The 121,896-nt window shown below is 39.1% G+C and overlaps 1 protein-coding gene across 1 annotated transcript; it reads right to left on the bottom strand.

Annotated features, from left to right (window-relative positions):
- Positions 1–15,969: 15,969 nt before the first annotated feature.
- On the bottom strand, positions 15,970–69,428 carry LOC126262612 (synaptic vesicle glycoprotein 2A-like). The gene is made up of 6 exons (XM_049959367.1): positions 69,363–69,428; positions 66,776–66,820; positions 46,364–46,525; positions 20,823–20,985; positions 16,216–16,337; positions 15,970–16,098 (listed from the first exon to the last, which is right to left on the bottom strand). Exons 1-6 carry the CDS (start codon positions 69,382–69,384, stop codon positions 16,079–16,081), a joined length of 534 nt encoding a protein of 177 aa, XP_049815324.1. The 5' UTR covers positions 69,385–69,428; the 3' UTR covers positions 15,970–16,078.
- Between the last annotated feature and the right edge of the window lie 52,468 nt (positions 69,429–121,896).

Genomic DNA, 121,896 nt, shown 5'->3' with positions numbered 1-121,896 from the left:
TATTAAAACTTAACATATATTTTGGAAGATACTTGTCTATGACTGTAATACCTTTTAGAAATATGAGACAGAGTTGCTGGCTAGTGCTTAACTTAACAGGAGGCAAAATATTTAATAATAAAAACATAATTACACACATATGTAAAAGTACACAGCACTATCCTAAGCCTCTGAAACTATTTGTTCCTTCCTAGGAGGGGAGAGAGGGATCACTTGGGAAAGGTTAAAAATGAAGGACAGATCACTCAGACTCCAGGAGTACAAAGACCTACCTGTTGTGAGGACAATCAAAGCCTTTGTAAAAATGGGTTTGGATTGGTTTTCAGCTGGCATGTTTTCCATGGTCCTACCCATCGTTTGTGAAACTGTTTCCACTGTTTGGTGCATTGCATTAGAAGATAATGCTGTAGCACAGTAATACTTGTGTACTTCACATATTTTCTTTAATTACAGAAATGTTAGTCAGGAAATTGATGATCATCTTATAACCATTTTTCCTGTGAGTGATCATTGACTACTGTCTGCATGGACAGTAATCTCTCTAAGATAGTTTTTGTTGTTGGCAGTGGCAGTGCTGTGGCCTGCTTGTGTTATTTGATTCAGCTCTTCACACTAGTCTATCCTGTATGAATTTCTTCATCTATAAATAAATGTTTTAATCTATGCCCAGTTGAACCTGCTTACTGTTCAAGCCTTGGGCTCCCTCTATATTTTTAACTCCCCCAAATGCACATCCTTCCATTGCCAAATTAACTATTTTATGGTGGCTCAGATTGTATGCTAGCACTGTATCCCTACGTTAAGACATTTTCAGTATGCCAGATGAGAATCGCAAAAGGTCCTCATATCAGAACTAGCCCTAACAACTATTTCTGCAAATATAGGTCTTTTATCAAGCATAGAACAGCTACTGCACAAGATATACGTCAAATAAATGTGATGTACTCTGCTTTGCAGAAACTCGAGGGAGTACCCAACACCAGTCTCCCAAAATACAAGGAATGAAAGTGATATTGGAACAACACTGTGCATGCTATGGAAGTGCAATTTTCATAAAGCTGGAAATTCAAGTGTGCTCAGTCAAGCACGAAGAATGAAATGATACTAAAATAACCACAAGAGAGCTGAATACCTGTATCACAACATTTTTGTACAAAACTCTGAACAAATTTTGACTTCAGCACACAATAGAACCTCAGTAATAAAAAAGCATCCATTATTATAGACGACATCTACAGCCACAGTCAAGTGTGGACATATCACAAAGATGATACAAATGCAAAAGCTGGGCTAACACGGTATAAAGTGTACCACATGTCCCATCTCCATGATAGTGAACTTCTCCAATCCTTTACCATTGGGGGATGACAGCACAGCTGTGATCTGAACCTGCTCTTTGTGAGTAAACACACAGCACTGCAGTGATATATATTAGTATGTACACCAATGCCAAGTACATGGTCCATTCGATTGTGTGTCAAAGTTTTGTTGCCATTTTTCCAAAAAATATTAAGTATGGTGCAGATACAACTTCATAAAAGCTAATGGACCAAAGTACACTCAAATGCTAGTTGAGGAAGTTCAGTCTATAAACACAGTATTGAAAGTGTATGATGATGTGTTTATGAGTCATTAATCCTGTTCACATACTGCCACTCCCTGTAGGTCAGAGTAAATAACATACTAGGACTTACTCCCAAAGCAGATATCCAGGAATACTATGATTTCTAATAAAAAGATCTCTTCAACTGAAAAGCTACCACAAAAGTTCAACAATTATTTCCAGTATATCAAAGACAAGGAGCAACAGTATAAACAGATGTCAAAGCTGATCAAGTCACACAGCAACTGTTACAGAATGGCAAAACTGGGAAAAAAGATGACCAACAGATAACCAAGAGACAAAAGATCTGTCAAAACCATCTAACACAGATGATTTCAACAAAGTTATAAATAAGTGCAACAGGCTTCAGTGACATTTGAGTTGACCAAATAAAAGAGTGTGGTAGTGTGGGCAAATTGCTAAAAATCTGGACAAAAGCACAAATCATTGAAACTGGGTATGGATCAGGATTATCCTAAGAATTATACAGCCATTTCATTGCTCTGCTGTATGTATAAACTTTTCTAAAGAATGAGACTGCATAGATTAATGGGCACTACCAAGTGATATTTAATACCATAACAAACCAGGTTTAGAGAGCATGAGAGCTATAAGTTGTAAGATATGAATCTCTCACAGCATCCTGAGAACTGTTTTGAAGAACAGAAAATTGTGGGACAGCCTAAGAGATGAACCACAGAATACTGTTTATAAAAGTTTGTGAAATAACTGGACTTTAATTTTACCTACATTATAGAGAACTTCTTTTTATAATTGCAGCCATTCTGTACATTTTCAAGGATGCAGAAGATGATGTAGAACACAGAGAGGTGGGTTGCTTCAAGAAAGTCTCCTTGACCCTTGTCAAATGGGACAGAGAGCTTCATTTATGTAGATGAGTATGCTATTACAACCAAGACAGAAAATTACAAAAGTGTTGAGAAAAGACTGTCTGAATCCTTAACAGAACTGAGAACATACTTCCAGAAAAATCTATTGAAGCTAAATCCTGCCAAAACCCATACTTGTGCTTTGCACGTAAGAAACAACTAAGCATCAAGGAATCTGTAAATTGAATGGGAGGAAACGCAGTTAGAACACTGCCCCACACCACAATACTTGGGAGTGACACTAGACACATAGGTGATGACATCATGTATTCACATATTAAACAATCTCCCTTTATACCCATCAACATTATATATGATTGATGGACATATTTTACACAACTTGACGATGTTCAGAGTGCATAACTGGAATTGTTATGTATCACGATGAAGTTGTTGCTGGATTAATCAAATATGAAAATGGCAATCAATTGCTGAAAATGGTGATGTGAACACTGTAGTTATTGAGTGACCTTGACATAATGAAGAATTATGTAGTCCTTCTACATGCTTTTCCAGAAATGTTCACCATTCATTATGCATCATTTTATATAATTGTAACCAAAGCTTATGACACTGGAAATTTTAATGAGTTCAAAGAAATATTGAATAACCTAAAAATGACAGATTTGATGCAATGTGGGAAAGAGCCCTTCATGGCCAACATATGGATGAACAAGTAACTAAATGCCCTAGGTATGATGCTGCAGTCAATTTGGAAACAAACTTCAGAATAATTTACAGTGAAATTTTAGACACACTGATTGGGTAGTTACAAGATAATTATATTCAGTAACTTGGACTATCTGTAATTTTTGGAACTTTTAAATGTATATAATTTTGATCAATGCAAACAGTATTTCCTTGAATTTGCATTACAATCACTAACGGGCAATTATTGACCATTTTTTAAATTTTTTCTACTTAAGATGACAGCTAGTGGTAATATACATTTCAGGAGAAATGTAATGTAAAAGTAGTGGTGATTTGTTGAGGTATAGGAAGTCAAATGGAATCCAAATAGCATTCTGTGAAATTTTATAAAACTCTGTGAAATTATTGTGTTTATTTCTGCATCCAGTGATCCAGCACATCAATTGAAAGAAGCTTTTCAGTCCTAAAAAGGATAAAGAACTATATACATAATTTGTAAACTGCTCTTGAGTTTGTGAACTATATACATAGTTATCTGTGGAAAAGGACCTCCTGTGGTAGCTGATCTCTTAACATGAGTTATACAAACTGTTGATCTAATAATTCACTAGAAATGCACAGGGTGCAGCATGTAAAACTGGCCCTTAAAATCGGCCTGTAAAGTCCTCTTCTGTCAATTTTGAATAAAACTCGTTCAGTATTCCCAATTACACGTCACTGTTCAATGTAATCTCAAAGAATATGGACCTCACAACACATGTGGCAGAAATGGCCCTCCAGACACTAATCTTTGTGTCATGCAAGGGTACCTGGTGGATTTTGTATGGATTTTCTGTCAACCAATACTGGTTGTTTTGGGAATTTATGTACGCAGACAGCTAGAACCATGCCTCGTCACTCATGATGAGTCTCAGTGGGTCCCAGACACCACTGGCAAAATTTCTCAATGGCTATGAACAGGACTGCACTCTCTTCTGCAGGTCAGGCTCCTTTAGTTCTTGCACAACACTATCAGATACAGTTTTAACTTTAGTCCCATTAAAACACACCTGAAACTTTTCTCACTCACTTGAACCTGTTGACCCAGTCTCCTTGTCGTCTTACAAAGTCTTCTTGTCATTATCTCCTGCACCTGCTTCTTTAATTCAGGTGTGGAGACATATGGTGATCTGTTGCTGGGAGCATTTTGAACTGATCCTGTACACCGCCATTTTTCAATCAATTTCTGTGTGGTAATTTTTGCTGGCACATAGTGTGATGGAAATCTCTCCTGAAAGAAATTCTTTGTTTTCACAAAACATCCCATGTGAGTGGATGCTTCAGCAGTGGCAACATGCTTGGGTAATGAATACGGCATTATCACACACTCACACTAACCTGACTTCATACAGTGAGGCCTTTTCCTGAACTGGTCTCGACAAGTTTTAATGGTGCAGTGTTGGTACACTAGAGGGAATGGTTAGTTCATGCACAACTGTTTGAAAGGCAGTTCTTGCTTTCCATTACTATTGAAGCAAGGGAATGCACTGGAACATTATCATTGCATACAACGAGCAGGTTTTATGTGCCGCATCTTGTAGATGCACATCAAAATGATATTTTCTACTTGTAACTGCTTAACTTAACAAAAAGTTCAGTACACACCAATGGCTATTATGTATTCGTTTGGTTTATTTAGGAATGATGTTATAATGATACAGCCTCCCCCCAAGATTAATATGAAGTGTCTGATACCAACTTTTCTTTTTTTATATGCATCCGGGTAGTTATCGGACGATACTGTGCTTCCTAAGGCCTTGTATGTGTGTCTTTATAGGTATTGACCTATCTAATTTGCTAAAACATGGAATATTTTTGTGAAAACATATAGAATATTCTGGAAGGACGCATATTGTAACTGTCAAGAGATTGTTGTCATTAACAAAATTATGTACAAATGCTAAATCAAATATCTAATTGAGAAATTGAAGTAATAAATATATAGCAACAAGTGTTAAGAGGCTGTGGAAATGCCGGCATAAATAACTAACACCTCTAATTACCATAATTGCTCTTGATTAATGAGTTAACACAGAAAACATTATCTTGAGAAACAGCTTACAAGTTATTACTAAGCAATGTATTTTCATTTGTTATCTATTTTTATGTCCTCCTCAGTAATTGATAGTCTTTGTCATTAAATTTATAATTATCCCTCCAATTGTTTAAATCACACAACTTTTTGATTTCCAGAATTTGAGGCCTTATTTGTGCATTTTATGTATGTAATCAGATAAAGCATGAGTTCTGTACTGCCATTGAATGTTAGTAACCAAATCCAAACTGTCATTAATCACAACTAAAATAATACAAGAGACATTATTGTAATTGAAATTCAGATGGATTTTCTTATAGCAAACTATAGATATTACTACAAAAAATTATGTCATTTGATATTGTATTTTATACCTTATTCAGCTGTAACATCAGTTTCTTTACATTTTATAAATTTTACTTGTAACATCAAAATTTCACAAAATTAATAATGGGTTATTTTGAAACGTATTGTTAAAATTCTACATAAAGTGACACAGTGATGCCGCAAGGATGTCAGTAGGTCAGTCAGCCAGTGTTTTGTTTACGTGTGGTGTGTAGTTCGATTGTCAATAAATTTTGTGACGCTTGAAACCTTTTTTTTTTCAATCATCAATGAATACCAGGCAAACGAAATTTAAGTTAAGTGTTAATGATCCGAGGAGAACATTACAATGTGAAGAGTGAAACAAGATGACAGAGTATCTAGAAATGCCAGCAATGGGTGAAATCAGAAAAGTAAATAAAAATATAAAGTCATTAAATCTTTCCCTAAGTTCATTTTTGAAACAATTCCTGTTGACATAAAAAATGGTGATGTTTGAGAGAATTTTTTAACTTTACTTTTCAATCAACAGCTGGAAACTTGAAACTTAGAAGTTACTTATTGAAGATCCAAGAATACTCAAGATAAGCATGATTATTTGTCAGTGATCAAGAACTTTCTTAAAGATCAACCTTACAAAACTTTGTAGTGAGAATTGGAATTCTTTTAAAGTTCAGAACAGAGACTTTTGTGCTCTCACACACTATGTAGTGTGAAATCATCAAGCTTGTGCATGAGACAGGTCATTGTGCTGTTAAGAAAACTGAAGAGGAGGTAAAACAAATCAGTGTATACCAGATTTGACCAACAGTGTGAAAAGAGTGATCTCCAGTTGTGCAAAATGTTAAATTGTGAATGAGAAATCAGGAAAGAAGGATGGTTTCTTTCATCCCTTATTTACAGAGAGTGAGCCATTATATACTTACCACAAAGGAAACAACCATATTCTACATATTATTGATACATTTACGAAGTTTATGTGGTTGTATCCTGTAGAGATTACAAGATCAGTAGAAGCAGTTAGTTAGACAGAATTACAGAAAAGTAATTTCAGATAGCCAGTCCAAGGGGACTTGCTTTACTTCTCAAGAATTCGAGGCATTCTGGAACCCAGAGGGAGTTGAACACATTTTAGTAATGATAGGACTCCCTAGAGCCAACGAACAGATTGAGAGGATCAATTCTACTTTGGCTACAATAATCTCTAAGTTTAGTACTGTTAACCCTTCGAATGGTACAAAGTGGTACCATTAGCTAAAATAGAATGACTTCAATGTACCATAGAAGTATTGGGAAAAAAACACTCTGAACTTTTGATAGGAGTTAAGATGCACTCACAGACTGATCTTCATGAAATCATTAAAAGAAGAAATTGTTGATTCATATGAATAAAGATGCAATGAACTGAAGAAAGATTCTAAATTAGAAATTAATAAGGTTCAAGAAGAAAACCAAGCTATCTTTGACCAACACAGGAAGAAAGCCTTCAAGTACAAAGTTGGTGATCTTGTGGTGATAAAAGGAACACAAATTAGACCAATTTCAAAGCTGAAGGCCAAGAATCTTGGCCCATAACAAGCTACAAAAGTTAAAATAAATGCTACCTATGATATGTGCCAAGGAAGTATTATCACAAGGGTCCCAGTACTACAGCAACAGGTGCTGAATTTATGCAACCCTAGCGAAGTTGCTCCTCCTCATCTCAGTCGGATTACAGTCAGTATCGTCAAACCTGGAATTGAGATGGGGGTTTAAAGATTTATATACCAGTGAGGCAAGTGGTGCACCAGAGAAGACAAATATTGCAGAGCAGTTTTTGTGTGTGCAGGGGGGAACTATGTTCACAGATAACATCTGAAATTCACGGGACTGTTAATTTATTCCTGTTTTTCATTGATAGATTTGTTTCTTTATGTTCATTGTTGTTAAAGTTTGTAACAGTCTCTCAGTAAAAAATGTTTTATGTGAAAGTTGGACCTGGTGTTTTTCCCACATTATTGACAAATAATCTTAAAATATGTGTTTACAGGTTCGCAGAAATACCTTTGTCACAAAAAGCTTAATGCAGTAATATGTATATTGTTGAAGTGCCCATTGAAGACTAAATAACATGTTCCTTGCAGACATATGTACTGCTCTTGTTTACATGACTGCTTTGTTGAACAAGTGTGCAAGGAGTCTAATTACAAGAACAAATGATGAGGGACCAGCAGATCAATTGCAAGTCATGTGTGGGCCATGGTCTGTGCATCCCTCCTATACAGCATGGCTCAAGGGAGCTGAGTGCCTATTGTACCACACAGGTCATTTGGACCCTCTCATACAGAATTAGTAAAACTAAAGCTGCCATAAGCCAAAGGGCAGTTTGAACACTAAAGTGCTTTACTAGGCAAGTTCCTATTGGAGGTGGTATGCCATTGCCTCTCTCCAACCTTTGAACTGACATACAAAGCCAGTTATAGGGTGACCTGCAGTTTAATATCAACTCTGAACCAAATTGCTGTTTGGTATTTTACACATTAACATGCTGTTTGACATTTTTCACATTAACAAACATTATCACAGGTGAGAAAAGTGATAGATGAGAATCCTAGGACAGGTGAGAATCCTAGGACTGACAAGGCACTGAACACCAGACCTCTGAATCAGCAGTTTGGCACCTAAGCACTGGAATACTCCGACATTGCTTTCTCTGAGTTATGGAGATGGAAATTTGCTCTCCATCACATCCTTCCATCCTCTTTTAGTTAACTTCATTTGGTCCTCCATTCATTTTCCTAATATGCTCTTTGTTGGAAGTTTTTAAATATTATTCACATACTTATCCCTCTATCTTTTCCTTTTTATCACCTTTTTCCTATTCCTTAGATTCATTATATTTTCCACTTTTCATTTTCTCTTACTCTTCTTATTCAGTCATCCTCTCCTTCTGTCCTTTCCAACATCTCAGAACTGATGCTGGCACTGTGCTTACTAATGTGATATCCATGACACATAGGTATTTCGTGTCATAGGTCAGAGAGACGTACTGTGCCTCACTTGCCAACCTCTCCCTACTATTACTTTTTTCTCCATGAAGAGAGAATGTGTTGTTCCAAAAGTGAACAGTGTTGTGTTCTATTTTAAGTGTTTTTACTGGCAACACTGGGGGTTAAACTTCCTGGAGGTACTTCCTGTTATTGTCACATTTTATGGCAGTTATTCAGTCACTTAATCACTTGGAATGTGTTCAGGTGCAACATTAATTTGTGTTCAGTGTTTTGTAAACATCAGTCTTTGTTGACATTGCATTTCTTTTCCTAATGTGCAATAGATGTCTAATACAATATCCAGATGAATGGTACTTACAAAAACACAGTGGACCTCAGGTTCAGAGATATTCTCAGTTACATTAGTAGACATTGTTATTTGCAAAATTTCACATATGCTTTTTATTACTGGAGAACTGTGGGTCATTTCTTGCTGTGATAGGTGCTCCTGCACAGATGTCAGCATTTGTGGTAACCACAAACGTAATGTGTTAAAACTGAAAAGAAAAAAGTGTATGGATGACATCTCTGTCATACGATGAGATTATGAAATGTGGTCCTTAAACATAATTAAGTTAGCATGAACCTCATTATAGTTTCTGATAAACAGTATAACATTTCTAAGATATCTACATAGTTTTCTTACTACTTGAATTACTGTGTAAATAGTTTATTTAGTTTATCTGCATTGCACCAGAAGATAATTCTGTAAGATATCAGAAAGTAAAAGCACAAAGAAGAAATTAACATCCATGTCCTCCTGTCTGCACCATCAGACATACTCTTAAATGCAACTCATGGTACTGGAAAGTCCTGACTGTATTATAAGTAATTGAATTTTTAAAGGTAAAGAAAACTGCATTGCTGAGGCATTGAGCAGTCAACATGCAATAACCAGGAGTAAATATTGCTGAGTTACCAGTCCATCTTCATAATTAACTAATACAAAACATTCATAAAAACAGTGGATAATCCAGGATGGAATAATGACAATATTATGAGAAGGGTACATTGATACTCGCCATGTAGTGGAGACGTGAAGTCACAGACAGGCACAGCAAAAAGACTGCTAAACAGTAAGATTTCAGCCAAAAGGCCTCCTTCTAAAGTAGGCATCACACAAAGAGTCTTTGTCTTTAAATATGTCTGTTGTTGCGAAAGCTCGAATTTTGTGTGTGTGTTTGTGTGTCTATTGACCTGCCAGCGTTTTCGTTCGGTAAGTCACATCATCTTTGTTTTATATATATATATATATATATATATATATATATATATATATATATATATATATATATATATATATATATATAAAGATGATGTGACTTACCAAATGAAAGTGCTGGCAGGTCGACAGACACACAAACGAACACAAACATACACACAAAATTCAACCTTTCGCAACAAACTGTTGCCTCATCAGGAAAGAGGGAAGGAGAGGGAAAGACGAAAGGATGTGGGTTTTAAGGGAGAGGGTAAGGAGTCATTCCAATCCATATGTATATATTTGTTTTTCAGCTGAAATCCATAGAAGATTTTTAGACATACAATTTCACTTAGTGTATGATCATTAATGTCTTTAAAATTGCACAGTATGGGTCTGTGCAAGATTACTACAAGATTATGAGATATAATTGCTGCCTAGTGCTTAGCTTAGGAGGCAGACTTATTTGTCCTGCTGGTCGACACGTAGGACTGTTAGTTCCTTCCCTGAGAGAGAGAGAGAGAGAGAGAGAGAGAGAGAGAGAGAGAGGTCCTGGGATGAAATGGAAGATTAGAATTTAGGTCCTGTTGACAATGAGGTCATTAGAGATGCACTACAAACTCAGGTTATGGAAGGATGGTGAAGGAAATTGCCTGAGCCCTATTTCAAAGGAATCATCCTGGCTTTATCCTTAAGTGATTTAGGGAAATTATGGAAAACATAAATCTGGATAGCTGACTGGGGATTTGAACTGTCATCCTCCCAACTATGAGTCAAGTGAGCTAACCACTGTGCCACCTCACTCAGTCATACCAAGATGAGAGGGAGTGATCTGTTGTGGGGGTGAAGGGAGACAAAGTTGCAGGATGTGGTGTCAGAGTGTGTAAATAGGTCGAAGATATTATGCTGGTAAGCACTGTGCCAACTTCAGTCCTGCGATGATGAGAATAAAGTAAGAAAGAAAGAGTAACAGGAGAACAACTGAAATGAATAGCACAGTAAGAATTTTGAAGAAAAGAAAAGGGGGAAACCTCATATAGAGGATTGAGAGAGGAGGAGGAGAACAAACATGAGGAATTAAAAACAATAAGAAAATTAAATATAAATGCAAATAAGTGTGACCAATTACTTCTGAAATACTTGTTTATATCCATAAACTAGATTTTGAGTTTTTTGATGCTCTTATACATAAGCATAATGCAGAAATTACATATAGATTTCCATAGTGTGAAGCTGGGGACTGGCTATGTGACAAAAAGATAGGAAACACATTAATGTATCACCATAGCTGATTGCTATGAGGCAAGTTGTGTCAAAAGGCAGATTTTTTCTTTTTCTCATTTAAATTGACAGTAGAGATGGAATTGTAGATATCCATTTGGTAGTTGCAAGTCATGTCACAAGATGATTTTCTTCACTTACTATGTCAGTGTGGGTGGTATTTAGTAAATATCCACTGGGCAACTGCCAGACAGATATTAACTAAAATACTACCACAGTAAAGAAATTCATCTTCTGACACAACTTGCCATTTAACTACACTACTCCGTAAAACTTAAGGATGAGGTAGATAAAGTAACAAATCATATTAACTACTCTGTGAAATAACATATTAAATACTCTGTGGAAATGAATGAAAGTGTGGGAGCATGTTGCCAGTGGTTGCCCATTCATGCACAGAAAGACGGATGTTACATGACGTGAGGTCAGTGTGACTATAGCGCCAAATGGGGCTGGCCCTGCAACATGAAGCAGTTAGAGGAATGGGAAAAAACAATATGTGTGGATCACTGAGGAGTTGCACTTGTGCAATGTTATTCATTACAGTGTGGCACAGAGGCAACATTTGGGTGATCTCACACGGGGAAGCATCACTGAGAAACTGGAGGCAGAATAGTATGATAAGTGTAGCCAGGGTTTTGGTATTGCTCACAACATTGTTTCATGTATATGGGGAGCATTCTGAACACCAAGCACTGTTACCTAGAGTAGAGGATGTCGTTGACCTTCCTCAACTATAATAGCAGATAACCACTATATTGTGCAGGATGCAATAAAGGACCCATGTGAAACAGTGGCTGTAATTACAACCACATTTAACAGGATTGGAAGGCACACAATATCACTCTCCACAGTGAGATGGTGACTGCATGGGGGTGTCTCTTTGCCCAATGACTAGTACATTGTGTTCTGTCGACACCAGCAATTTGTGGCACTGTTTGCATTGGTGGCAAGAGTGTAGGGACGGGACCAATGAGGAGTGGGATCATGTGCTCTTCTCAGATAAGAGCATTTTAACTTTGAGTAGTGTTTCTGGATACACCCTCATATGCTGAGGGATGGGAGCAGGTAATGCATCCAGGAACATTGTCAAATATGTTCATTTTGGTGGTCCAGGTGTTATGTTTTGGGGAGGCATAATGTCATATGGACATTCTGATCTTCAAATCTTGAACAACAGTATAGTCACTGGTAAATGTTGTAACACTGCACTCCCTCCCCTTGAGCATCATTTCAGTGGTGCATTCAGCCCTGACTTGACTTTTATGGAAGATAACATGTGACTGTGTTGAACAGTGCAGGTAAAGGAGCTTTAGGAACAAAAAGATATCCAGATAAAAGACTGGCCTGCCTATTCCCCTGACTTAAATCTCATCAAGCAAGTTTGAAATGCATTGGGGAGATGTACTGCAGCATGTCTTACATTCGCCAATGGCCATCCAGCTGCTGTCAACTGCACTGGTGGAGGAATGGACTGTCCTACCACAAGAACTGCTTACCAACCTTGTGGCCAGGATGGGAGCCTATTGCAGAGCTTGCACTGCTGTCCATAGTGATCACACATATATTAAGAACCAAACTCACCTTACATAATGTCTGAGAAATCTTCATAAATTGTGGTGACTTCAGTGTAATTATAGTGTTTGAATAAAAGTATCACTTCATCTTATTGTATATCTATTCCAAGTACCTCCTATACTATATTATAGCAGTTCTTTCTGTGTATGGTCCTAGTTTCGTTGTACACTGACACGCCATGCGGAAGTTATTGTACTTTCATTACGCCTATGAAGATGAGCCTGAAAAGACTTGATAACAAATATATGGAAATAAACAAATATTTGAAAAGTTACTGGTCACAGTTATGTGTATTTATATTTAATTAATACACAGTCATGTGTCTGAGATAGTAGTAGTGATTGAGGCATTCAAAGACTGGGTGGTACTGGGTGACAAGTGGAGTGCTTCTGAGATTTTGGATGTTGTAGCTGTATCAGTCAGAGAGTGAGAGGAGGATAACACCTGGGAGATTTGTTTATGAATAAGGTCTGTGTGATAGTTACAGGACAGGCTGTTTGTGTAGATGTTGAGGTTAAGACTTTAACTATTTGCTGTGTAAGAATGCTACCAAGCTAGAACACATAGGAGTACAATATTATAACGATTATGCGTTAGGGCAGATAAAGGTGACAGATTTGTAATATTTTTGACTGTATAAGGAGATGTGTAGTACATAACAACAATTCTCTTTGTTCTTAAACTTGCAAACAATACAACTGTAAATGGTAATGGAAAGTCCTTGAAAATATCAGTTCTTTAAATTACAATTGTTAATTCATGCATATTCGTATAATATAATATACCTTCTTCATTTTATTTATTCACCAGTAAACCATCACTCTTGAGTGTTCAAAGATTTGAACTCCTGCATTTAAAAGAGCTTCAAACATCTGATTACAAATGAGTTAATTTGTTAAATATTTTATGTCAATCAGGGAAGTCATAAAAATTTAGAAAGGTTGGAAACGATGTTTTAACTTTGTAGGGAGTCGATAAGTGTTCTCCTAATTGAAGAGCTAAATGAGAATAGTCAGAGTAATTTGCCCTCCTTTTGAAGCAAAATCTACATCTTAATGTTTATGACACCACATCTCCTGAACTGCAAGTCATACAATGATATAATTTTGCCCATACATTCTGTGGTATATGTGAATATGTATGTGATTTGTATTGTAAATACAGTTAGTAGAAATGAAATAGTATATTAAAAAGTCATGCCTGATGCTGAAGTTTGACTGCATGAACAGCAAAAACATAATACAATATTGCAGTGCCTGCATCATAAAGAAGAACAATACAAAGGCATGGATGCATGTCCAAAGGAACAGGCACTGCAGCGACTACAGCCATTATGAGATACAGGAAATGTATTTACAGTCACAAATACAGAAAATCATCTGCAGTATAAGACAATGGGGACAATGAAAATTTGCGCTGGACTGGAACTGAACTCAGAAATCATGCTTTACATGAGCGGTCATCTTAACCACTTCGGCTACTCATGCATAACCCATGGCCAGACCCAAACTTCCATTTGTTACTGTTCATGCATCACAAGCTGTATTCATGAAGCCATGCTGAAATACAAGGAATGAATTTGCAATTGTAAATACAAGCTGTATAAGGGAATGACGGCAATGAAAATTTGTACTGGACACCTGGTGTCTGTATACGTGCAGATGGATATATGTGTGTGTGTGCAAGTGTATACCTGTCCATTTTCCCCCCTAAGGTAAGTCTTTCCACTCCCGGGATTGGAATGACTCCTTACCCTCTCCCTTAAAACCCACATCCTTTCGTCTTTCCGTCTCCTTCCCTCTTTCCTGATGAAGCAACTGTGGGTTGCAAAAGCTTGAAATTTGTGTGTGTGTTTGTGTGTTTTTATTGTGTCTATCTACCAGCACTTTCTCGTTTGGTAAGTCACAGCATCTTTGTTTTCTAATATATTTTTCCCATGTGGAATGTTTCTTTCTATTATATTCATATCATTAAGACATATTGACCTAGTTTTGATAAAATTTGTAATAATTACCCATATAAAGTTGTAAATTGCATCATAAATGTAACAGCTGTATTTTTGCTGTGAGGAGGAATGAACAGAGGCTTTGCTTGTTGCCAACAAATTTTCATGATGGATAACAGACTTTTCTTCAAGTTTATGCTGCTAATTGGTGACTGAGATGGATGTATTTGATTTGAAATGCACCTGACCTGTAATTAAATAACTGCTTTAAAACACTGGCACTTACTGTGTGAGAAATTTTTAGAAATAAAAATAAACACTTACTGCATACATGTCTGGGTTATTTCCTGTATTATGGCTATAAATTATTTTAAAAGTTTTGAGAGCCTCATCATTTTGGCCACTTGCCATAAGGAATCTGGGACTCTCCATGCATTTGTAGATCAAACAAGCTGTTGTAAAGCTTGGTAGTGAACTCAATGCCATAAATAATCTCCAAGATGAGATTGGAATTTTTCTGTCAAAAACTGTTATCGACCATTCCAAAGGTAATATCAGCCATGCAATTCCTGTATTAGCAATCATCAGTTATAAAGAAAGTAAAAACTTACAGTTATCATTTTTGAAACATTATTTGCTAATGACCTAAATTGATAGTGAAGTGTTGTAATTTGAAACTTCTATGAATGGTATTTTGAAACTGAGGTTTAAATTATATTATCATTTAATATGAAAGATTACATCAATTGGAATATGTTACCTTTCATTTTTAAAAATCAACTGTATGAAGAAGGTTTTGATATGCTGCCTGTAACATATATGCAATAGTTCTGGAAGAGTGAGGAGTTATGAGGTCAAGGAATAGGAATGACAAACTCCAATCAAGTATGCTGGTCACCGGCCGGGATTCGAACCGGGTAGCGATAACCACATCATCTTGAGGGTAACTGAAATTTGTTTAATATCCATTGCATTAATTGTGATGAGAGCAAATATCTAGGTTAAACAACAAAATACAATTTTCAATTTATTGCATTTTACACCTAATTTAGCAAATGTATATAATTACAAAATGCTATAAGTAATCTCCAAGATGGGAATGGATTTACCACTGAATATTTCTGATAACAATTCTAAATGTAATATAAGCCATATAATTCCTATTTTAGTAACAATAGTAAAAACTTTTAACTTTTGAAGGTTATTATTTTGTAACTACTGATATTTTTATTGAAGTCCTTGCAGATTTGAAACTACAGAAAATGGTATTGCAAAATAGGTTTATCTTGGAACATGACTTGATTCCAAAGCTTACATAGATTGGAAGATTTTTACCTTTCTTAAAAAAAAAACAATAGTATGTAGAATGTTTCGATATGATGACTAACATGCATGCAATTGTTTTGGATGCATGAGGAGTTATTAGGTCAAGGGATAGGAAAGAAACTCCAATCAAGTATGTTGGTCACCGGCCGGGATTCGAACCGGTAGCGATAACCACATCACCACATCTTGAGGGTAACTGAAATTAATTTAATGTACATTGCATTAATTGTGATAAAAATGAATACTCAAGTTAAATGACAGAAATGTAATTTTCCATATACTACATCTTTCTTAGTTCAGTAAGTATAAGTACCTGGTATCACAATATTAGCAAGTGACATAAAAATACCAGCCAACAAATTTTGTTTTCCTCTATATTTAACACTGTGGAACTCTGCTTCATATGTTCTTTGAACAGAAAGAGGTCCACACATTCTGGAATGAAAAGACATTTTTACATTAAAAGAAAATAATAGTAATTAACATGTTCTTTTCAATAATTACTGATTTGACATTATTCACTGATCTTCAGGTGATAGTATAATCTAGTTGGCTATATTCCTGTCTGTACAATAATGGGTCACTGGTGAAGCAATTATCCAGTATTGGCATAGAAAGACTTACTGAGATACATCAATTAGGCACATGATTGACAAGGAGTACTTTGTTTGTCTCAAAATAATAATTTACTTGATTTGTGGCCTGGTGAGCCATTAGTACCACAGAAGCTGGTCACTCAAAGCATGAAGCGAGAGGTTCTGCTGAATGTCCATAAGCTTTATTTCATGAGTACATCTTTATTCTTCATCAGTAGGATGATGTAAAGCATGACCTGTGAAGGCAACTCAACTCAAAAACTCAATGCTATTCATAGTAGCCACGTCCCAGAGTACAGGTCAATAATTATGGTTACAATTGCTGTTTCTGAGCACTTTGACTGGCCCAACAATAATTATTTCTTGTTTTGAGCTAGAACAGAAAACAACTGTAGGATATCTATATCAGCATATTACAGTATATTATGTCTGAAACTGTCCCCTGAGTATGATATAACAGGAAATTAGAATTTGCTTAATGTGTTATATACTATACTCCAATTTGTATGACTGACAAATTGCTTTGGCAGAGGCAGTGTTGCCAACATGCAGCCAGTCATGCTTCACAAGGTACTGCACATACTTCTAAACAGGCAACATGGTGAGTATGTGGCAGCTGGCCCTACTATTTGAAACACTGAAACATCAGTCATAATGTAATTTTAATCAGAGTATATTTGACCAAGTAATTATTTGGATCCACATTTACTGTAAAACTCTTCTTTTCTGTCAGTGAATAGATAATTATCTTTTTATAGTATATAGTATGGATATTAGGTAAGCTGTGTTAGGCAAACAGTATAACTAGAAAGCAGCAGGTTTCCAAGAATTCCATTGTTCACTTATAAATATTTTAATATTTGAAGAGTATAGTTACTACTCTCATTAGAAACAATGACCACAGAGTAGATATGCTAATTAATTGTTGTTGTAGCAAACAGCATTTCTGCAAGGAGGAGGAACAAACTCAGTACAATGGGTACATCTAGATTCTCACCGCTATCACCACCAACTGGTCTGACCATGTTAATCTTCAAATTGTCTTTACCTCAGCTCTTTAGTGCCACTATTTCACCTTAACTGACAAACAAAAAGACAGTTTCATATCTATATAAAGTGAAGTAACACATTTACTGTATGAACAGGTAGATGTTTTTAAATCATTGGCGTTTCTACGTATTATTGAGGATGCGCTTTCAAAATAATTGTATATGTGACTTGGAGAAACAAGCTGCTTGGTTGTTACTGCAAAAGAAGAAATATCATGAATGCGAGCCATTAGATAATGTAATGTACAGAAGCTATCCTTCAATCTGTGGTCCACAGAACTTACTGTATGTGTAAAAGTGATAATCTTTTGTCTTGTCATTAACTCACTTAATGGATTTGGCTTACATGTATAATAACCTACTGACACTGTGAGTGTCAGCTTTTCACACTATGCACAAATACAAATAGTGAAAAAAGTAAATGCCTGAACAAGCCACATTCATTTGCATTTCATTCAGAGGAGGCAAAGTATAATTCAGAAATTCGTGATGGATCAGAATATTTTTGAGGCTGATAATATTAACTTTTTAATATTCTTTCATTATTAATTACAAGAAAATCATTAGCTGAACTTGGTTAGTGTGGAGATAGCTATGAATGACTAAGTGGTAAGCTACCTGACAACTAATACACAGGTCATAAAATCTAATGTTTAATTCACCCTTATCTTAAATTATAGATGTAGCTTTTTATTCTGAATGAGGTGAACAAGGGGATTTTTTATCCAATTGCATAAACACGGTGACCATCTTTTGTCTCAAATGTTGGTTAACAGAGACTCTATACATACTTGGGTGTATTTCTTGGACAAAGTACAGTATCAAGAAATGTAGACAAGTTTTTTGCTCCAAGGAAAAATGATCTTGACTGAATATTTGCTCTGAATATCAGATTACAAACAGGTAAGAATTGCATAAAAAAGGAAAAAAAAAGAAAGAGCTATAGAGTGAAACAAAAATATTTGACAAAACATGTGATCTGCTGTAGAATTTTATTGTTTAAGTTGCAAGGAGCATTCATGTTGAAATAGCAATGTTACTATTCTACCATAGTTTATGAAATATAAAACGATTTCATCTAATTTTTCTCAATATTGTGAGGAGGTTTGAAATTCTGTGGCTATGATGATGAATTGTGGCTTGAGTAACGCATGGTTTATCACATCTGTGTTACTTAAAAATGGCCTTTAGTATGGAAAACTGTGGAGAGGCTTGGAATTTAACCTAGGACAGTGCTGCAAACTTCAGTGGTTATGAATGTTATCCACCATCTCTCCTTCCCCTGCCACCAAAACACATATGATGAATGTTTTTTCATCATAAGGAGTCACTTCATCTACCAACAAGTCAAATATCAGTACATAAGCAAGTATCAGCAATCTCTGTTAAAAACATTGGTGAAGAAACAGAGGGTGTGAAGTGTTAGAGGTCAAATGATGTTGAGGTAGTTGGTAATAACAATCCTGAAATTATTGGATAAAGGGCCATATTACACTACAGGCGCATATACAAAGGAAATATGAACTATTAGATATCTATTGCTGGAGATGCTGACATCATTGTTTTAGTAAAATTTTATAACACTGAAAGTATAGCAGCAAAGAGACAAATTAATTCTACTTACTTATAATGAAAAACACTATTTCTATTACATGTCTTAGAGGGAAGCAACACAGAGAAGAAAGAGGGAGAAAGAATTCAGCAGAGGTAGAAGGAGAAAAAAACCAATTCTCTGGTCTGGATTAAAAAGGGAGGAACTGGAAAATCAAAGGTTGAGGAAGAGAGACAGAAAAAATGGAGAGTATACAGAGAGAAACTTATGGATGGGAGAGGAAGAAGGAAGTTTGGGAGTGGAATGGGAGGATGATGTCTGGGATAAAAGAGTAGAAAGAAAGTAAATTGGAGCCTTGGGTGAAGCTATAATAAAATGGGGTACAACAGCTAACAAGCAGAAATTGGACAATGATCAAAACTTGGAGTTATGTTGTTTGCAAGGAGACTGCAGTGAACAGCATAACACCAAAGTTGTACTCTAAAATGGGAAGTTTGAACTGCAGTAACTGAGTGAAACAGAAAAATAAAGTTAACTCATAGGGGATCCCAAATAATTTATCTTACAGTTTTATCTCTGTAAGTCATTTCTGCCTTGTTTGCCTTACCATTAGTATAACATCCTGTTGACCCATCCAGTGAGAGAGTGATCTTAAAAGAATGTAGTTTTAGAGAAAGGAATAATCTAACAAGGAACGTGGTATCAGTAAAATATGAAAAAAAGTGTACATTTAGTATTGTCAGTCAATGACATTGCATTTTTACAATACAGATTTTAGTGTCCATTTCATATAAATGTTTTCGCTCCATTTTATATGAGGGTTGTCCAGAGAGTAATACAGCACTTTTTTTTCCTCAGCTGAAAATGATGCTAAAAATGTGAAACATTATGTATGTATTACTTGAAGTCTCCTGAGTGAGCATGCCAAGTTTCACTTCCAACAGATAGCATAGCTGCAGGACAGTTTCAAAATGGTGTCTGTAGGTGATGTATATTACAAGCAACATGCTGTCATTGAATTTCTCACTGCAGAGAAAGAAACTTTGGAGAATATTCACAAATGCTTGTGCAAAGTCTATGGAACATCTGATGTTGACAGAAGTACAGTTAGTTGCTGGGCATGGAGGGTGACATCATCAGAAGGCAGTTTGGTGGACCTCCATGATTTGCAGCACAGCTGTCAATGTTGCAGGGAGCTGATGTTGTCAATCATGAGTACAGATGCATTAGAAATTGGCAGTTGGCAGACATTTTGAGGGTGATGAGGAGGTGATTCACACAGTGAAGAACTGGTTCACCACCATGACAAGGACTGGTACCGTCAGGGCATGCACGTCCTTGTTTCACGCTGGAGGAAGGCCATAGAACAGGATGAAAATTATGTGGAAGAATAGGATGGGTAGATAAAACACTATTCTTATGTGTATGTAATTCTCATTATGTTCAAAAAAGAATTGTTGAAGAAAAGAAAATGCAGTGCATTACTTTCTGGGCAACCCTCGTACTTCCAAAAGATTGTTACAGTGGCCTTAGTGGAGCAGCTTGTTGTCAGATCTTTCATTAATCCAAATTTTCATTCTTTAGGTGCCACTGGAAGTCAATACTCAACATAATTCCAAGTTTTCCAGGTATCTCAAGAAACTAAAACAAGCCTTCTCAAATTGCTGTCGCACCAGTAATGAATTATAACTAATTAAAACTAGCCTTACATATTTTTACTTACATTACTCCATTCAGCAATTTAAATGCAAAAAGAAACCAATAACTTTGAGCAAAGCTTCCAGTCAAGTTACATACTCCATCAAATAAGTAACCAAATACTAGAAGCCTACGTCTTCCAACTGTGTCTGATAAAAATCCCCACACGTATGCACTCAGAATCATTCCTGAAAAATAAATTCAGGAATAGACTGAGCATGTATGTAGAATGCCAATTTAGCACACAAATTAATTAATCCTTTTGTACCACAAATTAACACAAAAATTCAACTTCTGTATTTATTAATTCACCTTTGTAATTTCCTTATACCTCAAACAATGGAATATGCAGGATGGAATAATGGCAATATAATGTCCTCAGGGGCCAGAGACAGCGGTCAAGTATGTGTGCCAATGTGTGTGTATTTTCTACCTTAGAAGAAGGCCTTTGGCTGAAAGTTCATATGGATAGCAGCCTTTTTGTTGTGCCTCTCTGCAACTCAGCATCTCTACATGAAGAGCTGTTACTGTATATCTCATCTACAAGAGGAACCTGTAGGGATATGGAATTAGGAAGTGGTATATGAGAAAATACTGACTTGTTTATCTGAAAAGAGCTTGTTAGATCCCTCTGAGAGAAATGTTCATAAAGGATTCTCCACAGAGAAGTCATACAAGACCTCACAAATGAAGTACTGGCAGATCTAAATAATAAAAATTGTCTTACTTGTATTTTATGTGATCTTGCCAAAGAAACGAAATTTTACTTTGCAAACTAAAGTTTGAGGCAGTAAGGGCATCCCTCTTCCAAGGATGGAGCCATGTCTGCATAATAGGGAGCAGCAGAAGGTCACGTTGACAGTGTTATAGGAATACCACTAAATTCAGAATTAGGGGACATAGCACAGATTCCCACAAAGTACAGTACACAACCAGATCCCATTCCTAACGTAAATAAATCATGTTCCAGTATCTCTGTCATGTAGTTAAAGACAATCTGATATTTGCTGATGACACTGATACTAGTCAAGGGTTCTAACTCACTGTTACAAGACATTGCCCAGACAGTAGCTGCAAAGGCCTACCAGTAGTTCACAGTTAACGGTTAAGTTTTAATCCAAAATGAACTCATATTATGCAATTTCAAACAGGCAAAAAAGTCCTTTGGCACCAGAAGAAAATTGTCATACACTAATTGAAACATAGTATGTAAAATTCTTTGAGGCTTACCTAGATAATAAGCTGGCATGGAGTAAAGACATAAACTAATCAAGAAGCTCAGTTGACATGTTTTTCACTTAGAAGTATCTCTCATTATGTTGACATAAAAACAAGGATATTGGTTTATTGTTTATATTTTCACTCCCTGTTGCCTTATGGTATTATCATTTGGGGGCAGTGCATCCAAAGTACATTAAATATTTACTCCATAGTCATGAACAGTAATAATTGTGTAAAGCAGTCAACTGTCCATCTCACAGAGGCCTCTTTTAGAATCTTGGAATTCTTATACTCACTTCCCTATTTTTTCCAGAAAATAAAAACCAAGTTGAAAAACTGTATAAATTCAAAAGATCTCATTAACCACTTTATCTTGAAATTATCTGTTTATCTAAGATAAAAGGATTGAAAATTTATTTTATCTGCATGTCAAGCAACATTGTAAAGCTGCGTGACTTATAATAATGTGTTGTAAGCCAATCTCTGTTTAAGATGTTGGTAATTTTTTCCCATGAAAAAATGGAAAATATTAATGCAAATAACATTCTAGCAGTAAGAGACAAAAAGCAGCTATTTGATACAAGCGGGGAAGCAGACGCTTGCTTTGAAGCAGGAGTTTTATTCCCAATTTACTTAGCTACAATTAGTTGTTGAAAGTACAAATAGTACCAAGCAATAAAGTGATAATTATTATTAATAGGGGAGACCAGTGTTGGTTGGCATGAAGAGCTAGTTGATACACAGCTTGTATTTCCTACCACCGTGGAGTTGGAGTGCTGTCATCATGTTTGTGGGGAGTGTATGTAAAGGTGCACCACCTCCGTAACTTCAGTCTAATTGGAAGTATTGGAAAGGAAGTGTGGCGTTCGCTGTGTTATTCAGTGGTTTGGTATTTAACTAATTTGTAAATGAAAATGATAATCTTATTTTATTACATTGACTAATTACTAAATAATTTTTCTCCCAGATAAAGATTTGGTCAAGTTGATAAAGAACTCCAAGTTAACATTGTGTTAAAATGTTGTCTGTAAGTTGTGTAAGTGTCACGAAATCACAGTTCATACAACAGATTCTATACAACTATTGATTATGTGGAAACAGTTATCTTCAGCAAAATGATCATTAAAACCACCAAATATCAGCTGCGGGCAACACTGACATATGTTACCTGAAACAATATTCTTCACAACTCATGTGTAATTAATTTAAGCTCCATACATCAGCAAGAAAAGTTTGTTATATGAATCGTGCTATGTGCACTGTTTTTTAAAGAACCAATCTGATTCGAATTATTTTCATTAAAATGAGTTTGGGACCACCGGTGCACATTTATTTTTACACATTTTTATTACCTTCGGCATTTATGTCTGCAGAGTTGCGTAATTTGAATTTACCGCTGAGATAATTGTTAAGATGGCGGCAGACAATTGATAGAGACTTTCTATTGTTAGAGCAAATAGGATAAGTATTTGAAATGCTTATTAAACTTTACTTTTGTATTGTGCACTATTTAGACTAATTCTCATCAAGCAAACCTTTGATTTTTTTGTAAGGAAAACAGATAAAAATGCGATACAAATTGCTATCATCAATGGATGCACTCCTTGCAGCAGAAAGAAATAATTAACACAGGTAATCCTTATTGAGAGAGGAATTATTCACTCATATTTATAATAATAATGCACTCTATTCTCAAGTAATAATTAACAAATAATTACAATTTCTTAACAGACCTCAGGTTGATATGCGTCTTGCGTCTGCAACCTACTAAAGCCAACCAACAAAAGGTAAAAACAAAAGAAGACAAACGCAGATCATCAAACGAATTTACAATTATCATTGTCTTTGTATGATACACATTGATATGTCCAATTACATCATAAAATATTATATGAATAATTAATATTTATTTCAATTTTTTTTTAATATATATGTTGGATAGATAATGTTTATAACTGTTAGAGGCATAATTTCCTCTCGTCGCACTGTAGCTAAAATTTATCTCATGGATGTTACAGAAGACTCCTGTTTCATCATTTTTCTGACTGGTGAGTAAATTTTTTTTGTCAAATTTTTTTCCCCCTTCTGGTGAACCGGTAGATTGAATTGAGGCAGCATCATTTGTTGTTGATTTTTGGGATTGTGTGGAATCCATTTCATTTCTGATATTGCTGTGGAGATAGCTAGCATAGTTAGGTATTGGGCCACCTGGCATACCTATGACAACTCACACCGCACCTATGCCAACTAACCCCCTCCATTATTGTCCATTAAAAAAGAACCAGTTTCCGTAACAATTGAATAAATACACATCACCCCAAAGAAACTCACTCTTTCCTCACAGCTGAGCCATCACAGCAATACAACTATCACTGAAAAAGAAGGTTTACTGCTATTCTAACAGACAGTCCCATCAAAGATGGGTCCATCAAAGATGCTGAAAGGGCCAATAATAAGAAAAAGCCATGTACATACAACAAGGCTGATTTGGCTATGGTTGACAGGTAGAAGGAGAAAAAACTTCCCCAAAACCACTGATTTGAGTTTTCTTCTACAGATTATGATGTCAACATGTCAGACAGTAGCTGTGACAGAAGTGACAACAGCTTGGCCCTACTTAATGCTCCACCAATATATAGAGTGTTCCAAATGTAAATTAAGTTTAATTTTTGCAATTTTAGATTCTTTTGTTGTGTCTGGGCAAACAGTTTTTCCTTCATTGTTTCTTCGGCTATTATGCTGATAGGTTGCATCTATTGTCCAAGCCTGTAGTGCATCTATGAAAAGTTTAACTGTTTGTGTGTCATGTTTGACATACAAAACACCCTGCATGTCTGGTTATGTATGTAAAATTTCTTCTGTTTTGTTGTCCTACATTCTCTATAGCTACTGTCTTGCATTCAGTTTTGTGTGCAAGTAGTCTATAAAGTACAAAAATGTGTTTCCTGTTGTGCTTGTATTAATACAACATGACTGAAAAACATTATAGCTATTGAGCACAAATTCTGATGCTGAAACAGAGTACTCAGATGGCGATGACAAAAGTTTTGATGAAGATGATAAATCAATTGTTAGCTGCAAACAGGCAGAAGATGTGCTTGGTCAGTGCTGCTCATTTTAGTGATTTTGACCGAGATAAACTCACACTGCAGTGTTCTTCTTTGGCACTCCTGTGCAGAAATTGGGAAAGAAACAGCTATTCAATTCACATGTTTATTTGTATGTAAAAGTTCATTTTGAAATTTTCCTTTGTGTGAGACCACACGTACAACATCCGTGTGCTGATTTTAAATTCCAGATTCGTATATTTTACTGTTCACATGGCTTCTGCATAATTTCTCATTGATTGTATCAGTACCTGTATATACTGTGTTATACTGTGAAATTTTGAACATTTGTAAGTGCTGCAACAACACATACTGTTATTGTCAATTGTAGGCTTAAGCATATTTGTGCTCTTTCAAAATTGTTGAGAACAGTAGACCTATCTTCATTAAAAATAATCATTCTCTAATTTCATTGTATCATTACATGAGAAATAAATCACTTTTGAGTATTTTTAAATGCTTACAGAACTATATTTTTGTGAGTTACCAATATGAGTGTTTTGGTTATGTGACTTATTTCATAGAAAACTGGCGTTTGTGGTTCACAGCAACTGCCAAAGAACAGATAACCCCTGAATTTCTCTGTATAGCATCACAAATAAATATGCAGTTTTGAGAATTTTCAGAAGCTATCGTAATCCAGTGAACAATCTAATTTTTAGTAAATCAGCATTTGTGATTTAATTACTATAGCAAAGAAGAGTATATATTATATACATTTATCATAAATTAAATCTATTTTGAGTTTGCTAATACCAGTAATTAACTTCTAAAAGTTTTAAGAACTTAGTAATTTTTACCACAGGTTTTTCTGTTGCCATAGCAGAAATCTCATTCTGACTATTCACTTTAGGGAATTAGCAGCTTTGTAGCTCAAGAGATTAAAAGAAAAACATTGCACCAGCTAAAATACAGCCCATCTGTGAATGCTGTTCTTGAACACAGAATGAGTTGTTTGACATCTGTAAGTAGCTGGAAATCATCCCAACTACTGTCAAATGATTGACAGCTGCTATAAGTCACTGTGCTGGAAGAGCTCCTGAGAAGCGTGTACCTGTGGTACTGGTACCAAGGGTATCTCAAGTACTATACAACCCAATGGATCCTGTATCCTCCACAAAAAGTATAGGATCTGTCATTACTCATCCACTTGACTGTGAGTGACATTTCAGTGGAGGATGGGGACCAGAAAGGACTCAAGGTGTTGTACCAGACCCTTAACCAACAAGTCTGGAGTGGTGTCTTCCACTGAAACTGAAACTGAAACTGTTTTGGGGAAACCTGTTTTGTCCAGTGGCAAGAGGAGGCAAACTCAAAAGGTTGGGAGGCTGTTGATCATCAGCAGTTCTAAGGTATGGTGAATGATGGTACCCCTTAGGGAAATAACAGAAAGGGTCAGGAAAGGCCACCTGGTACACTCAGTGCATATATCTGGAGGCCTTATTCAACGTTTTGAAGAGGCTGTTCTGGCAGCCATTGAAGGAACATGGTGCACATTGGAACAAATGATGCCTGATGTGTGAGCTTCAAGGTCATACTTGGATCATTCCAGCAACTGGCAGAGAAGGTTGAGAAGACCAGCCTTGTGCATGGAGTTTCAATGAAGCTCACAATTTGCAACATTGTTCCCAGAACTGATCATGGCCCTTTGGTCTCAGTCGAGTGGGTGGACTAAACCAGAGGCTTTGAAGGTTTTGTTTCAATCTACACTGCAACTTCCTGGACTTGCACCACAAGATTGAAAACTGAAGGGTCTTCCTAAATACATCAGACGTGTACTACACATCAGAGACTGTTACTGAGGTGGCTGACTGTGTGTGGAGGGTGCAAAAAGGTTTCTTAGGTTAGATGACACTCCATCCAATTCAGATAATGATAGTTGTAGGAAATCCACAAGTATCGGTGTAAGATCAGAAGAAATACCTCCAACAGGTGAGAGTATTAAAATCTTAGTGGTTAACTGCTGAAGCATCTGTAATCAAGTATCAGAGTTTGAAGCACTCCTGAACGCAGTGAAGCTCACATAGTACTAGGTAAAGTAAGCTGGTTGAAACATGACATTACTAGCAGTGAGATTTTTAGAGAAAATTTAAGAGTACAATAAAATTTATAGTCAAATGGGAATGGATGTGGTGTATTTGTCATAATAATAAAAAAAAAAAACCAAGAGAATCAAATCCACTGAAACAGAAGTCAAAGCTGCATGTGAGATTGTTTGGGTAAGACTCAGTATCAGGTGTGGGCATAAAATGGTAATTGGATCCTTCTGACGCAGAACAGATAGGTTGAGATCCCACTCCTGATGGAAATATATTGGATCTAACAGCAACAAATAGATCTGACCTCTTTGAGGCTGTCCACATCGAAACTGGTATCAGTGAACATGACATGGTTGTGGCAACAATGATTACCAAAGTACAAAGGACAACTAAACCAAGGAGAAAGATACAGGTGTTCAGTGAAATAGATAAAAAAATCAGTAGTGTCACATCTCAATGAAGAACTTGAAACTTTCAGCATAGGGCAGGAGCATGTAGAGAAACTATGGCTCAAGTTTAAAAGAATAATTGACCATGCACTGGTTAGAGATGTACTCATAACAACAGTTCATAATGGGGGGAGCCTCCATGATATGCAGTCACTGAAAAGAAACTTCTAAAGAAGCAGAGACTACTGAATAACAGGTCTAAAACAAAATGTAGGACTATAGACAGAGAAATTATGAATGAAACGCATTTGGCTTGCAAGAGAGTAATGTGTGAGGATATCAGTGACTCCTGTAGCAGAATATTGTCAAATGATCTTTCAGAAAACGCAAAGAAATTCTGGTCATATGTAAAGGCTTTTAGTGGCACCTAAGTTAGTCTCTGGTTCCCAGAAAATGTGGACAGGAACTGAAATTGAGGATAGCAAAGCAAAATCTGAAATGCTTAACTCCATTTTCAAGTGTACCTCTTCTAAGGAAAACCCAGGAAAATTGCACCAATTTCATCCTTGTTCCTCTAAAAAGGTAAGCAAAATAAGTATTAGTGTCGGCAGTGTTGAAAAACAGCTGAAATCACTAAAAGTGCGCAAAGCTCCAGGGTCCAATGGAATTCCATCAAATTCTATATTGAATATGCAGCTGAATTAGGATTTCTATCAAATTCTATGCTGAATATGTAGCTGAGTTACCCCCTTTTCTGACTATAATCTATCATAGATCCCTCTAGTAAAAAACTGTGTCCAGTTCTTGGAACAGGGTACAGGTCACACCTGTCTACAAGGAGGGTAGTAGAACTGATTCACAAAACCAGCATCCAATATCTTTGACATAATTTTGTTGTAGACTTTTAGCACATATTCTGAGCTCAAACATAATGAGATATATTGAGCAGAATGACCTCCTCCATACCAATTAGCATGGATTTCGAAAACATCGATCATGTGAAATCCAACTCGCACTTTTCTCAAATGACATACTGAAAGCTTTGGATCAAGGAAGTCTGGTAGATGCGGTTTTCTTGATTTCCAAAAAGCATTTGACTCAGTACCACACCTATATTTATTGTCAAAAGTACAGTCATTTGAGATATCAAGTGAAATTTGTCATTGGACTGAGGACGTTTTGGTAGGGAGGATGCAGCAAGTTATCTTGGATGAACAGTCATCATCAGATGTAGAAGTAACTTCAGGTATATCATAGGGAAGTGTATTGGGACCCTTGCTGTTCATGTTGTACATTAATAACCTCGCAGAAAATATTAATAGTAATCTCAGACTTTTTGTGGATGATGCAGTTATCTGTAATGAAGTACTATCTGAAAGAAACTGCATAAATATCCAGTTATATCTTGATAAGTTTACAAATTGGTGCTGAGATTGGCAACTTGCTTTAAATGTTTAGAAATGTAAAATTGTGCACTTCACAAAATGGAAAAAATGTAGAATGCTATGATTATAATATCAATGATTTACTGTTGGAATTGGCTAACTCATACAAATTATTAGGTGTAACAATTTATATGGGTATGAAATGGAATGTTCACATAGGCTCAGTTGTGGATGAAGCAGGTGATAGACTTTAGGTTACTGGTAGATACCGGGGAAGTGCAATCAGTCTACAAAGGAGATTGCTTACAAATCACTCATACAACTCTTGTCTATATGAATGATTTTCACACCTCAGATGATGCAGCCAAAGCAATAATATTTGCAGATGATACTAGTGTGATAATAATTGCACCAAAGCAATTGCTACCAACAACTGCTGATAAAGTACTAAATTACATCCACTCTTGGCTCAATGCAAACAGGTTGACATTGAGTGTAAATAAAACAAATTATATGCAGTTTGGGAAAATATGTCAAAATGTAAATCTCGATCTGGTGTGGGGTGACAAAGCCTTAGACAGAGTGACATCCACAAAATTGCTGGGGATTCATGTGGATGAAAACTTAAATTTTAATGACCACGTAATAAAACTTGCACAGAAACTTAATTCAGCATGTTTTGCCCTCAGAATTATTGCAAATGTTTGTACCTCAGAGGGTACCAGAATGGCATATTTTGGCTATTTTAAATCTCTTTCCACATACAGAATAATATTTTGGGGTTCCACAACAGGGCGCCTAAAACAAATTTTTCTATTGCAGAAGAGGGCCATCCGAATAATAACTCACAGTCATCCACAGACACACTGCAAACCCATATTCAAAAAGCTTAGAATACTTACTATACCATCATTATACATATACAAATGTGTATTGTATGTCAGGACCCACATTGCAGATTTTCAGACAAATTCTGACTTTCATAACTTAAACTAACCCAAGAAACTCTACTAACAAAGTTTCAAGAACTGGCTTTAAGTGGTGATTGTGGGAATATACTACAATCCCCTACAAATTTCTCATGTAGGGGTCATGAGGATAAGATTAGAATAATTACATCACACACAGAGGCATTCAGACATTCATTCTTCCTGTGCTCCATATGAGAATGGAATGGGAAGAAACCCTAATAAAAGGTACAATGGGACCTACTCTCTGTCATGCACTTCACAGTGATTTGCAGAGTACAGATGTAGTTGTAGATGGATGTGTGTATATAGTGAGCATGGTTCGCAAAGCAAGCAGGAATACAATACTGAAGATGATTGTAGTGATGATATAGTGGGCTTGTAAATGAGATTTATTTCATATGAGCAAATGTTAGAAAAATCTGAAATGTCAGTAAAAGCAAAACAAAACAAAAAAATCATGAAAACTTTTTTATTGTAATAAAGTTAGAAATTGTGAATATTAACAAAAGAAACAATCAGATTTAAATAATAAAACAAAAATGCTTTATGCCATAAAGTTAGCAGACTTTTATATGTTATGGACCCTTATACATAAAGCCGGTCCCAAGCCCGGTTGAAAAAGGAGGAGGGGGAGGAGTAACACCTCGTTAAAAAACCTTGGTTCACCTGGCCCGGGTGATAGTACCTCGTGAGGGTCCCTTGCCAGGGAAACAGTGAAGACCTCAACGCCAGTGAAGGCGGCGATGAAGATCATCAGAACGGCGGAACTGGCGGAAGAGGCAGGCTTTTGTATAAAAGCACCAGACTGTAGCATCTGTTCCCACAGTGGGCGGCTGCAAAAGGCGTCTATCCCACATGTTAGTGGTGGCCTCACTTATAATTCTAAGCTAAATGCTTCAATTTTTATCATCAAAAGGTTCAACTACCTTTCCCCAAACCAAACTTTAACCTAAGACATGATGGTAAATTTCAAAATGAAAACTACTCCAGGAAGTAACCAATCTTCCATCGCTATTCATGGCGGTGCAACTAGGCCTTTGGATTCTGGAGAGCCTAGAACATCATGTAAGGAAGAGTCGGAGCTTCCTAGTACTTCTTCAAAGATAAGACCCAAGAAAAAACATCTACTGGGGACTCTGAATATCAACACACTTATGAAAGTTGGAAAACTAAAACACATAACGGACACTATCAATCAACGCAACATACTTATATTAGCTCTTCAAGAAACAAGGTATCTGGATGAAAATGCATTTGAATCAGGTGGATACAGGATCTACAAAGGAAAACCAGCCATTAAAAATTCCAATAATACGACTATATTAGGGACCGCATTTATGGTCAAACAGCAACTTACGGAATCAATAACTAATTTTAGCTCCCCATCAGAACGAATTTCATTTCTGACGTTCAAGTCAGGCAATAAACGCTACACTATTATTAATGCACATGCACCTATTAACCAACATAACAGAACAAATGTTGACAAAGTGGAAGATTTTTGGGAAATGCTTGAACACGAAACATCCATATTACCAAAAGAACATATAAAAATTTTAGTGGGAGACTTGAATGCACAAGTGGGCAAAGAAATAAAATTTAAATCAGTAGTTGGAGATTATCCAGCACATGCAAGAACCAACAGAAATGGGGAAAGACTCATAGATTTTTGTAGACAGTTTAATCTAAAATTAATGTCGACATGTTTCAGGAAACTTGCAAGAAAGAAAAAAACGTGGGTATCACCTAATCCAAATCAAGGTGAATATCAGTTGGACCATGTGGCAATAACGACTCGCAACTACAAGGAAATCTTGGATGTCAGAGTGAGGTAGGGCCTAAACATACACTCAGAACATTATCTGACAGAAATAAAGACCATGTTCCAACCAAACAAACCTAAACCAAAACCAAGAAGATTTCCAAGAGTAAATGTGGTGTCACCGCCAGACACCACACTTGCTAGGTGGTAGCTTAAATCGGCCGCGGTCCATTAGTACATGTCGGACCCGCGTGTCGCCACTGTCAGGATCGCAGACCGAGCGCCACCACACGGCAGGTCTCGAGAGACTTACTAGCACTCGCCCCAGTTGTACGGACGACATTGCTAGCGACTACACATACGAAGCCTTTCTCTCAATTGCCGAGAGACAGTTGGAATAGCCTTCAGCTAAGTCCATGGCTACGACCTAGCAAGGCGCATTAACCATATCTGGAGAGAGTCTCACTTGTATTATCAAGAGAAATGTTGTTGTTGTTGTTGTGGTCCTCAGTCCTGAGACTGGTTTGATGCAGCTCTCCATGCTACTCTATCCTGTGCAAGCTTCTTCATCTCCCAGTACCTACTACAACCTACATCCTTCTGAATCTGCTTAGTGTATTCATCTCTTGGTCTCCCTCTACGATTTTTACCCTCCACGCTGCCCTCCAACGCTAAATTTGTGATCCCTTGATGCCTCAAAACATGTCCTACCAACCGATCCCTTCTTCTAGTCAAGTTGTGCCACAAACTTCTCTTCTCCCCAATCCAATTCAATACCTCCTCATTAGTTACGTGATCTACCCACCTTATCTTCAGCATTCTTCTGTAGCACCACATTTCGAAAGCTTCTATTCTCTTCTTGTCCAAACTGGTCATCGTCCATGTTTCACTTCCATACATGGCTACACTCCATACAAATACTTTCAGAAACGACTTCCTGACACTTAAATCTATACTCGATGTTAACAAATTTCTCTTCTTCAGAAACGATTTCCTTGCCATTGCCAGTCTACATTTTATATCCTCTCTACTTCGACCATCATCAGTTATTTTACTCCCTAAACAGCAAAACTCCTTTACTACTTTAAGTGTCTCATTTCTTAATCTAATCCCCTCAGCATCACCCGATTTAATTTGACTACATTCCATTATCCTCGTTTTGCTTTTGTTGATGTTCATCTTATATCCTCCTTTCAAGACACTGTCCATTCCGTTCAACTGCTCTTCCAAGAGAAATGTACCACAATGAATTAAAGTTAAGTATACGAGAAGCTCTGTTCTTTTCTTTATAGCTTTCATCACGTATCCTGTTTCAGACTTAACGCCAGTCGGCGTGTGTGTACGTGTGCCTTTCGGTTACCCGTCACTGTGGACTGGCTGCCTTGTCAGTCCACTACAGTAAACACTAAATTTCTCCTGCAAAAGCAGGACAAATTCTGTCATATACTAAACACACGAAAAATGGATAATTGGGAAGAAATTAAAGAAACAATGATAGAGTCAGTTAAAGAAATGGGACAGCCACGAAGAATACCAAAACACAGATGGTGGAACGAGCTGTGTGATGAAGCAATTGACAATCGACTAAAGGCATGGAAAAAATGGAACAGTAATAAGAAACATGAATACTGGGAAGAGTTTAAAGAAGAAAGGAAAAAGACAGCAAAAATCATCAGATCAGTGAAAAGAAAATATGACAAAAACAGATTAGAAGAAATGGATTCTGATTTCAAAAGGAACAACACTAGAGACTTCTATAAGACTTTCAGAGAAGTTTTAACAGGATTCTAGTCACCAAGTTTACATTTTAAAGATAAAAATGGAAAAATGGTTTTAAGCAATAAAGAGAACTGCCAGATCTTAGCTGAATACTTTGAAAATCTATTAAATTGTGAGGAGCCTAATGACAGGTTACAGTTTCAAAAACCACAACATGAAAATCCACCGTCGGAACCACCTACAGTAGAAGAAATAGAAAAGATTATCAAAGCATTGAAGAATAACAAAGCACCAGGTGAGGATGGGATAGTGGCAGAAATGTGGAAACTAGGGGGCTTATCCGCATGTCAGAAAATTCACAAAGTAATTGAAGACATTTGGACAAAAGGAATCATACCCAGTGACTGGAAACAAGCATTGATCCACCCTCTCCATAAAAAAGGATATAAAACAGACACCAACAACTACAGGGGCATATCCTTGTTACCAGTGACATACAAAATACTTTCTAAAGCACTTTTAAATAGAATAGAGGAACAAGCAGGACCTAATATAGGAGATTATCAAGCAGGATTTAGAAAAGGTAGATCATGTGCAGAACAGATTTTTAATTTAAAAACAATTTTGAGAGTGAGAGCTATACAAAATAAAAATACAGTAGTTACTTTCGTAGACTTCAAGAAGACCTACGACTCAGTTGACAGACAAACACTATTCCAGATACTTTATGAATCAGGGGTAGATGAAAACACCAGAAGACTTGTTAAACAAACGCTCACAGATACAACATCAAGAATTAAGTTTCAAGGCGAAATTTCTGAACCATTCAAAATCAAAACAGGAGTTCGACAAGGTGACGGACTGTCCCCAATTCTCTTTAACTTGGTTTTAGATAAAGTAGTAAAAACATGGGAAAACACATTAAAAAACAGAGGCACAAAGGGTATAAGCATGGGCCAAGGAAAGAACAAATTTGAAGTAAAATGTTTAGCCTTTGCGGATGATATGGCACTGATAACTGAAAACTGAACAGACGCAACAGTTATGCTTGATATGTTACACGAGATTGCTGAAAAGACTGGGCTAAAAATATCCTACGAAAAAAACGAGTATATAGAACACAAACATAATACAGAAAAGTTTATGAAAACAAAGTATGGAAAAATTAAAAGAGTTGATAGATTCAAATACCTGGGGGAGTGGATCCAAGCCAATGGACTGGATAACACAACAAATAAAGAAAGAATAAAAAAGTTGGAATTTGCATATAAATTAACACAAAACTACTACAATAAGAAATCAATATCTATACAAGCAAAGATTAAACATTATAATTCAGTTATTAGGACACAAGCAACATATGGATCAGAGTGCCTAACATTGAATAAGAAAGGCGAATTAAGAGAACTAGAAAAAAGAGAGAGAAAAATATTAAGAAAAATTCTAGGTCCTGAGAAAAACAAGGAAAATAGGTGGATTAAAAGGAGAAATGAAGACCTATACAAAAATACAGAAAATATCACAGATACAATGAGGAAGAGACGGCTAAAATTTTATGGACATTTAAAAAGAATGGAAGAAACACGTATTACAAAGAAAATTTTTAATTACGTTAGTAAGCTGAAAAACACTGTAGGATGGATAGAAGCAGTAAAGAAAGACGCCAACAAAATAGGTGTTACAGAAGAAATAGTATGTGACAGAAATAACTTTAGGCTACTTATAGAAAACGCAAACTATGAAGAAGATGCGCCAAAACCTCGACCCCAGAGAGTGTGAACAGATGAGCAGAGACAAGCAGTTGGCGAGAAAATGAAGAAGTACTGGGAAGAACGGAAGAAAAAGAAACACCATAAGTCTTAAGTTGTATGCGGTCCATAGCTGGCAAAAAAAAAAAAAAAAAAAAAAAAAAAAAAAAAATATATATATATATATATATATATATATATATATATATATATATATCTAAAAAGAAAGAAAGATGATGAGACTTACCAAACAAAAGCGCTGGCAGGTCGATAGACACACAAACAAACAAACACAAATATACACACAAAATTCAAGCTTTCGCAACAAACTGTTGCCTCATCAGGAAAGAGGGAAGGAGAGGGAAAGACGAAAGGATGTGGGTTTTAAGGGAGAGGGTAAGGAGTCATTCCAATCCCGGGAGCGGAAAGACTTACCTTAGGGGGAAAAAAGGACAGGTATACACTCGCACACACACACATATCCATCCACACATACAGACACAAGCAGACATATTTCATATATATATATATATATATATATATATATATATATATATATATATATATATATATATATATATATATAAGAATCATGGCATCTGTTGTAAAGAGATTGTCAAATGAATAACCAGAAATAATAATAAAATACAAATAAAAGAGGTATTCCATAAATACTGCTCCACTCAAACAATGTATATGAGATAGATTGGTATGGGGTACAAAGAATGCACTCACCGATACAAGGGTCAATGATAATTCAGAGGCTGAAGAAACTCTCTATGGCAAAGAGCTTTCATCCTCAGCCTGCTATCTAGATGGCAAGGGTTCTAATTTGACAGTTCAAATAAGTCCTGGAGAACTTCAAAATGATGCCAACAGGTCACATTGAACAAGACCAACAATGAATCCTCCCCAGTCTCAAAGGCCTCATGATCACCTGAATTTCACATAAGTTACTCTGCTGTGGTGAAGTACCATCCCCACCAGTACCCAGTACCCAATACCCACTGAGCAAGGTGGTGTGGTGGTTACCACACTGGACTCACATTCAGGAGGGTGATGGTTCATATCCACATGGTGCCATCCAGATTCACATTTTCTGTGATTTTCCAAAGTCACTCAGGCAAATGTTGGGACAGTTCATTTGAAAGGACACAGCTGATTTCCATCTCTGGCCTTAAAACATACCGAGCTTGTGTTCAATCTGGTAGTGACTTCCATGTCAATAGGATATGAAACCCTAATCTTCCTTCCTTCCACCTTACTGGGAAGATTTTTGAAACTAGTGGTAATGAGAGTGGAATGTCCACCATGATCAAATTGCCAGACATGAATGATTCAGTTGGATATGACAAATGTAAAATTGTGCAGAAATTCTACCTATTGGAATAAGCGAGTGCCATGCTCCTACATTTGTAGTTGGTTTGAAACATTCAGCTAATTCTCTTTTAATAACTGTAGGTAGCTATAATAATAACCACAGTTTATTCTTCTATAAGAATTTGTGGTTATAGTGCTCCCCATCATTCATATGTGCCACTCATTTTCCTTAGCAGAAGAAGCAAATGCTTCAGCAGAAGACATGTGGGTACACACTAGACATTATATGTATAGTGAGCACTCTGGCAGCATAGACTCTCTCCCCAGCCACCCCTTTGCCATAGATGGGTTTTTCTGGGCTAAAAGTGTGGCCAAAAGCTCTTTCCCCATGGTTGGCACTCTTCCCAATGGACACCGAGCAAGTGACACCCACTGAATGATATGTCATGTTTCATCACATGACAGAGAATTTAACATTTTGCCACACAGTGCTACCAGGTAGGTGTACAACCAACCAGAAGACTACTTACCAGAAAGTTGACCTTTTGCAGCTATGTGGCATGGGCATTGCAGGCTACTTGTATTGCAGGCCACTTGTATAGTCAGTGAGAACCAGTGACCTACCCGCGGCCCCTTTTCCTAGATAAATATCCCAAGTGCAACTCCAGAAATCACTTCTTGAATGATGCCACTTTAACGTTAACAAGGATGGCAGCTCCCCCCTCCCCCCTCCATCCTCCAAACCTACTAAACAGTGCAGTTTGCATGCTCACATGATCGTGTTTATTAATCCTCACATACTTTCAACAAGTCACCTACACACTTGCTTGTGAAGCACCCCAGCACGCCAATTCAACTGTGTAGCACTGCCCGTGCTCTGGCAGTTCTGTACCCAGAGCACTAATTAGGGATGCAATGACACAGAGAAACACCAAGACCAGCATACCAAACCCTTTGAGGAAGACTCCAGCTGATCACCAACTTCTCTCCACGATCCCTGATCTGCAAGCACAAATGGCTGAGTTCCATGCTTTTATTGGACATAGTGCAGAGCTTGCAGGGAGCATTGCTGCTTAGATGTGAGCCACCCCTCCAATACCCCAGACAGGCTGGGCCCCACTCACCTGCCACCATTCAAGGCCCATGAACCCCTACTGCGATTTTATTCCACTGAAGCAATATTTGTGGGTTCCTCTATTACCAGTGGATCTGCAAGGGCTGAATTGATGGTCCACCACTCAAGCCTGAAGTCACCACAGAGGTGGATGACATCATATCAAACACACCACAGTTCAAAAGTTTTGGCATACTGAAAGTCCATTTGATATCACAGTTAGTGTCATCTGAGATGCAGTGCATACATGCACTACGTTCAGCCAAAGAATGCAATGACATGCAACCCTTGCAGCTTCTCCAACACATCCGTGACATTTCCAAGCCCAGTATAATGCCAGTATAATTCCTGAACTGGCTCATGCACCTGTCCACCACAATACACATGGCCCTGGCTGTGCACAATCACGCAAACATTGATGCAGCAGCTGTTTTAGTCGATAGACTTTTCAACGTGCTTGACCCCTCATTGACTACTGCCAGCACCAGCCTTCAGCTTCGACATGTACCCATATTCACCGACTGTCACCCAGTGCTGCAATAATTATTCATAGGGTTGTCTGAACATAATCCAGCACTTCCAGCCCCCACACCTCATGACCTCCCTACAGAGATGGCTCAGTGAATGATAGACATGATCAGTGAGATGGTGAAACTCACTGCTGCACTGGAATGTGTGCACCCTTCCACCCCCATGCTAGACCCAATTCAGCAATGTGACACACCTGAATACTGTGTGCATGGTGCACATGACCTTTGTGAAATCTACACCCCTGACAGCCACCTGCTTGATAGCTACCAGTGCTCATACTCACACAGGCGCAGCACCCCTGGCCAGTTGGTGACTACCAGGGGTCTCTGCTAATATCATGAGTGCTTTGCCAGCAATACCACAAATTGTCAAGTGTTTGGTGCCCCTGTTTGCTCTGCAGTCTCACACCACCTATTTATACAAGATTGTCACAACCTTTCACTCCCTTTGGCATACCTAGTTGATACTGAATCTGACCTATCCATTTTGCCCCACAAGCTGTTACCCCCTTCTGTCTGCCATCCACCTTCTTCCCTATTCCTCACTGCAGCTAATGGTTCAGTCATCACCACTTACTGTTCGCACACCCAGTCCATTGACCTAGGCCTCGATTGAGATTTCCCATCGATTTTCACCATTATCAACATCATGGATCATGTACAGTACATCCCACCTTCACATCCCCTGCCAACTCTGCTTAGACATCCACTTCGCAGTTAAGCAGCTATCCTACTCTGGCCCTTTTGCTGATCTTGCAGAGTTTTCCCTCCTCACCCATCGTTCCAGCACCCCTGGGAGGTGAACCATGACATGGTGCATTAAATGGCGACAACGGCAGGCCCTCTGGTTTCCTAATGTGCCCGCAGCCTTCCACCAGGCAAACAAAGGGCCACTCAGGCTGAGACTGAGTCATCGATCACCACCAGTGTGCTCTGCCCCTCCAAAAGCCTGTGGGATACTCCCATGCATGTGGTCCCCCAAAAAGAGGGGACTTGGCACCCTTTCAGCAACTGTCAGGTGCTAAACATGAAGACAATCCTTGACCATTATGCTGTGCCCTTTGTGTGAAGCTACAGCAATGCTCTCTCCAGCACATTGGTCTTCAGCAAGGTGATTGCACAAAAACATTCAAACAAATCATAGTCACCCCAGACAACTTTGAGAAAACAGAAATTATTGTGCCTTTCAGCCTCTACAAGAGCGTTTTTATGCCGTTCGGGCTCCACAGCACCACCCTAACCTGACAGCACTTTCTAGACAATGTTCTCAGTGGCACCTTGGGATACTTTGAATACCTGGAAGATATCTTCATCTACTTTTGTGAACTCACAGAGCACCACTGACATCTCCAGGAGTTATTCTTCCACTTCCAGAAGATAGGGGTTATAATTAACCTGGTGAAGCGCAATTTTTTGGTGCTCTAGAGATTGAATTTCTGGGACATAATGTTTCTGCCACAGGCTCCCAACTGCTTGCCAAGAAGATCCAGACAATGACCAACTACCCATACCCACAACCTTCAAGGAACGCCACTGGTTCTTTGGCATGAGAAATTTTTTCAGGCACTACCTTAGAAACACCTACAGGAGTCCCTCACAGCTGCACTCCAAGGTGACTGCACAAAAAGAAAAAGTCCATGCCTTGGTGTGTCCAAATGGTGGACAGTGTTTAGAAGATGAAGTGTGTTCTAGCCAATGCTGCCCTTCTGACCCATCCCCAGCCTACCACTTCGCTCGCAGTTGTCACTGACACTGGCCAGTCTGCCTTAGGTGCCATCCTCCAGCAATGCATTGGGGATACCTGGCAGCCAATGCCCCTGTTTTATTTTCAATGAAATGGACCAAGCCACAGTGAAAATGAGCTGCATGGGACTGTGATATCCTTGTAGTTTACGAGTCGATCAAATACTTCTGTCCCTCGGTTGCAGGACATCCCATCAAGGTCTTCATTGACCGCCAACTCTCAGGACAGGGTTTTGTTAGAAGGAAGGCACCCAGACATCCCTCAGACAGTACTGTTAGCCTCAGCCACTCCTGCATCCTTACCCCCCTCCCCCCCTAGAGTACAGGGTCCTGTTCTCTGCCGAATCCTCCGGTCCTGAGTTGAACAAGTCATGAAACAACTGGTACACTGACCATATCCTCCAACCACATGAAGTTTGCAGTACCAACCTCCATATCTGGTGTGACCTCCTTACAAACTCTGACTATCCAGATGGCTCAGCAGACTGTATCCATTCCTACTTCCCCCCTGAATTCCAGAAACCAGCCTTTGGCCACCTACACAGCCTGTCACACCCCAGTGTCCATATGTCTGTGGCTGTCAAATGGTAGTGCTTCCTTTGGTGTGGGATTCAGCGAGATTGTAGTAGCTAAGTGCATGCCTGTATGCCATACCAGTGTACCAAGGTGGGCTGACATGTGCACACTCCAATTGCTGCTATTCCTCTCAGGGGAACGTTGTTTGCCACATGTACATGTCAACACTGTGGGCCCCCTTCCATCTAATGGCTACCAATACATACTTACCATGGTTGAAAGGTTCATTCACTGGTGAAAGGCTGTGCCAATCTTGGACATCTCAGTGGACACCATTGCTAGGGCCTTCAACGATGCATAGGTTTCAAACTTCATTTGCCCCTATCACATAACCTTAGGCTTTAGGTGGTAATTTATGTCCTGCCTTTACAAAAACTTCCTGGGACTTGCAGCACTTTAGTTCACTTCACTATGAGCTACCACCATTCTGTTTCACAGGACTTCAAAAGCAGATGTCACCTGCCAAACGGTCCATGGTCTGCAGCCCTGCCAATGGTTCTCCTAGGTTTGCAAGTGGCGTATGAGGCTGACTTGGGAGGTCAGATACTGAGTTTTTATACAGACAGCTGCTGCATGACTGCATGGCCTGCTTAAGCCCCATGCCCTTACAGCACCATGGTGAGTGTAGACTGTTCATACATTGAGATCTGGAGGTGTGCTCACATGTCATGCTCTGCATAGATGCCTGCCAGCCACTGCTCCAGCCCCAATACTTGGGCCTTCGAATCATCCTCAAGCTCAGAGAAAAGACCTTTTCTCAGCAATCCCACAGCACCACAGCCACAGTCACAGTCACAGACCAGTTGAAGCCAGAGTATACTCTCAGCTTCCCCAGCTCCTGTGCAGCTCCAGTAGTTGAGGTCAAGCTGGCATGAGGTGATGATAATGCTCCCACCTGCATCACCGACCCAGTGGCCAGTGCCTGGGCCACAAGTGCCAGAGCCAACCAACTGTTTGACCCGCTGCCACTTGTCCTGGAGGAACTGCCTACCACACCTGACAGCTCATCCCCACCACCTGACCGCTCATGGCATGATGCATCTTTCTGTCCCTTAAATGTCTTCTTCACAACACCAGTTGCACCTGTTGATACCCCAAACCCAATGCCGGCAAGCATCCTACAGTGATATAAGACAATATCATCCAGCAAAGTGTGACAGCAGTTACCGATGGCGCCAGTGCATGCAGATGTGTGGTACACCACAATTGCTGGTCACACAGTGCACTTCTGCCCATGCATGACCTACCTGCCCATCAGCTGGGGGCACCACTGACCCACCCCAGTTAACAGTGTGGTGGGCCACCATCCTTGACTGAGCTAATTGCATGACATGTCAGGGACTGCCACATATGGCATTGCTGCCTCCACTGTTGCACCATCAGGCTACTGAGCTCCACCAGCAGCCATCACCCCACATCGCCATTGTCAGCATACACCCTAGTCCACCAATAAATGCCAGGGTTAGTCCTTTGGTCTACAGCCCACCTTTTCCCTCTGATAGGGATGGGGAACTGTATTATGACATGCTTCCCAACATTCATGGTTGCCACTCGTTTTCCCTAGCAGATGACACAAATGCTTCAGCAGAGGTTTTGTGGGCACACACCAAATAATATATATGTAGCAAGCACCCTGGCGGCGTAGACACTCTCCCCATCCACTTCATTGCCATAAGCGGGTTCTTCCAAGCTAAAAGTAATGCTGGAAGCTTTTTATCCGTGGCTAGCACTCTTTCCTGTGGACATCAGGCAAGTAACTTCAGTGAGCACCACTTGCTGAGTGATACGTAGTGTTTAATTGCATGATGGAGACACAAATGCTTCAGCAGAGGTTTTGTGGGCACACACCAAATAATATATATGTAGCAAGCACCCTGGCGGCGTAGACACTCTCCCCATCCACTTCATTGCCATAAGCGGGTTCTTCCAAGCTAAAAGTAATGCTGGAAGCTTTTTATCCATGGCTAGCACTCTTTCCTGTGGACATCAGGCAAGTAACTTCAGTGAGCACCACTTGCTGAGTGATACGTAGTGTTTAATTGCATGATGGAGAATTTAATAGCTTGTGGCACAGTGCTGCCAGATAGGTGTATGAACAACCAGAAGACTATGTACCATTAAGTCGACCTTGTGTGACTACACAGCGTGAGCATTACAGGCTTCTTGTATAATCAGTGAAAACCAATGATGCTACCTATCTTAAATATAGTCAGACATGTGTAACCTTACTTCCTAGATAGTTACCGCAGATGCAACTAGAGGAATTGCTTCTCAGATACCACCACATTAACATTATTAATCCAACCCACACAAGACCTACTAAGCAGTGTAGTTTGTGTGCTCATATGAGTGTGTTCAAGAGTCTTCACATACTTTCAACAAGTAACCTACCCACTTGCATGTGACCTATGAATGTGTGAAATTACATCAATGTTTTAACTCTTTCATGTGAACTTATAGTTAGACTCATTCCCTATCTAGTGTAGTTATGGTGGAACACTGTACCCTTTTTATTTGTGTAAATATAAATTTGTATGTAGTGGATTCAGCATGTAGATTCAAGTTATGGAAAAAGTCTCATATGATGCATCTTTCCTGTTATCTGCCCTGCAAGAGCGAACTTATAACTGTGCCTTCATTTTGGCTCATTAATGGTGTTTTGTTTTGTGCCAGGACATGGCAGCATGACCATTGTATATGTGTCATCTTCTACATTTTGTATAATCTCTTGCCGACACCAAGGGGGGGGGGGCATGCCTGTACGGGTTCATTATCTATCTCTTGTAGTAGATATATCTTGTTCAGTAAGTATGGTTTCCATGTCAATGGATTTAAATTGGTTTCCTCCTTCCCTAGCATATGCTCACCTTTCAGCAATGTGTTTGATGACATTTCTAGCCATGCTGGTGAGTAGAAAAACAATTCCTGCAAGTTCACTGTTTGTTCATACATTCAAGTACATATTGTTTATACATTTGAGCAAAATTTATTTCCTCTTGAGGAATTTATAGTTTGAACAGTTTATACTTTGAGTGGCAAGTAACTCCAAGTTTTGATAAAATAAAACAAAAGTTTTTCTTTGAAAATCACTATTTTCTGCCTAAGTATCCCTTTGCATATCAGATTTTGCCAACTCGTACTTGGGGGTATGCCAGTTAATCTTGCAAGTGGGGTTAGTTGGAGCAGTTGCAAGCTTTTAGGGAAAGTCTTTTTGGGGTTACCTAAACACATGTTTCACTAATGGTTTCTACATGTTTTTGTAGTTAAAAAGTTAAACTATCTGCTGAATTTGCCTGAATCTGCCCAAGTATTTCACAAAACAGCAGAAAAACTGAAAACCCAAATCTATGCCATCTAGCACCAGTCTTCCCTACAGAATACTGATAAAGTTTCTGAGACTTCCTTCTCTTTTGTTACTGAATACCTTGACTCATTCCATGTTCTGAAAGTTCTGCCACTTGATGCAATCTATGAAACAGAATGAATTAATGCATTTACTTGTTTTGTAAACAGGAATGTCCTGTGCTTTTTCCTGGACATGCTTGACATGAGAGGTTCTCTGTCAATATGAGCTAGGAAAGGGAGAAATTTCACAGCATTAAGAGATGCAGCAGGACCTGGTGCCTTATAACTTTGAGCTGTCTGGTTTTTCTTTTCAAAACCAGATGTGTTTATTTCAATATTGCTCATTTTTACTATGTGCAGCAATCAAACGTAGTATTGTTCTCATGTGTAAATACTTTTTAAAATGCTGAATATAATATTTTGGCTTTTTTCTGATGTCATCAGTTTCAGCACCAGTACTAATCCATGGGAGACAGGAGAGAAGCTTTGGATCAGAGATTTCTAGAATTTTCTGATCGTCCTTTTGCTTTGATCCAAATTGGAAATTATTATAGGCTTCATGCATATGCCCTTTTATGGGTGCATGATTTTCCATTTAACTTTCTCAATCAGTTTCCTTACTTTATCTTTTTTAGCAATAGCAGTCCTCATTTTCCCAACCTTCTCTGAATAGTGCTGTTAAACCATAGTGGATTTCTGCTGTCTTTTATTATATTACTTGGGTACAAATTTATCTATAGCCACATTTAAGATGTGTTTGAGCTTGGACAGACACTCTTTCTTGTCATTTTCATGATCCTCTCCTATGAATCAAACAAACCTGTGAGCACTTGTGCTGCCCTTCTTTGTATATGGTCAGTAGCCCCTGTTACTTCTATTTGGTATGGGTTCCAAATACTTGAGCGTATTCTAAGATGAGATGCACAAGTGATTTGTAGGTAGTCTCTTTTGTAGACTGACTGCTTTTTTCCTGTATCCTGCCAATGAACCAAAGTCTTGTCACGTGCTTCACCTACAACTGAACCTATGTGATTATTCAATTTCATATATTTACAAGTCGTTACACTTAGGTATTTGTATGATGTGACTGATTCTAATTTCGAATCATTGATATTTTAGTCAAGGGATACTATGTTTTTCATTTTGTGCAACGAATAATTTTACATTTCTATACATTTGCGGCATGTTACCAACCTTCACATTGCTTTGAAATATTATCTCATTGAATATTTCTGCAGTGTTTTCAGACAAATCTCATTATAGATAACAGTGTCGTTATGTAAAGTCTGAGTTTGCTATTAATATTGTCTGTGAATTCATTAATATGGTGCATGAATAATGGGGATCTGAAAACATTTCTCTGGGGCATGCCTGAAGTTACTTCTATTTTTGTTAATCACTCTCCATCCAAGATAACATGCTGCACTCTGCCTATCAAGGAACAATCAATCAACTCACTGTCCACACCCATCCAGCCCCTTCCCTGTTCCTATTCCAGCACTACACAGCCGTCATTCCACCACCAGACCCAGTGCTTTTATTTCACTTCTTTTCCGCTACTCCCCCACCCCCATCTTCCCACCTCTCCCTTGCTTTCCATCTGACCTGCAGCACTTCAGTGTCTGCCACCCCCACCATCCTACCCCTCCCCTCCCCACACCAGCCTCCTCCTTACCACCACCCAGTTGCCACTCCCATCATGCACTGGTGCTGCTACTAGAAGTGTGGTTTCAGTTGCCTGAGACTGCAGTCATGTGTGTGAGTTGTGTTTGCATGAGTGTGTGTGTGTGAGTGTGTATGTGTGTCTAGTGTTGATGAAGGCCTGAATGGCTGAAAGATTTAATTGTGAGAGTCTTTTTGTTTTGCCAATCTACGACTCAGCATCTCCACTATATGGTGAGTAGCAACTTTCCTTCTCATAATATTGTTACATTCTATCCTGTATTTTCCATTCTTTGATTTAATTAGTGAATTTCTTATCATATGAGCAAGTGTGTGTATACTTTTATTGTATAACTGAAATGTCCCATTTAGTGCAAGCATAAATATAAATTATTTTTTGTCATAAAAGATATATTGATTTTCAAATATTAAGATATTACTAATATAAATGTCTCATAGCGTATGTGTAAATATTAATTCTGATCTCTTGTCGTCACATTAATTGATATGAGTATTCTCCATGAGTCTACCATATTGTACTCCACTGTATCCATAACTGTAAATCATATGAACAATTCGTTATCATAAACATTGTAGAAACAGTGACTCTTTCAACATCCTAGCAACTCGAATGGAGTTGGGATTCACAGAACTCAGAATAACACAAAACAAAGTAAATAAAAATCAAATGTAGATGATGTAGGAATTATTTCAGTTACCCTTTTAGTTGTGCTGCAACTGCACCTCTCTCCTGAAGAATGGATCAAAGTTTTGTCAATATTGGAAGTGTGATATGTCAAGTGTAATTGTGCAATTGAGAAAAAAGGAAAGAAAGCAAAATAAATAAATGAATTTGGCAATTGCATGCAAAAGTATTCATTTGTATGATTATTTATACCTACCATACTTCCATTTCTATAAAACAGTTCTCTTACCAATGTAACCTGTTGCATTGAGAGTCCCTTTGTCTTCAGGGGAAAGTTGAAGCTCACATTCTGCAGATGGTAGAATGTATGAAATTGCTGATATGCTTAACTGCTGAGCTAGTGATGCCATCAGTGACACAATAAGTATCAAATAATTGTATTTCCCGAAACCTGTAAAAGAACACAATTATACCACAGGGCAAATTCCAGAAACAATGTGAGAGAGGAGCTACGAAATATTAGGTTGGTGTATAAGTTCATAGCATTTGTGTTTTGCTTGTTGGTATTCCAGTTGTTACAGGTTTGTTTATCAATTGTCGTTTTTTATTTGTAATTTACTGTTGTTATTTGAGTTTACATTTTGTCATTTGTAGATAGTGAGTGGAGGTGTGGACACTAGAAAATGTGGTGCCAAGTGGAGAAATCAGAACATTTCTTACATATTCTTCTGTTTGAGTTCAATACAGGGGTGACAGCAGGGAATGCAGCCAGAAGAACTTGGAGATAATGTCATTGGACAGATCATAGCACAAAAATGATTTTTCTCATTTCAAGGAGGACTGCTTTGACATTAGTGACACTGTTCATTCAGAAGGACCTTCGGGATTTGATGAAGACCATTTATACTCATTAATCCAAAATGAACCACATCAGTGTTGTTGAGAACTGGCATATATGATGAACTGTGATCATTCCACCACTATGCAACATCTGCATGCAATGGGAAAGATTCAAAAATTGAGTGTATGGGTACTGCATGATCTAAGCCAAATCACAAAAATCTGGAGGTGTTCATAAGTGCATCTCTGCCTGCCTGTCATTAGTTGACTTGTGAACAACATCAACCATTCCTATCCTGTCTTTACTGATGATGAGAAATGGTGTCTTTATGCTTATGTAAGGTAAAAGAAGATATGGCTTAGCCCAAACAAAGCAGCAACTCCCCATACAAAGACCTGCATGCATCCACAAAACATAATGTTATGCATCTGGTGGAACAGTGATAGTGTGGTGTACTATGAATTGCTTCTCTAAGGTGTACCATCACTGCTGACATTTAATGAAAACAACAGAGGTGTCTTGCAACCACAGTCCAAGCATAATGACCAGGAAGACTGCATGAAGTGATGCTACTCCATGATAATGCCTGCCTGAATTCTGCTAGGCTGACAAAAATCAGTATAAATGTGTTGGGTGGGGAAGTCATTCTGCACCCACCTCATTCACCTGACCTTGTATCCTCAGATTTTCAACTTTTCTGCTCTCTATCAATCAACCTTCAAGGATTTTCCTTTCTGGATGAAAATGTGATCTGAACATGGCTTGATGAATCCTTTGCCTCAAAATCAATGATTTCTACAGCTGTGGAATCAAAAAGTTACCCCAGCATTGGCAAACTGTTGTAAATAGTGAAGGAGAATATATCATTGATGTCTGAAGTCTCTTTTATGTGTATCTGTTGTGTTTATTGAACTTGTGGAAAAATGCTACAAACTTATGCACCAACCTAATAGAGTCAGAGGAAATATATTGATTAAAATCTCAGTTGCAAAAGACACAGTTACATACTTCGAGAGATATGCTGCTTACAAGTAATGTAGAAACATTTTAATAAGAGATGGCACAGAACATAGCTTGAAATGCAAAGAAGTATGCAGTTATGCTTATCTAAATGGTACAAAAATAGAAATAAATCATAAAATAACTATAAGATATGTACTAAAATTGCAACTGGAACATAAACTTATTTCCTCTGAAATATAGTTCTTTGTTTTACCACTTCAGGAAGAAAGTGCTTACAAACTGGGTAAGTACAACAACCATTAAAGAGTATTTACAGCAGGCAAGAATAAAAGTTAGAAATCACTGTGGCACAGAATTAACATCTTGACCCTTATGATATGTTTATAAAGCTGTATGTCTAAAAATATCATCTACAGCATTGTTAGCAACTCTACAACAAGTAGAATTTCAAATACACCACAAACAAGATGAAATGCAATGGAATGCTGTGTCTGATGATGGTTCAGAAATAAAATTGAAAGATAAAACTTCCTTCCTTGGCATAATGTTAGATCAGCATCTCTCTTGGGAGCATCATATCGATTTCTTACGCCAAAAACTAAGCAAATCAATTTATGCAATGTGGACAATGTCACAATATCTTAAATATGAGCAAATGAGTATAATCTACTATGCTTTAGTGTATCCATACTTCACATATGGAATTGAAGTATGGGGATGTGCTGCTGCCAAGCATGTAAATAGGGTATTCATCCTTCAAGAAAAGACAGTTAGGATCATGTGTAAGCTTAGATATAATGAGTCCTGCAAAACAATTTTCAAAATTAAGAAACTACTAACACTCCCATCACTATATATTTATAAAACTGTTTAGCTGATGCTAAAATACAAGCAGTACAATCATCTAAATAGAGAAGTGCACATGTACAATACTAGGAGGGATGATAGTTATCACCTGGAAAGAAATAATGCAAAAAGTGCAGACAAGAGCCCCTATTACATGGGGATCAAATTTTATAACAAACTTAAAAAAAAAGAATAATTAAAAAGCTTAAGTGGAAGCTGCTTTGAAATTGCCTTGAAGGATTTCCTCAGCAATAAGTGTTTTTATAGTATTAAGGAATTCCTCTCAGAGGAGTAGAATACTTTCATTTGTATAAATATTATTTACATGTACAAAAAAAGACATAAGTTTTTATCTGTCAGGCCTATTGTATATAATTGTTTCTCACAATGTTATAAGGGGAAATGATCAATATGTAAACTATCCAAAACAAATCCTTGTATTTGGCCATGGAGAATAAATAAATAAAAAAAAAATAAAAGATAGGAATTTGACAGGGAAACGGTGGCACACTCTTTACAGGTGGCATTTGAGAGGACAACAGTGATGAATACAGGGAACATTAAAACGAAGTTAGGAAAGCATATGTTAATGACGATTTGGTTTTTTCCACTTCCTAATGAGAAATTGAGCAAAAAATCTTGACATTGAGAAGGTGTAAATTAAATGGACCAGATGACATCCCTGCTAAAGTTTTATGTGCTCTTCATTTGCACTTAAGCCCATACTTGCGCCTACTTTATAATGCTTTTCTATTATAAAGTGGAACACTAGAAATCGGGAAAGAGACAAATGTGATTATCTTAAAAAATGTAACACAAAGGCTCTCTAACTCTGAAGTTCTGCAAACCACTTTTGTCTCCTTCACTTGCTAGGGTAAATGCTGGAGAACTGACATACAATATTCTGCAGGACAAAATACAGTTTCATGGTATCATTTCCCAAAAAGTCATTAGAACTGGACAGTCAACAGAAGATGCCATAAATGAGAGAATAAAGCTGGCTAGGAATGCCTCACATAAGTTTACAGCCTAATTATGAATACTGATGGCATGTTTGACAACCTATGAAGGCCAAAATGTTTTGACCAGCTGAACAGATTGAATAATTGCTGGGCAAATTAATCATCTGAAGTACATGTTCCAAAAGAATGGCTATGGTTCACATAGTATGAAGCCAGTGTTCTGTAAGAAAAGGAAACATGAAAATGTTGAACGTTAACCTGAAGAGCCACCAATTACATCCTCCCTGTGGCACTACTTCCAGCAGAATAGGCAGACTGCTGCAAAGATAAGGTATAATACGTGTTTTTCTGTCTAACTAAGAATAAAGAAGATGCTACAACCTGTTAATGAAAATCTCGATCTCAGGATCCCTGGCATTTATAACATCCCTTGCAAGTTTGAAGCTTACTGGTAGTTGGGAGCTCCAACGTCAGGTGCGTAATGGGGCCCCATAGGGATATGGCTGCAAGGGAGGGGAAGAAAACCGATGTGCACTCCACCTTCATACCAGGGGGAGTCATTCCAGATGTGGAAAGGGTCCTTCCGGATGCCATGAAGGGTACAGGGTGCACCCATCTTCACGTGGTCACTCATGTCGGCACCAATGATGTGTGTTGCTATGGATCAGAGGAAATCCTCTCTGGCTTCTGGCGGCTATCTGATTTGGTGAAGACTGCCAGTCTCGCTAGCAGCATGAAAGCAGAGCTCACCATCTGCAACATCGCTGACAGGACTTACTGTGGACCTTTGGTACAGAGCCGAGTGGAGGGTCTGAATCAGAGGCTGAGATGGTTCTATGACCGTGTGGGCTGCAGATTCCTTGACTTGTGCCATAGGGTGGTGAGGTTTCAGGTTCCACTGGATAGGTCAGGAGTCCACTACACACAGCAGGTGGCTACAGGGTAGCAGGGGTTGTGTGGCATGGACTGGGCAGTTTTTTAGGTTAGATGGCCTCGGGAAAGTATAGAAACGGCAACATCCTCAAAGGGTGCAGGGCAAAGTCATGACATGCGGGGACCATGCAGCAACCAGTATTGTAATTGTAAACTGTCGAAGCTGCATTGGTAATGTATCAGAACTTCAAGCGCTGATAGAAAGCACCGAAGCTGAAATCGTTATAGGTACAGAAAGCTGGCTGAAGCCAGAGATAAAATCTGCCAAAATTTTTACAAAGGCACAGACGATGTTTAGAAAGGATAGATTGCATGCAACCGGTGGTGGCGTGTTTGTCACTGTTATTAGTAGTTTATCCTGTAGTGAAATAGAAGTGGATAGTTGCTTTGAATTATTATGGGTGGAGGTTATATTCAACAACCGAGCTAGGTTAATAATTGGCTTCTTTTACTGACCTCCCGACTCAGCAGCGTTAGTGGCAGAACAACTGAGAGAAAATCTGGAATACATTTCACATAAATTTCCTCAGCATGTTATCATCTTAGAAAGAGATTTCAATTTACCAGATATAGACTGGAACACTCAGATGTTTAGGACGGGTGGTAGGGACAGAGCATTGAGTGACATTATGATGAGTGCACTATCTGAAAATTACCTCGAGCAATTAAACAGAGAACTGACTCGTGGAGATAACATCTTGAACCTACTGATAACAAACAGACCCGAACTTTTTGACTCTGCAAGCGCAGAACAGGGAATCAGTGATCATAAGGCCATTGCAGCATCCCTGAATATGGAAGTAAATAGGAATATAAAAAAATGGAGGAAGGTTTATCTGTTTAGCAAGAGTAATAGGAGGCAGATTTCAGAATACCTAACAGATCAAAACGAAAATTTCTGTTCCGACACTGTCAATGTTGATTGTTTATTGAAAAGTTCAAGGCAATCATAAAATGCGTTTTAGACAGGTATATGCCAAGTAAAACTGTGAGGGATGGGAAAAACCCACCGTGGTTCAACAAGAAAGTTAGGAAACTACTACGAAAGCAAAGAGAGCTTCACCGCAAATTTAAGTGCAGCCAAAACCTCTCAGACAAACAGAGGCTAAACAATGTCAAAGTTAGCGTAAGGAGGGCTATGCATGAAGCGTTCAGTGAATTCGAAAGTAAAATTCTATGTTCCGACTTGACAGAAAATTCTAGGAAGTTCTGGTCTTACGTTAAATCAGTAAGTGGATTGAAACAGCATATCCAGACACTCTGGGGTGATAATGGCATTGAAACACAGGATGATACGCGTAAAGCTGAAATACTAAACACCTTTTTCCAAAGCTGTTTCGCAGCGGAAGATCGCACTGCAGTTCCTTCTCTAAACGCGTTAACGCAGAACAGGGAATCAGCAATCATAAAGCAGTTACTGCATCGATGATTTCAGCTGTAAATAGAAATATTAAAAAGGGTAGGAAGATTTTTCTGTTTAGCAAAAGTGACAAAAAGCAGATTACAAAGTACATGATGGCTCAACACAAAAGTTTTGTCTCAAGTACAGATAGTGTTGAGGATCAGTGGACAAAGTTCAAAACCATCGTACAATATGCGTTAGATGAGTATGTGCCAAGCAAGATCGTAAGAGATGGAAAAGAGCCACCATGGTACAACAACTGAGTTAGGAAACTGCTGCGGAAGCAAAGGGAACTTCACAGCAAACATAAACATAGCCAAAGCCGTGCAGACAAACAAAAATTACGCGAAGCGAAATGTAGTGTGAGGAAGACTATGAGAGAGGCGTTCAATGAATTCGAAAGTAAAGTTCTATGTACTGACTTGACAGAAAATCCTAAGAAATTTTGGTCTTATGTCAAAGCGGTAGGTGAATCACAACAAAATGTCCAGACACTCTGTGACCAAAATGGTACTGAAACAGAGGATGACAGACTAAAGGCCGAAATACTAAATGTCTTTTTCCAAAGCTGTTTCACAGAGGAAGACTGCACTGTAGTTCCTTCTCTAGATTGTCGCACGGATGACAAAATGGTAGATATCTAAATAGATGACAGAGGGATAGAGAAACAATTAAAATCGCTCAAAATAGGAAAGGCCGCTGGACCTGATGGGATACCAGTTCGATTTTACACAGAGTACGTGAAGGAACTTGCCCCCCTTCTTGCAGCGGTGTACCATAGGTCTCTAGAAGAGCGTAGCGTTCCAAAGGATTGGAAAAGGGCACAGGTCATCCCCGTTTTCAAGAAGGGACGTCGAACAGATGTGCAGAACTATAGACCTATATCTCTAACGTCAATCAGTTGTAGAATTTTGGAACACGTATTATGTTCGAGTATAATGACTTTTCTGGAGACTAGAAATCTACTCTGTAGGAACCAGCATGGGTTTCGAAAAAGATGGTCGTGTGAAACCCAGCTCACGCTATTCGTCCACGACACTCAGAGGGCCATAGACACGGGTTCACAGGTAGATGCCATGTTTCTTGACTTCTGCAAGGTCTTCGATACAGTTCCCCATAGTTGATTAATGAACAAAGTAAAGGCATATGGACTATCAGACCAATTGTGTGATTGGATTGAAGAGTTCCTAGATAACAGAACGCAGCATGTCATTCTCAATGGAGAGCAGTCTTCCAAAGTAAGAGTGATTTCAGGTGTGCCGCAGGGGAGTGTCATAGGACCGTTGCTATTCACAGTATACATAAATTACCTTGTGGATGACATCGGAAGTTCACTGAGGCTTTTTGCGGATGATGCTGTGGTGTATCAAGAGGTTGTAACAATGGAAAATTGTACTGAAATGCAGGAGGATCTGCAGCGAATTGACGCATGGTGCAGGGAATGGCAATTGAATCTCAATGTAGACAAGTGTAATGTGCTGCGAATACATAGAAAGATAGTTCCCTTATCATTTAGCTACAAAATAGCAGGTCAGCAATTGGAAGCAGTTAATTCCATAAATTATCTGGGAGTATGCATTAGGAGTGATTTAAAATGGAATGATCATGTAAAGTTGATCGTCGGTAAAGCAGATGACAGACTGAGATTCATTGGAAGAATCCTAAGGAAATGCAATCCGAAAACAAAGGAAGTAGGTTACAGTACACTTGTTCACCCATTGCTTGAATACTGCTCAACAGTGTGGGATCCGTACCAGATAGGGTTGATAGAAGAGATAGAGAAGATCCAACGGAGAGCAGTGGGCTTCGTTACAGGATCATTTAGTAATCGCGAGAGCGTTATGTAGATGACAGATAAACTCCAGTGGAAGACTCTGCAGGAGAGACGCTCTGTAGCTCAGTATGGGCTTTTGTTAAAGTTTCGAGAACATACCTTCACCGAGGAGTCAAGCAGTATATTGCTCCCTCCTACGTGTATCTCACAAAGAGACCATGAGGATAAAATCAGAGAGATTAGAGCCCACACAGAGGCATACCGACAATCCTTCTTTCCACGAACAATACGAGACTGGAATAGAAGCGAGAACCGATAGAGGTACTCAGGGTACCCTCCGCCACACACCGTCAGGTGGCTTGCGGAGTATGGATGTAGATGTAGATGTAGAAATCCTCGCACAAACAAAAAAATGGCTGACATTGAAATAAGTGTCCAAGAAATAGAAAAGCAACTGAAATCACTCAACAGAGGAAAGTCCACTGGACCTGACGGGATACTAATTCGATTCTACACAGAGTACGTGAAAGAACTTGCCCCCTTCTAATAGCCGTGTACCGCAAGTCTTTAGAGGAATGGAAGGTTCCAAATGATTGGAAAAGAGCACAGGTAGTTCCAGTTTTCAAGAAGGGTCATCAAGCAGATGTGCAAAACTATAGGCCTATATCTCTGACATCAATTTGTTGTAGAATTTTAGAACATGTTTTTTGCTCACTTATCATGTCATTTCTGGAAACCCAGAATCTACTCTGTAGGAATCAACATGGATTCCGGAAACAGCAATCGTTTGAGACCCAACTTGCTTTATTTATTCATGAGACCCAGAAAATATTAGATACAGGCTCCCAGGTAGATGCCATTTTCCTTGACTTCCGGAAGGCATTCGATACAGTTCCGCACTCTCGCCTGATAAACGAAGTAAGAGCCTATGGAATATCAGACCAACTGTGTGGCTGGATTGAAGAGTTTTTAGCAAACAGAACACAGCATGTTGTTCTCAATGGAGAGACGTCTACAGATGTTGAAGTAACCTCTGGCATGCCACAGGGGAGTGTTATGGGATCATTGCTTTTCACAATATATGCGGCTTTTCATGGATGATGCTGTAGTATACAGAGAAATTGCAGCATTAGAAAATTGCAGTGAAATGCAGGAAGATCTGCAGCGGATAGGCACTTGGTGCAGGGAGTGGCAACTGACCCTTAACATAGACAAATGTAATGTATTGCAAATACATAAAAATAAGGATCCTTAATTGCATGATTATATGATAGCAGAACAAACACTGGTAGCAGTTACTTCTGTAAAATATCTGGGAATATGCATGTGGAATGATTTGAAGTGGAATGATCATTTAAAATTAGTTGTTGGTAAGGTGGGTGCCAGGTTGAGATTCATTGGGAGAGCCCTCAGAAAATGTAGTCCATCAACAAAGGAGGTGGCTTACAAAACACTCGTTTGACCTATACTTGAGTATTGCTCATCAGTGTGGGATCCATACCAGGTCGGGTTGACAGAGGAGATAGAGAAGATCCAAAGAAGAGCAGTGCGTTTTGGTACAGGGTTATTTGGTAAGCATTACGGAGATGTTTACCAAACTCAAGTGGCATACTCTGCAAGAGAGGTGCTATGCATTGCGGTGTAGCTTGCTGTCCAGGTTTCGAGAGGGTGCATTTCTGGATGAGGTATCAAATATATTGCTTCCCCATACTTACCTCCTGAGGAGATCACGAATGTAAAACTAGAGAGATTCGAGCGCTCACGTAGACTTTCCGGCAGCCGTTCTTCCCATGAACCATACGCGACTGGAACAGGAAAGGCAGGTAATGACAGTGGCACGCAAAGTGCCCTCTGCCACGCACCATTGGGTGGCTTGCAGAGTATAAATGTAGATGTAGATGTAGAAGTGTGATCATACGATTACTGTCATATGCTGATAACATGACGATTCTTAGGAAAGAGAACCTGAGAGGTATTATGGAAGCAAGCTGTTACACAGTCTTTGAGGAATTATGTCAGTCCATTTGTACCATTTCCAACCACTGTGATGAAGCTCAATGGCATTTTAAAAATTTACAAGTGGAGAAATCTGCAGTTGCCAAGCACAGCCTCAAACACAAGCACAAAATATTGTTTGAATTAAAAAAAAAAATGCTTCTACATACTGGGAGTCTGTAGTTAAAGAGGCTGCAGAACTAAAAATATGTGACAAGAACTGTGACTCTAGGTAATATCTTAGTGGTGCTTGGAAACAAGCTCTTGATGCAGAGAAGAGTCAGAGATATTTGTCACAACGTTTATGGTACTACAGGAGTCGTGGCAGCATCAATGCAGACATTGACACCATCCACGACATTATTATGTAATTTCTGACCAATCACAAGCTGCCCATGGGCTACATAAGGCCACTCCAGCAGCAGTATAGACAGTCAGTTGCTCCTGATGATGATGATGGAGGTACTCATCGAAAGCTCAAGGTTTTACTCTGAACTGATTTGGAAATAAGTCCAAGAATGTTTTATACAATAGTTCCATTACAAATCTGTTTACATGTTCAAAAAGCATTTCCAAAATAGAGCAGCAACAATGTTGTGACCAGAGGAGAGCCTAACAACAGGAATTTTGAAAGACTGCCCAGAAGGATTCACATGTGGCATAGTGTTTAGAGGTCTGGTGCTGCAGGGCAATACATTAGTCATATGATTACTGTCATATGCTGATAACATGATGATTCTTAGGAAAGAAAACCTGAGAAGTATTATGGAAGCAAGCTGTTACACTGTCGGCAAGACTCAGCGGAGCAGCGCCTCTGAGGAAGTCCAGCGCAGTTCTGGACGAAACATAAGGAGCAGAAAAGTTCTTGGACCACGACCTTACATCCCGGAAAGTATATCAACAGCCAAGCTATGAAACTTCCTGGCAGATTAAAACTGTGTGCCCGACCGAGACTCGAACTCGGGACCTTTGCCTTTTGTGGGCAAGTGCTCTACCAACTGAGCTACCAAAGCACGACTCACGCCCGGTACCCACAGCTTTACTTCTGCCAGTATCTCGTCTCCTACCTTCCAAACTTTACAGAAGTTCTCCTGCGAACACAGGAAACAACCAAGCTGTTACACAGTCTTGGAGGAATTATGTCACTGGCTCAAGAAACCAAGTCTGCCAAAAAAGACCACCTAAGTCTGCCAGAAAAGACCACCTATGTATGACTGTGTAAATGAAAGGAGCATTTTTAGCTACCCACACACTAAACCAAGCAACCGATGCATAATAATAAAGATCATCACTAAGGTGTCTTCTTCAATGGATGACAAAACTTCGGTGCATATATAGAGAAATGAATAAAATGGACAAAATTACTGCGTAGCCAGTTATCATTAAAAGCTAAATATAATGATTTATCATGATTCCATAATAATAGGAATTATGGGATATTTTGTGAGGGTTTGAGTGCACTGTTTATAGCAACAGCACAGACAATTAACAGGGTGCAACACGTAATACTTCTTTCATTGATAAGGACTTTGGTACTATGTCAATTTAGGCACAGCAGGTAATTCTTGGAATATCATAACTCAGTCTGTGGATACAAAAGAAAGTGCTGATCTTTTGGTTGAAGAGAGATAAATACCATGAACTGCAGAATACAGAAGTAGTGTTCACCACCACCAGACAGTAAATTTTGCATAATATCCTTCTCTTGTGACACAAATGGATCAAGCTTCAACAGCAAAAAGGATTTGCAGGCCCCTCCATGCCACAAAACAGAGACTGAGAATGAGGCACCTGAACTCTGAAGGGGACTGATGTACTTTTTGACAGGCCATATGCCACTCATTCACTCACTCCAATAGGAAGAAAACAAACTGCTGAATGTGCCTGCAGTAGAGAAACTGTACTGGAACACATTAACTGAGAATGTTTATGGTTGACACTGACTAGCAGCAACTGAACTGGCATGGAAAATCTGATGCCATGGAGGTCCTGCAGTATGAGACATGGCACATTCTGGGTAATGTTGTTGATCAACACTTGTCTGATGTACTGCAGGAGGTTGCCACAGGAGTTCATGCAGCAACATGGCAGAGACTGTTGAGATCAACAGATGCAGCAAACAAGCTACTAAAAGTGCAGGTTAACTGCATGTAACTCTATCTGAGTCAATGTGCCCACCGTAGAACTAAATATTAACAATTTATTCATACAAAAAGTCCAAAACTAATAGTTGGTGTGAGGTTTGTATTTTTTGTTGCAGTTGCTAAGTGAGCATAGCATGTTTGGGTGTACATTATATTAAATCAATTACAACTTATCTTTAAAGAGACATTGATGGTCCTCAGTTGTGTAAATTGGTAAATCACATGCTTCTCTTAAATAAATGTAGTTTATTACTCATGACCAAGATAACTGTTACAAAGACTGTGAGATCAAGGCAAAGACACAAAAGCAGGCCCAATAACACAGTAAGTGGCCACTGAATGGCACAGTAAGTGGCAACTGTTGCTCAGCTACATATATATCAGCATAATAATTAGTCACAATTTTAAATTATTGCTGACTTCATTACAGTTAATTTGTCTCCTTGCACAAAAATTTCTTGGTTCATTTGCCGCATCAAATTCAGACAAAATTCCAAGTTTTCAATGATGTCCACCATCATCTTCATCAGCGGCTAAAACAGACTTATGAATTGGTAAGGTTCCTTCTTTTGTACCCACAGAATGGCATCTGATCAGCTGGATTATGATATGATGGTGTGTATACAGGAAGCGCACCTGGCATCCATAGATTTTGCTTGCACCCTATATCTAGCATTTCTTGCAGCGCCATCCATCGCATTAGATGGCAAACTGAAAAAAGTATTCCTCTGCATTTTTTCCTTGGCTAGTGCACACTTCCATGCATTGCTAAGTGCATAGCCAGTGTCTCTACTGAAGTTGTTTTCACAAAGTCTAATTTCAACAGCTTCTCTGCTCATAGAGTTCCAGTAGTTCAAGGTGTGAGCAAGTATTCTTGTTTGTTCAAACAAAAATCTTGTGCTTATTTAACAGGCTGTGCTCTGCCAACACTGATTTATCCAAAGGCCTGTATTTAAGGTGATGTTGATCCTCAATGCAACAATTGGCAACTGTCTGTATAGACAGGCCCACATAATTCTTGCCACACTCAAAAGGAATGCTATAAATTCCTGGCACTCTCAGACCTACATTATCTTTAACAAGTTGCAACACTTCTTTAACTTTTCTGAGTGAGCAGAAGACTAGTCTGGCTCCTTGCTTCTTTATGAATCTACCTATTTTGCTAGAGTGGAAGCCATGCTATGTGTTGATCCTCTTGGCTTGTTTGAACAGTGTTGTGTCTTGGTTTTTTCAACTGTGTTGATCTAATATCACAAACAGTGTACCTGTCCATTCCGAACACATCTTCAGAAGCTTAATCTCGAAAGTGATGTGGTCCATATCCAACAACTGTCTGTAAAAATATAGAGATATTTCAACCAAACAGTAATTATCATGAGCATAACACATGGAGGAAGAATAACATACACGGTGAGCATAGAAATTTGAACTTGATGCAAAAGGGTGTCCACTACACTTGAACAAAACTCTTCAATGCTCTTCCTCCTGAAATGAAGACAGAGATTCATAACAAGGATAAGCTTAAAAAAAGCACTAAAAATATTTCTGCTAGAAAAAGCTTTTTACAGTCTAGATGAATTTTTAAGTAAATAAATTGTAAAACTTTAATAATGCCTGTAAGAATGTTATTTAACTTGAGCTCTGTATCCATTTGTGCTCTGTTCTTTCTGAAGTGCTTTAATGATTCTAAGAAAATATGTATAGTTTTTTTCTGTATTGCTGATCAAAGAATTTACTGTATACATTTTTATATAATTATGTACTCAAATGTCTGTATATGCTATAAGATTATCAAATTGAATTTATAAAAAACTGACAAGTTCCACATCCTTGTGAACCCAACACAGTTGGACTTATGGAACACAAAATAAAATCAGTCAGTCAAAACAGTTCTGGCTCTGTGTGCTAAGGTGTTCAGCACAGCTCTCTTCTGAGCTGGATTGTGAAAGCTATACCCATTGAGATACAGATCTGTATGCATCAGTTTTCTGTACACAGAGTGGCTGAACTGTCCATCTGATCTCCATTTCATCAACATGTCTAAAAAAGATAACTTCCCCATCCATCTCCACCTCCACTGTGAACCTTATGTTGGGTAGTAAAATCAATCGATCAAAAATCCAGGATGGAATGTAACAATATTGAAATTCAATATTGTTATGTTGGGATGTATCCATTCAAATGATCAGTGAACTGCTGCAGCACCTCACTGCCATGTGACCAGATGAAAAATGTATCATCAATGTATCTGAAGAAGTAAGATGGCTGGAAGGGAGCACTGTTCAACTCTCATTCTTCAAAATCGTCCATGAAAAAGTTAGCTATGACTGTTAACAGTGGTGAACCCATGGCTGTTCCATCAATCAGTTCATTATAATTTCCTCTGTGCAAGAAGTACATGGTCATCAAAGTGTGCCCAAATAATTTCAAAATTTCTAGGGAGAAATGAGTGGCCAGCAGTTTTAATGTGCCCCTTCATGAACAAGGAGACTACATCAAGGCTAAATATGACTTCATTTGTGCCTATCCTCATCTGCTTCATGATATCAACAAATGCTAGTGAGTTTTTGTTTTCTTTATTTCTTCCACAGTGTCGGTAGTAATGATGTTCTAGGGCATCCAGGGCAGTCACCATCTTCATCTTCTCAGTCCTCTTTGAAATGTTAATACCACCTGTAAACTCTTGTTTTCTCATAGTAGATTTTTTCAAAAGTCACAGACAACTTTCTGAATGTGGTGCTGCATTTCATTTGATTTTTCAAACAAAATTTAATGCAGAATCTTTCATCCATCTTTCCCAAAGTAGAAATTTGTTGAGCACATGAAAGCACGTATAACCCTTTTACTATCAACAATAAACTAAGTATTCAAAACACTTGAAAATGCAAACATACTCCACAAACATATGTACCAACAAGATAAAAAGATGTTTTGAAAATCATATATATAAAGCCCGTTAAAAAAAAAAAAAAAAAAAAAAAAAAACGTTGCTTCTTGATCTTGTATAAGTGAAAATATAATTTTATGGTGGTGTGCAAATTTGTTTAAAGTTCAGTCAAATAAACAGCTACTGGTAATAACTGACTGGACAACAAAAGAAGAAGAAGAAGAGAACTGACAGAGCATTGAGAGAATAATAATAATAATAATAATTTAACTTATAAGGCAAAACCCATCAACAATACAGGTAGTGAACTTACAAGATCACTCATATTCACAAAATGGCTTTGTAAACAGGAATGCTATACAGAAAGAGGAATAACTGAATAGATATAGAGAACTACATTCTAATATTGCTAATGTCTGTCTGTTGCAGGATGGTAGAGGATGTCTTAAGCTTGAATGATGTTCCCAGAGGAAAATAAGTTTCTCTCAAAGAATCAGCATGGATTTAGGAAAAACCAGTCTTGTAAAAAACAACTTGCCCCATTCACACATAATCTTTTGCAAAGAGTAGACACTGTTAAACAGGCAGATCCTCTTTCCTCAGATTTTCAAAAAGCATTTAGCACTGTAAGATGTTCCTGACCCTTATGGTCATATGATCATATTGAGTATCCTCACAAATACATGATTATTTTGATGAATTTTGATTAATAGAAACCAGTGTGTTATGCTGAATGGAAAATGGTCAATAGACTTGAAAGTAACAATGGGTGTGCCCCAGGGAAGTGTAATAAGACCACTAATATTCTCAATATATACAAACTGCTTTTCAGACAGGGTCAACAGGACCATCAGATTGTACTGTGCCAATGCTGCTGTCTACTGGAAAATGTTGTTGTTGTTGTTGGATGTTAATAAAGAAATAGAGAAAGACTTGCACATAGCTTCTACTTAGCATAATGAAAAGCAGCTATCTTTAAATGTTGATAAATTTCCATTATGAAGAGGAAAAAGACACATTAAAAGATTAATTGTGAACGTCTAGAGCATGTCACATTGTTTAAATATCTAGGGCTAATACTAAGAAACAATATGAAATGGGATAAACAAGTAAAATCAGCAGTAGGAAAGGCAAGTTGATTTGTTGGAATGGTTCTGGGAAAGTGCAGTGCATCTGTAAAGGAAATTGCATGTAAGATGTTACTGCAACAAATTCTAGAGTATGCTAGAGTGCTGAAGTTCATATCAAACAAGCAAGACAACAGACATTAAAAAAAATTCAGAGATATTGTGTTAGGATCATAGCAGATCAATATTGCCCATATGAAAGTGTACCAGTGATGCTTGTGGAAGAAACATGATGATGTTCTCCCACCCAAAACCCTCTTGGCTAAATTTAGAGAAGCATTATTTATGGATGACTATGTGACAGTTTTGCTGCCAGCATTGCATATCTCACACAGGGATCATGAGAACAATATGAAATAGGATCCACACACACACACACACACACACACACACACACAATGACTATTGTTTTCAGGTACTGAGGCCTCACTGCAGTCAGTAGCAATGTGGGCTAGGATGGTTAGAGTGAAAGTATGTAGGAGTATTCAATCTTCATGGATCACTTTTGGTAATACCTGTTATCCAACAACAGATCCCAGCAGCTACATACCAATGGTGAACATGAAGGCATAACCTATTCTTGCTGCCGGTACCGGTACATATTACTTTACAAGCAATATCATCTTGAACTACACAGTGCAGAGGTGCAGGATAGCTGTCATGTTTTAGATCAGTTGCACCTAAGGGGTGCCAGCAAGCAATGGTTGCAATTGTAGACATGCAAGGGGGCTTCACACTAAGTGTTGCGATGGCACAACTAACCACTGGCTACTAGTTCTCCTTGTGTAACATTATGCTGAGCTGATTTCTGATTGTGCTCTGTATGGAGGCCAACATTATGCCTCTGAATTATTCTCTTAACTGAGTCACTATTGATTAAGGACTTCTTGTACAGGAAGGGAACCAGATGTAGAAGATCTGAAAATATTTTGTGAGCTCGCACTATTTTTCAGTGATCATACTGCACACTTGTGGCAGGGACTTCTCCCCTCCACTGTAGTTTCTTTTATCATCATTACATCATCAATTGACTACCAGTGGTGAGAATCTTTTACCCTGTCCACATCTGCCGCCTATTTTAACATCATAGGAGAGACACGGCTGCTGCCACCAGGTCTTGTAACACATCAGATACAGAACCTGGCAACTGTAAAGCGCGTCTGCCACACATACGAACTGTGAGTGAGCTACAACAACACAAACATAGTAAGCAGTGACTCTGTGACTGCTTTCCCATCATAGCTAGAGGTATGACTTGGAAGTGTAAAGGTATAGTCCCTCATGGAATTTACATAGTTGTATGTGTTCCTTTTAAGTATCAGTGTGAAGCTTTTATTTCATTCTGTAATTGTACCCTCAACATTTCTATAGTGCCAATAAACAAGTATTCTCCCTACAGATATTAAGGGAACTGTGACAACATTGTGAATTTAATATACACTCCTGGAAATGGAAAAAAGAACAAATTGACACCGGTGTGTCAGACCCACCATACTTGCTCCGGACACTGCGAGAGGGCTGTACAAGTAATGATCACACGCACGGCACAGCGGACACACCAGGAACCACGGTGTTGGCCGTCGAATGGCGCTAGCTGCGCAGCATTTGTGCACCGCCGCCGTCAGTTTCAGCCAGTTTGCCGTGGCATACGGAGCTCCATCGCAGTCTTTAACACTGGTAGCATGCCGCGACAGCGTGGACGTTAACCGTATGTGCAGTTGACGGACTTTGAGCAAGGGCGTATAGTGGGCATGTGGGAGGCCAGGTGGACGTACCGCCGAAATGCTCAACACGTGGGGCGTGAGGTCTCCACAGTACATCGATGTTGTCGCCAGTGGTCGGCGGAAGGTGCACGTGCCCGTCGACCTGGGACCGGACCGCAGCGACGCACGGATGCACGCCAAGACCGTAGGATCCTACGCAGTGCCGTAGGGGACCGCACCGCCACTTCCCAGCAAATTAGGGACACTGTTGCTCCTGGGGTATCGGCGAGGACCATTCGCAACCGTCTCCATGAAGCTGGGCTACGGTCCCGCACACCGTTAGGCCGTCTTCCGCTCATGCCCCAACATCGTGCAGCCCGCCTCAAGTGGTGTCGCGACAGGCGTGAATGGAGGGACGAATGGAGACGTGTCGTCTTCAGCGATGAGAGTCGCTTCTGCCTTGGTGCCAATGATGGTCGTATGCGTGTTTGGCGCCGTGCAGGTGAGCGCCACAATCAGGACTGCATACAACCGAGGCACACAGGGCCAACACCCGGCATCATGGTGTGGGGAGCGATCTCCTACACTGGCCGTACACCACTGGTGATCGTCGAGGGGACACTGAATAGTGCACGGTACATCCAAACCGTCATCGAACCCATCGTTCTACCATTCCTAGACCGGCAAGGGAACTTGCTGTTCCAACAGGACAATGCACGTCCGCATGTATCCCGTGCCACCCAACGTGCTCTAGAAGGTGTAAGTCAACTACCCTGGCCAGCAAGATCTCCGGATCTGTCCCCCATTGAGCATGTTTGGGACTGGATGAAGCGTCGTCTCACGCGGTCTGCACGTCCAGCACGAACGCTGGTCCAACTGAGGCGCCAGGTGGAAATGGCATGGCAAGCCGTTCCACAGGACTACATCCAGCATCTCTACGATCGTCTCCATGGGAGAATAGCAACCTGCATTGCTGCGAAAGGTGGATATACACTGTTAGTGCCGACATTGTGCATGCTCTGTTGCCTGTGTCTATGTGCCTGTGGTTCTGTCAGTGTGATCATGTGATGTATCTGACCCCAGGAATGTGTCAATAAAGTTTCCCCTTCCTGGGACAATGAATTCACGGTGTTCTTATTTCAATTTCCAGGAGTGTATTAATGAGTACTGGACCATAGTACCTTTCCAGTAACTGTTGTTCTTGACTAGGAGTCGAGATGACAGCAGTAGGCATACCTGAGAAATGATGCAGCCATTATTGTCCTTGATTGAATGGGTCACTGTATGTAATTAAGCCAGTCATAGAGCTGAATGCAAATCATTATATTCTGCATAGCATCATCTGATTCGACGTGCCTCGACAACTGATCTATACTTGGTAGGCTGCACGTCTTACCATGTTGTTCATCTTGAATCAATTGGTGTTATGCCATTAGATAATCTGATTTTTTTTCCTCTGTGGATTAAGCTAGCAGAATTAGACAAAATACAATATCACTTGGTAGAATCTGGATCAGTGTGGTGCTTTCAGCAGAAATTGTTCTTGTGCTGACAGAAGCAGTGGAAATATTTCTTCATATTTATTGCCAGTATCTACAGCTATGTATATGTTGCACATAATCCAAACCCTGGAGCTCCACATTGGTCAGAAACTGAGAGACACACAGCAGTGTCCTTGACATATTATCTTCTTTGAAATGTAAGCACACTACTGAAAAGTCATAGGAATCTTCTTTAAAAGCACTTCACCAGTTATATTAGCACTTCAAAATCCATTTTTTTAGCCACTTGCTTTATAGAACATCAGTTTACTCCTCAAAAACAGAACAATGAAAATTCACAACATTTTCATGAAAACTGTGCAGATCTGGTTAGACAGAAACACTTGTCTTATGAACACAATGCAGACGGTGGCCGAGATATAGCAGTATGGAACTTAAGTGAACTGTTCTCTGGATACCAACTCACTGAGACATTAAAAAAAGTAGTTTGCAGATCTCACTGCATAGGGAACAACTCTGAAGGGCTCTTGCTTAACCCTAATTTCAGTGCATCTGAAAACATCTCTAAACTTAAAGTAAGGACATATAACTGCAAAGAGATGAGTGCAAAGCAACCTGGTGACAAGCAGAGAGTCAACACTATAATCTGCAATCTATCTTCCCCCACTTTCCCTCCCCTGCTGAAAGATCATGTTTACTACAAGACATGCAACAAATGGCACATAACACCCACACAAGGGCACCCGTACCCAGAGGCAAGGAGGAGCTGTGCCCCTCCCCCTCCTCCCCCACCACCTAGCTCTCAGGGAAAGGGAAAAATATAGTGCAGTCAGGTGTTTTTCTTTCAAAAAATGGTTGAAAAGTTGTTATTATGCAGGTATTTAACAGGGTGAGAACTGGACCTTTTTAATGGCTACTTGCAAGTCACAATTTCTCTTCCAAAATATAAAAAGTACTCCATGCCCCCAGCTATTTGTCCCATTTGTCCCATTCCCGCATTCCCCTCCTCCCTACAAACCATCATATTGGTCATCTTGCACTCACTATTAAGCTTTGCTTCTATTATGGCAATTTTCCCCATTACTCTCAACAGGCAGTCACAGCTAATGTGACCTCTTTTTCTCTGCTACCTTATGATGGACAGTCTGCATGTATCTTTTTTATGTACTGTCATGTTTTGTGATGCACTTTTTGTTGGGTACATGGAATTCCTTTTGAATTTCATTGTAAGATTTTAAAAATTCCACTGGTTACCTACCTTAGTTATGCATTTATGAAAATTGTTTACTTATTAACCTTAACACACTTGATGATGGAAGCTAGCTTTCTGAAGCATGTAATGTGGTGAATAAATTAATTTACAAAAGCAGAGGTTGATCATTTCTTTCATTGCTGCTTACTGTCTGTAGTTGTCTAGCTCGTTATGAACTAAATATAGACAATTAAAAAGTGTTACCTTATTAATAAAAAGAATGGAGTCATAGTTTATCCTGTTTCAAAGTGTTGTTCTTATGTAGGAATTGTACAACAACAATGAAGACGAGATAGTTCTAATATCATTGTGCCATGCTCGCAAGCCAAAACTTTTGTTTGCTGTATTACACATGGCAATATGCACTTACCAGTCAACTTAATGCAGGTCTCAAAATCAGAGCTGCTACCAGCAGCTGAAAAAAAAGGGCAATCCTTAATAAACAAGTGAAACCTAGTGAAAGTGCATCATGTGCATGCATGAGTGTGTACACACGCACAGACACACACACACACACACACACACACACACACACACACACACACACACACACAGAGAGAGAGAGAGAGAGAGAGAGAGAGAGAGAGAGAGAGAGAGAGAGGGCATAAAAATCAAAGAAAATTTTTAAATTGGCTGCAAAAGTGTAGACCTATGCCTGTTTCATTGAGACTTTATTTTTTTATTTTCAGGAGTTTTGCCAATACTACAGTGACGAATAATTAGTCTACAAAAATGTGTACTTTGTTTTTTTCCTAAGGTGTAATTTTTCCTTTGATTAATTCATTTTGAATACCTTCATTTTGCATAGTATGAAATTGTTTTGGGTACCTTGCTTCTCTCCTGTTTTGTAGGCAGGTGTCACCACAGCATATATAATTTTTCGGTAAATATGTCTGACTTTTTGACTGATTACAAAGACTGGTTAAGGGCAGCTCTTTCTAATCGCACATGATTTTAATATTTCAGTAGAAACATCATCATAGCCAGCCGGATTATTACTTTATTGTGACCAGATGAATTTTGTACTCTGGTTATGGCTTGAATATTTGCAATTAATGTACGCTGGTGCTGCATGCACTGATTGTCAAAGTAAATCTAACACATTTATATTTGTTATTTATTTGTGGATACTGTATTTGTCACCAATCTGAGGATATACTAATTGAGTTCAATGACCACTGATTTCAAAATGTCTTCATTTCTGCCACAGCTATTTTCTGGGGACTCTTGTTATTCTTGAAATGTTTAATTTTTTGAGCATAGTGGATGTGTATTGCTGTTTTAATAACAGATAGGAGGATTTTAGATAATGAGGTAATTGAGTTTCAACTCTTGATTACAGCTTGTTTTCTGGATTAGGCAGAGCCCTTTCTTCCTAGAACAAGGTACTTTAATCCCAGGACTTAACCATCCCTTATCCTTGCTTATGTTGATTTTTATTCATGTTTGTTTTAGGAGAAAAAATGAGAAAGAGTGCTGTAGGAATATATGTTTAAGAAAGTGTTAAATTTTCCATTTACATTGTCTTCTTCCCACTCTTCTCTCTGTAATTCCTCTCTAAGCACTGTAATTGAGTCATTGCTTGTGATTCAGTTTTTTCTGTGATCTGAACTTAACTTTTCACTACACTTTATTGTTAACATTTGACAGTCATAGCCTATAAACCATTGACTATCACTTTGACATCAAAATTGCAGAAAATAATTGGATCTGAAAACGTGTTGCCAGAGGCTATTCCACTAACTACTTATTTTAATACAGCGAATTTATTGTGGGAAATAATCCAAAACTAGACATCAGCAACCCGATGTCCTTAGACATACTTTATCAGTAATATCTGAGAGAAAATCAGTGTTAAAATCACCATGAATAAAGAGTATCCATTTAAATTTACATAACCTTACTGAAACTGCTTCTAGCTGCTTTAAGAAGTTGCAAATATTTCCTGCTAGTGGCCTGTAAAATGTCAGTACTGTTAGCTTGTTTATTTCCTGAACCACTCTTATGGCACAACATTCAAAGGGCTTCTCAGCACAATATTCGTTAACCTGAAGGGCCTGGGACTTAACTTCATTTTTTATAAAAGGTAGCCAGTAACCCTCCATCTTAACAGTTCTACATTAGTATGTTATTAACCCATATCTGTCAAGATGTACTTGTACAATTTCAGTGATTTGTATGTCATGTTCTGACAAGCACAACTTGTCTATTGACATTCCATTAGCCATTTCATATTCCTGCTTGGATGTTAAAGGTTCAGCCTTCGTACTCTTTAAGATTCATGGCTTTGTCCAATTGCAGCATTTTGTTTTGTTAGAAGCTGTTTCAAAAATAACTATCTTTATTCTGCAGCTCTGCTTTTTGGATGAGTTAACCATAAAAATGGCCAAGGAAAAATGTAAATCACTGGAATCTAATGGGAACTGCTTTGATCAGATTGTTAGAATGTAATATTGGATGCTCCATAAAATGTTGATTGTGATGACAGACTGATCTTCAATGTACGTGGGAAGGTGACATTGGGTTGTGAGTTGGCAAAGTCAATGAATGTGGTAATAGACTGATCTATAGAGTAGCCTAATGTCTCCATTCACAACATATTGAATGCACTTTGCCATGTTTATACTTTGTCATAGAAAATAAAACTGCAGGGTTCATTCAGAAAACCTAAATTACATTATGAGCAAATCCCTGACAAGTAATCTGGTGTGTACTGTGTGCACAAATCACATATAATCTGTGAAAAATGCAAGGGAGAGCACCATTATGTAACTTTTACCAATCAGATTCTATGCTTTTGGCAATTAGCCACATAAAAAGCCTCTTTATTAGAAGCATTCACATGGAAACCACACCATGAGTGCAGCGTAGTGGGAAAGGATTTAAGCCCCAATTTGTACTTTATTTTATAAGATACATTTTTCACAGTAAGATGACTTAGTTGTGTTGTCACTTACCTTCCAGTGTAGTGGGTGTCATTATCTTCCAGTAAAAATATCTGACTGGCAATTGGTACAACTCTGTCTCAGGCTCAGAGCAGGAATGAACAATTAGCTCTGGGGAACCTGTACTGTTCACTGCAATGTGACATGAAAAATATATTGTCTATTTGCTAACATGTTCCAAGCTGAGATAAGAGGAAATTTATTATCAGGTAAAGAAGTGTTGACCTGACAACTGATAACAGCATGAGACAAAATAGCCTTTATGAAGGAACTTACTCCTGAAAAGCCAATGGTTGTGTATTTCTTTACCACTGATATACAAATCGAAATAAATTGTCATAAAGTATAAAAAATAAAACACACACACAGCTTTTGGGTATATCTGTAGCTTGCTAACACCAAATAGTTTTATTAAGGCAATTAATAATGCTGTATTGAATGATAGTGTGGTCTCCATATTTATCAGCAATTTTGTCTTCACTCACAAGATAACACACCACGCCAGGACACACTCCAACACATACGGTGGTGCCCTTAATTACCATGTGTGGACCCACATCAGCTATTCCACCTCTTCCACCTCATACTGTATCATCTACCAGGATTTTGAGGTCACCTGAGTGATCGAGAAGACCTGCTGTGCTATTAGAGTTGGATTCTACCATATAGCTACTTTAATTGCGACTGTTAATTACATACAGTCACTTAGCTGTGAATTCCTGCACTTTTCTAGTTAAACTGTCTTTCCCTGTTTGAAGAGATTTTGGGATTGCAACTGGTCATTGTAAACGTCACTCCATGATATTTCAACTGGGCACCTGCCAGTCATCTTCAGATGAACCGACGAAGATGTCACCGCTCCTCCTTATATTGCACACTGAGAGTATTGCTGGGCATGCGTCAGAGTCACAATGACAGAAGGACCACATTGCCCAGTGGCAGCGCCCTCACTGGTAGAAATCCAAAGATCACTTTTTTTCATCATTGCCATTCGCCGCAGTCATCAGAGTATTCTGATGCTTTCGTCTTGAGCAAATCTTTGGAGATGACAAGATTCCATGCATTATCCAGCTGGTAGTCACTGTTATGGTTCAGTAGATTTTCCAAAATGCATATTTCAATGCAATCTATTATAATGGAGTCCCAAAACGATGTTGCTGTGGCCAAAATTAATATTTTGTCTTAGTCAGTTGGATGTCCATTGGAGATACAATGTTCCGCAATTGCAGATTTGCTGGGTTGCAGACGGCAAGTGTAATGTTTATGTTCCATGCAGCATTCTTCCATTGTGCATGTTATTTGTCCTATACAGGCCATTCCAAACTGACAAGGTATTTTGTAAATTCTCATCTTCCACAATAACAAATTATCCTTCCATGAGTAGACGATAAGGTGTTGCATGTTCACACCACATCAACATAATGTGGAGATTGGTGGCTTGCCCATTCATGAAGCAGGATAGGTGATGATGATCAGACAACACAGTAGAGAACTAGTGCACGCACTTGAGTTTTGGGAACATGTCACCTGGTGAGATGAATGATATTTTTTGTTACACCAGGTCAATGGTCATGTCTGGATATACCATCATCAAGCAGCTGTTCAAAAATACATGAAGCCACAGATGTAGGCTGGTGGGGTAGAGTATTATGCTATGACAACATTCAAGTGGGACTTTGGTAGTAACTGAAGGCATCATGACAGCTGTGGACAGGTGAAAATTACTGCAGATGACCTGCATTCCTTCTTGCTTCCAGTCTTCCCTGATGACAACTTCCAGCAGGATAAGTGTGCATGTCCCAAAGCCAGAATCATGCTATAGTGGTCTGAGAAGCATGATAAGTGAACTCATATTGATGTCTTGGTTGCTAAATTCACCTGACCTGATCCTGGTGTAACACATTGGTCACCAGTTCTACACACTCAAACCACTGGCCCATAATTTATGGGAATTGTATGCACTGTGCATAGATGTGGTGCCACATACTTCTGGATTCCTACCATGGACGTATCGAATCCATGCCACACAGAATTGCAGCTTAATGCATTCCACAGGAGAATCAGCTTGTTACTAAGCAGGTTGTCATAATATTTTGCTTCATCAGTATAGCTTAAGTGTTAATAAGTCTCTTTCAGATGTATTTGTGTGGAATGTAGCATTATATGTAAGAGAAACTTGTATGTTACATAATGTGGTGTTACAGAAGAATGCTGAAGCTTAGAAGTAGCCACTGCTATGCACAATACAGTAGTTTGTGGAGTACACATGTAGATGTAGAAAGACTGAGCGCCTAATAAAGAAATAAAGTGCTGAATTTGTGAGAAAAGTCTTTTATTACACAACTTAACAAAAAAATGGTTATGATGAGGTTTGCGCACGATAGACTAGGACGGAAATATCCATAAAAGCAGTCTTCAATCTGAAGACTATTTGATTTGGTTTCATTAACACAGGGAAACAAAAACAACAATGGTCTCAGCCCACTGTTGCCTGCACCAAACCTGAGTTTACTGTGCTGTTTTGCTACCTCTGGTTCTAGTACAGCCAATCAGCAACCTGAAAAAGTAGTAGGTTACTCTTTGCTAGTTACTTATTAGTCATGAGTTATTCAGGCCACAATGAGCCATCTTTTGCCTCCCCCCCCCCGAGCTTCACGTTGAAAGAGATGTGGTGTGGTTTCATTATCTTCACTACACAGTCTACACTTGGGAGCTTCTTACTCTATACCACTGTGAGTAGGTGTTTCTTAAAGTTCCCATGGGCATTCATGAGCACTACCATAAGTTTAATCTGCCTCCTATTCAAGTTCAGGGTTAGAGAACTTCTCCTCAACATCCAGAGTGGCAGCTGCCAGGTTATCCTGTTGCTGCACTTTGGTCATTGTGGACCACCGTGTTACTGATCTCCACTCAGGGAGGGCACAGCCTATCGATGTTAGGGCCTACAGTTTGAATACCGCTATTCTCTGTGCTTTATTCCACAGCCCAAGCCAGGCAGTCAGTCTGGATGTGGTTTCCATTCATTGGCCACAGCACTTGGTCCCTGTCAGCTACTACCTTCCTGCTGACATCAGCAAGCTGCCTATGCTCACCTCTGCCCTGGAGGTCCTGCTGACAGCAGGTCACTGAGCTTCTGTAACTCACTACATCATCCTGGGGCAAATGGTCTCCATTCCAGCAGTGAACACATCTCTGTACCTAACATGAATAAAAGCATAGTCATTCCGGGACATCTTACGAGTGGCCTGCCACTCAATTCCAGTCACACAATGACTCTCAATTCATGACCAGATGTAGAATGCAGTGCTTCATCCTCAACTTCATTCACTCATAGAGAGGGTACTCTGGTTGTGTAGCCAGCTCCAGTTTGTGATTTTAAAGTATGAGTTTGGTGAGTGGGCTATGACAATAGTGGATAAAACTGATTGCATTGAAATTTCCGTGTATGGTTTAAGAAATCAGAATGACCTGGTGACTTGCCATGTTTTAACGTGGGCATGCCATTTTTCATAACACAAGTGGGCGCATGGTACACTTTGTACACATGAAAAGAAAAGCTTTCCTTATGTTACCAAAGTAAGTCATGTATGATCAGAATCACTGTTTAATCTTAGTTTATTTAAACAAGGAGAAAATAAACTTACATAATATGAGCTAAACTACTTTTTATTAAACAATAATGAAATAAATTTTCGCTATAACTCTCTGTTGCCAAGGACAGGAGTTAAAGAAACAGTAATGATGCATTAGAAGCATTAAGCAGTGCAGTTGCACCAGATTTCGGCCAGAAGCTTATTCAATCACTAATTATCTCTTAGACAACTGCCTCAATGTGGGATTATGTTGCTAGTTCATAACTGGAGTCATTTTTTTGAACTGATCATAAATTTTTTCTCAACAAGCTCGCTTTGTATTTTATATTACTGCTGCTCCCTTGGACGTATGATAACGCAATTTGTCGCTGTGTTACCTGAAGCAATACTGAGGGAATAGGTATAGGTTTGCAGTTGTAAAACCAAGATGGAACTGCACAAAATCATTTTATTTTTGGTTGGCATACTTTACACAGGTGCACCCACTCATGGGTTAAAGGGCATTGTACAGAGTACTGTTTACAGCCAGTGAGGTGTCAACATTGTAATTTGACAGGTCAAAAATTGCCCTGTAAGCATGCAGTACAAACTACACTCCTGGAAATGGAAAAAAGTACACATTGACACCGGTGTGTCAGACCCACCATACTTGCTCTGGACACTGCGAGAGGGCTGTACAAGCAATGATCACACGCATGGCACAGCGGACACACCAGGAACCGCGGTGTTGGCGGTCGAATGGCGCTAGCTGCGCAGCATTTGTGCACCGCCGCCGTCAGTGTCAGCCAGTTTGCCGTGGCATACAGAGCTCCATCGCAATCTTTAACACTGGTAGCATGCCGCGACAGCGTGGACGTGAACCGTATGTGCAGTTGACGGACTTTGAGCGAGGGCGTATAGTGGGCATGCGGGAGGCCGGGTGGACGTACCGCCGAAATGCTCAACACATGGGGCATGAGGTCTCCACAGTACATTGATGTTGTCGCCAGTGGTCGGCGGAAGGTGCACGTGCCCGTCGACCTGGGACCGGACCGCAGCGACGCACGGATGCACGCCAAGACCGTAGGATCCTACGCAGTGCCGTAGGGGACCGCACCACCACTTCCCAGCAAATTAGGGACACTGTTGCTCCTGGGGTATCGGCGAGGACCATTCACAACCGTCTCCATGAAGCTGGGCTACGGTCCCGCACACCGTTAGGCCGTCTTCCGCTCATGCCCCAACATCGTGCAGCCCGCCTCCAGTGGTGTCGCGACAGGTGTGAATGGAGGGACGAATGGAGACGTGTCGTCTTCAGCGATGAGAGTCGCTTCTGCCTTGGTGCCAATGATGGTCATATGCGTGTTTGGTGCCATGCAGGTGAGCGCCACAATCAGGACTGCATACGACCGAGGCACACAGGGCCAACACCCGGCATCATGGTGTGGGGAGCGATCTCCTACACTGGCCGTACACCACTGGTGATCGTCGAGGGGACACTGAATAGTGCACGGTACATCCAAACCATCATCGAACCCATCGTTCTACCATTCCTAGACCGACAAGGGAACTTGCTGTTCCAACAGGACAATGCACGTCCGCATGTATCCCGTGCCACCCAACGTGCTCTAGAAGGTGTAAGTCAACTACCCTGGCCAGCAAGATCTCCGGATCTGTCCCCCATTGAGCATGTTTGGGACTGGATGAAGCGTTGTCTCACGCGGTCTGCACGTCCAGCACGAACGCTGGTCCAACTGAGGTGCCAGGTGGAAATGGCATGGCAAGCCGTTCCACAGGACTACATCCAGCATCTCTACGATCGTCTCCATGGGAGAATAGCAGCCTGCATTGCTGCGAAAGGTGGATATACACTGTACTAGTGCCGACATTGTGCATGCTCTGTTGCCTGTGTCTATGTGCCTGTGGTTCTGTCAGTGTGATCATGTGATGTATCTGACCCCAGGAATGTGTCAATAAAGTTTCCCCTTCCTGGGACAATGAATTCACGGTGTTCTTATTTCAATTTCCAGGAGTGTATGTGTGGGAGTTGCTGACATCATGGACATGAGGCTCATCAGTGTTCAGAGTCTCAATGGGCTATGTTCCATCATAAGAATTAATGTCTTTTCCTTATACCTCTGCCCAGGTGTTCATGGCTGTGGTATCATGTATTGATACCACCACACAATGTATCAAAGTTGATAATGGACAGTAAGTTCCCGATAGATACCAATAGCAGTCACGTGGAATCTGGTGGACCCAATGGAATGCACCCCCTGAGCCATGCCTCCAGCAGTTCTGGATTATGAGAGCCTCTGCTGTGGTGATATAGGATGGCCAGCAGCAGCTGCTCAACCTGCTTGCATTCAAATCTACTTCTCCATGTGAACACGCTATGCAGGCACCAACTAGTCATGGTTCCAACACCATAATTTGTGCTCAGTACAGTGAGACTCTTTCTCACTGACACTGATGAGCTGGACTCTGTTTCTTGCTGCATCTGCTCCTATCCAGCTTTCCAATGACAACAGTTGCCACACCACTCCATAGCTTCACTGTTGTGTATGAAGTCATACACAACAGTCATAGCTGTTATTGCTTTGTTGTTGTGTGGTGTACTTCAAGTATATTGCATTTTTTTGATAGAAGTTGCACAAATGCCAAAACACAGGCAATGGTGACACAGGAAGCAGATGCAAATTTGGTGAAACAGATGGCCAAAATATTGGAGAAGAATGCTGCATTACGAGGGCAGGTAGATACTTTAATGGCAGATGATGAGCATAGACTGAGTGAACTAGCTGAGATGGTGGAGGCAAATGCTTTGATCTGCATCTACATCTACACTCTACAAACCACCATGAAGTGCATGGCAGAGGGTACGTCCCATTGTACCAGTTATTAGGGTTTCTTCCCATTCCATTCAGATGTGGAAAGAATAACTGATTCAGTTCCTCTGTGCATGCTGTACTTATTCTGATCTTATCTTCATGATTCCCATGTGAGCAATATGTAAGGAGTTCAAGTATATTCCTAGAGTCATCATTTTAAGTCGGTTCTTGAAACTCTGTTAGTAGATTTTCTTGGTATAGTTTATGTCTATCTTCAAGAGTCTGCCAGTGCAGTTTCTTCAACATGTCTGTGAAACTCTCCCATGGGTCAAAAGACCTGTCACTATTTGTGGTGCCCTCCTCTGTACACATTCAATATCCCATTTTAGTCCAATTTGGTTAAGCTCTCACAAACTTTTGCAATATTCTAGTATGACCTGCACAAGTGATTTGTAGGCTGATTGCGGTTCCCCAGTCTTCTACCAATAAATTTAAGCCTACCACTTGCTTAAGCCACAACACTTCCTATGTGATCATTCCAGTTTATATCCCTACAAAGTATTTCACCAAGGTATTTACATGAGTTGGCTGATTCTAACTGTGACTCCTTGATATTATAGTTATAGGACACTATGTTTCTTCATTTCATGAAGTGCATAATTTTACATTTCTAAACATTTAAAGTATGTTGCCAATCTTGAAACCACTTTGAAATCTTGTCAAGATCTGACTCAATATTTATGCAGCTTTTTTCAGATTTTACTTCATTACACATAATTGCATCATCTGCAAAAAGTCTGAGATTGCTATTAATATTGTCTGCATGTCATTAATCCACAATATGAACAGCAAGAATTCCAACACACATCCTTGGGGCACACCTGAAGTTACTTCTACATCTGACGATGACTCTCCATCCAAAATAACATGTTGTGTCCTCCCTACCAAAAAGTTTTCAATCCAGTCACATATTTCACATGATTTCCTATACAATTGTACTTTTGACAGTAAATGATAGTGTGGTACTGAGTCAAATACTTTTCGGAAGTCAAAAAATATTGTGTCTACCTGACTGCCTTGATCCAAAGCTTTGAGTATGTCATGCGAGAAAAGCATGAGGTGGGTTTCACATGGTCAATGTTTTCTGAACCCATGCTGGTTGTCATGGAGGAGGTCATTCTGTTCAAGATACCTTGTTATGTTTCAGCTCAGAATGTGTTCTAAGATTCTATAACAAATCGATGTCAAGGATATCAGACGGTAGTTTCTTGGATCACTTCTACTACCCTTCTTGTAGACAGGTATGACATGTGCTTTTTTTCAGCAACTTGGCATGGATTTTTGTTCATGGGATGTACGAGGGTCAGTCAAAAAGTAATGCCTCCTATTTTTTTTTCTACGTTTAATTGTCAGGAAATTTAAATGCAATTACATAGGTTGAAAACCACAACATTGAGGATCATTTTGTCATTTTTCAATGTAATCTCCGCCCATCTCTACAGTTTTGGTCCATCTTTGAACAAGGGCATGTATCCCAGCACGGTAAAAATCACAGCTCTGCTTCCTAAGCCATTGACGCACGGATGTTTTGACGGCCTCCTCATCTTCAAAATGAATCCCACGATGAGCTTCTTTTAGTGGCCCGAACAGATGGAAGTCTGATGGTGCCAGGTCAGGGCTGTATGGGGGATGAGGCAAAACTTCCCATCCAATTTTGACAATCTCGTCAGAGGTGTGACGACTGGTGTGTGGTCTTGCATTGTCATGCAAAAGAAGAACATCTGCCATTGATTTTGTTGGGCGAACTCGCTGAAGACGTGCTTTAAGTTTTTTGAGGGTTGTGACGTATTGAACAGAATTTATTGTGCATCCCTGCTCCAAAAAATCAACCAGAATCACACCCTCTGTATCCCAGAAAACTGTTGCCATAACTTTCCCTGCCGATCGCACAGTTTTGAATTTTTTTTTTTCCTCGGCGAGCTTGTGTGACGCCACTCCATTGACTGCCTCTTTGATTCGGGTTCAAAAAAATGCACCCATGTTTCGTCCCCGGTCACAATTTTTTTCAGAAACTCATCTCCCTCCAAACGGAAGCGCTGCAAGTGTTGGGAGGCTATTGTTTTCCTTGCCTCTTTATTCTGATCGGTTAACATTCTTGGAACCCACCGTGCACAAACTTTTGAGTACCCCAATTGTTTAATAATCGTGATCACACTGCCTTTACTAAGAGAAATAATGCGACACACTTCATCTGCAGTCACCCGACGGTCACCACGAATGATGTCATCAACTTGCTTTGCCCTTCAGCTTCCTTACAACGACGAACCCATCGTCTAACAGTGCTGACATCCACTGTCACAACACCATACACCTTCTTCAGTCTTTCATGAATGCGTATGGGCGTTTCACCTTCTGCATTCAAGAATTCAATCACACAACGCTGTCTCAAACGAACATCGATGTCGGCCATCTTACAAACTTCTGCTGTGCTGCCACCTGTTGACACAGAAAGTTACTACTGCAGTGGATTGCAGAAGAAGGTTTGAGGAATGGCGCCAAATTCAAATTTTTCACTTAACTTAATTTCTTTAAGTAGAAAAAAAATGGGAGGCATTACTTTTTGACCGACCCTCGTATGATAGAGTATAGTTAGAAGAGGGGCTAACTCATCTACAAATTCAGTACAGAATCTGGTAGGAATTCCAGGGGGTCTGGAGCTTTGTTCAGTGTTACTGATTTCAGCTCTTTCTCAACACTGCTGTCAGTAATATTTATTTCACTCACATTTCCAGTGGTATGAGGATAAAATTGGGCACTTCTCCTGGGTTTTCCTTTGTAGAGAAATACTTGAAACTGGAGCTAAGCATTTCAGTTTAAGCTTTGCTACCCTCAATTTCAGTTCCTGTCTCATTTTCTAGGCAGTGGACACTAACTTTGGTGTTATATCTATCCCGTGAATATGTGATCATTCCAATTTATATCGCTACAAAGTACTACACCCTGGTATTTGTATGAGTTGGCTGATTCTAACTGTGACTCATTGATATTATAGTCACAGAATACTAAGTTTCTTCATTTCATGAAGGGCACAATTTTACATTTCTAAACATTTAAAGCAAGTTGCCAATCTTGTAACTACTTTGAGTTAGTTAGTTAGTTAGTTGGTTGCGTGTTCCATTGATCAGTCACATGATAAGGTAGCCGTTATGATGTGGAACGTGTCAATGCACAAGGAATGCACATATGATTTAAAGATTAGTATTTCTATTATTTACCTCATTCCCTTAAATGGCACAAAATGCATATACTATATTTATATATTTATTTATTCCTATTCAAGAATTCATCTATGGTATAGAAGGAGTTGTCAAGGAGATATGATTTAAATTTATTTTTGAAGCTATTACTGCTGTCTGTCAGACACCTTATTTCATCTGGTAATTTGTTGAAAATTTTTATAGCAGCATATTTTACCCATTTCTGTGCCAAAGATAGGTTGAGCAAAGGATAGTGTAAGTCTTTTTTTCTGTTATTATAATCATGAATATCACTGTTTTTTTAAACTTTGTTCAGAACAAATTTCATTAGTGAGTAGATGTATTGTGAGGTTAGGCTGTTGTAAGAATTCCCAATCTTTTAAAAAGATGCCTACAAGATGTGCGACTATGAACCCCACACATTATTCTAACCACTTTCTTTTGAGCAGTGAATACTTTTTGTCTAAATGTTGAGTTACCCTAAAATATTATTCTGTATGACATCAGAGAGTGAAAGTATGCAAAATATGTTAGCTTACTAATTTCTATATCCTCAAAATTGGTAATTATTCTGATTGCAAAAGTTGCTGAACCTAGTCACTTTAGGAGATCCAAAATATGAATTTTCCAATTAAGATTCTCATCTATATGTACACCCAAAAACGTAGTATGCTCTACCCTGTCTACTGACTTCTGTTGACGTGTTATATTTATTGAGGGGACTGTACGTTTTGCAGCAAAAAATTGGATGTACTGTGTTTTTCCAAAGTTTAGAGCAGGCCCATTTGCAGAAACCCAATTAATGACTTTTCCAAAGACCTTATTTGCTTCTTTTTCAATTGGACTTCATTTTACTGGATTAATAATGATGCTTGAATCATCAGCAAACTGTGTCAGTTCAGTTACCTGTTTCAGATAGGAAAGGAGGTCATTCATATATATCAAGAACAGAAGGGAGCCCATGATTGAACATTGTGGAACACCTAACGTAATTTCACCCCAGTTAGATCAAGTGGCAAACTTATTTAAATCACCTGACCCATATAAAGAAACTTTTTGCTTCCTGTTCTGTAGGTATGACTTAAACCACTCATATGCTATTCTATTTATACCATAGAATTGTAATTTCTGTAACATAATGTCATAGTTCACACAGTCAAATGCTTTGGACAAGTCACAGAAAATTCCTATTGGTGACATTTTGCTATTTAAAGACTCTGTTACGTGGACAGTGAAATTGTATATTGCTGTCTCAGTGAAACAGCATTTTTGAAATCCGAACTGTGATGTACTAAGTATCCCATTACTGTTGAGGTGGCTAACCACTCTTGAGTACATTACTGTCTCAAAGATTTTTGAGAATGCTGTAAGCAAGGATACTGGCCAATAATTATTGACATCTGTGGTGTCCCCCTTTTTGTAGAGAGGCCTGACAATGCCATATTTTAACCTGTCTGGGAAAACACCTTGAGTTTGTGATGCATTACATATGTGACTCAGAACATCAGCTGTAATTGCTCCACATTGTTTTAATATCTTATTAGAGATGTCATCTACTCCAACAGAACATTTATTTTTCAGAGGTTTAATAATTTTACTTATTTTACAAGAGGTTGTTAGGTGAAACTTAATCTGACTAAATTTTTTCAAAACAGACTCTTCCCTGTACTGCCTAGCTTTTTCTTTTGAACTGTTCTCACCAATTTTTTCTCCTACACTTAAGAAATGATTGATAAATACGTTAGCTACTTGTGTACTGTTGGTTAGGATGGTCTCATTCTCTTTAACAGTAATACTACCTACCCCAGTGGTTACTTTTCCTGTCTCCCTTCTTACAACATTCCATATTGATTTTATTTTATTGCCGGAGTTGTTAATTTCTTCTCTAAAATACATATTTCTTGATTTCCTAACAAATTTTCTCAGTATGTTACAGTAATTCTTATAGTGTAAAACTACTTCTGGATCTTTACTAGTTCTTGCTGTCTCATACAGTTTTCTTTTTCTTTCTGAAGACACTTTAATACCTGTAGTAATCCAAAGTTTCTTTGAAAAGTGTGTGGTGTTACACTTAGTAATTTTCTTTGGGAAACAATGTTTGAAGAGGGATATAAATTTATCAAAAAATATTTTGCACTTATCATTAGTATTTGGCTCATTATATACATCTCCCCAATTAACATTTCTTAAGCTTTCTCTGAAGTGCTGTATAGATACCGGGTTGAGTGACCTCACACTTTTACTTAATGGTTTCTGAACTGTACATCCTGTTAGGTTTTGTAAGTTAATCAGTTGTGCATCATGGTCTGACAATCCATTTACCACAAGGAAAGCACGTGCTTGTTTTACATCCTCTTTCTGTACAAATACGTTATCTATTAGCATGCTACTGTCCTTAGCTATACGTGTAGGGAAACTGATCACTGATTCTAAGTTATATGTTGTTAATAACACTTCTAGTTCACTTTTCCTGTCAGAATTACTTAGAAAGTTTACCTTGAAATCACCACAGATTAATAACTTCTTCTTTTTGTCTGACAGACAGCATAATAGAGAGTCAAACTTTTTTATGAGCAGCTCCCAGTCTCCTAATGGGGATCTGTAGACTGTTGCTAATATCAATACTACATTATCTAGCTGAAGTTCACTTTCACAAACCTCGATGTGCTGATCAATACAAAATTTGCTTACTTCTACAGTTTTGCATTTATACCCTTGTTTTGTGAAAATGGCAACTCCTCCTTTATCCATCCTAGACCTACAAGTGTAAGATGCTAAATTACACCCACTTATACTGACACTATCCATGCCCACAGTTACATGGTGTTCAGACAGACAGATTATATCAATCTCATTCTTATTTTTGAGATCATCTAAACACACTGATAGCTCATCTACTTTATTTTTTATTCCTTCTGATATTTTGATGAAGTGTCTTGATACTGCCCTTAGCTTTACCCCAATTAACTGTATGTGAAGTTTCTTTTATTCTATTTATCTTGATTGTCATCTGTCTGGACTTTGGCTTTAACCTAAAAAATCTGTATGCCGTGACTCATTAGCCACAGGGATCACCCCTTCTGTGACTGTGGACCCCCTTACAGTTTCTGCTAATAGAGAAACTAACTTACTTTTCCCCATCCTATTCAAGTGCAGGCCATGTGTAGTGTATCCCCACCTACCAATAGCATTTACTAGAACAACACTTATATGTGAGATTTTTCCGGTGTCTGGAGCATCCTGTTCAGCTCAGTGTTAACATGCCTTACAGCAGTGTTTACCCAGGGCTGATCATGGCGCTGAAAGACCTCCACAAACCCCACATTTGTGTGCTCAGTTTCTGCTCCCATTTTATCCTGGTCACTACTAATACTATATCTTGGATTCATAGCCACACTGTTTCCTGCCCCCCCCCCCCCCCCCCCCCCAACTATAATTACCTGATCTTCCTTCTCAAAGTCCCTGCATAGCTGACCTACGTTTTCTGTCAACTGGCTAAGGCTAGCACTTGGTTTCACAAAACTTGTGACCTGGTACCCTGCACCTAATTTCTCCTGAAGCTGCTGGCCCACACCCCTCCCATGACTGCTGCCTATAAGCAGAATTCTTCTTTTCCTATTCTGGATTGATCCCGACCTGTCTTTTTCTCTTTAAGCTAATATTCTGCTTCAACCTACTTTCAACTACATTTGGATGAGGCCCTTCCTCCACTTCAGATAGCACGCCAAACTGATTTACTAATTGAATTTCTGGAGTTTTTTCAACTGTTTCCCTTTTTCGCCCTTTGCTTGCTACCTTTTCGCAGTTCCCAGTCTCTTTTTCCTCCCTTAACTTACGTAATTCCAAGTACGCATTTTCTAATTCAGCCTTAAGGGCAACCACCACATTTGTCACACATCTTGTCAAGATCTGACTCTCTTGTCAAGATCTGAATCAATATTTATGCAGCTTCTTTCAGATTTTACTTCATTACACATAACTGCATCGTCTCCAAAAATTCTGAGGTTGCTATTAATTCTGTGTGCAAGGTCATTAATGTATAACGTGAACAGCAAGGGTCCCAATACACTTCCCTGGGGTACACCTGAAGTTACTTCTATATCTGATAATGACTCTTCATCCAAGATAACTTGCTGCATCTTCCCTACCAAAAAATCCTCAGTCCAGTCACAAATTGCACTTGATATCCCATATGACTGTACTTTTGACAATAGGTGTTGGTGTGGTACTGATTCAAATGCTATTCAGAAATCAAGAAAACTGCATCTACCTGATTGCCTTGATCCAAAGCTTTGAGTATGTCATGTAAGAAAATTGTGAGTTGGGTTTCACATGATCGATGTTTTCAGAATCCATGCTAATTGGCACGGAGGAGGTCATTCTGTTCCATATACCTCATTATGTTTGAGCTCAGAATATGTTCTAAAATTCTACAACAAAATTATGTCAGAGATTTTGGATGGTAGTTTTGTGGATCAGTTCTACTACCCTTCTTGTAGACAGGTTGGCCTGTGATCTTTTCCTAGAACTGGGCACAGTTTTTTATTTGAGGGATCTATGATAGAGTATAGTTAGAAAAGGGGCTAACTCCACTGCATATTCAGTATAGCATTTGATAGAAATTCTAACTGGCTGTATAATCAGTATAGAATTTGATAGAAATTCCATTGGACCCTGGAGCTTTGCGCACTTTTAGTGATTTCAGCTGTTTTTCAACACCACTGACACTAATACTTATTTCACTCACATTTTTAGTGATGCAAGGATGAAATTGGTGCAATTCTCTGGGGTTTTCCTTTGTAGAGGAACACTTGAAAATGGACTTAAGCATTTCAGATTTTTCTTTGCTATCCTCAATTTCAGTTCCTCTCAACATTTGCTAGGAACTAGATACTAACTTAAGTGCCAATAAAAGCATTTACACATGACCAGAATGTATTTGGGTTTTGTGAAAGATCATTTGACAATATTCTGCTACGGTAGTCACTGAAGGCCTCGCGCATTAGTCTCTTGCAAGCCACATGTGTTTCCTTCATCATCTCTCTGTCTACATCCCTATGCTTTGTTTTACACCTGTTATGCAGTAGTCTCTGCTTCTTTAGAAGTTTCTTTTCAGTGACTGTATATCATGGGGGTGCCCCCCGTTATGAACTGTTCTTCTGAGTACATCTCTATCCGGTGCATGGTTAATTATTCTTTTGAACTTGAGCCACAGTTCCTCTACATTCTCCTGCCCTATGTTGAAAGTTTCAAATTCCTCATTGAGATATGACATTACAGATTTTTTATCTAGTTTACTGAACACTTATATATATCTTTCTGCTTGTTTTAGTTGTCCTTTGTACTTTGGTAATCGTTGATGCCACGAACCCCTAATGGTCTCTGATACCAGTTTTGATGTGGATATCCTCTAAGAGATCAGGTTTATTTGTTGCCATTACATACAATGCACGAGGGGGTACTGTAATAAAACTGGTTATGGTGAGATAAATGTACTAACCAATCTTGTATCATATGAAATGACTGATACCATATGGAAAAAAAAAAACCAAATATCCATCGCTACATAAGTATGTGAAAATGTATAAATGTCAACTTTTATAAACACTTAATATAACTGCAATGATGATTACGGAATTCTCAAAACAGATGAACAATTATTTGTATTTTTATGTATGAAACGTATGTCCCAAAGTTGATTTGCAGAAATATATTGATATATGATAGTGATTTCTTTGCTGCATGTTGTTAAAAGTAAATCTTTGTCTTTTATTCAGTCAATTGGTTGTATGAGTTTAAAGTGCAAGGATGGAAAACAAGTTAGATGTGTTTTATTGATTTGTATTGTGAAGCGAAATGACTGAAAATGTGTGTTTACCAGAAAGTCCAACAGTATTTATTTGATTTTGTTGAAACAACCCAAACATCCTCTAGATGTTCATAAAAAGTTAAACCAAAGAAAGGAAATGGATAACAAGCCTTCAGCTTACACCAAAGAAGAGCAACAAAGAGATAAGTATTAATAATAAAACTGCTTATTTAAATTCGAAGGCCACTAGCTCTCACTACAGTATGTCACTATCCCAGCATGGCAAGTGCTGTGGAAATGTGACCAACCACCAAAATTAGTAACTTACTACAAAAATTAATAAATCAACTTTGGGGAACCAGAGGGTTGTGACAGAATATGGCGGAGTCATCCGGGATTTTCTGAAAGTGAAATGTGAATACTGTGTTGAACTATTTTTCTTGTTGCAGATTAAAAGATGTATATAAACCACAAAACAGCAGCAATAGCAATAAAAAGGAGTACACAAACAAGAAGAAGAGAAGGATGAAAAATAAGAAGTGAGGTGAACATTTAACAAGTTCGACATCTGACTACAAAGTTAATCACTGGAAATAATTTCTTTAGTTTTCTCTTTTTTGGTGAAGTATTTCATTGTATAATTATTAACAATGACAGTCGTTGCAGAATCTGGAACAGTAGGGAGTAATACAGACATGGGAGACTTGAGTAGTAACATGGGAGACTTAAGTAGTGTTGTGAAACATGAACAGGAGAGCTTTATTGATGAAACAACAACACAGGAAAAACAAATTGATGAATTATAATGATGAAAATAATCAATCATTCACCATATAATGTAAATGGATAGATAAAAAATCTACTGACCAAGTGGTGGCAGGGGAACACACACAAAAGGGTTTAACTGTTACAAGCTTTTGGAGCCAATGGTTCCTTCTTCTGGCAGAAGAGTTGAAGCGGAAGGAAGGGGATGAAGGAAAAGGGCCAGAGAGGTTTAGGGAAAGGTGTAGTGCATGAGTTAATAAGAGTGGAAAGATAAGAGCATTGCATGTAATATAGGTGGGAGGGGGGGGGGGGGCGAAAAATAGACAGGTCAGAAAATGAAAGATGTAGAAAACTGAAATGGTGTGAAGAAAGGAGCAGTTACGCTGAGACAGAAGGAATTAACATACATTAAGACCAGCTGGATGCCGAGAACCAAGGACTTGTTATAGTCCTAGTTCCCCCCTGTGAAGTTCTGAGAAACTGATATCTGGGGGAAGAATCCAGTTGGTGCATTTGGTGAAACAGGCACCAAGGTCATGACTGTAATGTTGTACAGCATGCTTTGCAACAGGAAATCATTTGTTGCCTGTATACACACTCTGCCTATGCTTATTCATGCTGACTGACAACTGGTTGGTAGTCATGCTGATGTAAAAGGCCGATCAGTGTTTACATAACAGGTGGTATATGAAGTGTAGTTTCACAAGCAGCTCCCCCCTTGATAGTATATATTTTGTCAGTTCAGGGCTGGAATAGGTGGTGGTAGGAGGGTGCATAGGGAAAGTCTCGCAGTGGGGATGATCACAGCGATAGGAGCCTTAGGGTAGGGAGATGAGTGCAGGAGTAACATGTTGTCATTGTTAATAAAATTGAGTAATAACTAGTTTGTAAAAATCAATGAGCAACTTGAAAGTCGTAAACAAGAAAGTAAGAAACAGTTCACTGAATATGGTCATTCAATACGAGTTTTATTTGATGGAATAGGTAAAAATACAGCTCAACTAAACAATATCAATAAAAAAAATTGAGAGGTTAGATGGTTGAGTAGAGTCTATTGAGTACAAAATGAAAGAAATTGAACTTAAATTTAACACTGAAGTCAAAAATGTCAAAGACAGGATCACTGAAGATAGGAAAACAAACAAAACTGCTTTTGAAAAAGTGTGTGAGGAAACAAGAACTGTTGACAAAAATGTAAATAGTAGAATTTTGACTTAGGAAACAAATGTTGTTACCAAGCTGGAACTTGCTGAAAGCAGTTTTGTTGAACATGGCAGATTCATAGAAAATACAAAATTAAATAACAACAAAACCATCACCCTAGAAATTAGTGCTTCTGTTTTGTGTTAAAAAGTTGAAGAATTATCCAATTTGTAGTTAATCAAAGTCTTGTTAACAATGTTCATACCATGTTTCACAACATTCAAGTAAACAACTTTTCAGGTGAAGGTCGTTTACATCCTGAAGGTTTTCTGCAGCATTACAGAGATAGTTTTGTGTGTAATATGACTAATATTACGAAAATCAAGTTTGTTAAGAAGTTTCTGGAAGGTGAAGTATTAAGCTGGGCTAATCAGTATACTAATGATGATACAACCTATGGAGATTTTGAGAACAGAGTTTTATATAAATTTTAGTCAGACGCTGAACAAGGTAGAATAAAAAGTGAATTTCTCACTGCACCAAATTACAGGGAAGGGCATATTAGTATGAAACAATTTTGCAAAAACTAACTTAAAAAAAATTAGCTCATTTGAGAAAAACCTTTTAATGAAGTGACCTGGATTGATGCTTTCAATAGGAGGTTACCATCTAATGTACAGTGGGACCTAGACCAAGGGGCCAAAACACAATAGACCATTTTTTGAAATATGTGGATAAATTAGATAGAGATTCGTAAAAAAAAACAGTGATATACGACTACAATAGGCACAGACATTCAGAAAGAGGTAGTAATAAAAATTGGCACAGTAAGATTCACAACAGGAAGGAATGTAGTAATCACAATGGCAAGGAATATAATAGAATAAATGGTAACAATTTTCATTTTGGAAAGCAACATAATTGCAGCAAAAAGAAAAAGAAAAGAAGGAGTTATATGTATCTGTTACATCCCCTCCCCCTCCATCACACACACACACACACACACACACACACACACACAATGACATACCATGTAAATAACTATGTAGTTACAATTTTTCATAAATTATCTGCACTAACAACTTAAATGTGGTGTTGTTGTTGTTGTGGTCTTCAGTCCCGAGACTGGTTTGATGCAGCTCTCCGTGCTACTCAATCCTGTGCAAGCTTCTTCATCTCCCAGTATCTACTGCAACCTACATCCTTCTGAATCTGCTTAGTGTATTCATCTCTTAGCCTCCCTCTATGATTTTTACCCTCCACGCTGCCCTACAATACTAAATTGGTGATCCCTTGATGCCTCAGAACATGTCCTACCAACCGATCTCTTCTTCTAGTCAAGTTGTGCCACAAACTTCTCTTCTCCCCAGTCCTATTCAATACCTCCTCATTAGTTATGTAATCTACCCATCTAATCTTCAGCATTCTTCTGTAGCACCGCATATTAAAAGCTTCTATTCTCTTCTTGTCTAAACTATTTATCGTCCATGTTTCACTTCCATACATGGCTACACTCCATACAAATACTTTCAGAAATGACTTCCTGACACTTAAATCTATACTCGATGTTAACAAATTTCTCTTCTTCAGAAACGACTTCCTTGCCTTTGCCAGTCTACATTTTATATCCTCTCTACTTCGACCATCATCAGTTATTTTGCTCCCTAAATAGCAAAACTCCTTTACTACTTTAAGTGTCTCATTTCCTAATCTAATTCCCTCAGCATCACCCGACTTAATTCAACTACATTCCATTATCCTCGTTTTGCTTTTGTTGATGTTCATCTTATACCCTCCTTTCAAGACACTGTCCATTCCATTCAGCTGCTCTTCCAAGTCCTTTGCTGTCTCTGACAGAATTACAATGTCATCGGCGAACCACAAAGTTTTTATTTCTTCTCCATGGATTTTAATACCTACTCCGAACTTTTCTTTCGTTTCCTTTACTGCTTGCTCAATATACAGATTAAATAGCATTGGGGAGAGGCTACAATACTGTCTCACTCCCTTCCCAACCACCGCTTTCCTTTCATGTCCCTCGACTCTTATAACTGCCATCTGGTTTCTGTACAAATTGTAAATAGCCTTTTGCTCCCTGTATTTTACCCCTGCCACCTTCAGACTTTGAAAGAGAGTATTCCAGTCAACATTGTCAAAAGCTTTCTCTAAGTCTACAAACGCTAGAAATGTAGGTTTGCCTTTCCTTAATCTTTCTTCTAAGATAAGTCGTAGGGTCAGTATTGCCTCGCGTGTTCCAACATTTGTACGGAATCCAAACTGATGTTCCCCAAGGTCGGCTTCTACCAGTTTTTCCATTCGTCTGTAAAGAATTCACGTTAGTATTTTGCAGCTGTGACTTATTAAACTGATAGTTCGGTAATTTTCATATCTGTCAACACCTGCTTTCTTTGGGATTGGAATTATTATATTCTTCTTGAAGTCTGGGGGTATTTCGCCTGTCTCATACATCTTGCTCACCAGATGGTATAGTTTTGTGAGGACTGGCTCTCCCAAGGCCGTCAGTAGTTCTAATGGAATGTTGTCTACTCCTGGGGCCTTGTTTCAACTCAGGTCTTTCAGTGCTCTGTCAAACTCTTCACGCAGTATCATATCTCCCATTTCATCTTCATCTACCTCCTCTTCCATTTCCATAATATTGTCCTCAAGTACTTCGCCCGTGTATAGACCCTCTATATACTCCTTCCACCTTTCTGCTTTCCCTTCTTTGCTTAGAACTGGGTTTCCATCTGAGCTCTTCATATTCATACAAGTGGTTCTCTTTTCTCCAAAGGTCTCTTTAATTTTCCTGTAGACAGTATCTATCTTACCCCTAGTGAGATAAGCCTCTACATCCTTACATTTGTCCTCTAGCCATGCCTATTGAGCCATTTTGCACTTCCTGTCGATCTCATTTTTGAGACGTTTGTATTCCTTTTTGCCTGATTCATTTACTGCATTTTTGTATTTTCTCCTTTCATCAATTAAATTCAATATTTCTTCTGTTACCCAAAGATTTCTACTAGCCCTAGTCTTTTTACCTACTTGATCCTCTGCTGCCTTCACTACTTCATCCCTCGAAGCTACCCATTCTTCTTCTACTGTATTTCTTTCCCCTGTTCCTGTCAATTGTTCCCTTATGCTCTCCCTGAAACCCTGTACAGCCTCTGGTTTAGTCAGTTTATCTAGGTCCCGTCTCCTTAAATTCCCACCTTTCTGCAGCTTCTTCATTTTTAATGTACAGTTCATAACCCATGGATTGTGGTCAGAGTCCACATCTGCCCCTGGAAATGTCTTACAATTTAAAATCTGGTTCCTAAATCTCTGTCTTACCATTATATAATCTATCTGAAACCTGTCAGTGTCTCTAGGCTTCTTCCATGTATACAACCTTCTTTTATGATTCTTGAACCAAGTGTTAGCTATGATTAAGTTATGCTCTGTGCAAAATTCTACCAGACGGCTTCCTCTTTCATTTCTTCCCCCCAATCCATATTTACCTACTACGTTTCCTTCTCTCCCTTTCCCTACTACCGAATTCCAGTCACCCATGACTATTAAATTTTCGTCTCTCTTCACTATCTGAATAATTTCTTTTATTTCATCATACATTTCTTCAATTTCTTTGTCATCTGCAGAGCTAGTTGGCATATAAACTTGTACTACTGTAGTAGGGGTGGGATTCGTGTCTATCTTGGCCACAATAATGCGTTCACTATGCTGTTTGTAGTAGCTTACCCGCACTCCTATTTTTTTATTCATTATTGAACCTGCTCCTGCATTACCCCTATTTGATTTTGTATTTATAACCCCAGTATTTACCTGAACAAAAGTCTTGTTCCTCCTGCCACCGAACTTCACTAATTCCCACTATATCTAAATTTATCCTATCCATTTCCCTTTTTAAATTTTCTAACCTAGCTGCCTGATTAAGGGATCTGACATTCCATGCTTCATTCCACAGAACACCAGTTTTCTTTCTCCTGATAACGACGTCCTCTTGAGTAGTCCCCGCCCAGAGATCCGAATGGGGGACTATTTTACCTCCAGAATGTTTTACCCAAGAGGACGCCATCATCATTTAATCATACAGTAAAGCTGCATGCCCTCAAGAAAAATTACGGCTGTAGTTTCCCCTTGCTTTCAGCCGTTCGCAGTACCAAAACAGCAAGGCCGTTTTGGTTAGTGTTACAGGGCCAGATCAGTCAATCATCCAGACAGTTGCCCCTGCAACTACTGAAAAGGCTGCTGCCCCTCTTCAGGAACCACACGTTTGTCTGGCCTCTCAACAGATACCCTCCGTTGTGGTTGCACCTACAGTACGGCTATCTGTATCGCTGAGGCACGCAAGCCTCCCCACCAACGGCAAGGCCGATGGTACATGGGGGGGGGGGGGGGGGTTAAATGTGGTAACTTATTATTTTTGGTTGTGCTGTTAGGTTGCTACATGTTGTAAATAACTAACAATTTAAATTTTTAATTATGTTCTTTCATGAGAAGTAATTAGTTTTTTACAATGTTATTTATCAATGCTTAGAGTAAGTGCAATCAATTGCTTAGCATTTATTCAGTTATAAGACACCAAAGCACCAAAGTAACTGATATAGGTATGTGTATTCAAATACACAGATATGTAAATAGGCAGAATACGGCACTGTTGTGTGCAACATATGTACAAGACAACAAGTGTCTGGTGCAGTTGTTAGATCAGTGACTGCTGCTACAATGGCATTTTATCAGTTTTTAAGTGAGTTTGAATGTGGTGTTATTGTTAGCGTATGAGCGATGGGACACAGCATCACTGAGGTAATGATGAAGTTGGGACCATTTCAAGAGTGTACTATGAATATCAGGAATCTGGTAAAACATCAAATCTCTGACATCACTGTGGCTGGAAAATGATCCTGCAATAACAGAACCAACAATGACTGAAGAGAATCATTCAACATGACAGGAGCGCAACCCTTTCGCAAATTGCTGCAGATTTCAGTGCTGGGCCATGAACAAGTGTCAGTGTCTGAACCATCAGCCTCCACACTGTAGCGGTAGCATTTACACATACCGCACAAGGGGCCCGGGTTCAATTCCTGGCAGGGGACTGGGTGTTGTGTGTCCTTCATCATCATGTTCTTCATCATTGACCCACAAGTCGCCGAAGTGGAATACACTAAAAAAGGACTTGCAATACGGCGGCCAAACTCCTCCACATGGGGCCTCCCAGCCAGCAATGCCATATGATCATTTCATTTTTAGTCTGCCTCCATAGCATAGTGGTAGTGTTACCGCCTACCACTTAGGAGGCCCAGGTTTGATTCCTGGCAGGGGACTGGGTGTTGTGTGTCCTTCATCATTTTCATCATCATTGACTTGCAAGTCACCGAAGTGGTGTCAACTAAAAAGGACTTGCAATACGGCAGCCGAATTCCCCCAAAAGGGGCCTCCCAGCCAACAATGCCATCCGATCATTTCAGTGTCTGAAGCATTCAATGAAAGAGCAGCAATATGGGTCTTCAGAGTCAAAGGCCCACTTGTGTACCCTTGATGACTGCATGACACAAAGCTTTACACACCTGGGCCCATCAACACTGACATTGGACTGCTGATGACTGGATACATTTTGCCTGGTCAGATGAGTCTCATTTCAAATTGTATCGAGCAGATGGACGTGTACAGGTATGGAGACAACGTCACGAATCTACGGATCCTGCATGTCAGCAGGGGACTGTTCAAGCTGATGGACGTCCTGTAATGGTGTGGGGTGTGTGCAGTTAGAGTGATTATGGATCCCCCTATACTCTAGATATGACTCTGACAAGTGACATGTATGTAAGCATCCTGTCTAATCACCTGCATCCATTCTGTCCATTGTAAATTCTGACGGACTTGTGAAATTCCAGAAGGACAATGTAACATCCCACACATCTAGAATTGGTACAGAGTGGCTCCAGGAACACTCTTCTGAGTTTAAAAACTTCCGCTGGTCACCAAACTCTCCAGACCTGAACATTATTGAGCATATCTGGGATATCTTGCAACGTGCTGTTCAGAAGAGATCTCCACCACCTTGTACTCTTACAGATTTATGGACAGCCCTGCAGGATTCATGGTGTCAGTTCCCTCCAGCACTACTTCAGATGTTAGTTGAGTCCATGCAATGTCGTGTTGCGGCACCTCTGCATGCTCGTGGGGGCCCTACACGATATTAGGCAGGTGTACTAGTTTCTTTGGCTCTTCAATGTATAACTTTCTTTGTGGTATGCAATGTCTTAGTACATGTGTCATTTCCACATTAGTTTTAGTCATGATATTTATGTAAGATGACTATGGGATCTGAAACATGACTAGGCATTAGAGCAGTTCTTTTTGCTGTCGAGCATTATTTTTCATCCAGTGAAACTCTGACATTTCTTGTGTACTAGGTTTGGCAGGATGTCTGGATAGCATCATACCATTTCTCATAAAATAACTGCAATTTCTTGTGCTGTTTATAAGTTACTTGTGTTTACTATGATAGAAATTTTTTTGATGATTAATATTATTTTGTATATGTTTTGAACTTTCATATTGCCCCATAAAATCAGTACACTTCATGTGGATGTGAAAGAAATTTTTTTAAATATGACAGTGCAAAATAGTTAATGAACAGCACTTTATAGCAGATTTCAGGTTTGTTTGCATTTTTGGCATAATTTATGACTAATATTTTTTACATAAGTAACAAAATAACTCAGTTTTCAAGAAAACATGTAAGAATGAACTAGCTGTTTCATCCTGTAACATAATTTGAAAGACTTGAAAACCAGTGTTCCACATGCTATTGTATAATCTATTATGTGATATTAAAACTAATGAATGCAAAATGTTTTGTAATAATCAGAGACTAAAGGACAAAATGAGTGATAAAACTGATAATCTTGTGCATGGAATAGGTAGAGGATCTGCTGACTTTGGTATGTACACCAAGTGGGAAGTGGAGTCTTTCCTGGTTGTGTGCATCCATACTTAATTTCTGGTGCACTCTGTTCTGACTCTTTCCTATATGGGCTCTGTTCCCACAGTACTGTTCAGTTTTTTTACTCTTTTCTAACCAGGGTCTGTCCTATTTTCTGTCATCACAACTTCTGTGGATGAGGTGATATGACAGTTCTGCACTTGAAGCACCTACCTTTTCAGGCTTAAAAAATTCTTGCAAAATAGGGCAAGAAATAATTTTTGTTGTAGCATATTTTTATATGCTGAGGGTAAAACGTTCTGTATGAAAGTTAAATTTGGAAGCAAGACATTGTAATATGTTGTTACAAGAAGCGTTTCATTGGCGTTATGAGAAAAAGCAGTAAATTCCTAACTAAGTACATTAATTTTGTCCTTTGATCTAAAGTATTTTGCTACATTTTCTTTAAAAAAAATAGTTAAAATAACTCTATATGGACTAAGATGTTTTCTATTGATCATAGGGCAGTACCAATCAATTATATTTGACTTATTGAAAACAGATTTATAAATTTTGGTATATAGACTTTTTCATAAAATAGAAGTTCTACTGTCATGCCAATATGATACAATCACTGTCATATGTACTACTTTTTGCATGATATTTGGTAATAATTTGAGAGCAACAGAGTAGGTAAAAGGTCAGACTTTGATTAAATGAAATTACGATTTTGATGAAATTATGATACTTTCTATGAGAATAGTGTGCAGTATGGTACTTTTATATGATATTTCAAAACTAAAAACTGACCCACAATCACCATTAGAGCCCCTTGCCGTCTAGTGGGTGTAATTGCAGTCAATAGCCTCCACCACACTCTCGTAGCAGAAGGGGTAAGCTTTGTGTTTCCACAAATAGTTTACAGCTGGATGATTCACACACATGCTTCAGTGCTTAGCGGAGGAGGCCTGTGGCAAGTATCCACCCACCAGCATCACCTCCATATGCAAGCAAATTGAATTTTCTTTCTTGTGATGGTACTTTATGTCTAAGAAAGTGCCATTCACTTTTTAGCCAATACATGTTTCGTGTGAGCTAAATGTAGTTACTTGATGATCCGCAGCAGAATGGTCCACATTTCATGTAAGGACCTCACTTAGTTATCATTACTCAATCTAAATTAGTGTAGACTCACTCTCCATGTGTGATCTTATGCTTGCTAGCGTGAATATTGTACCAGCAGGCCGAAACATTTTTTTGAAAGCATTGAATATAGTACCAAAATCAAAGAAAATTTGCACTTACAGAAGCACAAAGCCCCCTTCTCCAGATGCTTTTGTAATGAATATTGTAATAACAATGATGAATTTTTCACTGAAAATAGTGAATATAGTTCCGAAACCAAACACATTCAATACATATACATGTTTTGTGATTCTTTATGTATGCTTCAACTTCTTGGAAGGATGATCGAGTCTAACTGTTGAACACTGTCAAAATGTGTGTGGTACATTTAACAATTTTTCAAGTTTTCAAGTTCATCTACGTCAAGGCTGAAAAACCGTATCCACTACATGGGGATGACAATGCGATAGCAGGAGGAATACTGGGTAAACTCTGCAAGAAGGCATATAACAGACTCATGAACAAGCCATATTAGTTGTGGTTGGCTAACATTAAAATTGGTGCTCTGATGGAACAACTGTCTGGAATATCACAATAGTTGTCCATTCTTCTTCAATGTACAAGATCAACTGTAACATTATCTCATCCATTGTCAATCCAACCATCTCGCTCTTGAACTTACATTCCAATAGGTTCTTCTACATATTATTTCATGAAAATTCCTTTTTGCTATAGCATAGCTTATTTTCTTAGAATTTCAAACATCTATTCACCACCTCATCTGAAATCTACCTTCCTAACATTGAAAGTGTCACTGACTCTTCCCACTGCTCTAGGAGTGTGATAGGAAGACACTTAATAATGGTCTTACATTAGAAAAAACTGTACCAGAAAATATAATTCTTAGACATTTCAGGGTAAAAATCTCACTTTTTGTAAAATATACTAAGTCTGTCGGACATAGCAACAGCAGCAACTTGACTGTAAAGTCTCTCTCTGACACTGCAAATGTATGAACTACTAAGGCTCTCTCTCTCCAACATCTGAACCATTAAGTCTCATGGGATCTATGTATGATGGAATAAAACCTAATGCAACACGTAAAAATATTAATTATTATGTACAACTTTTATAAATTGTTAGTATACACTTTACTTTATGAACAGTGGAAATTAAATAACTATAATTAAAAACACATTGTCATTCTCTTTTTTCTACTAAATGCCATTCATCACTCCAATAGTGTCTGAATAACTGTTTTATATGCTTCAATTTCAGCATGTATTTCATGCAAACCAATTGGAGCACCAATGGACTTGGGAATACTGTCTGTAAACTTAACTTGTATGGAATATCTGTATATTGGAGTTGTTGTGTCTAGACAAGACAGCCTAGACACAATGAGAGGAAGCCGAAAGGCACACGCTTAAACTCACGCAGGCTGGCGTGAGGTCTGAAACAGGATACGTAATGAATGCTATAAAGAAAAGTACGTAGCTTCTGGAATACTTAACTTTAATCCACATTTGTAGAACATCGCTCTTGATGATACAGTAATAGAATCTCAATATCAATTGAATACGGCGCCTTGCTAGGTCGTAGCAAATGTAGCTGAAGGCTATGCTAACTATCGTCTCGGCAAATGAGAGCGTATTTGTCAGTGAACCATAGCTATGAACGTTGGCTGTACAACTGGGGCGAGTGCCACGACGTCTCTCTAGACCTGCCGTGTGGTGGCGCTCGGTCTGCTATCACTGACAGTGGCGACGCGCGGGTCCGACGTATACTAATGGACTGCGGCCGATTTAAAGGCTACCACCTAGCAAGTGTGGTGTCGGGCGGTGACACCAAAGAGTAATATTAACAGATGTAGGTATAGCACACATTCACAAATCTATAAATATGCTCAACTCCTCATCCTCACTGTGCACTTCATGTTCTAGTAGATACTTGACAGTAACATAGAAGAGCAGTTTAACACACCTTCACCATAGACTGGGTACTTCGCTGGTGATCCTACTGCATCATACAGGCTATGCAGGTTCATGATACTTGAACACTTTAAATACAGACATTGTACTGGCTCTTGAGATTTTAACTTCATTGTATCACTCCCAAACATGTTGACAATTGATGCATTGTTGCTGCTGAAGATACTGATGTGTAGAGCATATGGTTTATACTTGGTTGTGATGCAATCCTTGATGTATTTCAACTTGGTGCATGGTTGATCTCATTCCATATCACTGAACTGCATCTTTGTACACCATTGGAAATTCTCTATTTCCATTAAAACTTCAAAGTCTCTGTCTGCTTCTAAACCAACATTAACATGTTTTAATCTGCTGGCAGTCAACTAATAATAATAATAATAATAATAATAATAATAATAATAATAATAATTTTATTGTCGTTCAGCTGATTACAGCTATAGACAAAGTCAAGAGCATATATTTCTACATAAACTACTATATCGAAGTGAATTGGTTTACATAAAATAGGTACACGTTAGAATACAATACTTTCATCTTCAAAGAGTTCATCAATGGAGTAAAACGGATTGTTCAGTAGTAGCTTGTATAATTTAGCTTTAAAGATATTTACAGGCAGTTCTTTAAAGTCAGCACTTAGTCTATTAAACATCCTTAGTCCAAGAACTAGGTAAGAGTTATGCGATTTTGATAATCTATGATATGGTATGTCTAGAGATGTTCTGTTTCTAGTATTATGGCTATGAAAATCACTTCTCAACACAAAATTAGACACATTGTTTCTAATGTACATTAAAACATTGTAGATGAATATGTTTACTACTGTAAGACACTGCAATTTAATAAACAGACGTTTACAATGTTCTGTTTTATCAGAATCCGTTATTATTCTTATTACTTTCTTCTGTAAAAGTAAAATGTCATTTACATGACAGCTACTACCCCACAGTAAAATTCCATAAGAGATGATGCTTTGGAAGAAGGCAAAATATGCTGATCTCACATAGTCATTGGGAACATGTCTTTTTAAATTTCTAATTAGATAAATCACTCTTGAAAGCCTAGTCAATATATTTTTAATGTGTGGTTCCCACGTCAATTTATTGTCAATAGTAACACCTAAAAATTTAACAGTTTCTAATTCCTGGTAAATAGGAATCTCTCTGAGGCTAAAGTAAAGTGTCTGGGTTTTGTTTTCATTTAGCAAGAAGCCATTAGCTTTGAACCATAATGAGGACTGAGCAAGGGTATTTTCGGTCAGTGTTTTCAGTGTACCTAGATCAGAGCTTTTATGTAGAAAAGTTGTGTCATCAGCATACAATACTGTATGAGATTTTATGAATAAGGGCAGGTCATTAATCATTAGTATAAACAGTAAAGGTCCAAGCACCGACCCTTGAGGCACTCCGTACCTAACATTAACCAAATTTGATTTCTCCCTACTAACTAGTAGTATTGCACAAGAGCACTCTGTAACCACATAGCTGAGGGTTGATGAGTGGTGTAGGCATTGGATACAGTGGGAAGTCGGAGTCTGGAAACAGTTCTGTGTTCTGCTCTTTTATAGTAGGCACTGCACCAGAGAGCTTGTCTGCATGCTGACTTAATGGAGCTGATGATGGACACAGTGGAAACTCAAAGTCTGGAAACAGTTCTTCAAGCTGACTTGATTTCCACTCCAGGAAGTTGGGATCTGCTTCAGGAAGCTTGTCTGCATGTTGACTTGATTTCTGCTTCTGATGCTGATCAAATGTACTTGATTTCCACTCTGTTTTGCTGGGAGTTGCATCAAGGAGCATGTCTGCATGATACTTGAACACTCCTGCTGCGCCACTCCTCAGATTATCAGGCAGTGCATTGCCTACATCAGGGAGTTGTTGAACTGGGGAAGAAATTGATTTGACTGATTCAGTTTCATTTAATTTTTTATTTGGTCCTGTTGATTACACATTGCAGAAAGGTCGTACTAGTAATATAGAACAAGTCGAGTGAAATAATACAAAATTATGTGAGCATTTTAAATATCATACAAATACGTATTTTCTATGAACGATTGATTGCGTACAATATTACAACCAGCATTTTATTGGAATAAGTGCAAGTGAATGCTTAAAATAGCAGAATGAATGGAAGTACACATTTTAACCCAGTGTCACAATTAAATAGTGAAATTTACATTTTGTCATTATGATTTAAATTAAAATACAAATTTTTTATCTTCATCACATAAGTAAATTCAAGTAAATACTTAATAGTGTAGAATAAATGGTAGTACAAATTTTAACCTACAATATAAATAAATTTACATTTTATCACTATAATTTATGTTAAAAGTACACAATTTTGTTTTCATGAGATAAGTAAAGATTTTCTTTCCCCTATTTTTACTCAAAAGGATACCTTGTGACTCAGAAAAAAAAAAAAAAAAAAAAAAAGAAGAAGCCCATGAAACACACACACACACACACAACAAACAATAAACACTGAGAGAGAGGAATGGTTTAATACTCATAATCCAGTGTACAAGTGAATTTTTTCTGCCTGGAGGTGGTAGATTTCTGATGACGCTTAATGACAATGGCGATCAGCCTTTCAGTATGGAGAACAGAGCACGATGGTGGGTTTGCTTGATAGCTAACAAGCCTGTGGCTGAGGATGAGTGGAGGTGCTAGATGACAGCAGCACCATGAGAATTGGAACAGTTATTTGGACTGTGTTCCTATCCCCAGGTCAGCCAACTTGGATTCTGATGTCATTGAAGATGTCGTGGATTCTAAACTTAGAACCATACAGGTTATTACCTGCAGTGTGATGTCATAGAAATGATGTTACCCTGTTCAGTGGTTTACTGTGCTGGAATGTCAGATGTGAATAACATGCTAGGAATTCACAGGGGAGACTTTATTCTTGATTGTTGAATGCTACAGGTGACTAGTGGACAGAAATTTGCTGGAAATCTTAGATGTCCTATGTACAATGTAAAACTCTACAACTGATGTGAGGAATGTTGTACAGCTGGCTGAGAATCGTACAGTTAGTTGGAAACCTACTGCAACCTGAATTCACTATGGAGCCTATTATTGGATCTTCTACTACTACTTCTACTACAAATGCTAGTATGGTACTGTGAGCCAAAGTGTCCCACATGACTGTTTGAACTACATACTTTCACATTTTCCAGTACAAACACCTTAACAACTGATCAGATAAGACAGGTGTATGTTGAAGACTTTGATGGCACGTCTGCTAAGTCTCAAATCTTATATTATTATATATACTATGTATACTTTGCATATAACATATTGTGGAGACTATCTTATAGTGCTGCTAGTCGACCCCTTCAGCTATTCCATCTACATACAGAGCAATGGGAGAACAAATATGTGCCTCTGTCAAGTAACTTTAAACATTTGAGTGTGTGAACTTGTGTGACTTGTACTCTGCAATATGGATCGCTATGGACAGACCACTTACAGCAGACATATCTTAACTTCTCTTTGATTATGTTGTCAGTTGTTTGTTGGAACATAAAGTCAGTGTTCCTGACTTCTGGTCAGTGTTAAAATACAGGGAGTGCTGTAGTTAAGCAGCTGGCGATTGTTATTTGTGTTGAAATGTCATGTATAAGAAAGGAACTGCCCACCATCAGGAAGATGAATGTGCATCTCCTGGTTTTATGTACATTGAGAGAGAGAGAGAGAGAGAGAGAGAGAGAGAGAGAGAAGCGGTTTGACTCCTTTTGCTATTCCACCGAATATGAAACAATGGGAAAACAAATGTGTGTCTCTGACAAGTAACTTTGGCGTTTAATTTGCTGAAATGGTGTTCTTGCACTCAGAAATATGGATTGCTATGGCGAGACTCTGTTCACATTGTGGAAAATGTCTTGCAACCGTGCTAGTTGATCTGTTTCGCTTTTCCATCTACATATTGAACCATGGGAGAATAAATTTGTGCCTCTAACTAATGACTTTAGCGTTTAATTGTGGTGGAACTGTGCAACTTTTACTCTGCAGTATGGGTCTCTATGGAGAGACTCTACACACATTGTCGAAAATATATCGCCGCTAGTCGATCCCTTTTTGCAATTCCACCCGCATATTGAGCACTGGGAGATCGAATATTTGCCTATGACAAGTAATTTTAAGCTTTTAATTGTGGTGAACCTGTGTGACTTGCAGTGGCATAGCTATGTAACCAAGGGCCCTGGGGCAAAAATGAAATTGGGGCCATATTTAAACTAAACTAAACACTTCACAGATGCAAAACTATTTCATCATCGGTTCCTTACCGCCCCTGCATAGCATAATGAAGCAAAACTACTTAATACTAAATAAATTATTATGTGTAATGCAGCTGATAATATTTAATTGCACTTCCTAATAATATTATGAATGTGAAAGTTTGTTTGTTTGCTACGCTTTCACGCAAAACTACAGGCTGGATTTGGGTGACATTTTGAACACAGACAGCGTTCGACCTGAGTAAGACACAGGATACTTTCGTACCGATAAAAAGATTCCGACGAATAATTTTCAATGTTGTTCCATACTAGGCGCATGAAGTTGTGGGCAGAAACTAGTACAAAATAAACAATGAAGAAGTATTACCCAGCCATGAATACATGGCCACTTGCGGCGAAGCACGCAGGGAATAGTCAAATCAGGACTTGCACATCCGCGGTAGCACAGAGGCGCTGGCAGGTGGGCTACTGTCGGTACCAGCAACTCACCCTCGCTAAACTAGTGCGTTGCGAGCTCAGTGCGCCGTACCGATCAGGCTGATTTGGTTTAGAACTACGATTTCCGATCGGTAAGCGTCGGAGGCAGGGGCCATGATGATGGTGGTAAGTTCTTACGGGGCCAAACCGCTGAGGTCATCGGTCCCTAGGCTTACACACTACTTAATGCAACTTAAACTAAGGACAACACACACGCACATACTCGAGGGAGGAATCGAATCTCCGATTGGGGAAACTGTGGGAACCGTGGCAAGGTGCCCAAGACCACACGGCGCATGGGCCATGTTTTCGTGGCTATAGTAGATTGTAGTTAATAATATGAATGGACAATAAAGCGAAGTAGACAATTTTATTTTAATAATTTATTTTACTATCTTTTTCTGGCTTTAGTTTTTGCAAAATCACCAATAAGTACCTTTAAATCTAGACTTGATGTGGCCTTGTTTTCGATTGCTATGAGTGCCAAATGTCAAGAGTTCAGCTTCACCCATACTATCTCTTAAATAAGATTTGATTATTTTTAATTTGTTGAATGATATTTCAGCTGTTGCAGAAGTGATAGGTATTGTATAAAATAATTAAATTGCAGAGACCTTCCGTTATGTCGCATTCTAGCATTACCCGAAAATTCTCTATAGTGCTCTTCCCTTAAAAATTAAAATGATTCAGAAGCTGAGGAGTTTTAAAAGTGAACTCAAAAGAATGTAAATTAGTAATAGTTTTTACAGTGTTCGTGAATACATGAATTCTTCAGAAAGATAGCGTGCCTTCACATATCTTATAATTCACTCATATACAAACTTGTGTCATGGGGTAGACTCTTTTATGTACACACAAAAATTAATGAATTTGTCAATATAGAGTGTTATAATCATTGTTTCTTGTTGCTGTCCGTTATACACAGAATATATGTAACTTATTTGTGTCCTATATTGTTACAAATTTATATCATGTAAGCTATAACTGTTTTTGCCTATACATTTAATTCAGATTTCTTCGCTGATATTTTTTACATAATATGTTGTTATTCATATTTTTCTGTATGTAACACATGACAAATTCCGTATCATTGTACATGATAAAACGGGTGCTCAATAAATAAAAATAAATAAAATCAAACATATTTAGTTATAATTTCCTTACATAATTGGTGAACAGTCCATGTTGGAGTCAATTTAGATAGAACAAGTATTAATAAATTGAAGTGAAAAATTAGGGCCTATTATATCAAAATGTTTCTTTGGAATTGATCTCATTCTTATAATTAAGTGCTACAGTGACCAAAAATAATAGTGTTAGGAAATTAAATATTTGACAGACTAGACTTATGCCAGTAAAACGTATATTTAACTGAGCTATTATTGTGTCTAGTACATTTTTGAAAATAGTAACTTTAAATATTTCTTCTCTGTTTCAAAACCAGTGTTCAGAAGCTAGTTCATCAATATGCTTTTTAACTTGATTTTGGGGTTTTTCGTGAAAATGAGGATCTATGTAATTTTTTTTTCAGTTGCACTGGCTTTGCACTTGAATGATTCGAAATTATTTCTGTAAAAAATCAATTCTGTTTTAACCTCTGCTAAACCTCGTCCAAATCAATATCGCGTGGTTGTAAAATTTTGGATGCGTAACTGATGTCATTCAGTATTTGGTGCTTGAATTGACAAAGGAAGGCGAACTAGAAATTTAGCATTTTTGTTTTAACACTTTTAGCTTCTCTACACTCATCTTTACTGGAACTCATCAGTACTATTTCTGACAAAAAAACCTACGTTTTTCTGTAGATATCGTATTAACTCTACTAGACCATGTAGCCGGATTTAATTTTCTTACAGTGATTTCTGATTCGCCAATGAATTTCGACAGTAGATCCCAACGTTTAATGTTATTCTCGCCAAAATTATAAAGGTCCAGCATTGTTGTGAAAAAAATCTGTACTTCCACACAACTGCTAACGGCATAATTTATCACTAAATTTAAATTATGACTGGCGCAATATTCATACTCTGCATTTCGTTGATTATCTTTAATCTGTTTTTGTGCACCATTATAAACACCACCAATCACACTGGCCCCATCATAACCTTGAGCCCATACTTTTTTAAATCAATATTTTTGTGCTGTGACTGCACAAAAGCCTAGAAATAATTATTTTACTTCTATGTCGATTGGTTGTCCATTTGGGATCTGGCTATTACTGCTTATCTCAGGACAGTGCTTAGCTGATCTACCTTCGACATACCCCGGTGTAGTGTCCATTATTATGGCAAAAAAGGGTGATGCTCTAATTTGTAATAGCAGCTTATTTTCAAGTTTGTTCCCTACGCATTCAGTCATTTCATTTTGAATTGTTGGAGTCAGATACCTTGTAGTTCCTAAAAACAAAAAGTCGTGATTTAAAAAATGTTTTCGAATGTAAGCATTTGAAAAAAATGAACAAAGTATGAAATGATAAAAAATTTCTTAGAAGTGAAGATGATTACGTTTGGGCATAACCAGAACTTGCCGCAAAATGTGATCATACCTTTGCAACGGACAGAAAATTCCGTGATTCCTTCCTCCTGAATTAAGTTCTCTCGATGTACACTGAAAGCGAATGAACTTTTTGCTGGAGTATGTATAATATCGAATAACCTTGTAAGAACCATTTTCGAAAATGATGCTTCTTTACGAATTTCATTTTCAACTTCCTTGTCGATAGTATCATTATTTTTCCAAAGCACATGCTTCCGTATGTCCAAAAACTGTCTTCTTTAATTATTTCTGATAAGTGCTTCCAGTCCCAATTACCCATTGCGAAGCAAACAACCAGCAAGATTGGTAATAGGCAGCATCCAGAATTTTGGAATAACGCAGCCAAAAACGATTAACTGACCCACAGGTGAGAAACACCTGTTGTTCTGGTGGGGAAAATTAGGAAATGGTCCTGAAAGCTGCAACGGTCCAGTGTCAAGAATTAGACGTTTTTCTTTATTACTCGATGTCTTGTTCGTGAAGTTTCCCAAGAGATAGGAAGTTCTACTTACCTGTTCGAAGAGTATAGGTCGACGGTTCTTTCCCTGTTTCGCATGCTATGCAGATGTCTTCGACATGATCGGCGGCGTCGTCGTAGCCGGCGATGAATTTAATTGCAATCACCGGTATCGTCGGATCGTCATCAACAGGCTTGTCAACAGGTACCACATTAACTGAGTCGCAACCAACAGAAATTTGGGCCGGAAGTACTTGTAGAACACTGAGTAAAATATTTGTCAGTTGTGGTCAGTTTTCGATTACTCGCTTATTTTTCTGACGTTGATTTCGCTTAAACGCACCACTGGGTTTCTTTTTTTTTAAATCCACGATTTTAATTCTCATCAACAAAAACTTTGCAAACTGAACAAACCGTCCTAATGCCTTGTTACCCGTATATGCTCGAGTCGAATACTCACCGCACTGCACTGACTTCATGTGTTGTTTACTGATATAAACATTGCGCTATGTTTGCTGTTACCTCATTGCCGGCCGGCCGAAGTGGCCGTGCGGTTAAAGGCGCTGCAGTCTGAAACCGCAAGACCGCTACGGTCGCAGGTTCGAATCCTGCCTCGGGCATGGATGTTTGTGATGTCCTTAGGTTAGTTAGGTTTAACTAGTTCTAAGTTCTAGGGGACTAATGACCTCAGCAGTTGAGTCCCATAGTGCTCAGAGCCATTTGAACCATTTGAACCTCATTGCCTGTTGTTTACGTGGTGCTTAAAGCACGCCCTCTCGAGTACACTCAAGATAATCATAAGAAAAGTTGTGCTTTAATGTCGCCGATAAGATCGAAAAAGTCTCACAACCGCACAAATATTACCGGCACATGCGCCGACTGGTCAGCCGTGGCAGTTAAGGCTGCGTTCACAGTGGCACCGACAAAGGTCGTCAGACACCGTCGCCAGACGTCGCCCGATAACATCGGTCGAGAGCGTGCTCATATTGCGTCCTCCGCCAGTTTTTGGCAGGGCCAAGGAGGTTAGACTAGGTTAGAATCTATTCTGTGTATGAAATAGGTTAGATTTTAACCTCTTAGGGTGGGGTGGACACCAAGACGCCACTGTGCTTGGATACGAGTGATGCATAGCGGCTTCTGCTATTAAAGAGACGCCAAATGCGTGTGAATGAGCTTTCACATCTCGTAAAAGGCGTGGTGAGCACTATACACCCTGTCTTCAGTTATCGGAATAACCAGACGAGTCTTACGAACATATGAGACGACAGGAGAAAAAGTTCTCTTACATACTCGACATGATACATGGTGACCTTGAAAAGCAAGTTATAAACACTCTGTTTCTCTGTATTTATTTAAAGTTGTGCAGACGTAAGTTAATTGATCTTGAATGATTTGTCATTAGGCACACGACTGAAAGACAAGCATAAAGTGTAGCATTAGATACTCTGATAACTAAAGCACTTAAACGTGGAAATACATTTGCAAATCACTTCATATTAACAGAATCACTACCCTCTACTGGCATAAAACGCCAGTAAGCAGTAATAATAATTTGTAGACAACTAATGACAACCCGCCACAAAAAAGATCCAGTGCACTAGCTATAAGCATGTAAGATACGCCATCCTTTTCACTTGAACAAATTATTTTTTGAGATTATAATCTATGCCTAAAATTTCCAATAAAAATTTTGCCTATCTTAGTTTTCGAATAAACCTGCTATTTCAATCCCTAGATTGCGAACTATATCCATATTTCCATCCTCAGGAGACCACAAACTCAGTCTTTCTTGCTCTAAACTTATTAGGTTCTCACGGTCCATATTTCTTGTGCAAGAACCTCGATCGATTTGACCGAAGAAAACTAACTGCTTTGAATTTCACCGATTGTCGTCCGAAATCTGTACGTTCGGGAGATAAGATCGGCTATAGTATGACAGCGCACGTAGTGCCGTACTGATTTGAAAAGATCGGCTGTCTTCGGCCGATGTTGATCGTTGGTGGAATCTACCGATATGGGAGCCACTGTGACCGCTGCCTAACTCATAGTTATGTATCTGCAGATAATTTGTAGAAAAAACGACCAACAAAACAACAAATGCTAGTCGATTTTAAGACACTGAATTAAATTACGGTGAAACTTCGGAAATATGCACTTTAACAGGCAGGTGGGCAGCATATGTCAGATCAGAAAAAGAGCAGGTAAAGAAAGTGAAGCCACTGAAGGCAGTACTTACCGTCACTAACTCATCCGGTAATCTTTCAGATCCCTCGATATCTGAATTCGATGCACAAAACCATACGTGCCACCACTGAAGCTGTTATTTGCTACACTGATAACGAGCCGATCACTAACACAATCCCCAAAACCGTTCAAGAACAAGATCCACATTTTCTCCTCTTCTTTTATGAAATTCAGAGTGAAGTTGGCTACAACCCTTTATTGGGATCTATGACTAGGGATCATTCGTTTAGGGGAATTCCCCACACAAACAGTTGAGCTACCATGCTTAATGCTGTATTATCGTTTGTCCGCTACGACGTGGACCCTCGCTGCCGCGGAGAATTCTGGGACCGTGCGGAGCGAAGTCTTGGCGGACGCTGGGAGAAAAGGTCGGTGCTTTGTTTTGCAGGTCCTTAAATTTCGAAAGCAATATCTATCGTTTTCGACGTGAGAAATGACGCACGACAGCAAAAATGTTCAATAATAATACATTGTGCTCACACACTGCTAGTAACTCAGAGCCCTTAGTTCGCAACGACTGGTAGCCATGGCAACTCGGACTTCAACCGACAACACCGAACGGCGGCAAGGTCCACGTCTTAGCGGTCAAGCAATGCACCCTGTTATGTGTATCCTCTGGAAGTTGGAGAAATTTTTATGATTTCAGCTCGTGCCGTTCGAAGTTTGTTGGAAGAGCCCAAAAACTTAAAAGTCGAAAATTCTTGATTCAGCTAAGATAACTTTCTGGAACGTCGTTCATAGAGGCGAGGGGCCCCATGGCACTGCCCCCGTTAGGCCTATGGTGGTCACGCCACTGGCGACTTGTACTCTGGAATATGGATTGCTGTGGAGAGACTACCTATGGTGGACGTAATTATCTTAAATGCTTTTCGATTACATTGTCAAGTATTTGTTGGAATAAAAAATTAGCGTTCCTGACTTGTGGTCGGTGTTAAATACAGGGTCTAGCATCTGGCACTGGTGACTGTTTTTGGTGTTGAAGTGTCGTGTATAAGAAGGGAACGGACCACCATCAGGAGGATTACTGTGCACTCTTGATTTTCTAGACATATTGAGAGAGAGAGAGCGAGAGAGAGAGAGAGAGAGAGAGAGAGAGAGAGAGAGAAGAGAGAGATGAGTTGTTTGGCCGCTTTTGATATTCCACTTGCATATGGAGCAGTGAGGAACGAATATGTACCTCTGTCAAAAAACTTTAAGCAGTCAATGTAGTGAACCTGTACGACTTGTACTCTGCAAGATGGATCACTATGGAGAGACTACTTAGGTGGACATATCTTCAATTGCTCTTCAATTATGCTGCCAAGTATTTGTTGGAACACAAAATTAGCATTCTTGACTTCTGCTCGGTGTTAAATACTGGGAGAATTGTGGTATGGCATCTGGCACCGGCGACTGTTTTTCGTGTTGAAATTTCATGGATAAGAAGAGAACAGACTATTACTCTCGTAATATGGCGCTATTTTGTCACATACGTATACCATCGCCGACGATAATTGTATAGAGGATGATGCGAACAAAGCAAAATTTTTGAACCATAGTCACAAATGAATTTCGTAAACAGTGGCTATTATCACCTTCAGGAGTCTATAAATGCTTTACGTCAGACAGAATCAATGTTGTGTTTGATGTGCAAGGTAGTTGAAGTTTGTGATCATAGTGTGTGGAACTTGCTTGCTGGATGTATGTTTAAGGACTGTTGGATGGCATTAAATTATTATCAGCATGTTCGCACTGTTTGTATTCTGCATTCTCACCTTGTGTGCATACGTCTGATTCTCAAGATACACTAAAAATTCGTCTACCAGCTTAGAAACTGCACTCCTCGTCAGAAACGTGCCCAGAACGTTCAGCTTCCAAGTTGTGGTGGTTTCGGATCTGAGGTGAAAAATGAATACCTTAACGTGATAATTCAGTGGATAGTACTACCATTTGTCAGAACTACGCCTGTTCTGTGAGTTCGAAGTTACAGACCCTCGTGGAAGTGTAACATGAACTGTGCAAAGTATCATGGAGACGAAGCGCACAACCAATGGCCTGTATTGCTAGTGGGCTGTTCTGTTTCGGAAAACGTCCCATGAACTTTCTGAAGACATAATTACAGTGACATGTACCTACATTCTCATTTCAGTATTGTATTCGTTATTTGCAACGGAATATTCATCGTGGTTGGTACAATATTCATTTCTAAAGCATCAGGGGAGGGGTAGTTTACGGTTCTGTATTTGAAAATTTTCTATATTTCGGTACTGTGTTCAGTGTTTTCAAAAGACATTTCAATGTCTTCCTAACTGACTTAGTGAGGTGGGCCTGCCGGTACAATATTCGCTGTGGCAAGCGTAAGATCACACTTGGAGAGTGAGTTTACACTTATTTAGATCGAGTAACGATACCTTAGTGAGATCCTTCCATGAGATGTGGATCGTTCTGCTGCAAACCATCAAGTGGCTACATTAAGCTCACACCATACGTGTATCGGTCGAAAATTGAATAGCAGTCCCTTAGATGTAAAAGTACTGTCACATGACAGAAAATTCGTTCGGCTTGCATACTGGCGGCCGGCTACTATCCTCAGGCCTCTCCTCCGCTAAGTGCTGAAGCGTGTGTGTGAATCACATAGCTGTCTGCTCTATTCGTGGAAACGAGATGTTTTCCCTTCTTGCTGAGAGAGTGTGGTGTAGGCTGTTGACTGCATATTCCACCCACTAGATGGCAAGGGAATGTGATGGAGATTGTGGTTCAGTTTTTCGTCTAGAAATGTCATGTACAATTGCAGTATTGAACACTATTCTCGCATAACAAATCGTACTTTCCCGTCATATGTATTTGCCATAGCTTTTTATGGTATGATTCACGCTGTTTGACAGCTCTGTAATGGTGACCATGTTAATGCTCGTATATAGCCACCATCCATTCCACAAACAATTTATTTTTTGTGGGGAATTTTACAAGCACAGTACATTATTTTTTTTAATTTTTGCGTGAGACCCATCGCACAAGTTTCCACCATAGCATTAGGTTATGGCATCAATAGTATGCACGTGGTACCCTCCTCTTCCTAGAACTGTCACCAGTGGATGGTGGGCTGACTACTAGCTTTCAGACTTCTCGTCTGCACTAAGAGAGCTCTCTAGGACTTTAATTTAGGGGTGTAAGTCATTTGTGGAGGAGGGAAGGGCGTGTCCGGAAGCTCTGCCCCTCACAGTGTTTGTTTACATAAAAACGTGTGTGAAGAGACCCAGAGACTTAGGACAAGCAGTGACCATACACCTCTGAGAGAACAGTAGCCTGGAAAAGCGTATCATATACCTCTGTTGCTGACATCATAGCGCCATTATTCCACAACTGAAATTCTAACCACGTAAAACCTGTTTCCGTGTTGCCTGGTCCCCACGTTAGATCGCCATCTTGTATTCCAGGTTACCCACGTCGGATTCTGACGTCAGAGTAGAATTGGGCCAGTAACTGAAGCGTGGGCTAGTATGCCATAATTCTACAGCCCAATAGGTCTGAGTTGGAAAGTGAACTAATAGAGCTGCACCAGCATGCCCCAGTCACCATGTACGATCGCTATCTCAAATTCCTCGTCAGCCATCCAACATTCAGACGTCATAGTTACGCTGGTGGTCACATTCCAAGTCTCTGATTGTGACATCATAGAACCAGAGTTAGTGTTCCAAATCAACTAGCATGACAATGCGTCATCCTGAATTTCCCGCCAATTTATACATACTACTTCCATTGGTAGCGCACTATTTGTATTTCTGCCAAATTTTTTATTTCCCGCCATTTGATACATAGGGCAACTGGCCTTTGTCAGACGGGGGTGGGTGGACTGGGAGTGTGGGTGGGAGTGGGGGTGGTGTAACCTAAGACTAGTAGATGAAATCATTGGGGACACACTTTGGACCAGAACTGTCGCTACATACTTACTTCCAAGAAAGTTACTTTTAGGTTTGTTGTTTGGTGCTACCATGATGTTGGGGTTGTATGAAGAGAAGAGATTACAATCGCTGCTGAAGTATAAATTTTCCTGGGCTGTAATTTCATATTGAGAGCGGCCTGGTCAGAGTTTAATTACAACGTCTTGTCTGTCTAGGCTATTTAAGTGTATTGCTATGGGCACGAAAAAAAAAGGCGTTCAGCTGTATCGGCTTACAGAACCTGAATCGCGATGATCAAACCGTAGTTTGAACTGCTTCTGTACTACTACTCAAATATTTTGAGGCTTTGGCATCTCGATTCTTACGCACAAACATTATTTAAGTGTCCAGAATGAGAATTTCACTCTGCAGCGGAGTGTGCGCTGATATGAAATTTCCTGGCAGATTAAAACTGTATGCCGGACCGAGACTCGAACTCGGGACCTTTGCCATTCGCGGGCAAGTGCTCTACCAAATGAGCTACCCAAGCACGACTCACGCACCGTCCTCACAGCTTTAATTCTGCCAGTATCTCGTCTCCTACCTTCCAAACTTTCCAGAAGCTCTCCTGCATACCTTGCAGAACTAGCACGCCTGAAAGAAAGAATATTGCGGAGACATGGCTTAGCCACAGCCTGGGGGATGTTTCCAGAATGAGATTTTCCCTCTGCAGTGGAGTGTGCGCTGATATGAAACTTACTGGCAGATTAAAACTGTATGGCGGACCGAGACTCGAACTCGGGACCTTTGCCTTTCGCAGGCAAGTGCTCGGTCCGACATACAGTTTTAATCTGCCAGGAAGTTTCATTATTTAAGTGTAATTTTGGGAAGAGAGGAATTGATCTCTACTGATGAATGTAACGACGCCAAAAAACTGTACACCTAGAAAACTGCAAGTGAAATGATGCCTGCGCTCGCAGAGGTTGAAGGCGCTGTCTCTGGGACGAATATGATAACCACGTGTAGCGGCTTTTGTGAGAACTGCTCTGCATGATTTAGAGGCATCAAATAAATCTTCCAGCGATAAAAACGTACTACTCGGGCGATGACTGTAGCTTTCTGCACCAACTTCATTGTGCATACCACCACAATGTGGAGCTCTCTTTACGTAATTGCGCTTGAGAGAAATAAACAGTGACTATTTCTAAACTTTGAAAAGGGGAAGTAGAAGGCACAACTCTGTTTAAGCGCTATGAATTATTTCGGTATTTACCAGTTTACCAGAACGGGGACCGTGCGCTATCCTTTGATACTTCAAACTTCCCGAAATAAACATGAACTTAAAGAGGAGAAATGTTCGCCTTCCAGCACTTTGAATGAGTTTGTGTGCCATGTTATACATGGTGAGCACAGAGTCTTGCCCTGATTATAAGAATTTATTGCAGAATAACCGTTTGACATAATAATTTACATTTTATGCCGATACATGGGTTAATGTTACTAGTTTTTTTTCTTTTTTCTTTTCTTGTTAAGACCAGTTACGTTAGTAAACCTCAACGTCTGCTCCCTTGGTAGCTCGGAGAACGCTGAGACGGTATTCCAGTTCCCGCCAGGTGTTACCTAACATGTGTTCTGTCACAGTACCCACAGCAGCTTGTACTCTAGCCCTCAGTTCGTCGGCGTCAGCAACTGGTGTGACGAAGACTCTGTCCTTGCTATAGGCCCAGAAAAAAAAGTCAATGGGCGTAATGTCTGGAGAGGGAAGTAATGTCCGAATAGGTGGACTGGAAGGAACGGTCCAACATCCTGGCCACCCCTCTCTTCACACATTAAACCCCTTCATTTTTTTTTCTGCTGCTGTATCAAGGACAGATTCTTCGTCGCACCAGTTGCTGACGTCGACGAACGGAAGGCTAGGATACAAGCTGCTGTGGGTACTGTGATAGAACACATGTTACGAAACACGTGGTGGGAACTGGAATACGGCCTCGACGTTCTCCGAGCTACCAAGGGAGCAGACGTTGAGGTTTACTAACGTAAGTGGTATAAAAAAAAAGAAAAAAAAACAAACCTATGTAACGGCACCAAGTGTAACTTATTATGTCAAATGGTTATTCTGTTATAAATTTTTATAATCAATAATCAGGCAAGACTTTGTGCTCACCCTATATTACCAGAAAAAATGGTTGAAAAGAGAAACGGAGCTGCTGTACATAAATCCGATAATGAAATTACACGTTTTGCATATCACGCTTAATATTTGCCTCAGTTTACTGAATCGCCAAGAGTACCATTGTGCTTTAATTGCAAAATTATGCAGAATTTTATATATGTTAATATAAGGTTTGCACAAAATGCAATGAACACAATTTAGAGTAAAATTTAACAAAATTAATCGTAAATAAGTATTGTGAGAATGTTGGGGAATATAAATGTACTGGCTACGAACTCAGCAAAATAGTTCGAAAATAAAACAGTAAGCTATCGCTAAATACAGGAACGAACCAAGTCATAAGCGATACGACACGCTTTGTAAATTAGGTATGTTGATTGCGAAACAAAATATCATTTTCAGTGTGGAAAACTGCGCCTCATACTGAAAAAAATGGGAAATTTACGAAGGCATGGAAATTTAATGGGTGTAGAAACGTACCAAATACAAATATTAGTTTAATAGACAGTTTCAGTGCTTGGAGAAGAAGATATCTAAACACCACTGGTTCCTGCTGCTGTTCTGCAAACGACAGTGCACGTGAACGCACTAACGCAAAATCCGTTGTAAGACATGCAGCGCAAAATGCTCGCTCAACTAATGGTGCACCCACACTATCTGAAGCATCAACAGAAACGTTAGACAGGAGAAACGCAAAGGCAGAGGACCAAAAATGATTGATTCAAAAATGACCGTACTTTTCGTGAACATCCATAGAAAATGCGTATGAAAATCTAAGCTCAAGACATTCCGTCCTTGAAAGTTAAATCAAATGCTACATTAATTGACATTGTAGAAAATATTGACATAGAAATTAATCAACATAAGAAATGCATCATAATTATAGGTGAGGCGATAATATGGACTGATTAGTCTAGAGGATTTTATTACCCAAACCCTTATTTGTATGATTACATGATATCGTAACAATCACTGGAAGCAGTTACTTCCATAGAATATCTAGGAGCATGCATATGAAGCGTTTTAAAATGGAATGACAATACAAGATACCACTGGCAGTGGCAGTTGCCAATCAGATTCATTGGAAGAATACTCAGGAAATGTAATACATCAACAAAGGAAGTGGCTTCAAAACACTCGTTCTACCTATACTTGAATATTCCTCGTCAATCAGGGATCAAAACCAGATAGGACTGATAGAGGAAATAGAGAGAATCCAAAGAAGAGCTGCACGTTTCGTAGAGAGGATCCAAAGAAGAGGTGCACGTTTCGTTACAGGTTCATTTAGTAAACGGGAAAGCTTCACGGAGATGCTCAGCCAACACTAGCGACAGCCGGTGCTAGAAAGGCGTTCAGCATCACGATGTGGTTTAATATTAAAGTTCTGAGACTGTACGTTCCTAGACGAATCAGCCAAGTATATTGCATCCTCCTATCTATATTTCGCGAAAGACAATGAAGATTATTACAGAGATTCATCCTATGCAGATACTTGCCAGCAATCTTTTTCCCGCAAACCAATCGCGACTGGAAGAGGAAAAGGGGAAGTGTCACTGGTACATCAAGTATCCTCCGCCACGCACCGTTAGCTGGCTTGCCGAGTATGGATAAAGATGTAGAACCAAGTCTCGTCGTACAAACTTACCAATGGGTAATGATTTAAGGCAGTAGTCGTGTGCAAAGAAATAGTGCTACATTTCGATGTTATAAAAGCTGCGTTAAAATTTGTTGCAAATAGGCCTATCTGCGGATTTGAATTCACCGTGTTTGTTGGTAATAAATGAGCATGTTCTGATATTCAATGAAGTCAGATATTATAATTTAGAATCTTGTTTATTGTTGTTGTTGTGGTCTTCAGTCCTGATACTGGTTTGATGCAGCTCTCCATGCTAATCTATCCTGAGCAAGCTTCTTCATCTCCCAGTACCTACTACAACCTACATCCTTCTGAATATGCTTAGTGTATTCATCTCTTAGTCTCCCTCTACGAGTTTTTACCCTCCACACTGTCCTCCAATGCTAAATTTGTGATCCCTTGATGCCTCAGGACATGTCCTACCAACCGATCCCTTCTTCTAGTCAAGTTGTGCCACAAAACGTCTCTTCTCCCCAATCCTATTCAATACCTCCTCATTAGTTACGTGATCTACCCACCTAATCTTCAACATTCTTCTGTAGCACCACATTTCAAAAGCTTCTATTCTCTTCTTGTCCATGTTTCACTTCCATACATGGCTACACTCCATACAAATACTTTCAGAAACGACTTCCTGACACTTAAATCTATACTCGATGTTAACAAATTTCTCTTCTTCAGAAACACTTTCCTTGCCATTGCCAGTCTACATTTTATATCCTCTCTACTTCGACCATCATCAGTTATTTTGCTCCCCAAATAGCAAAACTCCTTTACTACTTTAAGTGTCTCAATTCCTAATCTAAATCCCTCAGCATCACCCGACTTAATTCGACTACATTCCATTATCCTCGTTTTGCTTTTGTTGATGTCCATCTTATATCCTCCTTTCAAGACACTGTCCATTCCGTTCAACTGCTCTTCCAAGTCCTTTGTTGTCTCTGACAGAATTACAATGTCATCGGCGAACCTCAAAGTTTTTATTTCTTCTCCATGGATTTTAATACCTACTCCGAATTTTTCTTTTGTTTCCTTTACTGCTTGCTCAATATACAGATTGAATAACATCGGGGAGAGGCTACAACCCTGTCTCACTCCCTTCCCAACCACTGCTTCCCTTTCATGTCCCTCGACTCTTATAACTGCCATCTGGTTTCTGTACAAATTGTAAATAGCCTTTCGCTCCCTGTATTTTACCCCTGCCACCTTTAGAATTTGAAAGAGAATATTCCAGTCAACATTGTCAAAAGCTTTCTCTAAGTCTACAAATGCTAGAAACGTAGGTTTGCCTTTCCTTAATCTTCCTTCTAAGATAAGTCGTAGGGTCAGTATTGCCTCACGTGTTCCAACATTTCTACGGAATCCAAACTGATCTTCGCCGAGGTCGGCTTCTACCAGTTTTTCCATTCGTCTGTAAATAATTCGCGTTAGTATTTTGCAGCCGTGACTTATTAAACAGATAGTTCGGTAATTTTCACATCTGTCAACACCTGCTTTCTTTGGGATTGGAATAATTATATTCTTCTTGAAGTCTGAGGGTATTTCGCCTGTCTCGTACATCTTGCACACCAGATGGTAGAGTTTTGTCAGGACTGGCTCTCCCAAGGCCGTCAGTAGTTGTAATGGAATGTTGTCTACTCCCGGGGCCTTGTTTCGACTCAGGTCTTTCAGTGCTCTGTCAAACTCTTCACGCAGTACCGTATCTCCCATTTTATCTTCATCTACATCCTCTTCCATTTCCATAATATTGTCCTCAAGTACATCGTCCTTGTATAGACCCTCTATATACTCCTTCCACCTTTCTGCTTTTCCCTCTTTGCTTAGAACTGGGTTTCCATCTGAGCTCTTGATATTCATACAAGTGGCTCTCTTTTCTCCAAAGGTCTCTTTAATTTTCCTGTAGGCAGTATCTATCTTACCCCTAGTGAGATAAGCCTCTACATCCTTACATTTGTCCTCTAGCCATGCCTGCTTAGCCATTTTGCACTTCCTGTCGATCTCATTTTGAGACGTTTGTATTCCTTTTTGCCTGCTTCATTTACTGCATTATTATATTTTCTCCTTTCATCAATTAAATTCAATATTTCTTCTGTTACCCAAGGATTTCTACTAGCCCTCGTCTTTTTACCTACTTGATCGTCTGCTGCCTTCACTACTTCATCCCTCAGAGCTACCCATTCGTCTTCTACTGTATTTATTTCCCGCATTCCTGTCAATTGTTCCCTTACGCTCTCCTTGAAACTCTGTACAACCTCTGGTTCTTTCAGTTTATCCAGGTCCCATTTCCTTAAATTCCCACCTTTTTGCAGTTTCTTCAGTTTTAATCTACAGTTCATAAGCAATAGATTGTGGTCAGAGTCCACATCTGCCCCTGGAAATGCCCTACAATTTAAAACCTGGTTCCTAAATCTCTGTCTTACCATTATATAATCTATCTGATACCTTGTAGTATCTCCAGGATTCTTCCATGTATACAACCTTCTTTTATGATTCTTGAACTGTTAGCTATGATTAAGTTATGCTCTGTGCAAAATTCTACCAGACGGCTTCCTCTTTCATTTCTTAGCCCCAATCCATATTCACCTACTATGTTTCCTTCTCTCCCTTTTCCTACTGTCGAATTCCAGTCACCCATGACTATTAAATTTTCGTCTCCCTTCACTACCTGAATAATTTCTTTTATCTCATCATACATTTCTTCAATTTCTTCGTCATCTGCAGAGCTAGTTGGCATATAAACTTGTACTACTGTAGTAGGCGTGGGCTTTGTGTCTATCTTGGCCACTATAATACGTTCACTATGCTGTTTGTAGTAGCTTACCCGCACTCCTGTTTTTTTTTATTCATTATTAAACCTACTCCTGCATTACCCCTATTTGATTTTGTGTTTATAACCCTGTATTCACCTGACCAGAAGTCTTGTTCCTCCTGCCACCGAACTTCACTAATTCCCACTACATCTAACTTTAACCTATCCATTTCCCTTTTTAAATTTTCTAACCTACCTGTCCGATTAAGGGATCTGACATTCCACGCTTCATTCCACAGAACACCAGTTTTCTTTCTCCTGATAACGACATCCTCCTGAGTAGTCCCCGCCCGGAGATCCGAATGGGGGACTATTTTACCTCCGGAATATTTTACCCAAGAGGACGCCATCATCATTTAACCATACAGTAAAGCTGCATGCCCTCGGGAAAAATTACGGCTGTAGTTTCCCCTTGCTTTCAGCCGTTCGCAGTACCACAACAGCAAGGCCGTTTTGGTTATGTTACAAGGCCAGATCAGTCAATCATCCAGACTGTTGCCCCTCCAACTGCTGAAAAGGCTGCTGCCCTCTTCAGGAACCACACGTTTGTCTAGCCTCTCAACAGATACCCCTCCGTTGTGGTTGCACCTACGGTATGGCTATCTGTATCGCTGAGGCACGCAAGCCTCCCCACCAACGGCAAGGTCCATGGTCCTTGTTTATTAGCAAATCGTTATTGCTAGTAGTCTCATAAACGTGATGGTGTGGCAGTTTCTATTACTAACATGTAGCAATTAAGAGAATACAACATTTTCTGAGCATCTAAGCAAAGAAGGAATGGCTGGTGTTGTGCTTGATAGTAAACGACGAATATGAATAGATAAAAATTAAGTGGTTGGAATGGCTTGCTTACCTAATGCTGATGCAATGCCCTTTGTGGGCAAACTTACAGGGATACAGTCCCATGTGTCAATAATCGATGTAGGTGAAACTAGGCAGACGCGTAGAGGAGGCAAAATAGTGCAATACATAGTTTTTCGTTTGTGCCCAATTTCAATTTTAAGGGATAAAACACACTCCAAAAGGTTATTGGGCATTTTATGTTTAGAGGGAATATCTTTGAAAAGATGATTTATAGAAAATGTTTTTCATATAGAAGTTGATGTGTAATGAATGTTCTTTAAAACTGTATAATCAGCTTTCGAAATAATTTGATATTTTACAAAATACCCCACCACCATTAGTTAACGTTTTTAGTTTACTATTTCATGTATTTGGATTTTGCCAATTGAAAATATTAAGTAAATCATTATTGTGATAGAAAAGTGCTACAATAACGATAATAAATGTTTTTTACACCATGCACATAAAATGAAAGAAATTTCTTCACACAAGGCACTCGACTGAGAGGACAAAATAAAACATAATTCAGCAGAATTTCAAATTGTCATGGGTGATTCTCCAAATACCCTGGTTTATATATTTTACGTTTAAACACATATTATCATTATTGTAAATGTTTTCTATCAGAATAATAAATTACTTAATATTTTCAAGTGATAAAATATGCATGTGTGAAAAACAGTAAACTAGAAAACGAAAAAGTGAATGTAAAATATCAGTTTAAAATATAAAACCTATATAAGTAAAATAAAATTATTAGAATAGTAATGAATGTTTAGACATTTTAATTAGGTATGTTGAAAATACTCTGACAACACATTGTGTGGCTCGAAAGCTTTTTAATTTACATGGTAACAAAAGTTTTACTTTTTCGTAATTAATTATTGGTGGTGTGTAATTTTGCAAAATTTCGAATTATTTCAAAAGTTGATTATACAGTCTTCACGAATATTAATTGAAGATCAATTTTATATAAAACAGGTTTTACATATCATTGTTTCATAGATAATCCCTCTAAACCTAAAATGTGTTTTACCCCTTAAAAATGAAATGGAATACAAACAAAAAGTACGTATGTCCCTTCAAAATACCAGCCAAGCTTCATCAGGAACATTTAGCGACACTTGGGAATGTTCACGTGTTAAAACTGTAGTCGGTCAGACTGGCTCTAATGATCTTATGATATTTGGCGACCTCAGTTATGATGCAAACACCAGTAGCGGGCCTTTAATATGAGACTCATATATTGGTATAAATACTCAAAGATCAGACGCTAGGCTAATGAATACATATCCCCATGGAAAATACCAAGTGTTTCAAAATGAATGTTGGGGTATGATACCTTTATAGCGTTTGTTACATTCAGCTTACAATAGTAAATAATACATCAAATGAAAGAGCAACTCACACAGTTTTGTTTATACACCTGTGCACGCGCACTGTTTCCTGTGTCATCCATTAGAAAGGTGTAGCAGGAAAGATGACGACTAGTGAATAAAAAATCTGTTGTGTTGTACAATCTAGAAGGATTGAATCTGTTGTTGCAGTGCAACATGCGTTCCATATTAAGTTCCACTGTTAAGTCAGGGGCGGCCAATATTTCGGGCACACACAATGTATGTCTCTGACTTCGGGTCGTGGACAGTGCTAAGCCCCGAGTACCAAAGCACTCGGCCTGGCTGGCACGTTCCCCCCACGGACATGGCACGATGTTTGAGCGCGAGGAGGGGCAAGAGGGGAAATTACGAACGCACCGCATTTAAATGGCAGTGCAGTCGCACTGCAAACGATTTAATTATATATTTCACATTTCTGAACAACATAGATCACAAACAAAACAAATTTTCATTATTATTTAATTATTTTTGATGCGCTGAAGACATAATTTTTATTTGGTACAAACTGCTGGCATACGGACAGAGAAAAAATTTCACAGAGTTTCGCACTTAAGTTGCCACGTAGTCGTGATTTACTTAGTTTCATACTCGAAAAATGTCTTTCGCACATATATGTCGATCGACACGTGAAACTTTTGCAACCCCATTGTGGAGACTCTACCTGAGAAACCAATGTCGACGTCCTGGACAGCTTTATCGTAAAAAGATTTGTCATTGAAATTGGAATTATCTTGCAGGTCAGTCAGTTACATTTCTACGTGGACAGGAGCGCTTTCAACTGAAACAGCAAAAGGTCTCGAAGACAGCTTGAAAACAGATGCAAGATAGACAGTGTCCTCAAAACTTTTATAAATCTATCATTTTAATGCTTTCAAGGTCACAATCAATTCTTCACACTTCGCAGTTTATCGAACGCCAGTGATCTTAGGGAATTGGACTGTTGCCAGAATGTGTCCCTTGTACAAGGCGATTTTCTTTTGAAATGCGTCCCCATCAAATCAGAAAGAATATTTTACAGTGTAGTACTGTGAGCAGTGTGCAGTCAAGTCCACTTAAAGTGCAAAGTCTGCAATCAACTCCAGATGTTCTGATTTTAGCTCGTGCGCTCAATTTTCCTTCGTAAATTCAACGAGTTTTAAATCGAAAAATCGTTCCAGTCATGACCCTTGACTTAACCAACGTGCTTTGCAGTAATGTATGAAGTTCCATATTCATCGTTTAGTTCCACTGAAAACTGTTGCAAATGACAATGGAATAATGTGTGCGACTTCAGAAATTTTTCTATTAATACCACCAATTTCTTCACGTGCTCCATGCCTGCAAATTTAGCACAAAGTGCTTCTTGATGTGCAGCACAATAAATCCCGTCTGTCGACCATTGTAATTTTTTGCTCTTTCGTTGTCAACTAAATCTTCCACAGCATGTATGCAGTACCTGTCCCTTATGCGTATTAAGAAATCTCATCCCCCTCTTCTGTCATTCCCAGTCATTTTAAAGTATTGTGACAATAGATCACTAGACTGCCTTTTTTGGTCAAATAGCCACTGGACTTGTGAACGTCCCCCGTACCACGAATAAACAGTGATGGGTAAACAGCGCTGACACCGCGATTCTGCCCAGCTCAGGAGTTCTGCCGCACCGCAAAGCTAAAGGAAATGTCTCGCTGTTCCGGGTACTGCCGCCGAAGGTGTTTGGTTTGGTTTGAGGGGCGCTCAACTGCGCGGTCATCAGTGCCTGTACGAAGTCCTAATTTTTACACAGTTCAATTCTTATGCAATCCAATGTAGCCACTGTCACGAATGATGATGATATGGTGAGGACAACACAAACACCCAGTCCCCGGGCAGAGAAAGTCCCCAACCCGCCTGGGCGTCGAACCCGGGACCCCGTGATCCAGAGGCAGCAACGCTAGTCACTATATAGACCACGAGCTGTGGACAGGGTACTTCAGAGACGGACTGATTGAAGAAGGAGTGACAGGCTGGGCCTTGGCCCACATGCGACCCACGCACGCTGCACGTGTGCAATTTGGCACGCCGCGGCCGGCACTGATCTTAGTGATAATAACATCCGTAGATGGTATCATCAGTTTGAAGACACCGGCTGTCTTTGCAAGGAGTGTGGGAAGACCAAGAGTGACTGAAGAACACAGTCAACAAGTGCGTTAATCTTTCACATATAACCTCGAGAAATCAGTTCGGAAGGCTAGTCGCGAATTAGCAGTTCACGTGACATCTGTGTGTAGACTTTTAAGAAGACGCTTAGAACTACGTCCTTTTCGTTTGCAGTTATTACAGGCTCTAAAGCCTACAGTGTACGGTTTATTGCAAACGAAATGTTGTTAAATGACGATGAAGATTTTCTGGATCGTTTTGTCTTCAGTAATGAATCCACATTTCATCTATATGGAAATGTGAACACGTAATGTGCGCATCTCGGGGTTAGCAAAT

Source organism: Schistocerca nitens, chromosome 6 (genome assembly GCF_023898315.1).
Source record: "Schistocerca nitens isolate TAMUIC-IGC-003100 chromosome 6, iqSchNite1.1, whole genome shotgun sequence".
Taxonomy (NCBI): Eukaryota; Metazoa; Arthropoda; class Insecta; order Orthoptera; family Acrididae; genus Schistocerca; species Schistocerca nitens.
The sequence above is the reverse complement of the archived record's forward strand: the minus strand, read 5'-3'. Positions and strand labels throughout refer to the sequence as shown.

Excerpts from the sequence above, each read along its gene's own strand:
- LOC126262612 (XM_049959367.1), bottom strand. The coding sequence starts at position 69,384 with ATGACACCCACTACACTGGAAG. Across the intron at positions 16,338-20,822 it reads AAATTGCTGAATGGAGTAAT|AATGTGTGGACCTCTTTCTG; the intron begins GTAAGTAAAAAT and ends TTTTCATTCCAG. Across the intron at positions 16,099-16,215 it reads TGCTAATATTGTGATACCAG|TTACCCTCAAGATGTGGTGA; the intron begins GTACTTATACTT and ends AATTAATTTCAG.